This window comes from Corylus avellana, chromosome 2 (genome assembly GCF_965113065.1).
Source record: "Corylus avellana chromosome 2, dhCorAvel1.hap1.2, whole genome shotgun sequence".
Taxonomy (NCBI): domain Eukaryota; kingdom Viridiplantae; phylum Streptophyta; class Magnoliopsida; order Fagales; family Betulaceae; genus Corylus; species Corylus avellana.
The window spans coordinates 25,511,895-25,656,073 of NC_142491.1; the positions used below are offsets into that span (position 1 = coordinate 25,511,895).

Below are 144,179 nucleotides of genomic sequence, written 5' to 3' on the forward strand. Positions count from 1 at the left end.
AGAAGTCCTTGACACGCTAGTAAACCTAGAAAATTCGTAGGGTCTAGTCTTGTTACAAGTAGGACTTGGAAAACCCTAATATGGAAGGAAAAGGCATTCTGGCCACAGCTCATTGTTCTCCAGCGCACAATGCGCTCGATCGTAGCCCGTGTACACTCGATCGCAGACCGTATGAGCTCGATCGTAGGTCTCCTGCGATCGATCACACTACCAGAACCTTCAACTTTTCCCAAATTTGCTCTTTAAGCTCAATACTTCCAGGTTTTCTTCCTTTTCTTCCAAAGGCCTACAAAGACACAGAAAATACAAAAAAGGAATAAAATGGCATAAATTAACAATGCTAAGGAATTAACACATATAAGTTTAAGGGCTAAAATATGAATATTTTGGCACTTAACACATCCTTGTACTATTGAGTGTACGTCTGCATACTATTCACAGATTACGGCGTACTATTTGCTAGCGTATGTCTAGTGGTCCCCCGCGTACGTCCGCACCAAAAGACAAGAGCGTACATCCACCAACCCTAGCGTATGTCCAGTCTAGAAGTCCAATTTCCCCAAAATGCCCTTCTGGTTGATCCTAGTAATCCAAAGTCCAAATTAATCTTCTAACTGAGCTACCTAAGCTTAGTTAATTATTTGGGTCACTACAGTGGTTGACCATACACCTTTTTGTTCTAGCTTTTCACTTGATATGGTCATAGAAAATCAACTTTGTTAAGACAAATGTGTGTTTTGAGAATACGTTTCAAGCTAATTTAAGAGGGAAAAAAAAAATTCTTCTTGTGTTTATTTAAATTTGAGTGTACTTTTAACTGGCATTATTTCAAGTACTAAAAAGGTGAGATAGAGTTGGAATAGATTTTTGGTTTTAAGTCTTACAAAGAAAGAGAGAATTAAAAGAAAAGATATGGATGTGCAACAAATTGCTACCAAATTGGACCAAAATGGACCGTTAATGTGAGAGAGTCCATATGAGATTGACTTGTCCAACAACATTTTGGGCCTCAGTCACCTGCTCATGCAAGTGAGTTTTATTTGGGCTCTCTGAATTTAGCTGCTAAAATTGCAGCAATTCGAAAAGTTAATTATTGTGAAACCCAATTTAGAAAAAAATAAATAAATAATGTCATGACATTCGTAAATGAAAAATGCAATATTAAGGAAAAGATCTAATCATGCTCCTATTTAGATTTCTTAATGGCAGTTGTTTGACAAACTACTAAATAGCATTACTCTATGATCAACGTGTATGCTTTTGAATTTTTTCTTCTTCTTCTTGTTCCCTTTTTCTTAAATAAATGTCAATGCTTAGATAACTTTGTCTAGGCAAGATAGAAATTTATGATCAATTCTAGGGAATTGTATCGAAGCGTGATGTTTAAGGAAAGAATAATTTTAATCCTAGTTCTATACTGATGCTAATTTAATTTTTGTAGGTCACAAATTTCAATGACCTGAATTGGTTGGAAAGAATGACCAGCAAGCCAAGGCAGTGATATAAAAGGATAACCCTCTGGTAACAATAGTTGTCCTACCTCTAGACAGAGTAGGATTTGCAGATTTCTGTTGCAATCGTGTATACTTTGTCCTTGATCGCAATGACAATATCATTTTGGTACCTACAGTTGGCTGAGACTAAATTTTGTAATGAAGTTTGAAACAAATAAATACAACCTATTATTCTTTTGCTTGTTATCAGTAATTTGAAAGGAGAAGAAAAAAGGTATATGATTTTTCTAATCTTATTTGCCAATGTATATTTTATATGGATGTTGGATAAATTACATATATACATATATACATATGCACATACATGCAGAGCCACATGGAGGCAAGGAGGCCATGCCTTTCACCAAGCAGGGATGGAGCCAGAAAGTCTTATGGGTAGTGGCAAAGCATAAATAAAAAATATTTTAGGATATGAGGGCTAAAGTATGACTGAGAAATATTTTAAAATTGATGGTGAAATAAATACATAAAAAAATCAATTCAGTGTTAACAAAAAAAAGTAAACAAAGGAAAACATACAAATAATTACTTCATAATATATTTCAAAATTCACTTTAAATATCTATCAAAATAAGACCCATCGTTCTCTTAGATCCTAAAAATCATGTGGCTAAATTTATTCTAAATTTTAGTAATTTCTCTTTTGATGTACAACATCAAAAAATCAGACAAAAACTCATCTTCAATTTTATTGCGAAGCTTAGTTTTGACAATTATTATTCAAGGCCGAAAATATTTGTTCCATAGTTGTGGTAGAAACATGAAAAGTAATTACAAGTACAATAAATTAGAAACAAGTTCATATTCTCCACATATTATGGCAATATTTGCTATAATATTCATTATTGTAAGTACGCTGATTTTTGAAATTATTGTATTTCCTTTCTTTCATGGCCTTATTCAACTATAAAAAGATCATTCTATTGTACAATTGAACATACATCATAAATACAAATTTCTTCTCTACAATTATCTTTCTTTTGTCTTTTTCTACAACATAGAGAAATTTATCAGACATACTTTTTCTATTTCCCAAACAAAGAATAAGTATTGTTTCAGCATATCCACCTCTTTGTCGAAGTTTCACAACAACTCAAACCTTCTAGTTTTTTCTCTCAAAAATAGCTTTCAAAATATAGCAAAATTAATAAATGAATTGTCAAAATCCTCATATAAATATCGTTTACACAAGTCCCTTTCTTTCACATTAATTTCATTTCAAACACTCAAAAAGTACACTCAGTCATGAATAGCTTGTCCATTTTGGCCCTCTTTCTACTTGCTTTCTTCGTCACTTGTGGTAACTTCTTAAAGTCTACTTTACATATATTGAAACTTATAAATAACATTCATTGAAACTTATAAAATCTTATATTTGTGAGACATTTATGTTGTGCTCAAAGTACTCTCTCTCTCTCTCTGCACGTCTCCCTCGTATATTTTCCAGCTATATTTAACTTATAAACCCCATCTGTGATGACAAGGAACTTCAAAGAGTTATTTTTTTGGCCGGAGTTTAATGTTGTATCTAATGGTGTAAGTGATTTCACCTGATAAATATGTTAGCACGGTATTCAAAAAATTTAAATGAGATGATATCATCCATGTCGTTAGATGCAACAACATTAGATCATGACCTTATACTTAAAATTGGGAGATTCCTATTCTGATACGTGGATGACCATACACCCTTTTGTTCTAGCTTTTCACTTTCTATGGTCATTAAAATCAACTTTGTTAAGACAAATGAGTGTTTTAAGAATATGTTTCAAGCTAATTTAGGTGAGAAAAACATTTCTTCTTGTGTTTATTTAAATTTGAGTGTACTTTTTTTTTTTTTTTGAAGGGGAAATCATTTCAGTCTCATTAATTGATGAAGGATCATGAGCATAAAGCTTTTACATCACAGTGCAGTGTGATGGAGTTCTGTTCTATAGCGGTGCAATCGAACGCACTGCTGCAGGGCAATTGACCCCACCTTTGCCCTAGTGCCATCATGCACACTTAACAACGCAATCGAGTGCACTCATTCAGTAGACTTGGGCCAGCTATAAGTATTTATTTTTATTTTTATTTTTATTTTTATTTCTATTTCTATTTTTCTTTTATTTAATTTTCTTTTGTTTTACTCATGTGGGGAGACATTCAAACACCTTATATGAGCACACTGTTCTCTAGATCGGGGAATGACTTCTGCTCTGCATGGAACCACCAGTCTTATCTCTCATGGCAAGCTCAAGCTCCTGCAAATCATGCTCCACAATTTCCTGAACTACTCCATCAATCATATCTGCAGTTCCATGATCAATCTCAAGCTCCACAACAGCAGTATTAGGCCAAGCCACCTCTTCTGAAGAGCTCTGACTTTAAAGAAAATCTGTCAGCTATTTTCAACCAAATGGAAGCCAATAATCAAGTGCTGCAATCCATTGACGTCAAGATAGAAGAAGCTCAAGAAAAGGCATCTCCCATCTATTGGCCTCAACAATACAAAGAGGAGCCACCTCCTCTGAAGAGTTATGACTTTTCATCTCTTCTCAGCAAAGTTGAGACGAACAATCAACTGCTGCAATCTATTGTCAAGATAGAAGCTTATGAAATGGGACCACCTCCCATCTATTTGCCTCCACAACAAGAAGAGGATCCATCTCTTTTGACTGGTTCTGATTTTAAAGGTAAGATGTTAAATTTTTTAAGTGATTCTAATTAGATGGTAAACTCTCTATAGGAGACGGAGAATGTTCAATCTAAATCCATTGCAATGGTAGAGACTCAACTCAAGCAAGTCCCAGATATCCTCAAAGAAAAAGAACCGCAAAGTTAGTTTGTGATCAAATCCTAATGGACACTACATGGAAGATGAGAGTACTTGCTACCATGAGCAAGCTATCACATTTAGGAGTGAAGAAGTGGAAGAGAGGAAGGAGGAGAAAATTAATGTCCCACAAGATCTACAAGAAGTGAGCACTAAAGCATCTTCAACATCAACTCCTATTCCAGAATTACCAAGAGATGAGCAAAAAGAGACCATCGAGGTAGAAAAACCGCTTGAGTATTCTTCTCATATTATTCCAGTTCATGATTCCCTTCAAGATGAGAAACTATTTGAGAATACTTAGAGTGATATGCCCTGATCTGGAGACATTTGGAATCACCCTCTGGTAAGAAAAATTCATTCTCTTTGGTGCAAGAGAAGAAATGACTGGTGCTTCAAGTTTAAATTAAAGGGTCACAACAGTCTGGCTAAAGACGTTAAACTTAGCGCTCATGGGGAGGCAACCCCATATCACATCCTTTTATTTATTTTTTTGTTGTTTTTCATTTTTTTTTTTTTTTGTGTTGTTAAGTTTTAGTTTATTTTTGGTTTTCCTTTTTATTTTAGTAGTTTGTTTTCAAGGACAAGAGTGCTTGCGTTCAAGTTTGGGGGTATGCTATAAGCCATGCCTGTTCCAACCAATTTTCTTATCTCCCCAGTAAGATCTTTCCATATTATATACACATTGAGGGCAATGTGTAATTTAAGTTTGGGGGTATGGGAGACACTTTACACACACTTTGTCCCTAATTTTCGAAAAATGCATGTTCATGTTTGTCTTGAAATTTTTGTTGATTTGAAAAAAAAAATTGTGATTTGATTTTCATTGGTGAGCTTAAAATTTTGAATACATGATCTGACGATAGAATTTCTAAGTTTGGTCACTTACTTTTGGCAATTGAGAATTCACCTGTATGATTTGATTTGACACAAGCACACTAGCACATCAATTGTAAGGTATGACATGTGAGCTTGATGTGTATGTTTCTATGTCTTGGGTGAAGCTGGAAGAATTGTTGGATAGATACTTTGACATACATATCTTGATTATAAAAAAATAAAAAATAAAAAAAATTGATCATTTTTAAGCATTTCACTGAGTAACTGGAGTTCTTGCCTCATTAAGTAATGAGTGTTCACGTCAAAAGGTGAAAATTTTAATTTGGTTAATGTCACGGCTAATTTAGTTCCATAGCCTTTTTGACTTGAGTTAGTAAATCCTTAGGGTTGTTTCTACACCTAGTGCCCTAAAACCATTTGGTTTGGGATGCATTGGCCAAACACTCGTTACATGAGTCAATTAAAAAGCCTAAAGGAACCAAACATTGCACAGCCTGACCAAAAAGAAAATAATCTGACTTTATACCAAAGTTTTTCATTCTAATAGGGATCCCAATGAATTTGAGATACTGAGACATTGCACATTGGAAATAATTGGAAGCTTCATATTTATGTGCCAGTTCACTTTACACTATTTTGAGCTTGTGAAGCCAATGCCTACTTTTCGTAAGTGGTTAGGCTTTAAAATTCAAATTCATTGTGAAGATTGAGCTTATCTTTTTAAGATACTTGAGTCTTGGGAACAACATGAACTTTGCATAATGTTTGTGGCTAACATTTCTGTTAAACCCTCATGAGACTTCACTCATGCTACTAGGGATGCCTAAGGGTTTAAAAGGCTTGTTGCATATGCTAAATGCAATCGTGTTTTCTACGACAGTGGAGATAGAGTGCTTTTGTTTTAGTTTCTTTGTATTTTTAGTTTCGTATTGTTAATGGACAAGCAATACGTAAGTTTGGGGGTGTGATAAGTGCTAAAATATATATATTTTAGCCCCTTAATTTACGTATGGTAATCTCTTAGTCGTGTTATTTTGTGATGTTTTGTTTCCTTTTTCTGTTTTTGTTAGTTTTTAGATGTTTGAAGAAAAATGAAGTATTTCTGGAAAGTTTCGAGCATAAAAGACCAATTTTAGGAAAAGCTCGAGCTAAGGACTAGCAAATCTTTGTGAAATAATATTTTCACAATTTAGAAGTTAGCTATGCCAAAAACATCCCGCAAGATAAGAACAAAAATTTGGATGAATCCTATTCCAACTAGTACTAGGTTTTCTTCCTATTTCAACTAGTACTAAGCTTTCTTGTATTCTATATATAGAGAACTATTATGCACGAAATTGTAAGGAATTACACATAAGAATTCCATGTGCTCAGAGAGCATTTAAGATATTGAGCGTTAGGGTTAGTCTCTCTTAAAGTTAAAGGTTGTGCCTTCATCACAAATCATAAACAACTGAAGTCTACCGGAGTTCCAATAAATGAGATCAAGTAGAAAGATTGTGCGAGATGTTCTGGAAATGGCTATTGCAGTAGAACTTCTCGTAATCCTTATTCTTTTATAGTTGATTGATTTTCTAAGTTTGGCTGCCCCTAAGAGGTTTTACATTTTAGAGAGTTCTCTAAATGGTTTTTTCTTCGTAACCAAAATATGTGTCTCTATGATATATTGTTTTACATATTTTGGTTATATGATTGTTTAATTTTTAATTTCGCGTATTATTTGCATACACCTATTCAACCTGCTTATAGGTGTCATTTGGAGCAGTATATATTTTTCAATTGGTATCAGAGCGGGTTCACTCTGTTTGGATTAAATTTCTGAGTGAGATCCTTGACTCCTTTGCAATGAATACTCCTCATTCCCTTACCATGGATTTTGATGTGGATGACCTTCAGATGACCTATACCAAGCTCTTTATGAAATTTGTTAAATTGAAGAAAAACTATAAAATTTCCCTTAAAAAGCTTAATGATGTTGAGCATGAGAAAGAGACTATGGTTATTAAATTGTCTAAATCACATGCCTTAATTGACTCTTTGAAATCTGAAAATAACTTGGGTGCCTCTACTTCACATGCTTCTAATTCTAAAAAAGAAACTTTATTTGTTAAGCCTGTGAAAGTTGAAGAACTCAAAGCCAATATAGCTTGCTTGGATAAGGGCAAAACTTCTTGCATGAATAACATTGTGAAGCCCGAATTTAAGGCTCCTTCAAAGGAACAAACTCATGCCAAGTTTGTTCCTACATGCCACCATTGTGGGATTGCTGGTCACATTAGATCAAATTGTTCTCAGTTGAAACCCCAAAGACCTTGGAATAAGAAGGCTGCTCGTAAGAAAGAAAAAAGTGGTGTAGAGTCTTGTTTATCTAGATCTAAGTATAGGTATATTCCTCCTCATAAGAGACAAGCTTCTCCGAAATTTGTCCCTACATGCCATCATTGTGGTAAAGTTGGTCATATTAGCCCTAACTGTTTTAAGTTGAAACCCTGTGAGCATAAGAGTGAGAATTCCTATTCTAGGAAAGGTTTTGAGGGGCTATGCATAATGATGAGGGGAGTGTTATCTAGGTTAGATGAGTTTGACAAGAGTCACAAATCTGTACCTAAGGTTAAGAAGGTTTGGGTTAGGAAGGTTGATACTATTCACCCTTTGAGGGGGAGTAGTGGTGGACTCACCTAGAGTAAGGTGGTCCAGAACATGCCTAAGATTGATTGTCTTGCATATTTCTTCATATCCTAGAGCACGTATCATTCATTACATTGCATTGCATTTTTTCTCTAATTTCAGTTCTACATATGCATTGCATTAATTTTGTGCATTTTATTTGAAAAATTCAAAAAGAAAAAAAAAAAATTAGGGTTGTCTCCTTATTATTTTTGTCATATGCACCTTGATAGTTCATGTATACTTTATGGATCCAATTTCTTATATCTCAGAATGTGCTTACTATACAAGAGATGAATATGTATTAATGGACTGATTTTTGTTGTTGTACCTAAGCTTAAGCTTCTGTGGTACATTTTACCTATGATTGAACTCTTGTGCACATTTAAAGCTTATATTGAGTATGAATTTGACCTTAAGGGTGAGTTATGTTAGGCAAACATATGAGGAAGATTGACTAGTTGTGTCTATCAAATTGACCAAATGCTAGTTGAACCTAGGACCTAGAAATTCCAGCACTCCTCTAATTTGTTTTAAGCACTAAATGATTAAAGACACTTTCTCAAAGAGAAAAATAGTGAAACAAGAGGACAAAAGAACATATTCCAAATGGAATCTATTTCACTATGTATTATTTGTACTAAACTTGTCCCTATAGAAATAGTCATGACTATATTCATTGCGGAAGGAGACGGTCACTACCGGAAAATGTTTGAGTATGTGATATTACTACATGGGAAGTGTATTGGATGACGGTGACACGGCCCTAGCAAGGTTTGACTTTTGTTTAGATATACATGTCAATCTTCCCATGAGGTAATTTAAGGTTTTGCTTACTAGCCTATCCCCTCACCTTTTAAGTTCTTAAACTTACTAGATGGTTAGCTTTCACACACTTGACACAACACACAAGCATGGGTCGAGTGGAACATGTTGCTTTGCTTGTGTTGAAGAAACTTTTGTTTCATATTTTTTCATTCTCATGTATATTTTGGACATTTTGAGAAATTACTGGACAATCATTGCTTAATACATGAGTTTTTTATGTTTTATCATGTGTATGTATCTGACATAACGAGTCTTATATTGAGGGGGAGAAAAAAAATTTGCTGACATTTTTCTTTATTTTTATTATGTCATAAATTGAGGGATAGAATATTTTTTTTATCATAATCTTGCATTTAACTCATTATGCATTCATAGTTTTGATCATGTTTATGTTACTGACTTTCCTTGGGCTTACTGGTGTTTTATTAACCTATGTCAATTCATGACAAAAAGGGGGAGAGAAAGTTTTAGAGAGTGCAAACTGAAAATAGATAGAACACCATTGATGATTTTGGTTTTGATATACATTGGGTATTCCTATTCCACATACGTTTAATATGTTTTGTGAGTGTTTCAGGAAACATGAGTTATCTATTCCAGTATAACTTGTAAATTTTTTCACATAATTGCCGAAGGGGGAGTTTGTTGGGTTTTGAATTGCCAAATTCAATGACAAAATACATTTATCTGCAAACTCGTCTGCAATGCATACATACAAGGTGTTGTATCTAGAGAAGACGTAGAACTCAAATCATTCTTATTTTCTATGATTATGAGGATGATGATTATACAATAGTTTTAACTGACATATAATCAAAAGGGTTAGATAGCCTATACCTAGGGAAGACGGGTCATACCGCGTCTTAGTGGCTAGGTGGACGATCCGTCCCAACCGAAGATGGATTATACTTATTCTTTAATAAGGTATTTTCTTGTTTATTTATAACCTGCATAGAATGAATGTGTGTGATTAAATATGATAAACCATTGTTGTGCGGATAGAGGTGAAGTCAATACCCTGCACTCTCTCTTATATTTAAATTCTCTTTTATTTTCATGCAATTTAGTTGCAAACACAAATCCCAAATCTTTTCTTAAGTTACTTTTAATCTTCACAAACTTGATAACAACACCCCTATAGTCCTTGAAGTTCGACACCCTCTTTATAGCCTTATCCAACAAGGATTCGTCCTATTGCAGATGGTTTATTATTATTGATATTATTTTGGCTTTAAGAAGACCACATCAATTTTTGGCGCCATTGCCGGGGACTACTTAACGGTTGCGTTGTTTTATCCAATGGGGGCGAAATTTGAGTATTGAACCACGCATGATTTAGATTAGTTTTTGAAACCTCATGACTATGTGTTAAGTTCACTCTACACTAGTTGAATTTTGTGATATCTCATAATCCCATGTTTAGTAGCTTGATTCTTAATTTCCTGGAATTGTGAAGATGAAGTTTGTTTTGCTAAGCTTGCTAATGAATGAGAACCATGATTTTTATGGTGCTGCATTCTTAGGAATAACATGGTAGTAACAATGCTTGTGGGTATCATTCCTATTAAGCCCTCGTGAGACTTCACTCGTCCTGTAGGGATGCCTAAGGGTTTAAAAGGTTTGTTGCATACGCTAAATCCAATTGTACATCCCACGAAAGCAGGATTTATCCTGTTGTGTTTCAGTTTTATTTAATGTTTTGTATTGCTAAAGGACTAGCAATATATAAGTTTGGGGGTGTGATAAGCACTGAATGTTGTACATTCAAGCCACTTAACTCGCATATGAGAATTCCTTAGCATTGTTATTTGTTTGATTTTGTGTTGTTTTAGTGTTTTCTGGTTCTTAGGAAGAATACAAGAAAAATCATTGATTTTGGGCTTAAAACACACTTTGAGAAGACCTAGCACACGTCTCCGTATTTGACCATAAATTTTTATTTGAATATCAGATTAAGGTGAAACTAGTGGCATTGGAAATCCAACTCAAAATGCTACAAATCATTGTGAAATACAAATTTCTTAATTCGGATATTTTATATGCCGAAATTGACCTCCAAGATAAGAGCGTAAAACAGCCATGTGCGTAGAGCGCACCATAAGAGGGATCGAGCGCACCTCAGCCCATGTGCGTAGTTGGTATCAAGCGTACTCATGCTCAAAAGTCTGGAAAGAGCCCAAATCCACCCTTAAGAAGGGTTTCAGTTTCCCACTTGGACTAGGAGACTGACCTACGATCTTTCAGGGATTCCTTGGGCTTCTAGGACTTGTTTGCTCCCTATAAATTGACCTCAAACTTCAAGAGAAAGGTGTGCTTAGTTTTAGATACAAAAATCTTTTTGGAGGCTTGACAAATTGAAGAGGAGATAACCCATGACAGGAGGCCATCCCAGCACCAAGATGAGCAGCTAATTCTATAGTAAGGCATTGATGTTGCCATTTCCAAGTAACAATGGTTTAATTGTATTTTAGTTTGGGTTTTTCTATATGCATGATGGTTGTATAATTATGAAAATTGTTTTTAATGTTTATATTCAATCATTATGAAATTCTTCTCTTGTCTTAAAAAGTCTTTTATATTGATTGAACTCAATCCTTCATATTTTTTGTGATTATGTGAATGATTGTTGTACAATGGTTTTAACTAGCATATGATCAAGAGGGTTATATAGACTATGCCTAGGGAAGGCGGATTGTACTACACCCTAGTTTAATGTAATTTAGGTAGATAGTTCTTGCCTACCTAAGATGGGTTATACTATTCCCTTGAATATATGTAGCTTATTAAGGAATTAGATAATCCATACCTTCGGAAGACAGATCGTACCGCATCATAGTGGTTAGGTGGACGGTCCGTGCCAACCAAAGATGGGTTATATATATTTCTTAAATGACGATATTTTCTTAATTACTCGAGTGAGATGAGTTCTATATCATGCATAATAAGAATTTTCCTTATTAATTTGTGATTGACCATTGTTATGCGTTGAGTGGTGAAATCCCTATTCTTTCTCTCATCACTACTCTACCTTTACTTTTATGTCTTTACTTTTGTTCCTTTAATTTAGTAATAAACAAAATCAAATCAATCTCTTTTAAATTGAGTTATATTTCATCTTGAAAAGCTCGATAACAATACCCCGCAGTCCTTGAGGTTCGACACCCTCTATAGAGCCCTATCCGACAAGGATTCGTTCTATTGCAAGTGGTTCTTTTTATTATTGATTATTTTTTAACACAAAAATACCGCATCAGCGGGGTTATATCCAAGGCAGGCAACAATAATGGTGTGTTTCCTACTGATAAGCGCCGAATGTTGCACATTCAAGCCCCTCAATTTGCATATGTTAATTCCTTATCATTGTTATTTGTTTGATTTTGTTTTGTTTTTGTGTTTTCAAGTGTTTAATAAAGATACAAGAAAATCATTGATTTTGAGCTCAAAATGCATTTCAAGTACTGTAACGGCATTGTAGCAATTTACTGTAGCACGTTACTGTAACTACAGTGCGCTCGAGCGCACATGCGCGACAGAGACAAAAAAGAGTCTGAAATTGAAAAGGAAAGTTTTTTTAGGTCTCCCAATCCTACTGGGAGACTGAAATACGATTTTTCTGGGATTCCTAGGGCTTTTAGGGTTCTCCTAATCCCTATAAATAGGTCTCTACGCATTGAGAAAAAACACACCGCTTCCTAGAGCTAGAAATCAGAAAATTGTCTTTGAAGCCTAGAAGATCATGAGCGGTTAAACCCCTTCGTGGGGTGTTGATGTAACCCTATTCCAGCACAATAGTTTGATTGTATTTAATTTCTAGACTTTCAATTTATGCATGTTGATTGTATAACTATGAGGATTGCTACAATTGATTTCTGTTCTTCATATTAAATGCAATTGTTCTTAAATTCTAAAATCAATATTTGTGAAATTCTTCTCGTCTTAGAAAATATTTTACTTTTATTGATTTCAAATCATTCTTGTTTTCTGTGATTATGAGGATGATGGTTATACAATGGGTTTAATTGACATATGATCAATAGAATTTCATAGGTCATACCTAGGGAAGACGGATTGTACTATACCCTAGTTTAGTGTAATTTAGGTAGGCAGTCCGTGTCAACCGAAGATGGGTTATACTTACTCATTGCTTGCATGTATCCTGTTAAAGAATTTGATAATTTATTCTTAAGAAAGACGGGTCGTACCGCATCTGAGTGGTTAGGTGAACGATCCGTGCCAACCGAAGATAGATTATGCTTATTCTTTAATAAGGTAGTTTCTTGTTTATTTATAACATGCATAGAATGAATTTCTGGGAATAATTATGATTAAACATTGTTGTGCAGATAGAGGTAAAGTCAATACCCTACACTCTCTCTTATTTTAAATCTCTTTTATTTTCATGCACTTTAAGTTTTAAACAAATCAAATCAATTCTCTTCTTAATTAAGTTAATTTTAATCATTCGAATTTTGATAATAAAACCCCTGCAGTCCTTGAGGTTCAACATCCTCAATATAGCCCTATCCTACGGGATTCGTTCTATTGCGAATGGTAATTTTATAATTGATATTTTTGGTCACAAAAATACCACATCAATTTTAAGGATTAATTTTAGCTTAATAATCTAATTTCCTATTTTCCATTGCTAACTTTAATTCTGTTTTTGTGCTTTATTTTTATTTTTATTTTTTTTAGAATTCTCAAACAGGTCCGTAGCTGCCCATCTTTGTGACTGCGATCGAGCGCAGCCTGCGTGTGATCGAGCGCACGTACGCACTCCACCTTCTGCGCTCGATCCCTCCACGCCTACGCTCGCACCCATCTGCGGCAATACGCTCGAGAGTACCCTGCCGTACGATCGAGCGCACCAGCAGCAGCCTGCATCCAAAATCCCAGTGCATCTAAGGGCCGTTTGTGAGCTTTACTTTTCTATTTTAGCTTAGTTTTTCTTTTCTTCTTGTTTTGTTTATGCTCGGTCACCGTTCTTTGTCTTTTCTATTAATTTCTTGCGACCTTGAAATTGAACGCACTCTTAGACAAATTAGATCCCAAAGGACCCCTAATTTGCTAGAAGAGCGTTCCACTAAGACCATAGGAGACGGTAACCACGTAGCTTTGCAAGATCATTATCTTCCTACCACTTACACTACTCCCACATGTCTCCGACTGCCGGAAATTACGGCAACCCATTATGAAATTAAGCCCAGCACTATACGAAGTTTACCTTCTTTCCTAAGGCTTAGCACTGAAAATCCTTATGACTTCCTCAGTGATTTCGAAGCAATTTGTGATACCACTAAAACGATTGGATTCATTGAGGATGCCCTAAGGATTCTTCTTTTTCCTTTCGCCCTCAAGGAAAAAGCCAAACATTGGTTCCAGTCCTTAACACCCAACTCTATCACTTCTTGGGCTCAATTGCAGCAAGAATTTCTTAAGAAGTATTTTCCCATAGGAATGACCAATGACACTAGGAGAGCTATCACTACCTTCTCCCAATATGAGGGAGAAGATTTCCATGAGACTTGGGATAGGCTGCAGAGCTTGCTTAGATCATGTCCACACCATACTGTGCCAAAATGGCAGCTAGTGCAATGTTTCTATGATGGCCTGACTGAGTCCAATAGAAAAATGGTGGATGCATCATGTGGAGGAACATTCATGTTAAAAAGAGAAGATGAAGCACGGTCTATGTTTGAAAATTTGAGTAACAATTCTCTTCAGCAGGTTTCCACCAGACGAAGGGCACCAACACCTAAAGCACTCAAGACAGAAAGTTTGTATGAAGCAGGCCATTCCCCAAACATGGCCAACCAAGTAGTTGAGGCTATCACCAAGAAGCTAGACCAGTGGATGACTGCTAGTTTTGCTCCTAATGCTTCTCACACGCACACACTACCTGAATAATGCTCATTCTGTTCTAATCCTATGCATCATGTAAATAACTGCCTTGTTACTGGAAATTATACTGATATTGCTAATGAGCAGGTTAATGCAGCTTTCTCCAGACAGGGTAATGATCCGTACTCCAATTCCTACAACCCCAGGTGGAGAAATCATCCAAATTTCTCATGGAAGAATCCGAATTCGGGCAACTCAACCCCAGGGCCACACAATCAAGCTCAATCCAACAGGCAGCCCTACCAACTTCATTCCACTTACCAGCCTCCACAGCAGCAATACCAGGCCGCACCACCTCCCTCAGATTCTAATTTTGAGGATCGAATGCTAAAAATGATGAGTGAGCTGGCGGGCGAGATAAAGCAAACGGTCAAATCTCAAGCAGAAATAGTAAACTCACATTCCCAATCCATTGCCAAGCTAGAAGCTCAAGTAGGACAAGTTGCCAATGCCCTCAACAGGAGGGATGAAGGAAAGCTTCCAAGTCAGCCAGTGACCAACCCTAGGGGACTATACATGGTAGAAGAAAGCACGCCTCATCTGGAGCAAGTTCAAGCCGTCACCACATTGCGAAACGGCAGACTGGTTGACAATCATGTGGAAGAAAAGAAGGATGAGCAAATTGAGGCCCCATAGAATCTGCATCAGGACAAGGGTAAACAAGTAAGCATCGAGGCATCTTCATCATCTGCCCCCACTCCTGAGGTACCATATGAGCCTAAGGTCCCATTCCCAGAGCTGCTTAAGGCACCCTCCCTCTTCGGGAAACAAGGAGAGAAGATACAAGACATGATGGAAACCTTCAAGTAGGTTCAAATCAACATCCCACTCCTTGATGCCATCAAGCAAATTCTAGCCTATGCAAAATTTATGAAGGACTTGTGCACTCAAAAGAGGAAGAATCAGAAGCATATTCCTAAGAAGGTCATTCTCACCGAGCAAGTAAGCTCTCTGATTCAGCATAACAATCCTCCAAAGTTCAAAGACCCTAGAGCACCTACAATTTCGTGCGTCATCGAAAACACTAAGATTGAGAGAGCTCTCCTCGACTTAGGAGCTGGTGTTAATCTGCTTCCATACTAGGTATATCAGAAACTGGGCTTCGGGGAATTGAAACCAACAAGTACTGTCTTGCAATTGGCTGACTGCTCGATCAAGAAACCCCGTGGGATTGTGGAAGATGTCCTTATCAAGGTGGACAAGTTCTACTATCCAGTTGACTTTATAGTTCTGGACACAGAACCGGTCTTAAATCCAGAGACGCAGATTCCAGTCATCCTTAGGCGTCCTTTCCTCGCCACAGCCAATGCATGCATCAATTGCCGAACCGAAGTAATGAAGAACTCTTTTGGGAATATGAAGATCAAATTGAACATCTTCAATGCCTTCCAGAATGCGCCCGATCAGAATGTATGTTTCTTCTTGGATGACATTGGAGACACTGTTGAAGACCCACCTCCTGATCCTTTATCTGAAGTTCCATCATGGAGCAACCCACCGGAGCCTATGCCTCTCACTTCAAGTACTCCAACACCTGATGACAACCCCACAGAGGACATATTTCATTCGAAGGTTGCTGAAGTGGATTTCATTGGGGTGGAAATTTTTTTGGTAAATTCCCTGGCTACCCCAATTTTTAAGAACTCCCATAGAGACAAGAGGTTGATCATGAAACCAGTTCGAGACAAACACCCTGAACATCATCACGGGGAGTATCAAGACCTATTAGCTGGGAGAAGCAGTTTCGGGATGTAAGAGGAATCCTCTTCCTTGTGGAGTGCTAGATGATCATAAAGAAGAAGAGATGGAAGAGCTTGCTTGGACTTCTGAAGGATCGAGGTAAGATCCTTCGGGACTCAGACTTACATTGAGAAATACCTCATAGGATCAAGCGCAGCCCTGTGCGCTTGACTCCTCACTCCACCAGGGTACATGATCTCCATCCAGGTTTATTTTATCCATTGTTGCTTCATTATTTGATTATATTTTTACAACAATGTATGTACTTGATTGGTGTTTGGTTGAAGTATCACCTTTTTAGGACGTGTTTTTGCATTCAAGTTTGGGGGTATAATATGCCCCCATCTGCTCATTCAGGTATTCCTATACTCTTGATCTTATTCTTTAGTTCTATACATACATTGGGGATAATGTATCATTCAAGTTTGGGGGTATGGAAAAACAAAACACGGTCCATTTTTGTTGCTATGTCATTCTTAAGCATATGGTTGAGCATTGATTCTAGTTTAAATTTCATTGATAGGCTTAAAGTTATGAACAAATGATCATATGACTGAGGGATTTTAAGTCTTGTTACTTACTTTTAGCAACATGAGATGCTTCTTGTTTCAATTTAAATCTATCTTGAGCACACCAGCACATGTCTGTGAGGTATGAATTTTGAGACCAATTATGTTTGTTTTCAATATCTTGAATTATGTTGGGTGACATATTGGATTAATAACTTTGGCATGCTATATATGTATTAAAAAAATTAAAAAAATTAAAAAAAATAAAATATCAAGTTTGAAGTTTTCGCTGAGTAACCGGACATCTTGCATCTTTAAACAGTGAGTGTTCGTGTCAAAAAGTGAAATTTTTGGGTTGGTTAATAAAATTGCTAGCTTAGCTTCGCAACATTTTTGACTCAAGTTAGTAAATCCTTAGGGGTGACTTTACACCCAGTGCCCTAAAGCCATTTGGTTTGGGAGACATTGGCCTAACACTCGATACATGGGTCAACTAGAAAGCTTAAGGGAGTTAAGCATTGCAAAGCCTACAACAAAAAAAAATGTATGCCTTGGTTGTTTCATTTGATATGAAGTCCAATAAATTCTAAGAAGGTGATTCATTCATATTAGAATTATTTTGAAGCCTCATGACTACGTGTTAGTTCACGTTGCACTAATTGCAATTTGTGTATCTCAATTTGCCATTTGTAAGTGATTTGACTTGTAAATTCTTTGGAATTTTGAAGATGGAGTTTATAATTTTAAGCTTGCTAATGAATGAGAACCATTATTTTTGTGATGCTTTATCCTTTTGAATGATATAATGATGATAATATTTGTGGGTATCATTCCTAGAAAACCCTCACGAGACTTCACTTGTCCTCTAGGGAATGCCTAAGGGTTTAAAAGCCATGTTGCATACGCTAAATGCAATCGTACATCCCACGAAAGATGGATTTATCTTTTTACTTTTTCTGTTTATTTTCTGTTTTGTATTGCTAAGGGACTAGCAATATATAAGTTTGGGGGTGTGATAAGTGCCAAATGTTGCACATTCAAGCCCCTTAATTTGCATATGTTAATTCCTTAGCGTTGTTATTTGTTTGATTTTGTTTTGTTTTTGTGTTTTCGGGTGTTTAATAAAGATACAAGAAAATCATTGATTTTGAGCTCAAAATGCATTTCAAGTACTGTAGCGGCACTGTAGCAAAATACTGTAGCGGTATTGTAACAATTTACTGTAGAAAGTTACTGTAGCACGTTAATGTAGCTACAGTGCGCTCGAGCGACAGAGACAAAAAGGAGTTCGAAATTCAGAATGAAAGTTTTCTAGGTCTCCCAATCCGACTGAGAGACTAAAATACGATTTTTCTGGGATTCATAGGGCTTTTAGGGTTCTCCTAATCCTTATAAATAGTCTCTAAGCCTTGAGAAAAAACACACCGCTTCCTAGAGCTAGGAATCAGAAAATTGTCTTTGAAACTTAGAAGATCATGAGCGGCTAAACCCCTTCGTGGGGTGTTGATGTAACCCTATCCAAGCACAATGGTTTGATTGTATTTAATTTCTAGACTTTCAATTTATGCATGTTGATTGTATAACTATGAGGATTGCTACAATTGATTTCTGTTCTTCATATTAAATGCAATTGTTCTTAAATTTGAAAATCAATATTTGTGAAATTCTTCTCTTGTCTTAGAAAGTATTTTACTTTTATTGATCTCAAATCATTCTTGTTTTCTGTGACTATGAGGATGATGGTTATACAATGGGTTTAATTGACATATGATCAATAGAATTTGATAGGTCATGCCTAGGGAAGACGGATTGTACTACACCCTAGTTTAGTGTAATTTAGGTAGACAGTCCGTGCCAACCGAAGATGGGTTATACTTACTCATTGATTGTATGTATCCTGTTTAAGAATTTGATAATTTATACCTATGAAAGACAGGTCGTACCACATCTGAGTGGTTAGGTGGACGATCCGTGCCAACCGAAGATAGATTATGCTTATTCTTTAATAAGGTAGTTTTTTGTTTATTTATAACATGCATAAAATGAATTTCTTGGATTAATTATGATTAAACATTGTTGTGCAGATAGAGGTGAAGTCAATACCCTACACTCTCTCTTATTTTAAATCTCTTTTATTTTCATTCACTTTAAGTTTTAAACAAAATCAAATCAATTCTCTTTTTAATTAGGTTAAATTTAATCTTTCGAATTTTGATAATAAAACCCCTGTAGTCCTTGAGGTTCGACACCCTCAATATAGCCCTATCCTACGAGATTCGTTCTATTGCGAGTGGTAATTTTATAATTGATATTTTTTGTCACAAAAATACCACATCACCTACTGGTTGACCAACCATCAGCATACAGCATGATCATTGGGAGAACTGCACTGAACGAGCTTAAAGCCATAACCTCAACTCCACATCTCAAGATGAAATTCCCAATAGAAAATGGAGTTGGAGAAGTAAGAGGGGAACAAAAGGTTGCACGACATTGCTACATTGTATCCATGAAGGAATGCCCTGGAACGAGCCACGAAGGATGAAGATGGCAATTACAGGGCGGCAAAACGGTAAAGGATTTAGAAGAATTTTTGCTTGGTGAGTTTGACAGAAGCATCTGGGTCGGATCTCAATTAGATCCGATAGTAAAAGAAGATCTGGTATCCTTCCTCCAAAGGAACAATGATGTGTTCGCATGGAGCCATGAAGATATGCCAGGGATATTACCATCTGTAATGGTGCATAAGTTGAAAGCCGATCCAACTTACAAATCGGTACAACAGAAGTGAAGAGGGTATTCAGCTGAAAAGAGTAAAGCAGCAGCCGAGGAAGTGAAAAAGTTGTGTGAAGCAAGATTCATAAAAAAGGTTCAATACACCACTTGGTTGGCCAACGTGGTATTAGTGAAAAAGTCCAACGGCAAGTGGAGAATGTGTGTTGACTTCACTGACTTGAACAAGGCGTGCCCCAAGGATAGCTATCCACTACCACGGATAGATTTAATAGTGGACTCCACTTCTGGAGATAAGCTATTGAGCTTCATGGATGCATTCTCGGGATACAACCAAATATCAATGCACGAATTAGACTAGATAAAGATTTATAATATTATAAGGTAATGCCTTTTGGACTGAAGAACGCAAGGGCCACGTATCAGAGGTTGGTCAACAAAATATTTCGGGATTAGATCGGACGAAACATAGAAGTATATGTAGATGATATGTTGGTAAAGAGCGTGCAAGCAGCCAACCACATTGCTAACCTATCTGAGGCTTTTGACACACTTAGGCGCTAAAGTATGAAACTCAAACCCTCTAAATGCACATTTGGTGTATCATTAGGAAAGTTCTTGGGATTCATTGTCTCAAGAAGAGGAAGCAAGGCAAACTCGGAGAAGATGAAGGCAACGCTAGAGATGCAAGTACCTCAAAGCACAAAGCAGCTACAACAGTTAACAGGGAGAATAGCCGCATTAAACCGGTTTATTTCCAGGTCAACGGACATGTGTCTTCCGTTCTTCAAAATCTTGAAGAAAGCCTTTACCTGGGGCCAAATTGTGATGAGGCATACCAACAACTAAAGGAATATCTCGAAAATCCGCCTTTATTCAATCGACCAATAGAAGGCGAAGCATTATATTTATACCTGGCTGTCTCTCCTTCCTAGGTAAGCTCTGCGCTAATCCGAGAAGACCAGGGGGTGCAGAGACTGGTCTACTTCACCAGCAAAGCCTTACATGGAGCAGAGGAATGATATCCTCAGATTGAGAAGTTAGCCTTTGCGCTAAGAACTTTAGCTTGAAGGTTGAGGCCATACTTCCAAGCGCACACTATCAAAGTATTAACTGAACACCCTCTAAGGAAGATTTTGTAGAAACCTGACCTCTCAGGAAGGATGATCAATTAGGCTATCGAACTTGGGAAATTCGACATATAATTTCAACCGAGAACATCTCTGAAAGGACAAGTGATAGCTGACTTCTTAGCTGAGTTTTGCAATTTCCCAGAAGAAGAGGGGTTGCCTCAAGAAGAAACATGGGTAGCACGTGCAGACTGGTCTTCAACCTAAAAATACAGTGGAGTAGGTGTCATACTCATAGGGCCCGGCGGAGAAACATGTGAAGCAGCAATACGACTCAAATTCACCACCAAAAACAACGAAGCTGAGTACGAAGCCATCATCGCTGGAATAGATATGGCTTGAGAAATGGGACTGAAGAATTTAGAGGTGAGGAGCGATTCTCAAGTGGTGGTCAGACACATTAAAGGAGAATATGGAGCCCGAGGAGATAAAATGAAGCAATACCTAACAAAAGTGAAAGAGACTATGGAGTTCTTCGACAAAATAGTATTCACAAAGGTGCCTCGGGAAGAAAACACAAAGGCAAATGAGTTAGCTCGCATTGGTTCTTCCACCGACGAGGAAATTGCAGCAGCAGGATGCCCGGCCCAAGAGCTAGCCAAGTCTTCAATTACCCGGACAGTCTAGGTAGCAAATATCAAAGAAGACCTGGGAGACTCGAAATGGAGTAGTGACATAGTTCAATTCCTTAGAGAAGGAAAGTCACCCCCCCGATAACAAATTGGCTCAGAAGATACGTATCCAAGTAGCTCGATACACATTGGTTGGAGGTACTTTATATGGAAGGGGATACACTCGTCCTCTACTAAAATGTCTATCAAAAGCCGAAGCTTCTTACGTATTAAAGGAGATTCAAGAGGGGATTTGCGGTAGTCACTCGGGAGGAAGGATGTTAGCTCACAAGGCAGTCCGAGCAAAGTATTTTTGGCCCGTGATGAGCAAGGATTCAAGTGAAATGGCAAAGCATTGCAATAAGTGCCAACAGTTCGACAAAATAATGACCAGCCCTCCAGAGGAACTAAGCTCGATGTCGGCACCATGGCCTTTTGTGTAATGGGGTGTAGACATTGTAGGACCTCTTCCTGCAAGGAAAGGAGGTTACAAATTTGTGATAGTTACTGTCGATTACCTCACAAAGTGGGCAGAAGTTGAAGCTCTGGCAACCATAACTACTAAAAATATAAGGAATTTCCTTTGGAAGTCAGTGATGTGTAGATTCAGGATTCCTCACACGTTCGTAACTGATAATGGTAAACAGTTTGATTGTGAACCATTTCGGAGCTGGTGCACCAAGCTGCACATCAAAAACTATTTCTCATCCCCCGGGCACCCTCAAGAAAACGGTCAAGTGGAAGCTACAAACAAGACTTTGATGAAGATAATGAAAAAGAAGCTTGAGGACAAGAAAGGAGTTTAGGTGGACTTTCTCCTAGAAGTACTGTGGTCCTACCGAACAACCACTCGGACGCCAACAAGGGAGACCCCCTTTTCTCTAGCCTTCGGAACCGAGGCGGTCATTCCAGTTGAAATTAGAAATTCTCAAAACCCCAATGAAAGCCTCAAGCCCAGATCAAGTCCCGAAGCCAAGGAACAAAGGACAGCTCTTTGAAATAACGAACGGCCTTAGCCCTCCAATAATGGTACCCTCTTCGGAATAGATTGCATCTATCCCGGGAACCCTTCAAATCTGCCTTGACCTTTTCACGAGCATCCTTGGATTGAGACAATTGAGCCTCCAAAGTCTCAAAAAGCTTCCGATAACCTTCCTCGGAGGTCCGAGTCTAATGAAGCTCCTCCCACCACTTTGAAGTGTTCCGCGGTTGCTTGATGAACATTGGCATCCACCTCTTTGGCATCATCCACCTCTTTGGCATGCTCCTCAGGTTCTCGATTGTTGTACTAAATACTACCTAAATTAATAGATAATATTTAATACGTTTTACTCGCAAGTGCACAAGATTAAACGATAGTATAGTGCAACAAGTACAAGATCGATCCCACGAGGATTATTGATTTTATTTAGAATTAATTAAAAATATCAAGTTGTCACTAAATTGATATTATGAAAAAGAAATAAAAAGATATAAAGATAAAGTAAAGTTAGGGCTTTGATATCCACCACTAATCATACTTAGATAATATAACGATATGCCAATGATCCAATCATATTATGAATACTTAATGTTTGCCAACTTAAAGATATGGGTGTTTACTCCTTAAGCTATTGATTTCCCTAAGCAACGAATTAGGCATGGGTGTATACTCTTAACTCTTTTCTTTCTTAAAGTATTTAGTATGGGTGTATACTAAATTGTTCTTTAAGAAAGCATAAATCTATGGAAATCGACAAACACACGGAACCTAGGGCATGGGTGTATACTCCCAATTTTTCATGTTGATTAACCTAAGAACCCGGTGTGGAATTCTTTTGTTACTCTTATTAAACCCAGGACTCGGTCATCCAAATTGATTTAATTAACTAATCCATACCACATGCATATAATGGCCAATCACATACATATGAGGAATTCAAGAAAATAGGAATTAATCGAGTTAAGCAACACAATATGATTATCACGAAGGCGCCAATATTGAAATACTAAATAAACATAATTAGGGCTTCAATCTAGCCCTCCTTAATAGTTAGTTACGCATAATTAAAATAAAACTAAAAAGAAAAGGGAAAGAAAGAACCGAAAACTGCTCCTAAAAGTAGCCTCCAATTCCTCTCCCCAAAGTTGTCTCCTTGAAATTATGTATTGAATTGTGAGGCTTAGAGATCTATTTATAGGCTTTAGGAGATTCCTAGAAGCCCTAGTAATCCTAGGAAATTCGGAGATTTAAGTCCTAGTCCAATTAGGATAAAGAAAACCTAAGTCCAAATCGGAATAGGATTCATCCAGAATTACGTTCCTATCTTGCGGGGTGATTTTGGCATAGCGGCAATCCGAATTAGGAAAATGCTATTTCACAATGATTTGTAGCATTTTGGGTTAACTTTCCAATGCCGCTTGAATCACTCAATCGGATATTTAAGCTAAAAGTTATGGTCAAAATACTGAGACGTGTGTAGAATCCAAATTTGAATCTAATCCAATTTGACTCCAATTTGAGAAATTCTGATTTAATCATTTCCTTTATTTGATTAAACTTAACCACACCATATAGGTCCTCTATTATGATTAGTTAAGCTTAACCATATCTTCTAGGTCTTCCCAATTTGCCCTTTAAGCTTGAAACTTTTCCAGAAATGCTTTTCTTTTCTTCCATTACCTACTAAAACACAGAAAACACAAAAAGAAAATAAAATAGCACAAACTAACAAAACTAAGAAATTAACAAATATAAGTTAAGGGCTAAAATATGAATATTTTGGCACTTATCATCGATTCTTCTGATTTGTAGCTTCTAGGAGTTTTTGCAGTTGTGCGTTGGCAATTTCCAACTTCGAATGCTTCTATTTACTCTCAAGAAGCTCCTGATCTTTCGCCGCCAATAGAAGGCGTAGGTTCTCCACTTTGGAGTCAGAAATTGAACCTTCAACCCCCTGTGAACCCGAAGCTTCTTGCCGGTTGCTCAATTTCCGAACCAAACTTCGAAGCTCAACTCGTTCATCGGCATACTCCCGCATACCTTCTTGGAATTCATTGTACCAACTAGCAATTAGAACCGAGGACTGTACAAAAGAAATTATGTGAGAAATATAAAAAGATCCTAAAGTAGCAAACATACACGACATACTGAGTAATGGCAGTGGACAAGCTTGTCCGCAAACATTTCGGTAGTAAGCCTGCCCTCTCCTTGGGTATGGTCTACAGGCAGCATCTTGGTAACTGCGGTCAGAGGATGTCCTTCCAAACCTTTGGCTAATGATCTAATCAAAGGAAAGTTTCTCCCAGAATGACCCCTGAGCAGTTGCCCCCTATACACGGGCTCCTCGTTTGTGGGCTCAGTAGGAGGAGTTGAAGGATCTGTCTTAGAGGTAGGAAGATCATGAGGTAATTTGGAAGTCTCACTGCAAATGGCAATTGGTTCCCCTTGCCCCCGAGGCTTGATACATAGAGGAGTAACCTGCAAAGGGGTCTGCATCCCTTGAGGGAAATGGATCGGGAACAGTAGCCGAAATATGAGGCTCTTTGAAAGTCACAGTAGCAGAATTGGACTTGATGGACGACACCAAGCTCAAAAGTTCCAAGGATTTGTCAACTCACGCTTTCTTTAAAGGCTCCTCCAGCGGAACCTTACCCTTGTCCGCCTTCCTCTTTGAAGCAGGGGAGTTGGCCTCGGCAACCGAGGCAGGTGAAGCGGTGCCCGGGACTTGGGAACAAGTAGAGGATTTAGAAGCGGAACCAAAACCCCTCGGAACAGAAGCTTTATCTACAACCGATTTTTCCAAAGCGTTGACAGTTTTGTGCGCTCGGATTTTCTTGCTTTGAACCCGAGCAGGTGATTTTCGAACCACCTTGTCAAAAAAAGGAACCACCTTCTTAGGATTCCCCCGGCGATCCCAGAAAACCTTATCGACCGGGATTTGATAACCTAAATGTTCCCGAAGAGCAGAATCAGTAACAATGATGCTGAAAGTCATTTGAGCTTCATTCTCCAAAAGCTAAGAGAAAGCCATGATGTGATCAACAAGACTATGCTACTTCGGGCTCAACTTAGGACACTCTTCCTTACCAAAAGAAAGGGATTCAAAAAAAAAAAAAAAAAAAAAAAAAAAAAAAAAAAAAAAAAGAGATATATGAAACAAAAAGTTGAAGGGAGAGAAGAGTCGAAAACACTCACAATTCTTCTTAGAAGCCCCCATTCTCAGGGAACAGGGTGCTCCAATGGCAAAGCTTCTGACAGGGACGCTTCCCAGTCACCGAAAATGTAAAAGAATTGTTTTGACCAATGCTTATTATTAAAATAAGTACCTATTTCAATAAATCGGTTCTTCCCACAAACCATAAAAGTCATCTCTTTAGTGTTTGGGTATATATGAGGACCATTTATACCCAAACACTAAAGCAATGTTTGGGCAGTTACGCGCCAGACAAGGTATGCATATTAAAAAGATACAATTACGAATTACTTGTAAAAGCCAAGGGAGCAGAAATAATAACTCCTCCATCCGTTACGCTCAGATCCCCGATCCTTCGCCCAGTCATCATCACTACATCTACAATCCCATCTATAAAAGACACGAACATTAGAAGAGAGGTACATGATTCATTCTTACTATACATTGCACAGAACTCAGATAAAAGCTAACTTTAGCATCGGAGGAGGATTCACCAGAAACACCCCGGTGTATTCTCTTAACTCTGTTTTTGTCTCGCAGGTCCAAAGAGGAGCAACATCCAAGATTACAGTTCTACCCCTTGAGTTCACCAAACCGAAAACCATGTTAACAATGAGCTTTGATGCCAAAAATAAGAAAATGGGTAGAAAATTTCATAAAAGATTCCTAACACGACATTATTTGTCTTGACTTCGAGAAATTCAAAGGTCAAAAATGGATTCTAGTTGATGCCGCCCCTATCTCTGACACCTGAGGAGGAGGGCCAGGCCAATTCAACCTATCAAATTTATACCCCTTTATTTTAAGTTATCAATAAAGATGTAATAATTGTCCTTTGGGTGGGTGAGTGGATACACTTAATAAAATCAAGCGGAGTGGAATTAATACATTTAGCATCCCGATGCTAGAAAGTGGGAGAAAAGACTAGCAAACCTGATAATTATGCGGGCTGATATGCCTAATGAAATAAAGAAAGCGATAAGTGAACGATTGTGTTTTGGTATATGCATGAGTATTATGATATGAATTTGTTGTCATTTAAACTGATCTTTTACATTACTACCTGATATCAATGTTTTATTCACTTCATATTATGAGATACGAAGTTACATATATATGGAGAAAAGAAAATGCAAAGAAAAATAGTGTGATTTTACAAGGGAAAAATAAAAAATCAGTCCTTGGTTTTCTTAATTTACAATTAGCTCATCGTGGTATCAAAATGAACTCAGTGCTCTCTGAGGTATGCCAAAAAATTAATTTACTCCCTACAAGCATGATTCTATCTAAATTTTTTTTTTCTTCACTTTTTTATCTTTTTCTTAGTTCCAAAGCTAAGAAGAAATATCTCTGTAAACCCACAACTTGTCTTGTGGACTCGGTAATTCACCCACATAAATAGCCCAAACAGGGAAATCTGAGAAAAATAGAAAAATAAATATTAGCAAAATAATGGACTACGACCAACTTATATAGAGCAAAATCTAGGAGAAGTAGGACTCACTTGATTATGTTAACGGGGGCAACTCAGCTCCTCCTTGAGTTTCTTCACGGCCTCCAAGACTCCATTCTGAAAACAGAAGCAGAAGCCTTGCAAATGTAAGTTTAAATGGACTTAATTAATTTATGAAAAAAATTATTTATTAATTTTCAAATAATCTTATCCTCTCTCTCTCTCTTTTCTCTCCTACCACACATACTGACACATCACTTATTGAAATAATCATCTATTGACATTACTGATTAAGACAATAAATTCTAAGTGCATAAGATCAAAAATACTATTTCATTACAAGTCATATTACCAAATACATGTTATTCTCCAGGATAAAATTAATATTTTCTTTGCAGTTCTTTTATACCACTTGTGTAAGTTAAAGAGTCGACACAGTAGTAAAAGAATGTAGTATATTATAGGGAAAAATAATTTAGAACCTCCTCACAGTTTTTCTCAATTTTGTCTTTTAAACCCCTAGTTTTCAATTTGACAAATTTAAGACCAAAGTTTAAGATTTTAAGTCTAAAACTGTCTTCTTATTTTGTTCCTTAAATAAATAACAAATATGATATGAAAATATAACTATGTCATTCCTATTAAAAACTTAGAAATATCACCAACAAATAAACTCCCATAATCAAAGATTAGGCATTACCTCCAGAGACATTCTGTCGGCAATTTCTACCGCACATGTTTTGACTTTAGGAGATAACGCATTATTTATCGCCCTTGATAGCACGGTTGCAGCTTCATGGATGCTCACGTTATCGCTTGTATCAGGAAGCAAGTGAGTTCTTTTCAGTGGCTCTGGTGCAACTCCAAGCCAAAACATCCTCTCAGCCCAATAGAACTGATCAAGCATAAACGGACATATCACCTGTCATCCGACATTACATAAGAGAGATAAGACACAGAAAGAGAGAGCTCCAAGTACCAGAATAAATCACAATAAACTAATATTTTCATAAAGGACCTATCAAATAGCACTTTGCATAGTCCAGTTAAGCATAATAGGACATGAATCATCAAGAGCTTGAAGATATGTTCATTAGGTTAGCAGAGATTACTAATATAATATATAAGCTATGAAATACATCATACGTGTGAAATCCAGGCACATATGTGTCAATCAGATACGGTCCATATATATTTAGCCATAATTAGTCTTTCTAGTTATGGCAGGTTCTTGTATTATAGCTACAGTATATTGTAATTAATAGGTAGATTTTAGTTACCTTATTTGTTTCCCTAGATTGCTGTAATCACTGAGATACAGCCTGTAATTACCTAGATAATTTCTATATAATACTAGCAACCCTCACATTGAGAGGTATTCAGTACAATTGACATGGTATCAGAGCCAAAATCATCTAAATTAGGGTTCTAAATTGTTTTTCGGAAGTTTCTGTCGAGGGTAGCGGCAGTTTCTATTGAGGGTAGGGAATTTCTTACCGGAAACTACTCCTTTTGTGGTGATTAGGGGCTGTCGGCAGACTCTTTGGAGGTCTGTGAAGTCTGTGGTGTTTCCGGCGATTTCTGGAAGATCGCCGACAGCCTCAGAATCGTCAAGCTACTGCTTATCAGGCTACAATAAACACCTCTGCTGCTCCAGTGATGTCCTCAGCCTCTTCTTCTGCGGCCGGATCAGCTGTTCTTACTCCTGAAATGGTCCAGCAGATGATTATGTCAGCCTTTTCTGCCTTAGGGCTCCAAGGTAATGGTACTATTTTATCTAAGTCTTGGCTTATTGATATCTAAGTCTTGGCTTATTGATTCTGCAGCATCCAATCATATGACCAGATCGTCTGATACTCTTTGCAATGTTCGTCCATATCATGGTTCATCTCATATTCAAGTAGCTAATGGAAGTCATTTAGCTATTAATGAAGTAGGAGATATTAATCCTTCATTCAGAGATGTTTATGTCTCTCCTGGCCTTTCTAATAGTCTTATTTCAGTTGGCCAGTTAGTTGAAAAAAACTATGATGTCCATTTCTCTCGTGATGGTTGTCTTGTGCAGGATCAGGTGTCGGGGAAGATACTCGCGAAGGGGCCTAAAGTTGGCAGACTATTTCCACTGCACTTTTCAATTCCTAGTTGTTTATCTTTGGCTTGTAGGACAGTTAATACTCCGAACGAAGTATGGCACAAACGTTTGGGTCATCCAAATTCTGTTATTATGTCTCATATGTTAAATTCTGGTTTGTTAGGCAATAAAGAATGATTAGCAAATCTTGCATCACTATCCTTGGCCCATTATTAGCCAAGGATATCAATGAAGTACATAATGACAGGTTATATACCTTTTGAAGTAATAAATCTAGCATTTGTTCCTAAGAAAAGAAAAATAATTGTTTGTGTTACACGTGTAAACAATGTGGAGAATCCATTGACCATCTATTCCTGCATTGTGAGGTTGCAACTAAGATATAAAATGTGTTTCGTCAACTCTTTGGTGTTAGTTGGGTTATGCTGCAAAAGGTGAGTGATTGCTTGTGGAGTTGGAGGGGACAATTGGGTAATCGGCTTGCTTTGCACATATGGAGGCTGATTCCATTCTGTGCGATGTGGTGTCTATGGCAAAAACGGAATGCACGCAGCTTTGAGAATCATGAGAGCAGCATGATTGAGTTGAAGAAATTGGCATTAAATACTCTATTCTCTTGGAGAGTGACTTGGTCTCACTCGCATGTGTCTACATTTTTTTATTTCTTAGAGCTTTGTAATTCATTTTCTAGTCAGCAAGGGATACTTTGTATATATCCTGTGTACTTGGGTTGTGCCCCTCTACGCGTTTGATATTACTTATCCCAAAAAAAAAAAATTTGTCCATATTTAGGGTTCCAGAGGGCCATGGAAGCACAAAGCGTTTTCAAGTGGAAATGAAAAAGACATACACAACAGATACCCACACCCATACAACCAAATCTTAGGGATACAAGATCTTACTAAATCAGCAGCAAGAACATATGGATATAGCACTGGTTTAGTGATCAGGGTCAAGAAATTTGAAATATCATTAAATGGTTAGGTATTTTTTGCTGTATTTGGGACTGCAATACACTCATTTGAGGGCTGGAATACAACAAACAGCAGATAGGAAGAAAACAACGAAAGAAAGAAGATAGATGAACTTAGCATCACATAGGGTTCTTGCACATTACATCCAAGAGAAAGATGCATCAAATATAAAGCAATGCTGGCTTTTCACAAAATATCAACACTTAACTTTGCAAAGGACGCAACTCACCCAACCTTGTGAATCAAGACTACCAGAAAATGAAACCCACACGTCCAAGATGAACCAATGGCAGGGAAAGTGAAAAGGACCAAAATATGTCTGGCTTAAATACCAACTAAAATAAAATCTGCCAGACTACTATGTTTGGCTTTGAATCAGCCTTCCCTTCTCTTTTGTTGCATTTTCCCCACTATATAGCTTATTATTTGAGACCGTCAGCCTCACACCACAGGATACATTATGTCAGTGAATCTTCAATTTATATTGGGAAGTGCACTTCCGCTCACTAACATATTAGAGACAAATTGGCTAACAATTAATAAATTTATTGTATTCTATGGAACTGAAAGATATAAATTTCTACTCCCCGAGTATGTGCTTTCTCTGTGTGTGAGAGCTTACCCCCCCACCCCGACAGACTGCAGGTTCTCTTGGGTTTCACACCCAGTATTCTAAAATCCTACATTTCTACTACAATTGCCACTGGAGAACCCTGTACCCGGCGACCCCCTTTAAGAAACCTTCACTGTCCAACACCCACAATGGAGGCCGACAAAGCTAGCAGACCAAGGTTGGAGAACAAAAGCCTCTAAACCAAATGTTAGATTCCCTAGTTAGCACACCAAATGACCAGGAAATCAAGGGACTCCTGGAGAGGAGATAACCACCACAATGACCAGCGCAGCCGCCTAGACCAGCAGCTCAATAGGAAGAATCTTAGGGACTAGGATTCAAGCGCATTGGCCAGGATTACAGCCTCCCCCACGGGAGATAAAAGCCCCTGCCAGCTCATGTGACAATCGTGATACCCTATTGAGAACGGCTCCTGAGACCATGTCAACCAGCATACAACACACACACCTAACTCATGGTCCCACTCCAAGCCCGAAGACCCAAAAATTATCCATGTCAGACCCTGAAATCCAATAAGAAGTGGAAATTTAGGACCTATACAAGGAGACACGTGGGTTTCCTTTGAGGTACATAGAGAAGTCTATCTTAACTTTACCTGAATTCCATTCTGTCATCCTACTAACTTTTGCAGTGGGTTCCAACTGATCCTTTGTGTTCCAGTGAGATCCTACCAGCCTTGGTGTTTTCCGGCGAGATTTGACCACCCATTGCAGTTTCCGGTGAGTTTTCGACCAGTGTTGAAGCTTTTAGCGAATTTTATTGTTATTTTTACTTTTATAAATCTTTGTATTATGTGCTCCAAGCTATTCCAGCTTGAGGGGAGTTTTTCTAGGAGTTTTTTGTTTGCTTGTTTCTTCCAATCTGGATTTATATGAAATATACGCTCCAACTTCAGGGAGAGTGTTAGAAGAGTTATTAGGGTTTGCGAGAGTCATTAGGGTTTGAGGAATATTTTGATCATTGTGATATTTTCCTAAACCTATATAATAAGATGTGTGGTAGGCCACATAACAAGTTGAATAGCCTCCACCTTTTGTGTATAAACTGTTCATGCAAACTACAATCTCTTAGCATTGGAGACCTTGCCATCTCCTTAGCTTGTTCATGCTCACTTCTCAGAGTTAGATTCTCTACACGAGCGGCTTCCAATTGCCGCCGCACATCTGCTAGAACATCTTCCAACTCATGGAGAGATAGTTCACTTACGACAACGTTCAACACCCCAGTAGCAGCACCAGCGACCTTTAAGGAAGAACAAAAAGCATCCTGTCTCGATAGGGTCACAGAAAACGCTGTATCTTCACACCCCATGCCCCCACAAAATCCAATTCGAGGCACCTCTCTCTAAGCGGACACGCACCTTGAGGACGATGATTCATTGGAGCATCCCCCCGCCATATGAGATTGTAATCGAATTCAAAAACGAGAAGACCATAATGTCTTCTTTGAAACAGTGCTTGGACCATCCCTAGCCCTTAATCGGTTGCTCCGCCAAATGGCCAAGCCAAGTTCAATCCCTCTTGCATAAATCAAAGTGCACTGACTCCCCTTGACCTTACTGTTTGAAGAAACCTCGCGAACCCTTTTCGCCCCAATCTTCGGCGCTACAGTTTTCACAACTTCAAGTAAGGCACTCGCAAGCTCATGTATTTTCAGGCTGGCTCCACTTAACACCTTACGGCCAGGCATGAGCAAATCTACACCAGTACCTAGGAAAAGGACTTGTTAACAGACACTGAGGCATAATGCCTCCTCCTCGCCTTTTCCTCATCTGAAGACCTATCAAGTCCACGATACGACAGTGAACTCTCCAAGTGCCATGGCTGGAGAAGCCAGTCTAGATCAATCCAGCAATTCCTCCTGGCGGCTTCCCCTTTATTCCATCTTAAAGCATGCTCCACCCTATCCCGAGCAACAGCATCGAGTCGGGTATACTCCTTCGAATCTTTGGGTGGTTTTCCCCACAAACAACATATGGAGGATGGAGGCACTCCATCAACTTGCTCCCTATCAAAACATTTTCAATCCCAGCCAAACACAGAAAAATTTGGTCATCCAATCCTTCCAACTCATGTGATCCTTGGTTACCTCGAGAAGCCTCTATTCACTGTCATGAGAATGAAAGCTACAGACACCCCCCAAAAATTTGTGAGGATGGTAAATTGACAATATTCTTCCCTTGTTAGTTGCGGGCGAACATCGCCTTTAAAAAGCTCCGACTAGACCACAACAACAGAGTATAAGATCATATATCCAGTGGGAGCCAACTGGACCGGAGCAAGATTAAGCCTATATAGCACCTCCCACACGATTAGAGGAAAGAGGAGTAGGAGACCAGCTTTAAATTGGTCCTCAGTAAGCATAATCTCGTGTGAAGATGGCACTGTTGTAATCATCTCGCCTTTTACAGCAACCCTTAATACCACAACATTTGTAACTCCATATTCACGGTGGAGGGTGGCAAGTGTTCAGAAAGCACCCATGATCTTTCGATCACCCCCACCATTCGTACGTGGGCAAAATCCCCACCAAGCAATGCCGTGAGAAGCTGTATCAACAAAATACCCCAACACATGATGAGCAAACCAAGACACCAAAGAAAAAAAGCAAACAAGGAATTCAAACCCACACAGCAAAAGCAAAAAGACATGCATGGAATGCCCAGTAATTATGTGTGCTCGCGACAAAGATTGACAAGATGCATAATTAATGTGCGTAAGTGCACCACCAGAATCAGACCACAACCCCATGACAAATCAGTTCTCGAATTATGCGTGTTGTAGTTTTCATGAACAGTTTAGACAGAAAAGGTGGAGGTTATTGAACTTGTTCATAGCCTACAACCCATATCTTATTATATAGGTTTAGGGAAATATGACAATGACCAAAATATCCCCAAACCCTAATGACTCACAAACCCTAATAACTCTTCTAACACTCCTCCTCAAGCTGGAGCATATATGTCATATAAATCCAACTTGGAAGAAACAAGCAATCAAAAAACACCTAGAAAAACACTTTAACACTCCCACTCAAGTTGGAACTGCTTGGAGTAGATAATACAAAGACTAATAAAAATAAAAATAACAAGAAAATTCGCTAAAAGCTTCAACTCCGGTCAAAAACACACCGTAAACTGCAATGGGCGGTCAGATCTTTGCTGCAAAACACCAAGGCCAGTAGGATCTCTCATTGGAAAACACCAAGCACCAGTCGGAACTCACCGCAAAATAACCAAAAGTTGATCAGATCTCACCGCAAAACAACCAAGAGTTGATCGGATCTCACTGCACAACACCAAGGCCAGTCGAAGACCATCGTAAAACACCAAGGCAAGTCAGATCTCTCTGCAAAACTCCAAGGCTGTCAGATCTCGACAACCAGCAACAATCACGTGTACCGTAATCAACCAACAAGGACAATTTGAATGAGAACTACTCCCCCTAAGCAACAAGCCCGATGGTAGCTCCATGTAGCGCAAAACAAACACGAACCAGGCTACCATACCACAAACCAGCCTAGAAACAAAGTGAACCACAATGAACCTGACATGAAACTTGTTGAACCAGTATAGAAAGGCATTGAACCGGCTTTAAAAGAGGCTGAACGGGTCTGAATACCACTGAACCGGTCATAAATTACAATGAATCGGACCTCGAATCAATTGAACCGGATGAAAACTAACTAATCCGGATCTGGAAGATGAGGAACTGGACAGAACCGGTCTTAAAATGTCGAGAAACTGTCTGAACCGGTAAAAAAAGAACTGAACAGGCCGTGAACGAAATTGGATTAGAAGCAATGAACCAAGGCAATCCTCATCTTGAATAAGGTTATCCTTATCCCTGAGAAGAATAGTGAGCACCTGAAGGCTGAAACCAAACAGGGATCCTCTTCTCCAATAACGAAGACGACCAGACCTTGCCGAAAACAACCACAACTCACCGGAAACACCTTAGAACACCACAAAAGTTGCTGGAGAACTCAAAACCTGCCAGAAAAGACCACAACAGCCACTGACTAACACCACTGTTAAACACCACAAACCGCTGGAAACAGGTCGGAAAACACCACAACAGCCAATGAAAACCACAAAAAACCACCGTCAATGGCCAGACCTTGCGGGTAAACGCCACACAGAATGCCAGAGACCAAGAAAAGTACTAAAAAACACCACAAAAACCACCGAACAACTTTTTTTTTCTCGAAACCTTTTTTTACGGTCACCAAGGCACTGCCCGTATGGGCACTAAGCCCACACAGGCGGTGCTCCAAACAAAAAAAAACATTCACCAATACGTGAAGAGATAGAGAGAAAAACCAAAAACAAAGAAGAAAACTAGTATTACAAACAAATGGACCAAGGATTTACACCCTAAGACTCTAATACCATGTTGACGTTTGCATGGAAAATTATTGTGAATTGATAGCTTAGAGCTTTGTTTGATTATTTCCTTGTTATCAATCAATTATGTTTCTTTGTCCTTCATCTTCTAATCATCCTCTAATATATTCATTCCTCTCTTTACTTATATGTGATTGATCGAAAGATTATACCAAATCAGACATTCAAAACACCCCTATGAGACTATAATACCCTAGACTTCCCACTGTAAATCCTAAATGACCATACCATTGTCTACATCTTATTATACTACTACAGTGATGTGAGCGGTTAAACCCTAACCATAATTCCCAACGTTTAAGGAAGAAGTTGCAGGATTCAGCCACTGTACTGCACCAGGCTGCTTTCCTCCTTGCCAAAGGGCACACTTGCATCCGTTCATTCAACTGAAAGGCCTTGACTTCTTTTCTTAAAATTTCATCAGCAATTTCACATTTAAACATTATCATCTCCTTATAAAGTTAATAATCCTGTCCGCCCTCCTTTTGGCAATAATGCAGAAAAAAAAAATCATGTAATGATGTTTCAAGAGGGCCTATCAGTAGAAACTGTCATTTATCTCCAAACCCATTTTGATAGGTCTCAAGATGTGATTATCCTACAGAATTTGGAAAATGTTGAAAACTTTTTATTCTCAACTCCCACAACATACTTTCTACATTTTCATACCAATTATTTGAAGCAATGGAGCCATTTTATATAAGTTTTAAAAGCTAAACCACATGAACACTACTCAACATTAACAACAATGAAATAAAGCAGCGAAGTGTTTAGATTCACATCATACCTGTGGGATTCCTGCATGTAATGCAGCAGCAGTAATTCCACTAATCTTACACAATGACAGGCAACATAAAGCACATATTAGTACCTTGCTTATTGCATATTTCAAAAAGATGATCAACATCAACACAAATGAACATAGAATATTCCTACCTTCCCCCATGATGAATTGCAGCCGCACATTTTGGAAGCAGCCACTTGTATGGCATGGAACTATTTACATGATAAGACGATCAATTTCCAGAGAGGAAAACCATGATCAAAACCAACTCTATTAGAATGATATTGAGACTTTACAAAAGCTACCACACTGTATATTCATGTGTACTATCTATTGTATAATGCCAAAATTAATTATATAGAATAGAACAACATTTAAAAGCTACCTCCATAAATAATATTGGCATGAACTCATGCTCACAACATAGAGTAAATGGCTTTTTCAAGAAACTAGTGTTAGAGTACGTGCTTCACATGTGGAACTTTTCTGACTAATGATAAGATAATTAAAAATGTATTTAAATTTATTTACAGGGTTCTGAATTATTAACAGAGAATATTCCCTCAACATGTTTCTATTTAATTTAGTGTTTATTAGAGTAGAATTTATGTATTTACAAATTGCAAGTGTCATCTTTATGAAGTTCGTCACTAAGTATCACACAATCTGTAGAACAAATACATCATATAAAGCATATCCCTGGTGTTCATGATAAGAAACCAAGCTTAGGGATGTCCCAGCTCGGTTGTTTAAGCAATTGCACTTGAAACTTAACTTCCTGCATGGGTTGTTTAAAGCTAATGAGCCTGAGGAAGCTAAATGAATCAATCTCAAGTTGTTAATGAATAACTCAATTTGACTCGATGAATCTTGTAGATTTTATCTGCTTTTTACATTGTAGTCTTTAAGGTTTAAGTTCTCTTGTATATTCTTCGTGTACAAGGGCTTTGCCCTTTTTTTCAATAATATTATAATTCTTCATAAAAGAATTTAAAAAAAATATATAGTGAGAGCTCAAATGCATCAAGAGATTAAATTAGGTACGCAATGAATTAAGAGGTAAATGAAAGAAAGAAAGTGACAATAATTAAATTGACTTTATTTCTCTACGGGTATTTAATGGAGGGATCAAATACAATATTTAGAAGTGAAAGCTCCAGTATAATTAAATAAATCCAAGAGTGCAATTCTATTTTAGGTAAATATATTATAAATCCCTGAGTTAACGCGCCAAAACTGAAAACTCCCTAGGTTTTTTTTTTTCGAATTTTTACTCCCTGGGTCTATCAAAATGGCAAATAAATCCACACCGTTATATATTTCCCAATTTTTTAACGTCCGTCAATCCCAAACAAAACGCATCGTTTCACCTCACTTTAAAATATTAATTTAATTTTAAAATTTAAATCTAATAAAATAAAAAATAAAAAAATTGAAAGGATGGCTAGCGGTGGGGCTGCCACCCCTAGCCATCCCCAAACCCCTATGGGGTTGGCCGCAAGCCACCCTAAGGGTGGGCAAGGGGTGGTTTGCCCACCCCAGGAGGTTTAGGATAGTGGCCGCGCACCACCCGTAGGGGGTTAGGGGTGGCCTCCTAACCCTCTGGGGGTGGCCTCCTAACCCTCTGGGGGTGGCCACAAGCCACCTCATAGGGGTTTGGGGGTGACCAAGGGTGCCAGCTCCACTGCTGGCCACCCTTTCAATTTTTTTTTTTTTCTTAATTATTTTTTTTATTTTTAGATTTAAATTTTAAAATTAAATTAATAAAAAATTAATATTTTAAAGTGAGGTGAAACGGTGCGTTTTGTTTAGGATTGGCGGACGTTAAAAAATTGGAAAATATATAACGGTGTGGATTTATTTGCCTTTTCGATTAACTCAAGGAGTAAAAATTCGAAGAAAAAAAAAAACCTATGATGTTTTCAATTTTGACGCATTTACTCAGGGATTTCTAAGATATTTATCCTTATATTTTTATAATAGAAAAAAAAAATATATATATATATATATATATATATATATAATAATGACAACTTTGGGCTAGTTATAAGACAGCAGGCCCATTGGAGCTAGGTTTTATTTTTTCCCTCAGGTCCTTCCTTTCACTACATAAACTCCTTTTATGGGAAGGACAGCTAAACTCACTCTCTCTCTCACACACACAATGTGGGCAGCTAGGGCTTAGGGAGAAAAAGAAAATAGTTTTCTCACTCCCCCCAAGCCTTACACACATACTTGAGAGAACAAATTGAAGGAGCCCACCAAGACACAGGTGACAAAGAACCATCAACTATTCTAACTTTACTTTGCCTGACTAGAGGTTATAGGAAGAAAACAAGATAAGCAATCATATGACTGGAGGCCATTTAATCAATGATCCAAAGGATCATTAGATTCAGTGGAGGATGCATTTAGAGCAAAGACTAATGACCTGAATGCGAAAAGGGGATGCAATATCCTATAATGACTCCTATAATCCCCCTTTAGTTTTGGGTTGGAATGCCATAACCAGGGCAGAATGTAATATAGCATTGTGACGACTCTCCTCATTCTGAACATATGCAAACACCTCCTACAAGGAGGAAGAGACTCCTTTATCAAAATTTGAACACAAACCTGATCAAAGTCTGAATTTAGACCGGCAAGGAACTCAAAGATACACCCTTCTTCTATTATTCTCTGGACTTTTACTACATCTGCCACACATACCATCTAAAAGTTCTAATAATGAGCCAATTTTTGCCACAAACCATTAAGTCTATGAAAATAAGTTGCTAAGACCACTCACACTAGGTTGTCCCATGAATCAGACGTTTCAGCTCATACTGCATTCCCCATCTTTGAATAAGTCTGCGATGTTGCATCCCAAATTTCCTTTGCAGAGTGGAGAAAAGATAACTTAGAATAATCTCTGGTTGTATAGAATGTAGTGACCACGACATAATTGTCAAATTCTCTGCATCTCATTTATCATAAGTAGGATCATCTAATGAGGGTTTTGGAACTTCATCATTCAGATATCACATTTTTCCCTTACTCTTAATAAATAACATGGCAGACTAGGACCAAGCAAGATAATTAAGCCCATCAAATTTCATTGATGTGATTTGGAGAATTGGCTTTTCACGCTGAGAAGTCACCTGACTCTTTATCTCTTTTTTGTAATTGTGTAAGGTCTGGCTCACTTCAGACATTATGAAATCAGAAATCCAACCAAATAGCTCCAAAACACAGCCACGGGCTTAATGAAGTATTAAATACAAAATCAAAGATAATTTAGGCAACACACATCAACTGGATAATTCAGCCATACAACAACTTATTATGGAAATAGGATATATTGAAAATTACAACAATAATGAGCATAGAATCCGAGAATAAAATAAAATCAGGAAATTAATTAGATATCTTAATATAACATCAACAGTGCACAGAAGAGTGCCTACAGAATTACAAACAACATAATGAAAAGGTCAAAAGTCATTTACTTGATGAAAAACATCTTGATAATATCTCTCCCTTTCTTTGAGAGCCATAAATAGTTATTACCGGATATGTTAATCTGCATTGAAAACTAAAAGGCTAAAAGAAGATGAGAACTTCATGTGTTAAGCTATGCTTTGGATGCCATCCTTTTTTCCCCACTATTTTAGACTGAATTCATAAAACTACAAAAGCAGCCTTGAATTCCAGTAGCTCTCATCATAGGACAAGACTTGTGTCACCAGGCAGCCATAAGCCTCACATAGGTAATGGGTGCTCAATTATTGTTATAAAGCATAAGATTCACAAAATTAAGACGTTTCTTCAACAAAGGATTATGATTCCAGTGTTACCTTACTAAGCAGACACAAAGTGTCCATGGGTGTAGCATGCATAGATATCAAGAAATACCATACAAAATTCCTATAAAGCTACATTCTAAAATTTAGCATACAAATAATAAAATTATGAAGACAACAATGACGACCACAACAACAAACACCAAAAGTAGAAAATAAAAGTTTCTCAAATTAATGGTTCATCTAGTTCTATAGCCATTACAGAAAATTTTGCTTGAATTAGTTTGGAAAATTATTAGCAGAAGGAGCTTTGTGGCAAGTAATGGCATGTGCTAAAGTGAAAGAGCTGAATCCCCCAATTTCTAATCGTCTTTGCAACTCTAGAGTGTGCCAGTTAGTATAAGATCTATATAAGCTTGCATAAATTTGATAGATGTCACAATTATCTTTTGATAACTTTATATTAACAGCACGTCTTCTTTCAACCAGTTTCCTAGTATTCAAGAGACATACTCACCCAGTGAAGCAGAAAAGCTGACAGTTGAAGAGAGAGATGCAATCTTTATTGGGCTGTCTGTGACTTAAACATGATGATGCTTCTGCAGCAATCATATGAACAGCTGCATCTAAAGGTTCAAAGCCAGCTGTGAAGAGAATAAATCTGTAACTTGTGATCTCTATAACAGTTTGAAGAACACGAAGAAATGCTTGAGGATTTTTTAAAAACCCCATGCTGCAAACAAAAAGGGAAACTCAGTTTAAAAGCAAAAAATAAGGCCAATGGCAACATCGACAATAAAAATGGTGGCAGTCCAAGGCCTTCATGTATTAATATAAATTGAAGATGCCTATTCAAACAGGAGCAATGATAATCAATAGGGTAGACCTGCTATATTTACACAACAATCTATTTCAACCCAATGAACAATGCCAATTGGAATTAAGCAGGACTAATGGTAAATAAACTTTTCAAGGATATTTTTTTTTATATATATAAGTAATTTCATATCATTAATAAAGCGCAAAGAGGCATAACCCTAGTACATAAGGAGTATACATATATGACCCCTAATAGGAAGAAGAAGAAAAAAAATTCATGAAATCTACTAGTAGGAACATCCAATCGATGATGGGCCGCTACCCACATATGTAACTAGTTAATCATAGACTTTCACAGCTCTACCACCGAAATCTCAACATCCTCAAATATCCACACATTTCTCCCACGCCAAATGCACCACACATTACACACAACGGGGCCAGCCTCCAGATTTCCTTAACTAGACCACACCCAATCGAACCACCCCAACTTGTCAACAAATCCATTACCCGCCTCAACATAACCCACTCTATCCCAAATAATGTAAAAAAGTAATTCCACAGTTCGCCTACCACTTTGCGATGAAGCAAAAGGTGATCCAGGGATTCCCCATTCCTCTTGCACATACAAGACCACTCAACCACCACAATATTCCTCTTGCACAAATTATCATGCGTCAATATTTCCCTAAAGCTATTGTCCATCCCAAAAACGCCACCCTCGAAGGAGCCTTCACGCACCAAATGCTTTTCCATGGAAAAGCAGGGCGAGTCGAGCATGATAACACCTTACAGAACAATTTCACCTCGAACTTACCCCTCTTGGACAGGCTCCATCCTACCCAATCCTCCTCTCCATGACTAGCTTGAAAGAATACAACCCCATAAACTCTGTTATTTCAGGTGAGGTGGTGCAGAGTTCATAGGGATGCCAACATGTGGATTGGTGCTATATGGGTTCAAGTGGGGCCTTAGGTGGAGTGTTGAAAATGTGGGATAGGCAAGTGGTTGAGAAGATTGAGGAGTGTGTGGGGCGATATACAATTGCATGTTCTATGCAGAATGTCGATGATAATTTTCTTTGGGCATTCAAGGGGTGTATGGCCCAAATGATGATGCTAAAAGGAGGGGTCTATGGGATGACTTGGCCGGCTTGATGAGCTGCAGGAAGGTGCCTTGGTGTATTGGGGGAGATTTTAATGTGGTTTGGTTTCCAAGTGAGAGATCCGGTGACTCGAATTATTCTGTAGCAATGGTGGATTTTTCGGAGTTCATTTTTGTGCAGGGTTTGGTGGATATATCGCTTGTAGGGGGCAGTTTACGTGGTCCAATAATTAGGAAGATCAAATATGGTCTAAAATCGACAGATTTTTACTATCTTTGGAAGGGGAAGAACATTATCTGGATGTGACACAGAGGCGATTTACATGTTTGTTGTCCGATCACTTTCCTTTGATGTTGGATTGTGGGGCACCTAGAGGAGGGAGAAGGTATTTTAAATTTGAAAATATGTGGTTGAAATTTGAAGGTTTTGTTGATTAGGTTAAATCTTGGTGGATGTCATATGAATTTCATGGCTTGCCTAGCTTTGCTTTGGCTAATAAATTGAAAGCTTTAAAGACGAATCTGAAAAAATGGAAATGAGGAGGTGTATGGTGATGAAGGGAAGAAAAAGAAAGAATTAATTGCAGAGGATCATGGATTAGTGGTAGAGGAAAGGGTGAGGAAGTTTGATATGGCTAAGGAATCGGAGAAAACCCTTCTTTTTGAGGAAGTACACTCGTGAGCTTTGTGGTTGAAGGAGGGGGGACAAAAACACCAAATTCTTTCACAGGGTGGCAAACACCCACCGCATATATAATCATGTGGAGTCCTTGTGGATCAATGGCACTATGTCCAATAATCATGTGGAGGTAAAGGAGCATATTGTACAGTTTTATAGCAATTTATATTCTGAGCAGTGTTCTTGGAGGCCAAGGATGGATGGTCAATATTTTCTCTCCATTGATGCGGATGAGAGTACTTGGTTAGAAAGAGAGTTTGAGGAGCAGGAGGTGTGTGAGATGGTGAAGAGTTTGGAGGGTGATAAGGCGCCGGGGCCGGATTGTTTCACTATGGCCTTTTTTAAAAAATGTTGGGAAGTACTGAAACATGATATTATGGCTGTATTTTTGGAATTCCATAGTCGACGACAGTTTGAGAAGAGTTTTAATGCGATCTTTGTTTCTCTGACTGTAACATACCTGCTCTAAGTAGTATGATATTGTCCGCTTTTGGCCAAGCTCGCACAATTTTATTATTAGGTTTACCCCCAAAAGACCTCATACCATTTACAAAAAGCATATACCATATAAACACATCATCTTTTTCACACCCAAGCAATGTGGGACGTCACACTGATTCCTCAAAAGGAAGGTGCAATGGAGGTGAAGGATTTTCGGCCTATTAGCATGGTGGGTGGGGTGTATAAAATCATATCCAAGGTTCTTGCTACTAGGTTTAAGTCAGTATTGGGAAATATTATTTCCAATTCTCATAACGCACTCATTGGAGGTAGCCAAATTTTAGATTCAGTGCTTATTGCTAATGAGTGTTTGGATATTCGCATTTGATTGGAGAAAACTGGTGTACTATGCAGGTTAGATTTACAGAAGGTCTATGATCACTAGTTGGAACGTCTTGCTTTATCTACTTAAGGGATGTGGTTTTGGGGAGAAATGGCAGGCTTGGATAGAGTGTTGTATTTCTAGGTGAGAATTCCATTCTTGTGAATGGAACTCCTTCGCTTGTTTTTAATAGCTCACGTGGGATACAGCAGGGGGATCCAATTTCGCCGCTTTTGTTTGTGGTGGTTATGGAGACGTTGAGTAGGATGTTGACTACGATGATGGAGCAGGGCCTATTGACAGGGTTCAAGGGGCAATGAAGCGTCGGTAGTGTCTCATTTACTATTCGTTGATGACACACTGATTTTCTATGGTGCACAGTCTGAGCAAATTCAACATTTGCGGTTTATTTTCTTGTGTTTTGAAGCAATGTCGGGTTTGAGAATCAATTTGGGCAAATCCGAACTTGTTGCTATAGAAGCAATGGAAGATGTCGAAGAATTGGCTAATATTCTTGGATGTAAAGTTGCCTCTTTGCATATGAAGTATTTGGGTTTGCCGCTGAGTGTCTCATATAAGGCCACATCTATTTGGAATGGCGTTATTGAGCAAATGGAACGTCGGTTGGCTAGTTGAAAGATGTTAAATTACCAGTTATCCCAAAAGCCTAAGCTCATAGGAAGAGGTAAATTTAATCACTTAACCATTACTTTAGCACTCCCTCTCACGTCTGCACTCAAACTTCATTTTAATAGGTGAGGCCCAACACATGGAATATTTAATTGAAATGGGGTGAATTGACAGAGTCAAGATTCAATCTCAAGACCTTTAGCTTTTATACCATGTTAAATCACCATTTCTTTTTCTTTACTCTTTACTCTTTACTCTTTACTCTTGGACGGCCGCTTGGCTAGCTCCTTTAGTGATTAGTTTCTCTGATTTTCTTTTTCATTTCTCTCCCTCCTAGGCGCTCTCTGTTTTTACTTCCCGTGTATATGGGTTGCGCCCCTTTGCGCTCTTTTATATCATCATTACTTATCAAAAAAAAAAAAAAAAATACCATGTTAAATCACCAGTTATCCTAAAAGCTTAAGCTCATAGGAAGAGGTAAATTTAATCACTTAACCATTACTTTAACACTCCCTCTCACGTATGGGCTCAAACTTCCTTTTAATAGGTGAGGCGGATCTCAGGACCTTTGGCTCTGATATCACGTTAAATCACCAGTTATCCCAAAAGTTTAAGCTCATAGGAAGAGGTAAATTTAATCACTTAACCATTACTTTAACAAAAGACACTATATTTGTCTAGGGATGGTCATTTGACTTTGCTTAAAGGTACCCTTTCTAATCTTCCTACATATTACTTATCTTTATTTCCTATTCCAAAGGGAGTGGCTAATAGGCTCGAGAGACACCAAAGGGATTTCCTTTGGGGTGGCATAGGGGATGAGGTAAAATTCCACTTAGTAAATTGGAAGCGGATTTGCACGCCGATAAAAGAGAGAGGGCTAGGTGTTCGGAATCTGCTTCAATTTAATAGAGCCTTATTGAGGAAGTAGTTGTGGCAGTATGCTATGGAGAGCGAGGTCTTATGGAAAATGGTGATCAAAGCTAAATATGAGAATATGAAGGGTGGTTGGTGTTCGAAGGAGGTTATGGGGACATATTGAGTGGGTGTGTGGAAACATATTAGAAGGGGGTGGGACAGTTTTTCCAACTTTGTTCATTTTGGGGTGGGGGTTGGATCTAAAGTAAGCTTTTGGCATGATATTTGGTGTGATGATAGACCGTTGAAGCATGTTTTTCCGCCTTTGTTCACTATTACTAGACACAAAAATGCGTGGGTGGTGGATAACTTTCAATGGTATGATGGGGTTATTGAGTGGAATGTCCTTTTTATGCGACCAGCGCAGGATTGGGCGATGGAGTTGGTACTAGCATTTTTTGAGCGGTTGTATTCTTTCAAGCTATGTCATGGAGGGGGGTCGGTAGGATGGAGCCCGTCCAAGAGGGAAATGTTTGAGGTGAAGTTGTTCTATAAGGTGTTATCTAGCCAAGCTCATCATGTTTTTCCACGGAAGAGCATTTGGCAAGTAAAGGCACCTTTAAGGGTGGTGTTTTTTGGGTGGACAGCAGCCTTAAGGAAAATAGTGACGCATGATAATCTACTAAAGAGGAATATTGTGGAAGTTTAGTGGTGTTGTATGTATAAGAAGAGTGACGAGTCCATTGATCACATTTTGCGTCATTGCGAAGTGGCAAGCGAGCTATGGAATTACATTCTTACATTGTCCGGGGTAGAGTGGGTTATGCCGAAGTGGGTAATGGATTTGTTGACAAGCTGGGGTGGTTCGATTGGGTGCAGCCTAGTTAAGGAAATTATAAGGTTGGTCCCGTTGTGTGTAATGTGGTGTATTTGGAATGAGAAAAATGCACGGCTATTTGAGGATGTTGAGATTTCGACAGTAGAGTTGCAAAAGTCTATGCTTAACTTGTTACATATGTGGATGGCGGCTCATCATAGATGAGATGTTCCTACTTTAGCAGATTTCATGATTTTATTTTCTTCATCTTCCTATGAAGGGTTAATCTTTGTATACTCCATGTGTACTAAAATTACGCCCCTCTACGCTTTATTAATAATATGAAATTAATTATCAAAAAAAATTTGGTAAATAAACTTTTTGTTGGCAGTAACAAGAAGTCGAGAACAAAATTAAATAAGGAACTTGCCTTCCGACAGAACTCAACCCAACAAAAATAGGCGGCCTTGACACAGTCTTCAGAAAAGTTTGTAACTCCAGATGAGCCGAACATAGTTCTTTTCTAGGCAGATGTCCTGAAGAAACAAGTGCTGAAATTTCACCGCACTTCTTACATGAAAACTGCCATTCCAAAGGCAGAAACCAAAAGCCGCAAACACAGACACTCGATGGCCAATAATCTGTTAATGTAGTGAAGTAAAGATGGTGATGATATTGAAGGAACAAAAGTTGAAAATAATAGAATTTTTCAACATGGGGCACATAAACTTCTGCTTTAAAAAGAAAAGGGGCAATCTCATAGCCATAAAGCAAATAACTTCATCCAATTCGATTTTTGGTTGGGGGCCAAATTTATCCCCAGCCCAGACTCAGTTCAATAAATCATCTACCAACAAAAACTTCCCACAAATGACTATTCATGGAAGAGTTAATATCATTCAATGCTATGCATAAAATTCAACCAAGAACCATCTGATACCATTTGACTATGAAAATCTAGTATTATCTTTAGTCATAGGAAACCTCTTTGGTACCAAGGCAGCATTTGAGCTTGACAGGCTGGAAACCAGTATCCATTAGTAGTGGATAATGGATTATGATAGAACTGAAATGACTTTAGGAAGCAATAGTATAGGGGAACAGACAATAAACAATTGTATAATTTGACACCAGGTGTAGAATGTCCTTTCAGGCTATTCAACCTTCTGTTGGTGAATGCCGTCCCTGGCTCCCAGCAAGGTCAGTACAACTGTGAAATTCTTTCTTGTAACCATTGATTAAATCTTTCTATAAATGAGTATCACTGAATCAAAAAGTAGAAGTTTTCTTTGTTTAATATTAATGTGCACTCTACTTTCCTTGTATTGCTATTTTACCTATCAATCAGAGTACTTTTCTTCAAGATTTGTAATTAATAATTGAGCTTTTGCTTAACTCTAGGCCAAGCAAAAAGCAATTTCAGTCCATGGCATCCAACAACAACATATATGTTGTGGGAGGCTGTAAATTTCGGGGGAAAATATTTTAATAACCTTTTGTCTAAGGTTCAAGGATTTCCCTGTTTACAACATGATCCTTGGGGTTTATCTATTATCCATAAGTGCTTTCATATGATATAACGTGAATGGATTATATCGATTTTGCCAATATTTGAGACAAGTTTACCTATAGCTGGTAAGGAACAAAGAATGGGGTACCTGGGATTTTTCTATGTGGAAAAGAAGTCATTTGAGTTCAGGTTAGATGTTCACGGGGGTGTTCGATTGGTGGAAAGAAGAAAAGGTGTTTCTCAGTTAGTGATTATGGCATGGCCGACAGTGTTCTGGTTTTTATTATCATGGGATAACCTGACTCAAAGCGATAAGATATGTGAGAACTGGCAGACTTTCCGGTTCGGTAACACTGTTTACATGATACAGAGGAAAAGCAATAGCTATGAGAATTTCATGGAGTTCTCAGAACAACGAGAGGTGGAAGGAGAAGTTTTGTTATCATACCGTAGGGAGACGAAGGAAAGGGCTAGAAGGAGTGTCGCGTGCAAATACTGGGGCTGAAACAGTATTATGAAAAGCAATGATCAGGTGGGCCGTTAACGGGAACGCAACCGGGTAAGGTAACTGTAGAGTCACTTGCGGGGAAGGTACCAGAGGGGTTGAAGGGATTCCATGAGAAGGGGTCTTACGCGGAGGTGGCAGTGGGTAAGAGGCAGGAGAACGTGCGGAGGAATCCGGCACAAGCTATCAAGCAATCTCAAAATATCTTGGCCGGAGATCAAAGCGCGGGCGACCAGGGTGCAGGGAAGGAAGGAGTGGAAGGCACACTGCCAGGAACTGAACTCGTGGATCACGCTGGAAATAATGGGGAGTTATTCTCGCAGCTCCTTATGAAAGGTAACATTTTGGCAATTCGTAATATGCTGCGTGCGTTTAAGGAGACAAACAGTTGTTTGGAGAAGCTTGAAGTGGGTCAGATGTCTTCTAAGGCTGGCCAGAATATGGGACAAGAGAGTAATATTATGACAGACACTTGGGCAAAGTCATGGGCTCACGCTGGGCAGTCTTTTTGTAAGCAGCCCAAACCGCCTATTAAGCAGACTTACATTCGAAGGAGGCTACTCAAGATGCAGCCTCGTTGGTGTGTAAAAAACACGGGGCCGGATTCATCCCGACACAAGGTAGACGCGTCAACAACTGTTGCTCCAGCCAATGTGCAGGAGATATCGCCGATAAGCTGCCCAGTCAACCCAGAACATCCAGCTAAGGCCGATAATGCCAATGGGCAGCCTCGGATGCACAGCGAGGGGGAGCAGCTGCGGGCCGGAAGGTTGAAGACAATGCTGATAGGTTCCCCAGTCATCCTAGAGGGTACAGACAAAGCCAATCAGGCTATTGGGCAGGAGTGGGAGCCCAGTGAGGGAGATCTGTCGAGTGTTGAGGTAGTTGCTGGTAGCTCAGAGGTGGAGGAGACACCAGTTTTGGGCGGAACAGTACCAGCGTTAGCCGATGAGCAGGTTGAGAAATTTAACGTGAGGGTGGCTGCACAGGGGAGCAATGTCCTGAACAGGGCAGTAACAGCAGTTGGGGCGGAGGAGGGTGTTTCCGTGATGCAGACTGGGAGTGTGGGTAAAAAGGAGAAGCTTATAGGGGTAGCTCTGGACTATCCAAGGTGTTGGTGGACACCGATAGACAGCGAGCCGATTGTGTTATATCGGTTAGAGATTTTTGCCCAAGGGGAAAACGACAAACAAGTTGCAATGGATTCTAATAGGGGGAGTTTCTGTGTGGAAGGTCAGCAATTTGATGTGGTGAGTGACCCCAGTCCATCTTCAGTCACTGTAGACCAACAATTTAATGGCATGGAACTGACTTGAGCAAGGAAGAAGCGATGGAGGTTAAACCGCTGGAAGTGCAAATGGGGGACAGGTTGGAGGGTGAGGATTTGAATAAGACAGAGACATGCGAATGGGTTGGGCAGAGAATCAAAGGTTTTCGCCATGTAGTGGGTTTGTCACTTGACGGGCATGAGGAACAGATGATGGCTTTGTTTGCTCTCCCATGCAATTAGGTGGTTTGGGAATTTGGAAATTGCGTAGTTTTAATCAAACTTTATTGGGTAAATGGCTATGGCAATTTGCTGCAGAAAGCAAAGCGTATTGGAGGCTGGTTGTAGAAGTCAAGTATGGTGCATGAATGGCGGTTGGTGTACTAAGGTGGTGGAGGCCCTTTTGGAGTGGGTGTGTGGAAACATATTAGAAGAGGGTGGGAAGTTTTCTCGAGATTTATTAGGTTTGGAGTAAGGGATGATTCTCAAATTAGATTATGGCATGATATTTGGTGCAGGGATCTCTCTTTGAAGAAAGTATTATGTGAGTTATTTCGTATTGCAAGTAATAAGGAGGCATGGGTTAGAGATAATATGCAGTGGTCTAATGGTGCTATACAATGGAATGTTCCTTTCTTACTAGTGGTCCAGGATTGGGAGGTAGAGGAGGTGATAGCTTTTTTTGGGAAGCTATATGCTTTCCAAACGGGGGGCGGATTGTATGTGGTGGACTCCTTCAAAACAAAAGATTTTTGAGGAGACGTCTTTTTTTTGTGTGCTCTCCTATTCAGGGACGGATGTGGTGGAAGCTTCCTCTTTTTTGTGGAGGAGTATATGGAAAGTTAAAGTTCCAATGCGAGTAAGTTTCATTGTGTGGACAACAACTCACAGTAAGATTCTGACTTTGGATAACTTGCGTAAGAGATAACTCATTGTGATGGATTGGTGTTGTATGAGTAAGAGTGGCGAATCTGTCAATCATCTACTCCTTCATTGTGAAGTAGTACGAGCCTTATGGAGTGTGTTATTTACTCTTTCTTATGTCACATGGGTCATGCAAGGAAGGGTGGCAGATTTATTAGCCTGTTGGAAAGATCAGAGAGGTAACCGTTCAGTCAAGGAGGTATGGAGAATAGCCCCATTGTGTCTAATGAGGACTATTTGGAGAGAGCAGAAAGTAAGATGTTTTGAAGTTCAAGAAACGACACTGGATGAGCTCAAAAAGTTGTTTATAACAACTCTATTCCATTGGGCGGGAGCTTTTAATGTGCCTCAGTTTTCTCCTATGCCTCAATTTGTGGCTTTTTGTTATTCTTTTTGCCTTTAGTAGGGCCTTTCTTTGCATACATCCAATGTACTAGAGTTGCTCCCCTTTGCGCTTTTTAATGAATTACTTATTTATCAAAAAACAAATATATATATATATATATATATATATTCTAATTCTTGTAATTTTGGACGTGGGTGCAGTTGTGGGTCCTATGTCATATTTTTCTGAGGCCTTTAGCGTATTTAGTTTCTATTCATACCTAATTGATGTCCTCATCCTATTAGATGAGGAAAACTAAGTTCTGAACATACTGTAACAAGATGAAAGAAGAGCTGATTAATTAGAACTTTACATATCGTTTGTCAACACTATTCAAAAAATGGCTTTTTGTTCTTGAAAACAGAAAATACTTTCTAACAATCATTATACTTTCCAAAACCCTCAAGGAATACACGACATTACAGGACGTGAGCCTTGCCTTTCCCCGCAACGAGAGGAGGAGATAGCATTGCCATAGTTAATGGAACTCACATTATAGAAGGTTAAAAGAAGATATACTCAATAGTAAAAGAATCATGCTCTCTTCTCTCTCCTCCAACTTTGCCCGAGTACAGGCGCATGAGTGGCGCGTGTTTACTGTTTGGGTGTCTAGCTTGTTAGTTGTTTGGGTAGCATTATGGCTGCTTCGAGAAAGTGGATTGTGGAGTCCAAAACTTTTGAGTTACTGATTAAGAGTGGGGCTTCAAGGGTGAGAATTTTTTAAAGAGGTAATAGGAAACAAAAAACCATCTTCCTGCACAAGGATGAGTTGGTGTGGTTGGCACGCATTATAGAGGACCTGGTGCCAGTGGATTCTTCTGAAGTATTTTAGGACCAATCCAAAGCAAGGTATCCATGGATAATTGCACAAAAATGTGCTAACAGACATGGGCGATTCCTGACAATAGAAGAATATGATGGTAGGCATAGGAGTGGCTCGATCATTATACCAGAAGGACGTTATGGTCAAGGATGGACACGTCTCATATCAAAGGTGCGTCTGGCTAAGTCTTCACTGTGTGAGTCTAGGGAGGTCAGGGAAGTTAATAAGAATTATGACGTAGGGGGGAGAAGAAGCAGCTATGTGGAAGTTTTGGGGTCATCGCTGCAGTCGATAGAGGACTGTTTCAATGATTTCGCTGAGCCAATAGCCAAGGTGCCAAGGTGGTTGAAGGAGGCTTCTGCAGAGAAGGATAAGCAAGTTCAGCTTTCTACTATACAAGAGGAGGGTTTGCACGAGTCCTTAATCCCGGTGAGGTCAGACAGCGGCGGTATGGAGGGCCCGAAGAAGAACCAATCCTTTGGTGGGGAGGGAACGTGCAACCCAAAGGTAGGGGAGCCACTGGGTGTTCACTGCGAAGCTCCGGCGAGCAGGTTTCCGCCTCCGGCGAGCAGGTCAATCACCACGACGAGGCTGACAGCTTCGGAATGTGGTGCTGATCACGTGAAGGGATGGGAGGGGGTAGGTAGCCACGACGTGCAGTCCTGGTTTCGTGTAAAAGTGACGTGGGGCTTGACATAATTGAAAGTGCTATAAGATTTGTGGAGGGCCTGAGTGTTCTTCCTAGGTCTGGTGGGTCTTGCGATTATGGGCTAGCTGGAGGGGACAAACATAAGAAAGGAGCAGCCCAGCCCAGCCCAAGAAGGTTACTAGGGGAAGGCCCAAGCATGGTATGAGTCTTCAGCCGATGAAGATGCATTTTAGGAGGAAAGCTGCTCGGCCCGTGGAGAAAGGGGAGGGGGCATTGGACAGAGGACTGAAGCTGGTTGGTGTGCTGGACAGTTCGTCGGGAGGTCCAAACGCTCCGGTGAGCCTCGCCGGTAATGCAGTAAGTCCCGATGCTAGGTCGTTGTACTGCGACAGGGAGGCCCACGCCAGTTTTGTCCTATAGATTGCCTCTACGTCTCCGGCAAAGGTGCCGACAGAGGTAGTTTCGTCCAGTGAGGGGGCGGCGAGGAAGATTCCGGCAAGGGATGGTGTTCTGGGAGATGTTCCGATGGTGGGTTCCATGATCAAGGCTACGGCGACGTTGGAATTAAGCAATCAAGCATCGGGTTCTCCGGTTGGAGAGTCGGACTGCTCGACAAGAGGTCCAAAGACTCCGGTGGGCGTCACCTGTAACTCTGTTAGCCCCGATGTTAGGTTGTTGTTCTGCGACAGGGAGGCCCACGTCGGTGCGGCTTTGCAGATAGCCTCCACATCTCCGGCAGAGGTGCCGACAAAGGAAGTTTTGCCCAATAAGGGGGCGGCGAGGAAGATTCTGGCAAGGGATGGCGTTTTGGGAGATATCTTGACGGTGGGCTCCATGTTCAAGGATACGGTGACGATGGAGTTAAAAGATCAAGTATCGGGTTCTCCGATTAAGACGCAGGGGCTTCTACCCCAGTCTTGCCGACCAAGGTTCACTGAAGGGGGACTCGAGCGTCTCTGGTCCAGGGATTTTGGGTATGCAGCCTGGTAAGGGGGTGTCTCCGGAATTCTCTAGGTCTACTTCCGGTGACGGTGAGGAGGCCGGGAGGGGAGGTTCTCTGGGGAGCAACCCCGGTGAACAACCTCTAGGTGTTTCTGTGTTGGGTATTCTGGGTAAGGAGCCGGGGCGTTGCATATCACAACTTGATAACTTGGGTGGAGTTTCTATAGCAGTGGAGGGCTCTATTTCCCATGAATCTTTTGTCCCAGATTCTGTACAGGAGGTGCAGTTGGAGGTGCAGGAGAGGAATTTTATCATTAAGGCATGCAAGGAAGTTGGCCTATCTTGTGATGGAGAGGAAGGAAAGCTTGAAGAGACCATTGGGGTGCTTATGGCTGACAACGAAGGCAAAGAAGTGGAGAGGGAAGTGTGCACTCCTGCAGTCAAAAAAGGTAAGAGGGAGCTAATTAACTTGCAGTCCTCTGTCAATTTTTTGGAGCATTCGTCAAGGGACAAGAATAAGGGGAGGGCCAGTCAAGTTAAATCATGAAGCTTAAAATTTTGTCATGGAATGTGAGACGTTTGAACGAGAAGGATAAAAGGTTGAGGGTTAGGAATTTGCTTAGAAGTTGGAAGGCAGATGTTGTTTGTTTCCAAGAGACGAAGATGGACTTTATTTCGTATAACTTAGTGAGAAGCTTATGGGGTTGTCCGTACGTGGAGTGGTGCTTTGTTCCTTCTATTGGGGCTTCAAGGGGTATTTTGCTCATCTGGGACAAGAGGGCTATTGAGAAGGTAGATGTAGTGTTGGGATGTTATGTGGTGGCTTGCTCCTTTAAGAATGTTGAGGATGGCTTTGAGTGGGCGTTTGCGGGGGTGTATGGTCCTAACAGAGTAAATGCTAGGCATTTTCTTTGGGAGGAGCTGGCAGGGGTCATGAGCTGCTGAGACGTGCCATGGTGTATCGGTGGGGATTTCAATGTCACCCTTTATCCTAGTGAAAGGTCGAGGGGAGCTCATTCACGGTCGGCAATGAAGGATTTTGGTGAGTTCATATCGGAACAAGGCCTCATGGACCTTCCCTTAGTGGGGAGGATTTCTACTTGGTCAAATAACAATTCTTGGTCTAGGCTTGACCGTTTTCTTGTCTCCCCGTATTGGGAAGCCCGCCACCCGGACTTGCGTCAGAAGAGGATGCTTCGGGTATGCTCCGATCATGCCCTTATTATTTTGGATTGTAATTTTCATCGGGGAGGCAAAAGGCCTTTAAAATTTGAGAATTTGTGGCTCAAAGTGGAGGGTTTTGTGGACAAAGTGCGCAGCTGGTGGGACTAGTATTATTTTCAAGGCACTCTGAGTTTCATTCTTTCCAAAAAGATGCAAGCTCTAAAGTGGGATATTAGGAGATGGAATGCTCAAGATTTTGGCAACATGGGGGTTTGTATTAAGGCTCGTATGGAAGATCTTAAAGATCTGGATAGGGTGGAGGAAGAGAGAGGTTTATCCACGGAAGAGATTGAGAAGAAAAGGGTGCTCGCAAGGGAGTTAGAAATTTCCCTCCTTCAAGAAGAAATCAGTTGGAGGCAAAAATCTAGAATCCGTTGACTGAAAGAGGGCGACAAGTGTACTAAATTCTTCCATCGGATTGCTAACGCCAACCGAAGACAGAATTACATTGAATCTCTGAACATTCATGGCACTACTACCTCTGATCAAGAGGCGAGTAGTAATCATATTACTCGCTTTTATGAGATGCTCTTCACAGAGACTCTCAGTTTGAGACCGAGGTTGGATAATCTTCATTTCGATATGTTGGAGGAGGGAGAGTCTTCTAGTCTGGAAGTTCCTTTTGAGGAAAGGGAGGTGTGGGAGGTGGTCAAAAAAATTGATAGCGATAAAGCTCCAGGCCCGGATGGTTTTTCTATGGCTTTCTTTCAAGATTGCTGGGAGGTGATCAAAAAGGATGTCATGGCTGTTTTTGTGGAGTTCTATGATCGAGGTAAATTCAAAAAAAGTCTCAATGCTACGTTCATTGCTCTTTTTCCGAAGTCGCATGGGGCATCCGATCTGAAGGACTTCCGTCCTATTAGCCTTGTGGGGGGGATTTATAAGATTATTGCGAAGGTTTTAGCCAATAGAATGAGGGGAGTCATGAACCGGGTCATCTCCAACCCACAGAACACTTTCGTCAAAGGTAGACATATTTTGGATTCGGTGTTTATTGCCAATGAATGCCTGGACAGCCGTCTCAGATCTGGGGATCCCAGTCTCTTGTATAAGTCGGATATGGAGAAGGCTTATGACCACATGAACTGGAAGTTTTTACTCTATTTATTAAAAAGGTGCGGCTTCGGTGAGAAATGGTGCTCTTGGATTGAACATTGTATCTCGTCGATGCGGTTCTCAGTGTTGATCAATGGTTCGCCTTTCGGTTTCTTTGTGAGTTCGCGTGGAGTTAGACAAGGTGACCCTCTTTCGCCTTTTTTGTTTATTATGGTCATGGAGGCCTTCAGCAGGATGATTAATGCCTCTATTAGTAGGGGTTTCATCAACGGGTTCTATGTGGGTGCCAGGGAGCATGAGCGGGTTTCTGTTTCCCATCTTCTCTTTGCTGATGATACGCTGGTGTTTTGTGGGGCAGCTTCTGAACATGTTAGATTTATTAAAGCCCTCATTATTGGCTTCGAGGCAGTTTCAGGGTTAAAAGTTAATCGGGCCAAGTCTGTTTTGGTCCCAGTCGGAGATTCGGTAGAGACGGATGAGTTGGCTAGCGTTATGGGTTGTGGTACTAGTTCTTTACCCTTGAAGTACCTAGGTCTTCCGCTAGGGGCTTCCTTCAAGTAGTTGGCTATTTGGGATGACATGTTGGAGAAAATTGCTAGAAGGTTGGCCCCTTGGAAGTGTTCATATTAGTCCAAGGGGGCGAGGCTCACTCTCATCAAGAGCACCTTATCCAATCTCCCCACCTATCTTTTGTCTCTTTTCCCCATCCCTATTTCTGTGGCAAATCGCATTGAGAAGATTCAACGGGATTTTTTATGGGGAGGGTTCAAGGACGAGCCTAAGTTCCATTTGGTCAGTTGGCACGAGGTTTGTTCTCCGATTGCTGAGGGAGGTCTAGGGATTCAGAGCTTGCGTCTTTTTAATCAAGCTCTCTTGGGGAAATGGTTATGGAGATTTGCAAATGAGGAAGAAGCTTGGTAAAGAAGTATCTTGGTGGCAAAGTATGGGGTGGATTGGGGTGGTTGGCGTTCAAATGTTCCTCGTGGAACGCATGGGGTGGGGTTATGGAAACACATTTGTGGGGGTTGGAGGTCGTTTCGGTGCCACTTCAGATTAGTTCCTGGTTTGGGGGGAAAGGTCAAATTTTGGGAGAATTGTTGGTGTGGCGAGACGTCTCTCAAGGATGCCTTTCCGGGTCTTTTTAATATTGCTTGCAACAAGGATGCTTTCATTGCGGATATCCAGGAGTGTGTCAATGGGATGGTTCACTGGAATGTTACTTTTACTCGTAGTATTCATGATTGGGAGGAGATGGCCTTAGCCTCTTTCTTCTCGCTCTTGTATTCATCTTCGATTCGGGGGGAAGGGGAGGACTGGATGTGGTGGATCCCTTCAAGTAAAGGGAAGTTCGAGGTTCGTTCCTTCTATAGGATGCTTGCTTTTAAGGAGCCTAACCACTTCCCGTGGAGAAGCATTTGGCGCACTAAGGCTCCTTTGAGAGCGGCGTTTTTCGCATGGTCGGCCGCCCTTGGGAAATCTCTCACGTTGGATAATGTTCGGAAGAGAGGTATTGTTGTGATTAATCGATGTTGTATGTGTGAGGTAGATGGGGAGTCCGTGGATCATCTCTTTCTTCATTGTGAGGTCGTGCGCAAGTTGTGGAATGTTATCTTCTCTCGCTTTAACATGAGTTAGGTTATGCCTAGAAGCGTCAAGGAGATGTTTGCTAGTTGGTGGGCAGGCGGTAGAACTAGTAGTGTCGTGGTATGGAAGATGGCTCCCCTTTGTCTTCTATGGTGTCTTTGGAAGGAAAGGAATGCGAGATGCTTCGAGGATTTGTCGAGGAACCTTGAGGACCTTATTCACTTCTTTTTGTACACTTTATTCACATGGACTGCAAGCTGGCTTACTCCTTTAGTGATCAATTTTCCTAATTTTCTCTTTATGTTCTCTTCTTCTTTCTCCCCTACTTAGTCGCTCTATTGTATACTCCCTGTGTACTTGGGTTGCGCCCCTCTGCACTCTTTAATGCATTATTACTTATCAAAAAAAAAAAAATCATTATACAGACAAGTTTTCAAAAGCGGTCCCCACAAAAAAATAGTTTTCTTAAAGTGTTTTTCAAAAATAGTTTCAAAAGACAACAAAAAGATTTTGTTGATAATTTTCACGAAACCATATTTGGTAACTGGTCTAAAAACTAGTATAAAAATAGAAAAATAAGAACCAGTGTCACATATGTGACTAGCAGCACTTGCGTGGCCATTGGAACAGTCTGGCAATGCCCACAGCTTGTCACCAGTTGTGGCGGCACTGCGCGGCCACTAAATTGTCTGCCAACCACTACAATGTTGCTGGACCTGTCTAGTGGCCACCAAAGGACACCACCATGTGGTCGCTAGCTTCCAACAGGGCTAAATTTTTTTTCTTTTATTATTTGTTTATTTTTCAAAAACACTTTTCAAAATAGTTATTCAAACGAATTTTAGAAGTACCCCCTACATGCAACACTTTTTCATATGTGACCCCTGTATTTTAGAAAACAATTCTCAAAACATTTCAAAATAGAAAACACTTTTCAAAAACTTCCCTAAACAGGCTCTTAATAATTTGGTCATGATTCTCTCTGCCTCTCTCCCTTCCTGCTTCTTTTCTCTTTCTTTATTACTGTTCAGATCATACTTCGCCACCCCCTTGACAGCAATCAGATTTGAAACTTCCTTCCTAACCTTTCCCATACCTGTCAAAAGCCTAAACCCCCACAGAACAAGTATCGATAGAGTAGTCATTGAAATCACTCTTTAGAACCCCTGTTAAACCCTATTTTGTATGCTGCCCTGTAATTACAACAAACACAATTTCCAGATCCCATGACATGAGCAATTGTAACCAAGTTTCTAAATTTCTCCTATGTCAGCCAGTCAATAGACACCTAAATTATATTCTGTCAATAGAACTAAATCAAAAACGCCAAAATTCTCTCCTCACTTTTAACAATTTCCCATGATTTTAATTATTTAGTAAGAACACGGGACTCATACCTTAGACTTTCACCAGCCTTTCGCACGTTGCAAACAAGGAAAAAGAAGTGACTGTACAAAGTTCAAGAAAGAAAATTTTGAAAATATGTGAAGAAGGTAAGCATACCAGGGCATTCAACAACTTCTTTGCTAAATCCGTACCTGTTATACGAAATTAGTGAAAAAACAGAAATCAGTACTAGTATGTTTTTTTTTCTTTTTTGATAGGTGATCAGTACTAGTATGTTTTTTAGTCAAAGAAGCAAATTCACTTGATGATGACGAAAATTTGTAAACGACGTGCCATTCTAACCAACTCATCAAAAAAGAGTAAACTAAGCATCATCACAAGAATATTCTTACTTGTTTAATAGCACTTTCCATTGGCTTATGAAAAAAAACTAAAATTAGTCTCGTCTCTTGCAATGATGCACAATTTTTTTTTGACAAGTAATCCATGTCATTAAAAAGCGTAGAGGGCCAAACCCTACTACACAGGATGTATACAACAGATAACCCCTATTAATGGTTAAAAAAACACAAATCCACAAATTCAGAAAATGTAGAAAAAAACGAGATATTATATGCCCCTATCCATATATAAAGTGAATTGACCAAGATGTTCTCGAGCTCTTCCATCAACTTTTCACAACCTTCAAAACACCTTGCATTCCGCTCTCTTCATATAATCCACATTAAGCCCTGTTAAAGTTTGTATGAACGGTTTAGACACAAAAGGCCGAGGATATTATATTATTCAACTTATGTTAACCTAATACAAGCATCCTATTAAATAGGATTAGGAAAATATCATAAAGACTAAACTACCCCCAAAACCCTAATGACTCAAACCCTAACTCTTCTAACACTGCCCCTCAAGTTAGAGCATATACATCATATGAATCCAGCTTGAAAGATGCAAGCAAACGAAAAACAACTGAAAAACATACTCTAACACTCCCCCTCAAGCTGGAACAGCTTGGAGCACACAACACAAAGACTCATACAAATAACAAGATAATTTAATAAAACTTCAAGGCCAGTCGAAAACTCATCGGAAACTTGAACAACCAAGATTTGATCGGATCTCGCCACAAAACACCAAGGCCGGTCAAATACATCGATCACCAACAACCAAGATTTGATCGGATCTCGCCGCAAAACACCAAGGCCGGTCGAATACAACGATCACTAACAACATAAGTGATCGGGTCTCGCCGCAAAACACCAAGGCCGGTTGGATACATCGATCACTAACAACAACAATCACTTTTCACGTGATCAACCAACGAGTTTCGCCGCAAAACAACTACTAGAAAAAAAAAAAAAAAAAAAAAAAAAAAAAAAATCGCCGGATCTTCGCTGGAACTTAGCCGGAGCTTCAAAACTGGCAGGAGACAAGCAGAACATGCCGGCAGGACCTAAAACAGAACCAAAAAAAAAACACTGAAAACAAAACAGAAACAATCAATGGAGGCTCGCCGGACCTTCACTGAACCTTCGCCGAAACTTGCCGGAGAAGACAGATCACTCCGGCCACTTACAAAAACAGAAACTACAAAAGCAAACGGTGACCACAACTCAATGTTTTAACAACACAAACATCAAATGGCCGGATTTTTTTTTTTTCCCCGATGTCCGCTGTAACTTCGCCGGCCATCACAGAACACTCTAGCCACCACAAAACATGCCGGCCATCACACCCAGCAACAAGAACACGCACCCCAGCGGTAATGACAGTGCTGGTTTTTTTTTTTTTTTTGCTCTTCACCAGAGGAGTTCCTCCGGTCACTGTAAAACCAAAAAAAAAAAAAAAAAAAATGCTCTACCAAGGCACTGCCCGTGTGGGCATTATGCCCACATGGGCGGTGCTGGCACTAGAAAAACACTCAACAAAACAACACAAATATAGCGGAAAAACACTACTACAAACAACTAAGGCTCTGATACCATGTTATAATTTGTATGAACGGTTTAGACACAAAAGGCGGAGGATACTATATCATTCAAATTATGTTAACCTAATACAAGCATCAACTTATTGTCCCCAAGAAGTAGCTCAATCGGCTGAGACCACACCTAATGAAGCGAAGGTTACTAGTTCAAATCCCTCCCCCCTCTTGTGCGGACATGTCAAAAAAAAAAATACAAGCATCCTATTATATAGGATTAGGGAAATACTATAAAGATTAAACTACCCCCAAAACCCTAATGACTCAAACCCTAACTCTTCTAACAAGCACAGGGGGGGGCATCCTTCATGTGGCTAAAACTGAACGATTTCCCAACTAACCTCATCAACAATTTAACAGCTCTATCACCCATCTAAGCATGACCCATTCCACTCCAAAAAGGCTAAAAATCTCATTTTATAATTCTCTTGCCACTTCACAATGGAGAAGAAGATGATCTATGGATTCCCCGTTCCTTTTATACATGCAACACCAATCCACCACTATTACTTTTTTCTTGACGTAAATCAGGTCGATTCTTTTTTGAATCTATATGCACTCAGGTTATCCAAACTCAAAATCTTTCCAAGAGTCGACGTCCACACAAAGAAACTCACTCTCAATGGAATATTGACTCTCCAAATACTCTTCCAAGAGCCACCCCCCCAAACAAGATAACTCATGAAAAAACGACCTTACTCAAACTTCCTCCTCTTTAAAGGGATCTACCAAATACGATCCTCACCACCATGTCTCAATCTGAGGGAATACAGCAAATAAAAAAATGCAATCACCAAATCAACCTTCAAACCTTGTACAAGTCTTATAAAAGATAAATTCCACTGAATACTGCCATTAGAAAACTGCATATTATCTGCAACCCACGTCTCCTTACAACAAAAGATAATAAACAACTCCGGAAAAATTCCTTTAGTGGTTGATCCCCACACCATAAATCATGCCAGAACCTAATCTTAGTTCCATCTCCCATTTCATATCTGACAAATCTCAAAAAAAACTCACCACCCCCTCCTAATATGTTTCCACACTCCAACTACAAAGAGTCCCTCTACCTGCTTAGAACACCAACCTCCGCTCATACTATCATAGTTTACTTCCACCGCCAGCCTCCACAAAGCCTCCCTCTGTAGCGTAATGCCATAACCACTTACCTTGTAATGCTTGATTAAACTTAATCAAGTTTCTTACCCCAAATCCACCAGTTTGCTTCAGAGCACAAATTTTTGACCAATTAACTAAATGGTACTTAAACTCCTCATTAATACCTCCCCATAAGAAATCTCGTTGAAGTTTCTAAAGCCATCGTATCTATTGAGAGATGTGGCTTTGGGGAGAAATGGAGAGATTGGATAGCTCACTGTATATCTAGGATGCATTTCTCGGTGTTGGTTAATAATTCTCCTTCTGGGTTGCTTTAATAGCTCTCGTGGCCTAAGACAAGTAGACACTTTATCTCCTATGCTATTTGTGGTTGTCATGGAGGCTTCGAGTAAAATGTTATCCTCCTCAGTGGATAGGAGGCTTTTATGAGATTTTCGGTGGGGTCGAGGAATACGGGTGAGCTCCTAGTGTCCCATCTTTTGTTTGCAGACAATAATTTGATCTTTTATGAAGCAAAAATGGACCATTTTCGTCATCTAAGTTGTCTCTTCTTATGTTTTGAAGTTGTCTCAAGATTGAAGATTATCTAAATTAGAGTTAGCCCATGTTGGCATGGTGAATGATATTGGAGGTTTGGCTTGTATTCTTGGATGGTTGTAGGGTGTCATCTTTGCCTATGAAGTATTTGGCTCTTCCTTTGGGAGCTTCATGTAAGGCTAAATAAATACAGGATGGCATTCTTGAAAGATGGAAGGTCCTTCGGTTGGTTGGAAGAGGCTCAACTTATCGAAGGGTGGTGGCTCTAATTAAAATCACTCTCTCCTTTGCCCACTTATTATCTATCTCTTTTTCCCATCCCCATAGGAGTTGCCAAATGGATTGAGAAACTTCAAAAGGATTTTATGTGGGGTGGAGTTGGCAACGAGTTTAAATTCCATCTAGCCAATGTTCTCCAATTTACTATAGTGGATTGGGGTATAGAATTTTTCCATAGAAAGAGAAGCGTTGTAGATATCGGTGGTGGAAACCAAATATGATAGTATGCGGGGAGGATGGTGTTCCAAAGAGGTTGTTGGTCCTTTCAGGGTGGGGTTGTGGAAAAACATTAAGAGGGGTGGGGAGTGTTTTCTAGATTTGCCAGATATGAGAAGGAAGACGGGTCTAAGATAAAGTTTTGGCATGATTTGTGGTGCGGGAATCATCCCTTAAAGACTTCTCTTTGGAATTGTTTAGAATTACCAACTGTAAGGAGGCTCTGGTGGCGGATCATGTACAATTCCTTAACGGCAACCTTAAGTGGAATATTTCTTTTACCAATTCAATGCATGATTGGGAAGTGGACTTGGCCACTTCATTCTTTAATCATTTGTATTTTCTCAAATTGAGACGAGGTTGCAAAGATAAAATGTGTTGGATTCCTTTCAAAAGATGGAAGTTCGAGGTTAGATCTTTCTACCATGTGCTTTGCACTCTTGTTGGCTCCCCATTTCCTTGAAAGAGCATTTGGAGAACTAGGACTCCTTCAAGAGTCGTGTTCTTTGTGTGGACGGCACTAGGAAAAATCTTTAACTTTGAATAACTTGAGAGAGAGAAGCATCATAGTGGTAGACTAGTGATGTGTGTGCAAGAGAGGAGCTAGAAGACTATTGATCACCTTCTCCACTATGATGTGGCTAGAGAATTGAGAGTTTCAATTTTCCATATTTTTGGTGTAAAGTGGGTCATGCCTAAGAGGGTGATGGATTTATCAGTTAGTTGGAGAGGACAATGTGGAAATTGATGTATTTTAGAAGATTGGAAGTTGGCTCCTCTATGCTTAATGCATAACATTTGGAGAGAGCGAAATGCGAGAAGTTTCAAAGACTAAGAGATCAGTGATAGACTTAAAAGCTGTCATCTTAAACTCTCTTTATACTTGAATGGCGATGTACACTAGTCCTCGCTTTTCTAGAATTTCAGAATTCTCTTTTATTCCCTAAATAGGGTTCTCTCAGTTATGCTTCTTGTATACTTAGGTTGCACCCCTCTATGCTTTTAATGAGATTGAATTACTTAGCCACAAAAAAAAAAAAAAAAAAAAAAAAAGTTAAGGGAAAAATATAAAAAAGCCCTCCAAACTACCAACCGTTTGCAATATAGCCCCCCAATGTTCAAAAAGTACTAAGTAGCCCCCAAACTACCAAAATGTATCAAAAATGCCACTTTTTTTTTTATATTCCAATAATACCCCTATTCTTTTTACAAATAAAATAATAAAATAATTGTAAAAAAAAAAAACCAAACAATTTTTTAAAAATAGAAAAAAACCAATGGGCGAATAAATACAAAAAAAAATGTTTTTTGGAATAAATAAATTATTTAGGCCAACTACAGTGACTATTCATGTCATATTAAAGTAAAATCAAAGGTACGATTCTTGAGATATTCCAAAAAAAACAATTTAGTCCCTGGAGTCAAATTCTGTTAAAAATTTGTTTTTATTCGCGCATTGATTTTACTATACGACATGAAGCAATTTGTAATTTAGGCCAATTACAGTAACTAATTATTTATTTATTCCAAAAAACTCTTCTTCTTTTTTTTTTGTATTTATTCACCCATTGGTTTTTTTGTATTTTTCACTAATTTTTTGGTTTTTTTTTACAATTATTTTATTATTTTATTTGTTAAAAGAATAGGGGTATTATAGGAATATAAAAAAATAAGAGCCTTTTTGATACATTTTGGTAGTTTGGAGGGTTACTTTAGTACTTTTTGAACATTAGGGAGCTATATTACAAACAGCTAGTAGTTTAGGGGGCTTTTTTATATTTTTCCCAAAAAGTAATAATCAAAGTCGCTACTCACAATCTCTTAAGATGTATTTATAGCTAGAACATAACACTAGCATTGCCCTAAACATTAAGAAGACTTTGGTGTTTTGTATGTACAAGAGTGGGTAGTCTATCGATCACCTTCTTCTTCATTGTGAAGAAGCAAGAACTTTACAAAGCACGTTATATAATTTGTTTGGTGTTAAATGGATTGTGCCTAGAAGCATGAGAGAGTTGTTGATGAGTTGGGGAGATCAAGTGGGGCGTCGTGATATTTTGGAAGTTTGGAGGTTGGCTCCTGTATGTTTAATGTGGTGTATTTGGATAGAGTAAAATGTACGAAGCTCTGAAGATAGAGAGACTTTGGGGGTGGAGCTAAAAAAGACTATATTCAACTCCCTTTACACATGGATAACAGCTCATAAAAGTTTTCTTTTTTCCAGTTTTTCTAACTTTTTGAACCTTTGTTCTTATTTTACTACTGAATACGGGATTTTCTTGTATACTTCCTATGAACTAGGGTTTCAACCCTCTGAGTTTTACAATGAGATTAAATACTTATCAAAAAAAATTGCCCTACTCAAGTGACTCGCATGACAATCACATGGCCCCTTTAAAAGACTTAAAGTAAATCAAACAAATGGTACATGACTGAAAATAAGAATTAAAACAAGATCAGCCCAATATATATCTTTCATTAATTCACAGACATTGAACTTCCACATTTCAGACTTCCATATGTTATTTCAAACCTACTGGATAGACCAGATGGAATGCACAAGTATCAGGGCTTGAAAAGTTCAAATAATGCTCAAGAAGAAGAAAGCTACAGACACATTTATGTCCCATGGTACATCATAGGATAACCTATAAATATGGCCTTTTTTATCTCAAATATATATGTGTATGTGTGTGTGTGTGAAACTAATTACTCACAATAACAGGGGCGATGGAGGCCTATCATGCCATGTGGGGAGACCTGTTACTGGATCCTGAGTCAAGAAAGGAGCACTGCGATGAGTTTAAGAAAGACAGAAGCCATGTAGCTCTGGACAGTACAATAAGCACACAGCAAGGCACTTCGATTTTATTCTTTTCTTTCCTTTCTCTCTTTTCTCTTTTCTTTTTCTTTTTTTTTTTTTAAATTCACTGCTATATGTTGTTTCATTAATAAACTATCAAGTCGAGGTTTTGTCTTTTGAATAACTGAGTTGCGGCTACATAATGAATCAAAAGCATCAACAAATCTGGTGTAGAAAACACCAACCGTAAAAGGGAAAGTACTCAGATTCATTTCATCACATCTCCATGATCCCCAACTTTCAGTGAAAAGAGGCCACATCCAATGAATCACGTCCTTCCAACAAACCTATGTGCATGGAGGTAGATCAAAATCGATAAAGCTATGGATGAAAAACCTACTTCAATAAAAGGGGAACAGAATCTATTTATTTTTTAATGATGTTTTTCTATCAGCAAAATTGCACTTCACATGACTAGGCAAAAAACCAGTTACAGTGGCATCATTCATGCTTTTCTACTGAGAAGCATGAGTACCTTATCAATGGGAGCTTCCTGGAGATATCTATACAAAAGTGGAAATTCTTTTCTGAACTGGCGCTCAAATGATGAAGGTGCACTACATGGTAAATCAAGAAAAGAACTAATGTAATCATACAGAAAAAGATTTCGCTCCACAATCCTTATTGCTGATTACTGGACAGGTAACACAAAGTTGCGAGAAATGTCTTAGGAAAATTGACTGAAAAAAATACATGGTCTTTCAAGAAGAATGGAAACTATAAAGTCTCAATTGAATATCTAAAAGTTGATAAAGGTGGTTCATATGCATGAAAAAATACATATGAAAGGTCAAAAGGGACATTGAAACCTGTCAGCCAGAGAGAGAGAGTAGCAGACCATTGTAATTGCAATAACATGAGAACATAAGTAAAATTTTTTTTTTACTTATCAAAAAAAATATTTTCTCAAATTTTCACCAAGTTATTTCACTCATCATGGATCCCCAACATGATACCAAAGTATCTAAAAAGTCTTTGTTTTGAGTCTAGGTGATGCTGGCAACGAGAAATCAATTCATTTTTATTTTATTCTATTTTAAGAGTCAAGGGAATTTCTAGAATTTTATATTTATGGGCATGAGCTGTACTTTTGATCCATTAGGTCTTATTTTGGGTTTATTACATTATTAGGTTTTATTTATGGGTTTCGCATATTTGGTTTGGGCTTTAACTAGTATAAGTACATTAGGGTTAGGCATTATATGCCAATATACATAGATGTAGGGTTTTTCTAATAATAGTTGAATAAAGAAGCAACTATGCAATTTCCAATTGACACAACCCTTCTCTGAGGTGTGATGCCAAGGAAACCCAAAGATACTTAAGATAACTAGGAGTGATGCCTATGTTTTTCTTTTTTCTTTTTCTTCTTTCTATTTTCTTTTCAGTTTTTAGCAATTTTATTTTAAATTCCAACCAACATTAATCTGATTTTCTTATATCATTTTCCTAGAATCCAATTCTAAAGAACCCAAACCACCCATACTATCCACAGCCCAGGAACAGCCATCTAAACCCTAACAACGTGTTTGATTGGCTACTTAAACAGCAAAAATGTTGTTTAAACACAAAAGACAATTTTAAGATGTTAGTTATCTAAACAAGTTTTTAGATGTGATCCCCACAGAAAACACTTTTTCAGTGTTTAATTACAAAATACTTTTCGATAAGTAACTAAAAAAAAAAACTTTTTGGAGGGTAAAAAGTTAATGTAAGAAGGATTTGTATAGATTTAAAAAATAATAATAAAATAAAATAAAACAATCACTATAGGGGATATAAACTTTTTCCTAGAATCCAATTCTAAAAACCCAAACCACCCATACTATCCACAACTATCATTAACCTGTCAGCCATTAAATTACAATATCCTACAATCAATAATAAGTAGCTGGAGCCCTTGGGGTTGGCTCAAGTGATGAAGGCCTTGAATTTTGGTGGTATAACCATCAGGTCTAAGGTTTGAATCTCCTTGGGTGCAAACAATCCTTGGGGCCACACCCCTAACAAAAGCTAAATTTAACCGAATCATGCGGTAGGAGTGCATTACACAGGTTTGGGGTTAATCCTTTAGGGGTGTATACACGAAGTGACCCTACCTAGGGGGGTTTCCCCATCATCAAAAAACAATTAGTAGATGACTTATATTTCCATATTGCTAACAACGGTTCCATCAAAATGTCAACACTAGAGGGGATATAAACAATAGGCTGATATCTAAACATATCTATGGACCATTTTCATTATTAAAACAGTTAATTGTTTTTTTTTTATTTAGCACTGGGTATCCAGAGCTTCGCTCCGACTAACCCCGAGGGTGCACAGGCCCTCGGCAAGGAGTTTCCCGCAAGTGCAGCTCAGTTAATTCAAGAGGCGAACCCCCAATCCGATGGCCCCAAGAAGCAGTTTGCACTCAGTGGGTTTTGAACCTAAGACCTTGAAGAGCATACTCAAAGTCCCAGGTTGTCCAACCACTGAGCCAACCCCTTGGGGTTTAAAATATTTAATATTTAAAATGCCAATTTATGCATTTGAAATCAACCATTCCAGAGAAAAAGAAAAATATTGATAAGTCCAGTGCAATGGTAAAATTTTAAGTTGTCAAGCACAAGTATGTCGATTTTTCAAGTCTTGAAGGTCAAAGTCGTATACAAGGGATCCCTCCCGACTCCCAGAACACCCCCACCCCCCCCCCCCCCCCCTTTTTTTTATAAGTAACATTAAGATAACTTTGTTATCTATAGCAGTAGAACTTCTACTCTTCCTATATGACCAAAATGGAGTAACATCTAAGTTTTCCCTCATAGAGGAGACTCCTACTGTATTAACTATTCATGAGGCAAATTTGAGGCTAGACAGTCACAACAAAAGATAGATAATTACATTCAATGTTCAATTGTGTAAAAAGAAAATGAAATTCTTCACCTATATGGGACAACATATGGGGCAGCAACTACGCAACGGACACAAAACATTTCCGCAAGGCTCCACCCTTCCTGCATCATCAAGGAAAGGAGATCTTCCTGGTATCAATCACTTAATTGCACCTACTGCCTGAATTCAGTTTTCAAATCAACAAATCTAATACGTATATGTATGTATGTATAGTATTCCAAACCATTTGTTATCTTATGGAAGGTCACTTTCCATTAATATCTTTCCTTTAGAGAAAAGAAAAGAAAAGAAAAGAGAAAGTAAATATACAGTACGGCATTTTCTTTTATCTTTTTTTTTTTATGAATAAAAAGTTTCCTTATGTCTTCCATGGCATACCACGCCCAACCCACTCTTTCCCACCATCACCATCATTGATGACATGATGGCTGAATATATTGGATGTACACATAATTATCAGTCGTTGATAACAGAGAAATTAAATGTCAAACTTAAAAGGGCAGATAATTCAATTTCTTTTATTTTTTATAAATAACTACGTTAAATCTCAAAAATAAAGGTGAGAGTATCTTTATAAACCATTTCTGAAACTTTTTGTAAGATTTTTTTTTACTAAACTTTTTCAACGATAAAAAAGTACCAATGCAAAGAAATTTATCAGAATAAAATCACCCTCCAAGCTTGGGCCACATCCAAATATCCTTTGAACTAGAGAATAGCACTCTTGTCTATGTTCTCTTTGAAGCTTTTCTTTGTGCAGCAAAAATGACAACTCCATTGAGGTTGATCCTAATAAGACAAAAGGATCCATTAAAGATGTAAGCTTGTTCATTACTGTAGACAACCAATTTCATCCATTATAATTTAGCTTTGTTTATAAAATAACAAGGAGAAGGAGACCAAAGTCAGCAATCCAAACCTGTAGCAGTCTCATGATTTTGATCAGTAGAAAGAACAGGCGGTGATGAAATTGGATAATAAGCAACATGCTTTTCTGCCAAGTGAAGACCTAAGTTCTGCAACCAAGGAATCATGACATGAACAGGCTTTGCTTAAAATTGTATTCAGTAACTTTTAGAAAAGTCGTGACTCAATTTTAAGGTATGAAAACATTTTGTGAATAGTTTTTATATCAATTTGTTCAAGTTTTATGCCATGAGAAAGCTTTTAAAAACTGACCACTCTAGTTTTGTGAATCCAAAGGGCAGGCTAGAGTCCATCAAAGAAATGGTGGAACAGCATATTCATGTATAGAGCAACCAGGTAAGTGAAGCCTGAGTAAAGACTCTTGATCTTCTCGGCTCAATTTTTGGGTTAAAGTTGGCATGTTAATTTCCTTTGTTTGTTGTTTGTTTGTTAGTAATGCAGCCTGTGATTGCTTTTGTTTGAATTTACTACCACATATCAGCCTTAGCTCAAGGGGCTGGTTTCGAGATGCAGCCTTTTGACTTGTATTCTTGTTTTTAATTATTGATGGAATTAAGTCCAATGAAAACAATCAGCAATTCTGTTACCAGGACCACAGTCCAATGAAAATAATCAGCAATTCCTAAAGATGAAAATAATTAGGAATTTCAAACCTCATGTGCTGAATGAGTTATCAGGACCACATTGTATTGCTTCTGGTCACAAGCAAAAGCTGCAGCAATGGCCTGGAAAAGGTAAGGGAGGAGGATGGGGAGGTAGGAAACATTGCAACTGTTACGAATGGCACTGTCATTGCAATATCAATATGCATTACAAAGAGAAACCCATCAATATACATTGCCATATAAAACATTCTCTCAGTTGAAGACAGAATTTTTGTTTAATTACAGAAATTTCTTGAGCAATAGTAAAGTAAAATTTGGTGGGCTGACATTAAGAATACAAAAATCTGCACATATAAATCCAAGAAGACATAACCAGTGTCAATGTTTTGCCACATTTCATTTGAATTGTTATATTTCCTCTTTTAGAGTCCGTTTGGCCCTACAATTTCGCAAGCCAAATTGGCATATTTGTACAAATTGCAAAAATTATCCCGTTTGGAGGTTTGTTCTAAAAATTTGTGGTTAAAGCGGAATTACGATTTTATTGGCCAAACTGAAATTTTATCAAAGTTTTTTTTTTTTTTTTTAATTGTGTTGTTACCATCTACATTTTGAAATAACAATTTTTAAAATTGCATGTTTTGAAACTGCTAATCCAAACCCACAGTATAGCAGAAAATTAAAATAAATAATCAATCAATCAATAGCTGAGAGGTATTTCTCTACTTTTGTCTATTTTCTCTAAATCTAGATATTTATAAACTTGGACTAGATTAACTCTCCGTTTGGTTGCGGAGAAAAGTAAAGAAAAAATTAAAATTCTAGGACTCAGAAAACTTAGAAATGCTCTATTTCGATTTTCCTCTAAAATGTTACAGAGCAACCAAACGGAAAAAGGAACGGAGGGACAGTCTTACAGCGATGGGATAGACGTCGCCTCTAGTACCGAAGGCAATGAAGATGGCAATGGGTTTGGTTCTTTCCTCCGTCTCAGCCTCCATCACTATTTCAGAACATGCTCCAAACAAAGCTCTTTTCTTGGCCACCCTCTAAATATATGTTTTTTTTTTTTTTTTTTTTGTAATCAATGATATTTTTTTAGTTGAGTTGAAAATTTTTTAATTAAGTTGAAAAAAGTTGAGTTGAGTTGAGAAATACACCGTTTGATTTGAAAAAAGAGTTGAGTTAAGTTGGGAAAAATATCTATTTTAAGGCTCGTTTCCCTGTGCGATTTTTTTTATTGTTTTTTATTATTCTTTTACCGGATAAAAATTAGCTATAAACTAATTTGTATTTAATTTATATAGATCAATCTAATAAAGTAGTATATGTCCATAGGCATATGAGAATTACATGTTATTAAAAAAATATGTGATTAAAAAAATATATGATTTTCACATGCTAATGAACACATGTCACTTTATTAGATTAATTTGAATGAATTAGCTACAAACCATATTGCATATACCAAGATTTTTAAAAAAAAAAATTATTTTTGAATAGTTTAAGGAATATGAAACGAAAATTTGGGAACCTAAATTAAATTGAATATATATATGAATTTTAAAAAGAAAAAACCAAAAAAACAAAAAATAGATGGTTCGAAAACCATCCCTAGGGGGTGGCAACGGGTGGCTATGCCAACTCTAAGTGCCTAGGGTGCCCCCAAAACTAATATGGGTGGCCAAGACATCCACAACTGAAAACAGCTTGGGGGTAGGCCCTCTCTAGGCACTGTTAGGGGGTGGCTCAGCCACCACTATTAATGAGACGGGGGTGGCTGGGTGGTGCCCATGGTGCCCCCGAAACTAATTTGGGTGGCCAAGACACCCACAAACGAAAACAACTTGGGGGTGGGCCCCCTCTAGGCACTGTTAGGGGGTGGCTCGGCCACCACTATTAATGAGATGGGGGTGGCCAGCCACCCCTGAAAAGCGCTTAGGGGTGGTCCGACACCCTCAAGTTTTTGTTTTTTTTTTTAAAAATATATTTTTTTGTTGCTTTTCTTTCTTTTTTTGTATTTTATTTTTGAGTTGGGTTGAAAATATTTGAATTGGGTTGAACAAATTTGAGTTGGGTTAAAAAAATTAGAGTTGGTGTAAAAAACACCCGAACATATACTCAAAAAATAGTGAAAAAAATAATGAAAAATAAAACATCAGCAAACAAGCCCTAACTTCTTGACTTAAATTTGGTATGATTTCAATGTTCATATGTAGTTTTTTCTTCCCACATAGCAAATACCGACACTTGATACGCATTCATTCGCTCATTTTTTTTTAAAAAAATAAGGTTATTATTAAAAGTGTAAAGCATTATGTACACAAAAAGTATACAAGAGAAGCCACTTAATTAGTTTAAGCAAATAGAATAGGAAAATTATGGTAACTAATCACCATAAGAGAAACATAAGTAGCTGTCTAGAGATGCAAATTGTTGAAAAATGAAGACTTAACCTTCTCCAAAGTCATCTTGCGATTCTCAAAACTCATGTCATTCATTTCTTTCTATAGACACTACAAAAGGTACGAAGACACAATCATCCACACCGTAGCACTTGGAATGCCGCCAGTAGTCCACCAACAAGCATTCCAAATGACGTGCCCAAAAGAACCCAAATTGTAATGTCCCATGGAAATCAATTAACTGGTCATTGACTCTATGGTTCGCCTCCCAGCCTTATTCCTCTTAGAACAAGATTCAAGCATCTCCTCCTTTTCGAAGAAAGACTACAGGGGAAGACTTTTAATTAAGGGACAGATATAACTATAAATTAAAACTACAATCATAATAACTAGAGTAAACTCAATACATCATAACATCACTAGATCTCCAAATGTATCGATCAGAGACCGGTCACCAAAATAATAATACATATCATGAAAAGCTATTATGAAAATACTAAGGCATACATTTAACTAAATAAAGCATAAAGATGGTTTCAAGCAACTCCAAACGAACAAACTCATCGGCATTCCACATTGACTTGAGCCAAACAATGTCCAAGTCCTCAAAAACGATCATGAGCAAATTCGTCATAACAACTAGGTGCCTCCCCGAATCCATCTTCAGCTACGCTAGCTAAACAACATAATTATACATAATGGAGGGGAAAAAATACAAGGGTAAGTCCAACGACTTAGTGAATAAAAATGCACATGATATATATGTCATTTGAATGATGAACTTAGTTGTTGATAAATATATGCAACATTGTGACTGAACAGTTATTCATAGATGCAATATAGATGTAATATATGTTTTAACTATAAGAATCAAATGATAGTTCAAAGTGTATGGTCTACTCGAGATATTACCCCTTCTCAGCAAGGTTGGTGCTGTCATAAGGGACCTGTAATACAATGCAATGTCCCAACCATTGCACGATACCGCTCATAACACTAACAACCCAACTGAGTCTGGCCTCGGGTGGCCTACGCTATTAATGATATACGTCCTGTAGTAACCCGCCAATCAAACATCGTTGTGACGGTCACGAAACAATCATTGGATCCAATGCTCGCACTCACACTTTTACTCATAAAGTTAACTTGTATAGTAAGCCTATAGCTGTTATACTGCACGTTCTGATGTACTATGTCATATTATAGCGACCCCCTTAATATATATATAAGGACCAAGTCGCCACAATAACCTCCACATACCTATAGCGTCTTATAATATGAGCACATCACATCAGAGATTATAATAATGCAACAAAAATAACTAAACATCAACATTACAAAACACATAGAGCTAACATAAACATCTAAGTATTTTCAAACTTTACATTGTATTTGGGGTGTCAACCTAGGTACAATTACCGGTTATTGGCTAAAACCGGTAACCGTAACCGGGGTACCCAGTTATTACCAGTTGGTGCCTAGTTATCCCAACTGGTAACTGGGTTTTCAAAAAAATATACATTTTGGGCCTATTTTTTTGGGCTTAATTTAGACATTTTTTGCCCTTTAAAAAAATAATTATAGTTTTTTTAGCCCAATAAGCTAGGCTTAGTTATGGTTGTTCTTTGCTTTCATAATACATTTGAAAAGTGTCCTAAAAACCCAAAGAAAAAAATAAAAACAAGTATGCATACAAACCAACAACCAATCCAAAAGAAATAACCCCTTATAATAAAAATAGTCATAAACATATTAAAAACATAATATATTGTCTATTGATATAATCTAGCATGTCACACAAGCTTTAGAAATCTAACACCACTCCCATTTGATCATTTAGCTAAATCTTATGGATATAACAACAAATTACAAATAAAGTTAAGAATGATCATTTTGAAAATCATGACATTTTAATATCATAGTACATAATGTCAAACTATAAAAACATAGTAAATAGCAAAAAGTAAAAGGAATTTATAAATAAGTAATTTACCATGCTCATCATAGCTTTCCCATTTCATAAGCTTCTCAAACACCTCATTGTTAATTGGACACTTCTTTAACCAGTCTTGTGTGCAAATAAGTAATATACGTCCTCTGTTGCTGAAGGCAGACTCAGATGCAACAAGGGAAATAGGAATGGCCAATACATCACGGGCTATCTCTGCGAGAAGAGGATTTTTAAGTGCATTAATCTTCCACCAAAGTAAGATATTAAAATCTTGGGTTGTTGCTTTACACCCATCCAACAAATATCGATTCGCCTCCAACCTACACTCCAAGTTGTTCTCCTCCACAAGGTGTTGGGAGAACACCCTTATATATTGTGACTCTTGATCCTTTAAATCTTCACCAACAACATTTAAAGAAGTAACAGTTAAACTTCCTATACTTGCATCAAAGTTAGACAACCCACCTCCATGAAACTCATTGTATTGTTCACACAAACGGTTCAAAAGGTTTTTCACAATTTTCTCAATTTTGGTTGCCTAATTAGATGACTTAGACCCATTGTATCTTCTCAACCAAAATATCAACGCCTTCATCTTGGAACACGGGTAAAGAACAAAAGCCACATAGAACATTAAGTTAATCTTATCATTAATCTTATTCGTACTCTCCCAATACTTTTCATACTTATTTTTCATATTATAGCTCATTGAACTAAGGATAAGATTAGAACTAAGACACTCATCATCTAAGGTATTTTGAATAATACAAAGTTGAATGAAATATGAGTTGGAGGTGACATGAGTTGAACTAGAGAACTTCAATGTGGCATTATAAAACGATTTCAAAAACTTCACAAATTGCCTAGCATTTTCCCACTTAATAGAGGTAGGAACAACAAAATGACTACTTCATCCTCCCCAAATAGGTCAAAAGTTTTTTGGTACTTCTCAGCGAAGCTTAACATTAAGTACATAGAATTTCATCTTGTTTGAACATCTAGACACACCATCTTTGTACATTTAATATTTTCCCGTTCTATACATTATTTAAACTTTGTCATTATCGCCAGTGAAGACCTCACATATTTTACTACGTTCCTTATATTAGAAAAATGGTCACCCAATCCTTTAAAGCCTTCATTTACAACAAAATTTAATATATGAGCGGCATACCGCATGTGAAGAAATTCATGTTCCAAAACAGTAGAAAGCTTGTCCTTCATCCTCATTTTCACACATTCAATTGCCACATTATTGACTGTAGCATTATCAACTACTAGCTTAGAGCCCGTGCTACGCGCCGGGTTTTTTTTTTATTTTGTAATTTACTCAAAAATTCTTTAAAAGATTATCAACAACAATTTTTATTTTCTTCTCTTAATTAACTAATTAGCTACTAAAAATGACAAATGTTCATAAGATCCTTTTAAACCATAGTTTTACTCAATACATATCTAATAAATTTAAAAATTCATAAATTTTAGTTCTTATAAACTGAAACATATTAAATATTTGTTCCCATATATGTAGTTTAAAATGAAATATAAAGGAAAAAAAATTCAAAATAAAAACATAGATTAATCAATTATACAAAATGATTGATTAATCATTATATTCCAACAATGAAACCACTTCTCCTCCACTACACAATCCATTATGGTAAACTTTTGTCTTTCAGGAGTTGAACTTTCTCCTCATAAACAATTTTTTTGAGAAACTTTTCTATTACACTAACAAAAATAAAGAAGTGTTCTAAAATATATGAGCATATTGATATTTGATTACAGTTATGTTTACTAATTTTGTAAACAAAGGAATGTTGGTAGTTTAATTTTTTTTTTTAAAAATGAAAGAGATAAAAAACATTGGCAGGAATATTGACATAATCTAATTATACATCGTACCAAAAATAATGATAGGAAATTTTTTCACTATCATTTCCCTTAATTCAACGTGAAATTTACAAAAGAAAACTAATCAATTTGAAAAAATAATATATCAATTAGTATAAAATTTAAGGGAAAAAAATGGAAGAACATAACCAATTTTTTTTTTCTTAACAGCCATCCTTCACATATATAAAGTAAATGAAGCTAATTTTAAGCCATACAGGAAAACAAAGACGAAAAAATCTACACAATGAACATTGACATAATCTAAAAAAGCATCCTACACCGTACCAAAAATAATGATAGGAAACTCTTTCACTATCATTTCCTAATTCAATGTGAAATTTACAAAAGAAAAATATTCAATTTGAATAAATAATATATAAATTAGTAGAAAATTTAAGGGATAACAATGGAAGAACATAAATACATTAAATAAAGATAAAATAAAAAACTAAAAAAAAAATTTTAATATAATTGAAAGAATTGTCTTTTTCTACTGTATACGTTTCTCGATTCCAATGAAACCTTAAAAACCAATGTCATCCATTAATTAAGCATGTAAACAGATAAAAAAAATTAAATCACTCAATGAACAACAACATGTACAAACTAAAAAATTATCAACCAAAAATAACGATAAGAAACTCTCTCTCATTATTATTTCTTGAGTTCAATGTAAAATTTACCAAAGAAAAGTAATCATTTGAATCAAAAATAATATATAAATTAGAAGAAAAAAATAAGGGACAAAAAAAAAAAGGAAGAACATAAGCACCGGAAATAAAGATAAAAAAAAAATAAAAAAAATGAAAAAAAAATACTAATTGAAAATAACTATTCTAGATTAAAAAAAAAAAAAAAACTGTAGTATAATTTTTCATTAAGAAACAACGATTGAAAAATTGAAAAGAACTGTTCTAGAAAAAAAAAATATATATATATATAAAATAACTATAGTATAATTTTTCATTGAGAAGCAGCAATGCAAATCTCTTTCTCTCTCTCTCTCTCTCTCTTGTCTTTTTCTAAATTGATTGTAAAATTTACAAAGGAACATTGAGATATAAATAGAAAGTAAGAGAAGAAAAAAAAATTAGAAAAAAATATAAGGGACAAAAACAAAAATGGAAGAACATAAGCACCGAAAATAAAGATAAAAAAAACAAATAAAATGAAAATACTAATATAATTGAAAATAACTATTCTACTCTTCATTGAGAATAGTATAATTTTTCATTGAGAAACAACGATTGGAAAATTTAAAAGAACTATTCTTGCAAAAAAATAAAATAAAGAAAAGAAATCATTGAGAAACAACGATTAGAAACTCTCTTTACCTCTCTCTTGTAGTCTTGTCTTTTTCCTGATTTGAGTGTGAAATTGACAGAGGAACATTGAGATATAAATAGAAAGCAAGAGAAGAGAAAAAGAAAAATAAACAGAGAGAGAAAGAAAGAATTTGGGAACCTTTTGTTTTCTTCATTAAGACAATTAAATATATTACAAATAAAACTCATATATTTTAATTGTCTCATATTGAGATATAAACATAAAGGAAGAGAAGATAAAAAGAAAATTAAATAAAGAGAGAGAAATAGAGAATTTGAAAACCTTTTGCTTTCTTCATTAAGACAATTCAATGCATTATGATGATGATGAATATATATATATATATAATAATATATCTCACATTAAAATATAAACATAAAGCAAGAGAAGATAAAAAGAAAATTAAATAAAGAGAGAGAAATAGAGAATTTGAAAAGCTTTTGTATTCTTCATTAAGACAACTCAATGCATTATAAATAAAAAAATCAAAAAATTGGTTCAAACATAAATTATGGGAGAGAGAGAGAGAGAGAGAGAGAGAGATTTAAGACATTTAAGTGGAGAAAATTATGGGAGAGAGAGAGAGACAAAATTATGGGAGAGAGAAATAGTTAAGACACTTAAACCATATAATTAGTTTAGAGAGAGAAGAGAAGGTTCAAATATAAAATTATATTAAAAAAAAATGGTTGAAACATAAATTATGAGAGAGAGAGAGATTATGGGAGAGTGAGAATTATCACAATTAATTAAAAAAAAAAAAAAAAGGAATTCAGATATAAAATTATGGGAGAGAGATTTAAGACAATTAAGTGGGGGATAGAGAGAGAGAGAGAGAGAGAGAGAGACAAAAAAACGATTGAAACACAAATTATGGGAGAGAGTTAGCACAATTAATTAAAAAAAAAAAAACTATTGAAACACAAATTATGGGAGAGAGATTTAAGACAATTAAGTGGAGATAGAGGGAGAGAGAGAGAGAGAGAGAGAGAGAGAGAGAGACAAAAAACAGTTGAAACACAAATTATGGGAGAAAGTTAGCACAATTAATTTTTTTTTTAAAAAAAAAACGATTGAAACACAAATTATGGGAGAGTGAAAGTTAGCACAATTAATTGTCTTAAACCATAGAATTAGTTTAAGACATTTAAATTGAGATAGAGGGAGAAAGAGAGAGATTTAAGACAATTAAGTGGAGATAGAGGGAGAGAGAGAGAGAGAGAGAGAGAAAGAGAGAGAGACAAAAAACGGTTGAAACACAAATTATGGGAGAGAGTTAGCACAATTAATTTTAAAAAAAAAAACGATTGAAACACAAATTATGGGAAAGAGATTTAAGACAATTAAATGGAGATAGAGGGAGAGAGAGAGAGAGAGACAAAAAAAAAACGGTTGAAACACAAATTATGGGAGAGAGTTAGCACAATTAATTTAAAAATAAAAATAAAAAACGATTGAAACACAAATTATGGGAGAGTGAAAGTTAGCACAATTAATTGTCTTAAACCATAGAATTAGTTTAAGACATTTAAATTGAGATAGAGGGAGAAAGAGAGAGATTTAAGACAATTAAGTGGAGATAGAGGGAGAGAGAGAGAGAGAGAGAGAGAAAGAGAGAGAGACAAAAAACGGTTGAAACACAAATTATGGGAGAGAGTTAGCACAATTAATTTTTTTAAAAAAAACTATTGAAATACAAATTATGGGAAAGAGATTTAAGACAATTAAATGGAGAGAGAGAGAGAGAGAGAGAGAGAGAGAAACGGTTGAAATACAAATTATGGGAGAGAGTTAGCACAATTAATTTAAAAATAAAAATAAAAAACGATTGAAACACAAATTATGGGAGAGTGAGAGTTAGCACAATTAATTATCTTAAACCATAGAATGAGTTTAAGACATTTAAGAGGAGATAGAGGGAGAGGGAGAGGGAGAGAGAGAGAGAGAGAGAGAGAGAGAGACAAAAACGGCTGAAACACAAATTATGGGAGAGTGAGAGTTAGCACAATTAATTAAATGTCTTAAACCATTGAATTAGTTGAAGACATTTTTCTCAAAAAAGTTTAAGACATTTAAGTTGAGATAGAGGGAGAGAGAGAGAGAGAGAGACGTGGGAAATAGAGTTAGGAGGACACGTGTCGCAATTCTAAGCATTCCCTACGTCAAAACTCTGCTGTAATTAAAGCCCGCGCTACGCGACGGGTTTTTTTTTTTTTTTTTGTAATTTACTCAAAAAGTCTTTAAAAGATTATCAACAACAATTTTTATTTTTTTCTCTTAATTAACTAATTAGCTACCAAAAATGACAAATGTTCATAAGATCCTTTTAAACCATAGTTTTACTCAATACATATCTAATCAATTTAAAAATTCATAAATTTTAGTTCTTATAAACTGAAACATATTAAATATTTGTTCCCACATATGTAGTTTAAAATGAAATATAAAGGAAAAAAATTCAAAATAAAAACATAGATTAATCAATTATACAAAATGATTGATTAATCATTATATTCCAACAATGACACCACTTCTCCTCCACTACACAATCGATTCGGGTAAACTTTTGTCTTTCAGGAGTTGAACTTTCTCCTCATAAACAATTTTTTTGAGAAATTTTTCTATTACACTGATAAAAATAAAGAAGTGTTCTAAAATATATGAGCATATTGATATTTGATTACAGTTATGTTTACTAATTTTGTAAACAAAAGAATGTTAGTAGTTTAATTTTTCTTTTTAAAAATGAAAGAGATAAAAAACACTGGCAGGAATATTGACATAATCTAATTATACAATTATACATCGTACCAAAAATAATGATAGGAAACTTTTTCACTATCATTTCCCTTAATTCAACGTGAAATTTACAAAAGAAAACTAATCAATTTGAATAAATTAGCATAAAATTTAAGGGAAAAAAAATGGAAGAACATAACCACTTTTTTTTTTTTTTTTTACAACCATCCTTCATATATATAAAGTGAATGAAACTAATTTTAAGACATACAGGAAAACAAAGATGAAAAAATCTACACAATGAACATTGACATCATCTAAAAAAGCATCATACACCAAAAATAATGATAGGAAACTCTTTCACTATCATTTCCTAATTCAATGTGAAATTTACAAAAGAAAAATATTCAATTTGAATAAATAATATATAAATTAGTAGAAAATTTAAGGGATAACAATGGAAGAACATAAATACATTAAATAAAGATAAAATAAAAAACTAAAAATAAAATTTTAATATAATTGAAAGAATTGTCTTTTTCTACTGTATACGTTTCTCGATTCCAATGAAACCTTAAAAACCAATGTCATCCATTAATTAAGCATGTAAACAGATAAAAAAAATTAAATCACTCAATGAACGACAACATATACAAACTAAAAAATTATCAACCAAAAATAACAATAAGAAACTCTCTCTCATTATTGTTTCTTGAGTTCAATGTAAAATTTACCAAAGAAAAGTAATCATTTGAATAAAAAATAATATATAAATTAGGAAAAAAAAAATAAGGGACAAAGAAAAATGGAAGAACATAAACACCATAAATAAAGATTAAAAAAAAAATGAAAATACTAATTGAAAATAACTATTCTAGATAAAAAATTAAAAAATAAAATAAAAATAAAAACTGTTTTATAATTTTTCATTAAGAAACAACGATTGAAAAATTGAAAAGAACTGTTCTAGAAATATATATATATATATATATATATATATATATATATATATATATAAAAGAACTGTAGTATCATTTTTCATTGAGAAACAACAATGCAAATCTCTCTCTCTCTCTCTTGTCTTTTTCTGAATTGATTGTGAAATTTACAAAGGAACATTGAGATATAAATAGAAAGTAAGAGAAGAAAAAAAAAATAGAAAAAAATATAAGGGACAAAAACAAAACTGGAAGAACATAAGCACCGAAAATAAAGATAAAAAAAAAAATGAATAAAATGAAAATACTAATATAATTGAAAATAACTATTCTACTATTCATTGAGAATAGTATAATTTTTCATTGAGAAACAACGATTGAAAAATTGAAAAGAACTGTTCTTGCAATAAAATAAAATAAAGAAAAGAAATCAATGAGAAACAACGATTAGAAACTCTCTCTACCTCTCTCTTGTAGTCTTGTCTTTTTCCTGATTTGAGTGTGAAATTGACTGAGGAATATTGAAATATAAATAGAAAGCAAGAGAAGAGAAAAAGAAAAATAAACAGAGAGAGAAAGAGAGAATTTGGAAACCTTTTGTTTTCTTCATTAAGACAATTAAATATATTACAAATAAAACTCATACATTTTAATTGTCTCATATTGAGATATAAACATAAAGCAAGAGAAGATAAAAAGAAAATTAAATAAAGAGAGAAAAATAGAGAATTTGAAAACATTTTGTTTTCTTCATTAAGACAATTCAATGCATTACAAATAAAAAATCAAAAAATCGGTTCAAACATAAATTATGGGAGAGAAAAAGATTTAAGACATTTAAGTGGAGATAGAGGGAGAGAGAGAGACCTACAAATTTATGGGGGAGAGAGTTAAGAGAAAAAAATTAAAAAAAAAAAGTTCAGGACACGTGTCGCAATTCTACGCTCTCTTTGAGCCAAAACTCGGCTTTTATATATGATGATGATGAATATATATAATAATATATCTTACATTGAGATATAAACATAAAGCAAGAGAAGATAAAAAGAAAATTAAATAAAGAAAGAGAAATAGAGAATTTGAAAACCTTTTGTTTTCTTCATTATGACAATTCAATGCATTACAAATAAAAAATTAAAAAATCGGTTCAAACATAAATTATGGGAGAGGAGAGAGAGAGAGATTTAAGACATTTAAATTGAGACAGAGGGAGAGAGAGAGAGAGAGACCTACGGATTTATGGGAGAGAGAGTTAGAACAAAAAAAAAAATGAAGTTAGGAGGACACATGTTGCAATTCTAAGCACTCCCTACGTCAAAACTCGGCTTTTATGGGAGAGTGAGAGTTAACACAATTAATTAAAAATAAATGAATTTAGATATAAAATTATGGGAGAAAGATTTAAGACATTTAAGTGGAAATAGAGGAAGAGAGAGAGAGACAAAATTATGGGAGAGAGAAATAGTTAAGACACTTAAACCATATAATTAGTTTAGAGAGAGAAAAGAAAAGGTTCAAACATAAAATTATATTTAAAAAAAAAACGGCTGAAACATAAATTATGGGAGAGTGAGAGTTAGCACAATTAATTAAAAAAAAAAGGAATTCAAATATAAAATTATGGGAGAGAGATTTAAGACAATTAAGTGGAGATAGAGGGAGAGAGAGAGAGAGAGAGAGAGAGAGAAAAAAAAAACGGTTAAAACACAAATTATGGGAGAGAGTTAGCACAATTAATTAAAAAAACGATTAAAACACAAATTATGAGAGAGTGAGAGTTGGCACAATTAATTGTCTTAAACCATAGAATTAGTTTAAGACATTTAAGTGGAGATAAAGGGAGAGAGAAAGAGACAAAAAACCGTTGAAACACAAATTATGGGAGAGTGAGAGTTAGCACAATTAATTAAATGTCTTAAACCATAGAATTAGTTTAAGACATTTAAGTTGAGATAGAGGGAGAGAGAGACGTGAGAGATGGAGTTAGGAGGACATGTGTCGCAATTCTAAGCATTCCCTACGTTAAAACTCGGCTTTTATATATATATATGATAATAGTGAACAAACTCTCAATCCCCCACTCCATCAATGTACTCTCCAACATTTTCACCCTTATGGTTTGAGATTATGCCAAACTTGATTATTTTCTTATGCATTATCCAATCAACATCTATGAAGCTAGCAGTGACAACCATGTAGTTCAAATTTTGAAGAGATGTCTATGTATCAGTAGTGACGCAAACCCTTTTACATCTCAAAAAAGCCTTCAACCTAAGCTTTTCTTCCACATATAGTTTCAGGCAATTAGGACTGAAATTTAAAACCGCCTAACCGCTTAACCACTTTCAAAGCGGTTAGTAAAAACCGCTATCCGACTAGGCGGTTGCGGTTAGCGGTTAGTGGGTTTTGGAAAACCGCTAACCGCTAACCGTTAACCGCTTTTTTTTAAATATAATATATATATGTTGTTGTAGCATAGTGGTACATGTGCCAGTTTTTCAACAAAGCTTTCGGGGTTCGATTCCCCCTAACCTCATTTTATTATTTTTATTTTTTTTATTATATAGAAGTGCAAAACAACGTCGTTTTGCACTTCTATATATTCCTTTCTTTTCTAACCCTAAACCTAAATCCGAAGCTCCTCAGCCTCCATGCATCAAGCCTTTACCTCTCAACTCTCAAGCCTGCCTCACTCTTACACACTACGCGGCATCACTGCATCAAAAAAATCCAGATTTCTCTCTCTCTTCCTCCAACTCGTCACTCCCTCTCTCAACTCGCTGCCTACGTCACTCCCTCTCTCAACTCGCCGTCTCTCGTCGCCAAGCAAGGTAAATTTAGTAACTTGATTTTGATTTTTACACCATTTACACAAGAAAATGTTTATTGTTTGCAACAACTTAGAAATCAAACAATAAAAATTTGTCAATAATAATATGATGTCCTCTATTTTATTTCTTGCTAAATAATAATATGATGTCCATTCATTTTATTTTATTTTCGTAGTTCACTTGGTTTACAATTCCTTCAAAATTTGTAAGTCCAAATATTTATTTCTTGCTAAATAATAATATGATGTCCTGTAACGCCCTAGATAATTATTAAGTTTATTATTAATATGATAAAATTGCACATGAGATGATTTAGAATAATAGATATAATAATAATAATATTTGTGAGATAATAATATAATAGCAATATTATTTAACGATGATATATTTATGTAATACAAGTTTAAAATGATAAAGACATTAACTAATAATAATGTTAGTCTGATAATAAGTCCTAGTGTGGTAAATAATTATATGTATGGGTAAATTGTAGTTGAAATAAATGGTAGGGGTAAATCTTGCAATTCTAAATAGTTGAGGCATTAAAATAGAAATAGAATCTTATCATATGCCACATGTCAAATTTTCATTGGCCATTGGAGATACCTTATCACCTTAGTTTTAAAAGAAAAATGCAAAAAAATAATAATAATATAAGTCTTTTGGTGGGCCCCCTGCAGCAGCCCACTTTTCCCCCCATCCTTTCTTTCTTTCTCCCTCACCCCCCATTCACGCACACACACAGCAGCCCCCCTTTTTCCCATTTTCCCTCACTCTTTCTCCTTACACAAACCCACACACACGGCCTAGATTGGGAGAGAAAGAGCTGCAGATTGAGAGAGAGAGAGAGAGAGAGGGGTACTGCTGGTTGGGAGAAAGAAAGAGAAAGAAGAAGGAGAAGAAGAAAGAAGAAAAAGAAAAGAAAAGGGAAGTGACGAATTTGAAGGGGGATTTTGGCCATGGAAGCTTGAATGGTAAATGCTAAAGCTTTTCTTGGTGATTTCATCTTACCCATTGATTATAGGAAATGAAAATGACATGAATTATTAGGGATTTCTTTAGGTCCAAAAACTAGGGTTCTTGAAAGGAATTTTGGGGATTTTGTTATATGGTTGAATCTCTAGTTTCTCTTTTAAGGTTTTGTTCTACCCATTGAATATCAAGCTTGAAAGCATGTTTATTTGGGAAATTTCTAATTAGGTCCAAAAATTGGAGAATTTTAATTAGAAGCCTAATTCCTAAAATTAGCTTGGGGTTTTTGTGTGTAGTGGATTGCTATGCATTATTCTAGTTTTGTGTTATTTTATTAATGGGTTGAAACTCCAATTTTACTTATTGGTAAAATATGGACATAAACCCTAATTTTATATGGTTTGAATTAATTTGGGGCTTTAGGTATATGAACAATAGCAATGTTATTTCAATGGGTTAATTACATTTCAAGTGTTAATTAATCCTAGGTTTTCAGGGGATTCCATGGAAATTGATGAATATGGGTTTAGGTTCTAATGTCATATTAGAATCATGATTATAGTAAGTGTTATGAGAATTATAAAGTTTGGGGTAAATTGCTAGATTAAACGGCTTAGAAGAGAATAACAATTATGAGTTAAGTGTAATGCTTAACCTAGAGTCTATGTATATGCCTCAAGATTTAGTGATTTAATATATAATGATGTAGAATCATAGTTCAATGTAACTAAGTTATTAGATAATTAATCCATTAGCTAATGGAACGTGATACTTGTAGTGCTCAAGTATCTTTATAGAGTGTGAATTGTTAGTTAAGAATAGAGCTTAATTATGTGTTTATTATGTAAATGCTTAGGTGCATTGCGGTTGAGAAAAGAATCCACCGAAGGGTACTCAAGCGAAAAAGGTAAGTATTTTACTTACTGGGCAAAAAGGGTTCTATTTTTAAAGTATAAAAGATGTTTTTGTTGAACGATTGATGTATGATGTTTGAGATACTATGATTATTGGTGATGTTTTATGACATGTGTTGGATGAATGTTTGATGTAATGTTTCTATGAGCTTTTATGGGTTTGCAAGATAATGTGATGATTATGTTGTCATGAGTATTTCGATGATTCGTATGGTTTATGACATGATTCTATGATTTTATGACATGAGTTATGATAGCATATGAGTTCAAGGATTTATTGACATAAGCATGCATAGCATATGATTGAATGAAAATGATGTTAAAAGAAAGGTAACTAGTCTTACTTTGTAGATGGCCCAAGTAGCGGCAAGCAAAGTAAGGTTAGAGACAAATGATGTTAAAGAAAAGGTAACCGGCCTTACTTTGTAAATGACCCAAGTAGTGGCAAGCAAAGTAAGGTTAGGGACCAATGATGTTAAAGGAGAGGTAACTGGTCTTACTGTAGCGCCCCAGATCTTAAAAGTCTTATTTTAGATATTTATTTTTTTGATAATAATTAAGTAATGATATTTAATCTTGAGAAATTTATTAGATCATATGATATTGATTTATATCTGATTATTTTATTGGGTGATTGAAGAGATATAATAATTGAAGATTGATTAATATATTTTGGAGTATGATTATAATATTTGGTGACTGATTAAATAAGGGCATTAGACAGATTATGATGGGTCAGATTTCGGAAAATCTGTACCCAAATTAGTCCACTTTTCTTCTTTGTCCATTTTTGACTTTACCAACACTATTTTTCCTTTACTTTTCTCTCTCCTCCCTTCAATCACGCATATTCTTTCTTCTTTACCATTTAAGTTATATTATATTTCTTTTCTTTATTTCCACCAACCCACTCTTGCCAACAACACACCTACCTTTCCTTTATTTAATTTTTCCTTTCTTCTTTCTTCATTCCATCTTACTTTATTTTGCATATTTAATTCCTCTCCCCTGCTTAACATATTGCATAATCATAGAATATACGTGAGAAAGAGAGAGAGAGCTAGATAGAGAGAGGGAGCTTTACGAATGTAAGAAAGAGAAGACAGGGGAGAAAGAAAGAATGTTGCGATAGAGTGAGAGATGGACAGAGAAGCATGAGAAAGAGAAAGCGGGTGAGATGCTGAGGGGGGAAAAACAGAGATTTAGAGGATGGTCAAAAGAGAAATTTGCAGAATAATAAAATGGGTTCTTCAAAGGTAAAATTCTTCTTCCTCTAGCTTTGGGTATTTGATTTTAAGTTGAGTAATGGGTCTTAGATGAGAACCTTTTTGATTTAATCAGGGTGATATTGGTTAGTTTCACTCTTGAGAATTTTGAATTAGTGTTGGGAATTGATTCTCTATTTTTGGGTTAAATTATAAGATGTTTTGAATTGGATTTTAATGGGTTAACTTCCCTAAAGGAGTAGACTGGAGTTAATTGATTTTCGTGAATTGTTATTAATTTAGTTGTGAATAAACAAAGTAGAACAACAAGATATTTTTTCAAGATGATTAAATAGCAGTTTAAAGGCTGCTCATAGCTTCAGTCTAGAGGTAAGCAAATTCACTAACCTTCTAAAAGTACTTCATGTCATGCTATTTATTCATTCTTGTATCAAACTGTAAATGATTATTTTATTTACCTGTCATGGAGATATGTTGCATGCATGAAGGGTTTCTAAAAGAATTATTAAGAAAGTTTCTATTTATTTAAATGCTTTCTAAGCACAACAAGTTTATATTTGGAAAAGTTTCCATTTTAAGAAAAGAAAGTTGAGAAATGATGATGATTATAAGAAAGAAGAATGATGACAAACCCTCCTACATGTTGCCCTAAGATGTATCAAAATAAGTACAAAGAGAAGTACAAGAAATGAGTTAATGTTTATGAAATGAGGGCACATGTATGGAGGAGAGTATTTTGGCCCCAAGATAAGTAAGGATGAGAGGAGTTCGGTACCGATACTCGAATGGAGGCGAAACCACTGAAGGAAGCTATGCCAGAAGGTGGTATTCCATCAACATGATCGTTGAGTGCACCAAGAAAAGAGTTAATTGACGGTCGGGCATGGCTGAGGCCACAGTTCAGTGCCATGGTCACAAGGACCCACAACCCTCATACACAGGGGTAACAGTGTACATGGGCCCTAATATGAGAAAATGATAATATGATTTACAATGATGATTTACAATGATGATTTATAATGATGCATTATGATGATGATTTATAACGATAATTTATGACGATGATCTATTACTAGATGTAATAGTACGTATATGCTACGGGAGATGCAACCGTACATACAAGTATTATTATGGCTGGATGTATATTTATTTGTGAAAACGATTTTCAAAACTGAGAATGAGGAGTGAAACTATTTATGGTTGTGGATTTTACTTGCTGGGCCCCTTTTGGGCTCATTCAGTTTTATTTCTTGTTTTCAGGTAAAAAGGACGCTGGAATAGGAGGCCGGAATAGGGGCGGGAATAATTATTAATTTTCAAAGTCTTTTCATATTAGTTGTTGTAATAATATGATGTTCCGCACTAAAGTTTAATGTTTCCTAATTTCGCTTGTAATAAAATCTCTTGAAGAATGTTTTATACATTGATCGTATCCTTTAAAATCAAGTACTCTGATAGACCTTATAGATCTTTGCAAAAGTTTTTGTTGTAAAAGAAGGAAAGTGGCAAACTCAACCTTAACGGGCTGGGGATGTTACACTTACTTTGTAGATGGCCCAAGTAGCGGCAAACAAAGTAAGAACGGTCATTGTTTTGTAGATGGCACAAGTAGGGGCAAGCAAAACAAGGATTGGCCTTACTCTATAGATGGCACAAGTAGGGGCAAGCAGAGTAAGGACAGAGACAAATGATGTTAAAGGAAAGGTAATTGGCCTTACTCTATAGATGGCACAAGTAGGGGCAAGCAGAGTAAGGACAAAGACAAATGATGTTAAAGGAAAGGTAACTGGTCTTACTTTGTAGATGACACACGTAGCGGCAAGCAAAGTAAGAACAGTCCTTGTTTTGTAGATGGCACAAGTAGGGGCAAGCAAAACAATGATTGACCTTACTCTGTAGATGACACAAGTAGAGGCAAACAGAGTAAGGACATGGACTAATGGTACACAGTAAAACAAGAAACAAGAATGACAATGATGAGCATGAGTTTGCATGGCATATGAATGTTATGATGATGATGATATATGATGCTTGCATTGTTGCATATGATGATTTTTATGCTAGACGTATCGGTATGCATATGAAACGGGAGATGAAACTGTGCGTATGTATATCGTTATGGATAGAAGATACATGGTGACTTTCCATATGTTTTATTGTTAAGGTATATAACATGTAAGTATGTATAAAGTTAGATGAATTAGTATGCACATGTTCCGAGAGCGGAAGATCGGGCTTACGTATACTTTCACAATTGATCTAGTATGTTTTTAAATGATGATTCTTTTTGAAAGCCTAGTGAGTTCTATACTGCTGAGCGTCTCTATTTTATGGAGACGGCGGGCTGATGAAATCCGCCTGCATCATGGGTGGTGGTGATTCCCATGGTGCAGACGATGTTGTTGATGCAGGTACAGGGACCCTAAATGATGATCAGTGGCTATGTATCTGGGTTACCACGGTGCCTGAGGCCTAGACACATTGGGTGTTTATTTTGTAGGACTAGTTGATAGCCCTCTTTTGTAGAGCATTCATGTATATGCTTAAGCATTGTTATTTTGTATATGACTCGTGTCGTATGTGACACTTCTATATAGTCATTCTTTTGTATGTAAGCTTTACTCACTTAGATGTATTTGTCAGTTCTAATGTGTTATATTATGTCTTATGATATTTATATTCCGCTGCAAGGATATGAACTCTGATGAATCATGAACGATGCATATAGCTCTGTGAGACTTATGATATTGTCAATCAGGTTAATGCATGGGTTCGTGGCATACTGCGGTATCGCCATGCCACTATGACAATCCGCTTTATTGTGGGTTATTGGTTTTTAAAAGAAAAAAAAAAAAATTAAATCATGCTTTTATCAAGCGGGTCATCACATGCCCTCTATTTTATTTTCGTAGTTCACTTGGTTTGGCTTATTTTTTGACTGGGACTTTGTTATGCAAACGAAATCAGAAGAAAATCAAAAGGAAATAGAAAGAATGAGAGATTTGAACACTTCTATGTGTACGTAAGTAAAATAATATTGTCAAATTACAAATTACGTCTCCATACAAATTACATCTTGCATCCGTCCAACCAAAAAAAAAATTTATTCCAACATATGCATCTCTAAAAACGACATGAAAAGATGTCAGAAAAGAGGGGCGGGGGTATGCGTAATTTTAAACCATGAAATTAGGTGTTAAATTTTTTGTTAAAATAATAGTTATATAATTAGATTTATCAATTTTTAGTTTTTATTTATTTATTTTAAAGATAAATATTAATTTGACATAACATTAATTAGAACAACCGATATTTTCTAATTTTACTCTATCTCTTATTTAAAACAAAAATTTAACATCCTATTTGTTGAGGTGTGGATCAATATTAGAACAATAGTTACCTAATATAATATTTTCCATCATTTTGAAATAAATAACTAATTTAACGTCTGTCAAATGCAAGGTCAAATAAAAATTATAATACTCTTGGTTTACAATTCCTTCAAAATTTGTAAGTCCAAATATTTAATTCTTGCTAAATAATAATTTGATGTCCTCTATTTTATTTTCGTAGTTCACTTGGTTTGGCTTATTTTTTGACTGGGACTTTGTTATGCAAACGAAATCAGAAGAAAATCAAAAGGAGATAGAAAGAGGGAGAACTAATATGCCTTTATTTGTGATGCTTAGATTGAAATTTTTGCCTTTTTTTTAGGGGGCGGGGGGCAAATATTTATTAGCAAGAACGAGTTTTTGATTCCATATAGTGTACGTTGTAAAGTGTGGTTTATTCCCTACATTTTTTTACTTGAAGCTACTATGCTGTGTCAAGTGTGATTTTGATTTTGGTATACATACACCATTTACACAATTACCATGTATTAAGCAAATGTTATTGTTGCTCATTATTATCTATATAATAACAGATGAATGATACTTTGAGTGATGGAAGTAAGGCCACGGACACAAGTATCCCTCATCTTCAGATAGATTCTACTGAAAATGTTGAAACCCAATCATCTTTTTCCCTCAACCCTGAACAACAACAAACCAAAAGACCACCTATAAATCAGTCTATTGTGTGGGAACATTTTAAGAAAGTGGAACCTATTGACAACGAGAACCCTAAAGCTAGTTGCAATTACTGCCAAAGGTTAATAGGGTGTCACTATAGGAGAAATGGAATGTCATCCATGATGACCCATCTTACCTCCGGTTGTCAAAACTCTCCACTTAAAAAATCTAAAGTACCAAAGGCCAAACTCTATTGCAAATGTCACTTATGAAATCAACAGAATGCACTATTAGCAACCAAGTTGGATTCATGAAGTTTGATCAAGAAAGATGTAGTACTTTGTTGACTGAGTATTTCATTGAAAGTGAGAGGCCTTTTAGGCACGTTGAAAGTCCTTCATTTAGAAAGTTGATGAATGGAATTGAACCTAAGTTCAAATTATTATTCTACAAAAAGATTGCTTGAAAATGTATGAAAAAGAAAAGCTTGTGTTGAAGGGTTTTTCGAGTGGTAAAAGGGTTAACTACCGACACATAGACATCTATTCAAAATTTGAGCTATATGTGTGTTACTGCTCACTTGATAGATAGTGATTGGAAAATGCAAAAAAAAATAATCAAGTTTTGCCAAATTTATGATCATAAGGGTGAATCTATTGGAAGAAAGTTGGAGGCTGCATTATTAGAATGGCGGATTGAGAGTGTTTTTACTATTACAGTTGATAATGCATCGGCCAATAAGTAGGGGATTGATCATATAAAGGGTAGGATGCCAAAAAAGCCTAAAGCTATTTTAGGAGGCGAATTCATTCACATGTGATGTGTTGCCCATATTTTAAATATTGTTGTAAGGGAAGGCATAGATGACTTGAAAGATTGTGTTGGTATTATAAGGAATGCGGTGAAATATGTGAAGTCTTCACCGTCAAGGTTCGCCAAGTTTAAAAGTTGTATAGTGCGGGAAAATATTAAATGTGGGAAGATGGTGTGCCTTGATGTTGCAACTAGATGGAATTCTACATATTTAATGTTGAGCACCGCTGAGAAGTACTAAAAAACTTTTGACTTACTAGGTGAAGATGATGGCCTTCTGTTTATTGTTCCTTCAATTACTGATTGGGAAAATGCTAGGGCACTTGTGAAATTTTTGAAGGTTTTTTATGATGCCACGTTGAAGTTTTCAGGTAAATGTTGATAAATTAGTTATTTGCAAATTCAAATTACTTTATATTATTTATTAATTCATTTCAATTATTTATTACTTTTAGGTTCAACTCATGTCACCTCCAACTCATATTTCATGCAACTTTGTATCATTCAGCATACATTGAATGTTGGATGTATTAGTCTTGATCCTATCTTGAGTGCTGCAAGTATGAATATGAAACTTAAGTACGAAAAGTATTGGGAGAATATGAATAACATCAACTTCATAATCTATGTTGCTTTTATTCTTGACCCCCGTTCTAAGATGATGGCATTAGAATTTTGGTTGGAAAGATGCAATGGGTCTGAGTGGGCAGATAAGATAAAGGGAATTGTGAAAGATCTTCTAAAACATTTGATGGACCAATACAATAAATTTCAGATGGGGTCGTCGTTTGTTGATGTGAATATCACAAGTTCAAATGATGTTTATGTTAATGTTGCTTGTGATAACTTGGAAGATAACGCGACGCAATTTAAAAAGATATTCTCCCAACATGTTGAGAAAGTGAATGATTTGCAGTGTAGGTCCAAGTTGGATCGGTATTTACATGATGGGCATGTAGTAGAAACAAAAGAGTTTGATATTTTGGTCTGGTGGAAGATTCATGCATCCAACTACCCTATCCTTGCAAAGATAGCTCGTGATGTATTGGTCATTCCTATTTCCTCTGTTGCATCTGAGTTCGCTTTTAACACCAGTGAACGTGTATTGGATTCCTTTAGAAGTTCATTGTCTTCAATTACTGTTGAGGCCTTAATTTGTACACAGAACTGGTTATTGGACCGCATAAGCCATGATGAGTTTGAGGATTTTTTGAAAAGTTGTGATGATATAGGTAAATGTTTTTAAATTAGTGATTTGCAAATTTATTTACTTTTCATTACTTATTAATTCATTAACTTATTCTATTGTAGATGGGCCTCAAGCTTCAAGTTCAACAACCGAATCATCTTTTGACTGAATAAATATTTAATTTAATTGTCATGGTAATTAAGATTATTATTTCATTAAATATTAATTTATTTATGCTAGATGCTACTTGCTAATGTTTTCCAATTTCTGCACAGGTAGGGATTGGCATGAATTTCTTTGAAAATGTTGGTTGAAATGGGTTGTTTTGGTTGATTGAAATGAGCCTCAAGCTTAAGTTCAACCATGTTGGTTTTTTTGGTTGCTTGTGAGTTTATGAACTTGTTTGTGTTTTATTTTATTTCTATGTTATGCATAAGATTACAAGTGAAGTAATGATTTTGTTGTAATTTTATCATTATATTGTATGATGTGTAGATTTGTAGAAGGTGGCCAACAAGATTTTGGTATATAGCAATTTTTAATGCTAAAATGGCCATTAAAAGGGCAAAAAAAACAAAAACAAAAACAAAAAGGTTCAAAATGAGGAAAAAAAATGATTAAAGTGAGCCCAAAATCAGGCCAAAGTTGGCCCAAAACTGGCCCAAAACCGGTCCAAAATTGGCCCAAAACTGGTCCAAAATTAGCCCACAATCGGTCCAAAAAAAAGCTCAAAAAAGGCCCAAAAAAGCGGTTATCTCAAACCGGTTAACCGCTATCCGGATAGCGGAGGCGGTTAGTAATTTTACTAACCGCCTAGGCGGTTAGCGATTAACGGTTTTAGCCACTAACCGCTAACCGCAACCGCTATTTCAGCCCTACATGCAATCTTTTTGTAGAGTATTGCGACTTGGTATGTTGAACCTTGGTTCAATTCCATTCATCAATTCTCTAAACCCATCACTTACCACATGCCTAAATGGCAAGTCCTCTTTGATGAAATACCGAACTACCAAATTCCTTACATTACCCGGATCATATTTAGTGAATTCCAATTAGTTGGTGCCTTCTGCCGTAGTCTTAAGTGGCATTTGCAAAAGAGTTTGACCTTTGGGTAATGGTTTATTCAGTTTGTAGAGTGGACAGGTCAGGCAACTAGAGGTAAGGTGAGTCGTCATTCTTGAAGTGTCATTTTTTTCAGTGACACCTTATCAACCTATTGCAATAATTGCAAATTGCCTTAAGGTTCTCTTGTCAATTGGTTCTACTTTTTGAAGTGCGTCCATGCAACAGATTGATTCACACGTGGTTTTTTGGATAAGTTTGTTTGTTATTGGAAGAAAGGCATGGGGATTTCAACAATTGTAGAGGAAGGTCTTTCAGGAGTCCAAACTACAACCAAGCTATGGAAAAATATTTAGGCAGAGTAACAACTAAGTAAAATACGAGCTAAACAAGAGGGTTACCGCTTTTAAGCAAGAACCTAAAAAAAAAAGCTCTCATTCTTCTCTCAAAACTCACCAAACACTCAAGTAGAATTTCTCTAGGGCTTAGAAGGCAGAATTGAGCTTAGAAGGGCGTGGGAAGGCATATTTATAGGTTTAGAAAAGTTGAAGGCATTACTATGACAGTCCTGCAGTGCAGCGAACGTTCGGTGGTTTGTGGCCGAACATTTAGTATAGTGTGTGCACAACGTTTTAGAGTTGCAGGCGTTCAGTCATTACCGAGTGGGTCAAAACTTGGTCAATGAATATTCGATGTGGTTCCTGTTGAATGTTTAGTGTACTATTTTACCCAACGGTTTCTTAGTTTAGGTCCAAATGTTCAGTGGTCTTTCTGCCAAACATTTGGTCAAAATAAAATAAAATAAAAAAATAAAAACCTCCAAAACTCCTCCCAATGGCTTCTAATGAACCGAAAAACCTTATTAATCCTCCGACTAAGCTAACCACAGCCTAGTAATTACCCATGGCACTACACAAATCAACTAATTAGTAAAGCATTCCAAATGACATAAGCAACCTTAAAATGAAGAAGAAGATGATTTACACATCCCCGATCCCTTTTGTATATATAGTATCTATTATACCACCCCAACTTTATAAGCAAGCCGAAAGTGGAATTATTTAAATTCTCACGAGATACTACTGCATGTAGGTAGTTTCTTCTTCTTCTTCTTCTTCTTCTTTTTTTTTTTTTTTTCATCAGAGTTTTCTAGAAGCATAAATGTAACAGAGCATCTAATTTAAACTTCACATTATATATATATATATATATATATATATATATATATATATATCTTAGTCTCCCCAAAAATTGCCACAAATGATATGTTACATAACTTACAAGGTCATTAACAACACATCGTATATCACAAGATGCCATATGTGGCATACTAAAATACAAACATCAAACACTACTAGTATTTCTACAACTGACTTAAAGTAAGTCAGTGTTTCCAAAAAATTTGGGGCGTCCTATCAATCCTATGCTCAATAGTGTGGACTCTTGTACGGAACCACATCCCCTTCTTCCTCAACCGCATCTAGAAAATTATCACAATTTTAAAGGTGAAATGGTGAGTCCACTACTCAGCAAGTTCAAGCAAATTGACTATTTATAATCAGAACCATCTTTTGTTTGAAAAATCTATCTCCTCACCAGTGTTTACTAGACAACCATGTATGCAAGGTTTTCACAAATGAGTTTTAATAAATATATGTCTAAATGGTAAAATAGGTGATAGACATTTTAATACATAGTAAATAAACATAATAATATTTCTTTGCATTTTCTTACTACATAATTAACTTCACATTTCTTAATATGAAGTTGTAAAGCAGTTCATAACATAATAAATAAAACATCAGTTAAAATTAACATAATTTGAGCGTATATCATTACATAGTATAACATAACTTCAACAATGCAAGCATCATATATCATCATCATCATCATCATAACATTCATATGCCATGCAAGCTCATGCTCATCATTGTTATTCTTGTTTCTCTATGTACCAATTGTTCCTATCCTTACTCTACTTGCCTCTACTTGTGCCATCTACAGAGTAAGGCCAATCCTTGTTTTACTTGCCCCTACTTGTGCCATCTACAAAACAAGGATCATTCTTACTTTGCTTGCCGCTACTTGGGTCATCTACAAAGTAAGACCAGCTACATTTCCTTTAACATCATTTGTCCTTCACCTTATTTTGTTTGCCGCTACTTGTGCCATCTACAAAGTAAGGCTAGTTACCGTGCCTTTATCATCATTTTCATGCAATCATATGCTATGCATGCTTATGCTTATGCTCATCATCTTGTGCCATTTCCATTATGAGGCCAACCCTGCGGTAGGAAACTTGTCATCGCTACCGAGGGCCATCATGTTATTTTTCGTTATACATGAGGCCAGCTCTACGGTAGTGAGACAATACTCAATCACCACCGGAGTTGAACCCCATTTTCGTTATGCATGGGCCAGCTCTACGGTAGTGAGACTATACTCAATCACTACTAGAGTTGAACCTCGTTTCCGTTTCATTGCTTATGCCATGTTCATGCTTATGTCAATAAATCCTTGAGCTCATATGCTATCATAACTCATATCATAAAATCCTATAATCATGTCATAAACTATGCGAATCATCAAAATGTTCATAACATAATCATTACATTATCTTGTAAACTCATAAAAGTTCATAGAAACATTATATCAAACATTCATCCAACATATATCATAGAACATCATTAAATAGTCATATAATCACAAAACACCTTGCATCAATCATTCATCGAAAACATCTTTTATACTTTAAAACATACTTTTATACTTTAAAACATACTATCTTTTTGCCCAGTAAGTAAAATAATTATTTTGTTCGCTTGAGTACCCTTCGGTGAACTCTTGACTCAACCGCAATGCACCTAAGTATTTACAATATAAACACATAATTAAGCTATATTCTTAGCTTAACAACTCATACTCTATAAACATACTTGAGCACTACAAGTATCACACTCCATTAGTTAACCCAATAATTATTATTCTACGACCCTATCTTGCTTTATGTTTATCCACATGTTTACTATTAAAACTCATTATACCCATCTACTTATCTAGTTATTACTTATCACATTAAATACTTATTTACTCCCTTATCTATGTAACATATATATATCAATTCCCATTGTCGTTTACCCTAATTTATAATACTCATAAACACTTACAATGTCATATTAGAACTTAAACCCTATAGGTATCAATTTCCATGGAATCCCATGAAAACCTAGGATTAATTAACACTTTATATATAATTAATCCATTCAAACAACATTCTTAGTGTTCACATACCTAAAGCCCCAAATTAATTCAAACCTTATAAAATTAGGGTTTATGTCCATATTTTACCAATAAGTAAAATTGGAGTTTCAACCCATTAATTCCATAACCCGGAACTTGTATAATGCACAGCAATCTATAACACATAAAAGCCCGAAGCTAATTTTAGGAATTAGGCTTCTAATTAAAATTCCCCAATTTTTGGACCTAATTAGAAATTCCCCAAATAAACATGCTTTCAAGCTTCTAATCTAATGGATTGAACAGAAAATCATAAGAGAAAGCTTGAATGTTTACCTCACTAACCCCATGGCCGGAATACCCTTATGATTCATCACCTTCTTCTTCTTCTTCTTCTTTCTCTTTCTTCCTCTTTCTTCTTCTTCGAACTGCAGTAGCTCTCTCTCTCTCTTCCTCGTTCTCTCTCATCACGGTCTGCATCTCTTCCTCTTTCAATCTCATAATCTCACCCTCTCGGCCATGTGTGTGTGCGTGAAGAGAAAGGAGAGAAGAAAGGGAAGGGGAAGTGAGACGAAGGGAGAAGTGAGGGGGGAGAAGAGCACGCGAGTTTTGGGAGAAGGGAGAAGATAATGTTATCTTCTTCCATCCAACCACAGCCCGACACGTGGCACTAGTTAGATCTCCTTTTTATTTTAATTCCTCATCTTTCATAATTTGCTATATTACTCCACCTCATATTAATTCTATCATTTTGTTCTCTTTAATTCCCCACACTACATTTATTTATTAATCGATTATCACACTAACATTATTATTAGTTAAACTCTTTATCACTAAAACTTATATTACATAAGTATATCATCATTAAATAATATTGTTATTATATTATTATCACACAAATATTATTATTATTAATCAATCTCATATATATCTCAATTATGATAAAGTCATTATTATTATTATATTTATTATTCTAAATTATCCATGTGCAATTTATCTCATTAATTAATTCAAATTACTATGAGGTTACTAGTATTAAGCTTAATTATTTTCTTGGGTCTTATAATAATGATCCCTAATCGGTTGGCTCCGCTCGATTAGGGCTCGTTTAGTAGTTTTTGGACTCAAATATTTAAACATTATTAAAAATATTGACAAACTGTAAAACGCACAAAATTTGATTAAAAACATATGAAATCTGAAACTGAGAAATTTCTGAATTCTACCAATTGCAGCTTACAAGCAAATTTGAAAGAGAAAAGATAGTTAACCAGTACAAATGAAACAAATCAAATGAATCATAAATGAATCAATTACAACTCAAAGAAATACAAATTGAAACAAATGCAAATCATAGAAAATAGAAATACAAATCAAAGAGCTGCCATGCCACCCCATTGCCACTTTGGGAAATGGTAAAGATCCTAATCAAATCCGGACCAGGCTGACAAGTGACAACAGAAATACAGAATTAAATGTCTGTCTAGACTGTCTTAGTTAGTAATTCAGCTTCAGGATGTGAAAAGATGAAGTTTCATTTTTTGCACACTAGGCATTGCACACACAAAGCTAAAATATATAAAGATATATCCAATATTTACTACATAAAAGAATGATCATATTTCATTTAAGAAAATAAAAACCTCCATCACAGCCTCCCAGGCATAAAGACCCAATCAACAACAATTTTTTTTTAGAGGAACTCTGCCAAGGTCTCCACTGCAAAGGAAAAGAGTCTGCCAACAATAAAAAAAAAAATGAATCATTAATAGCACACAAAAATAAAGACTTATATTAGTTATATACTTATATACTTATATTGTTTGAAAACATGAAGAAAAGAAAAATAAAGACTTATTGTAGTATTTCTCAGAGAATGCTGAGGAGTGAGGACAGTGAGGACTGAGGAGTGGTAGCCACAGAATCACAACTTCAGCTTGCATCAATAGTTGCCAGTTGCCACTGCCGCCTGCAGAAGAATCAACTAAATATTAAGAAATCGCCTGCAGAAGAATCAACTAAATGTTAATAAATGTTACACTGCACAAGCTATTATGCCAATTTGCCAAAGGAATTGGCACAAAGGGGAAAGAGCTATTCAGTCAAGACTAAAAAAGCATTACCTTTAGGCTTTATGGATTATTCCAAAATCAGATCAGTAAACTTGAGCCAAATCAGAAAATATTAAATCTGGGCAGACTAAAACAGGGTTACAGAAATAACAAATCTGTGTATGATGAATATAACTTGAGCCAAATCAGAATTATTATATATGGGCAACATGACAAACAAAAACAGATTCAATACAAAAAATATCCTATAATGAATATAAGTTGAACAAAATCAGATAGCTAAATAATCTAGTAGCAGCCACCAGTAGCCAATTGATTATAATTTATAGCAGAATTACAACATATTTGAAATGAAATGTTATTAGCTAGATACTAAGACAAATAGACAATAATCATAACATAATCATAGCATAATAACTAGAAATAGGATTCATAGCATAATCAATAGATTCAATACAGAAAATCAGCCTATAATGAATATAACTTGAACCAAATCAGCTAGCTAAATAATCTGGTAGCAGCTGCCAACAGCCAAATGATTATAATTTATAGCAGAATTACAACATACTTGAAATGAAATGTTAGTAGCTAGATACTAAGACAAATAGACAATGATCATAACATAATCATAGCATAATAATCAGAAATAGGATTCATAGCATAATCAATAGATTCAATACAGTATGTGCAAAACTACCATACGGTCCATACTAAATTTCCAAGGTTCTCTCTGCTTCAAGGGCTATGCCATGCAGGCCTGCATACTCAATTACAAAAAAAAAAAACAAAATTTGATGTTAGTTAGATAGTTTACTCCCTTGCATTTATGTTGTCAACGTTAATTGACCTTAATAAACATGTCACGGGAACTTAAAGAAAAAAAGTATGAAAGGAATAAACAATAAGTTAAAGTAGGGAACAAAGCAAATTACATATTACATGAATTCCATCTCCATGCGTTAATTACTAGCTTAAACATATAACATATTGTCTTCGGCTGTTTAAGTACATACATGTAATATGTATGTACTTAAACAGCATATTACATAAACTATGGTACTATGGTACTTTCTAAAAAAAATAAGTACATAAACTTATAAACATAAGTACATAACAGATTGTCTTAGATGTTCAAAATACATTACCACATAATCAAAAGCAAAATACTTACGTCCCTACTTCATTTAGCTTGGAAGTACTTGAATCATGATATTGTTGGCAAGTCAATTTCCACCAATTTCTACAAAAAAAAAAAAAAAAATTAAACAAACACAAGCAAAGTTAATAAATTGAGTTTATACCTCAAAAAAAGTAAATGCAAATAATAAAGTGTCACTTACAACAGTAGGAGATTTTTTCTTCACTCCATGAAGTGATTTCACCCAATTCGACCCACATAAGAGCATTTGAACTGTTTCGGGTGACAGTGAGGCTCTATGTGGTTCAATCACCCTACCACCAGCACTAAAGGCAGATTATGAAGCAACACTTGACATAAAAACAGCTAGAATATCCCACACCATCTTGGACAAGATACGGTACTTCAAATTATTAGCTTTCCAACATGTCAAAGCCTCAAACTTTGTGTCAATATCCTTTCCATTACCATCCTTCTCCAATATGAAGACATCATTTTCAAGATAAATGTCCAAATCAGTTTTCAGAGGCCTAATTATTTCAATACTTCTAATATGCTCCAAAAACCTTGATGTACTGGTTGCTGCTTTGGGACCAACATTCCTACTAGAAACATTTGAGGAAGCAACAGCAAAAGCATCTTCATTAGCTTGCTGCATAATAGTCATATTATGAGCAGCCAAATAAAATTCAAAATATTCACCCAAAGCAGCCAGCACACTATCGATGTGCTTTTTAACTTCATCCCCTTGATAAATCAAAGGAAAATAGAAATTAATGAACTTCATTTTGAATCTTGGGCCCAAGACAGCATCCAAAAACATTAAAAGATTGCAATCCCCCCAATACTTGTCAAATTTGTCCTCCATTCTACTTGTCATTTCTCTAATGTAGCCATTCTGATCCATAGACTTTATGGTTAGAATTTCTTTAATTCTCCATACCTCTGGTAAAAACAAATTTGAAGTTGGGTAATTAGACCCAGATACAATGTTGGTCACCTTATTGAAGATTGCCAAAAGTTGATTAACATTCTCAACCTTCTCTCACTTTTCTGCACTTATAACCCACTGAAATGCTTCATCAATATTAGAGTACCTAGGGAACACTTCTTTGAACCCTATGACAGTAGTTAACATCATGTAGGTGCTGTTCCATCTAGTAGGGACATCTAAAATCAGTTTTTTTGAAGGCAATTGCAATCTTTTAGCTATTTCACTAAACTGTTTAAACTGAATCTCAGAAGCCACAATGTACTTGACACCTTGACGCACAAAATCAACTATATCTCTAATTTCAGCAAGCCTTGCTTGCACCAGCAAGTTAGTAATATGTGCACAGCATCGCACATGAAATAAACGTCCCCCATAACCACTAGGAAAGCTACCTCTCAATTCAAATTCATATCTCAAAATCCTGATGGCAGCAGTATTTGCCGAAGCATTATCAAGTGTGATTGAAAGCACATTATCCACAATACCCCAATCTTCAAAATAACTCCTTAAAGCACCAACAATTACAACACCACTATGTGGAGGAGGAATATTGCAGAAACTTAGAACTCTCTTTTGAAGGACCCAATCAAAGTCAATAAAGTGGCAAGTGACCACCATATATGACACCCTCTGCGCAGAGGTCTGCATATCTGTAGTTATGTTCACCTTATCAAGCCCACAAAACAATGCTTTCAACTTCCTCTTCTCAATTTTGTATGTGCTAATACAATCATTCTTAATAGTTGTACGACTAATCTTTTTCCAATGGGGAGTGCATGCCTTCATGAACTTGTTAAAAAGATCATGCTCCATGAAATTAAATGGATACTGATGGAAGAGAACCATGTGGGAAGCAAGCTCTCAGACCTTCTTTTCACTAAAAGAAAAATTAGACAAGGTTCCTAAAGCCTCGGTCTCACTTGGATCTAATGACAAAGTTTGCTGCTTCTTGTTAGTGAACTCCACATATTTCACACATCTACTCAAATGCCTACCATTAGTTGATGTGGAACTTGATTTCGTAATTGAAAACAGCCTTTTACACCAATTACATTGAGATTTTTTGATACCCTCAACTACAACAGATTCAAAATCATTTCAAACTTTGGAAGAGGAACCGTATGTAAGGGAGTACTCCCCCTGCAGTTTCATTGCCACCAATTCTAGGGGCAGGGGATGCACGACTTATATCATTACCCAAGCCAACTACATTGACATCCATCGGTTGACTAGTACTCTCCATAAACTGTTATGACTTCTAAAATATTAATAAAACATTCAAACAGATTCTATCATTCTAGGGCTGCTAATTATCATGACATAATAAAGAGATTGACATATTGTATTCTATTTTTGTGGGAAGCAACAAAGAGTATGGGCCATGGCATGACATATTGTATTTAGAAAATTAACAAAGAGCATGGCAGTTGGCAAACAACAAACAGAGCAACATAAACTTGATATAAATCATATAATCATATCATAAAAATAGAGCATGGCATTACATTAAATATTTTATTTCATATTTTCTAATCATATCATTAAAAAATATATATATCTAAACTTACACATGGCAGTTGGCAGACAACAAATAAAGTTACAGAGCAACATAAACAATTAAACATGATATAAATCATATAATCATATCATTAAAAAAAAAAAAAATCTAAATACATATTTCATCTGAAGCATCTAGCCTAGGGTTTCATATTTTCTAATCATATTGCATTCATAAGTTAGTTATAAATACATCTAAAATTAAAAAAATTAAAAAAATAAATAAACCTCAGTCAGTGATGTATATCATTAAAAAAAACATCTAAATACATATTGCATCTAAAACATCTAGCCTAGGGTTTCATATTTTCTAATCATATTGCGTTCATAAGTTAGTTATAAATACATCTAAAATTAAAAAAAAGAATTAAAAATATAAATAAACCTCAGTTAGTGATGTTGTAAATAGGGTTTGCACTTTGCAGGTTGCAAAAAACCAGAAAACCAAGTAGAAACAAAGATTGTAGTCACTGATCAACCGTTTGTCCCCTAAAATAGGAAAACGAAAATCAACATTAGAATTAGAAGTTACTAATTGGTACTAAATTTCTAATTAAAACTGAAAAAAAAAAAAAAAATACTACTAAGATCTAAATTAAGTGAATAAGAACATTAAAGCATCATGAAAGGATTAAATGAAACTTTCTCTTGAAACTGGAGTTACATACCTAACGAGTAAGGTCTAAAGATGAAGCATTCTCTCTTCACTCTTCAGGATATTTTCGCTCTTTAATCCTCGATGAAGCTAGGGTGAAAGAGCATGTATGATTCGTATGGGAGGATTCGAGAAAGAAGAAACCACCAAATCAAATCACTCAAAGCCCAGTACTCGAGTAGCAAATCCGTCAGATCAAGAGTCGTGTAAGCCTCTGTCATGGGTATGCTTTAGCCTCTAAGTGTAGGAATTAGGGATCTGGCTGCGGGTAGGGAAGGGTTCGATGGGATGGCTAAGTTCCTCTTATCTTCGCTAGTTTGAAATAGACGAAATCTAGTTTGATGCATTGAAATTGAAACTCTAAAAGGTTTGTTCCTCAAATCGCCTAGAACTAGATGGCCAAAACACCATTGGATTTGATTCTTTGTTGAGAATCAACGGCTGATGAAAACAAGAGAGAAATGGTAGTTGAGAGGTAGTTCAATGCATTGAACGAGACTTCAAGTCACATAAAATCAGCAATTAATTCTTTCACCCTCCACTTTCAATTCTCGCCTCTTCAGCTATACATCATTACCTTATTTAATAATAATTCTAATATGTAAATAATTATAATATATATTCACAGGGTTGTGGACCCGTAACACTCATTTCCCCTTAAAATGACCTTGTCCTCAAGGTCCTAGAATTTCTCTCTTTGATAACTGCTGACGTGGAGTGTGGTGCCAAATACCATTAACTTAAGTCCTCACGTGGCCATTCTTTTTCCATTCTCATTGTCCTTTCTTGCACCAAGCCAGAGATTCAGAGAAGCCAACTAGCATGAGAAGACATATAGCAAATGGTTTGAAAAAATCAACCATCCTGTGGAGCAAGTGGAATGTCAATCAAACTTTGAAAGGTGACCTTCTCAGTTCTCACGTGAAGCACTCACAGAGGTAAGAAGGGCTCCGTTCCTTCTCCTGGTCTGCACGCGAAACATTTTGGGACTTTGGACACCCATTTGAGAGATTGGCTTCTCTGTTGGGGCTTCGAGTGGATGTGCGCAGTGAAGTAAGTGTTTGCAATGCTTCCATGGTGGCCTTTTCGGAGGTGGCTTCTCTTCCTTCTCTGCAAGCTGCCGTTGTTGCATCTGACTACTAGGCCTTTGCTTGCTCATTGGCACATGGTGGGGGCTAGGGGAGTGAATCAGATTTTGGGTTGCCAAGGGTGTAAAAATGGGATTTGAATCCTATTATGGACTGAAGGGTATCCAGTTCATGATTAAGATTTCTTTAGCGCTACAAATATGCTATGTTGCATCTCAATAAAAAAAATATTAAAATATTAATTAAAACTTAAAAAATAAATAAAAACTAAAATAATTAAAAAAAAAAAGGGTAGCCAACCACCACGGTTGGATCTGGGATGGCTTCGGCCGACCACCCCCAAGGATATATATATATATATGGTCGAGATATAGGGGAAAAAGATGTGTGGCCAGCCACCCCACCACAGTTGGACTTGGGGTGGCCGAAGCCACCCTATGGCCCTTGGGGGTAGCCCGATCACCCCAGACTAGCCCTTGGGGTGGTTCAACCACCCCATAACCCTTGCAGGTGGCCAGACCACCCCCAAATCTAGGGCTGGCAATTTTGACACGACCCGCAAACTCGACACGAACACGACACGAAGTTAACAGGTATTGGGTTTGGGCTTATCGGGTTCGGGTCTTAATCGGGTCTACCCGATTAAGACACGATTAAATTCGTGTCTGGCGGGTCGACCCGTCGGGTTCACGGGTCGACCCGCCAGGCACGTTTAATAAATGAGTCGGCGGGTCAGTCGGGTCTGGCGGGTCAATCGGATATGGCGGGTCAATCGGGTCTGGCAGGTCAATCGGGTCTGGCGGGTCTTGGGTGACCCGCCAGACCCATTTAATTTTTTTTTTTTTGTTTTTTGTTTTTAAAACCTATGTCTAAGTTCTAACTAAGTTAACCCTAATACTTACCGACTCACTCACGGCTTCATTTCAATCTTCACTTCACGACTTCACAGTCTTCACTTCACTGGCCTATTCCTTGTTTTTCCATTACTTTTTCTATGTGGGTCTATATATTAAAACATTATCTTTTAAATCATTATTTATATATTAAAACATTCTCTTTTAAAATGTTTTATTCTTCTTGGATGGTTAAGATAAATTTGACTAGTCCTCTGGCCTAAGAGATCCCTTTATTAAATTATTTTTTCCAATTTTGATTAAGGGCCTTTTTTTTTAAAAAAAAAAAAAAAAAAAAAGGGGTCGGGTCGGGTCGTGTTATCTGTTTAGCGCACAGGTTGTGTCGGGTCGTGTCTACCCGATATGACCCGGTTATGCTAAACGGGTTAAGCGGGTCGTGTCGGGTTACCCGGATATTTTCCGTGTTATAATCGTGTCAAACCCGCTAACCCGTTTAGCTAAACGGGTCGTGTTCGTGTTTCAGGTAATCGGGTCGCGGGTCTTAACGGGTCTTAACGGGTCCTAATCGGGTCTAGCCGATTACCCGTTTTGCCAGCCCTACCCAAATCTCAACCCTATATATATATATATATATATATATATTCATTTTAGCCCTTGAGGGTGGTCGGGCCACCCCCAAGGACCATAAGGTGGCCGAAGCCACCCCAGGTACAACCGTAGTGGCCAGGGGTGGCTGGCCACCATCTTTTTTTATTTTATTTTATTTTAGTTTTTAAGTTATAATTAATATTTTATTATTTTTTATTAAAAGGACACGTGACATGTTTATGATGTTAGGATTTTTTTAAAGAAATCTTAACAATAAATTGAATACCCTCTAGTCCATAATGGACCGAAAAATATCTTATTCTCTAAAAATGTTACTTCATTGTTTCCAATAATGATGTGTGAGGCTCATTAAGAGGGAGCAAATATGGCAACACACATACTACCAAAGAGGCAATTCGAAAATCTTTGTAGCAAATTTAGACGTAAGAATATCAAGCTTTTATTCATTATATTATACATGCGGAGAAAAATTATTTTATTACGATGTTAATGAAAGCCTAAAATTTTTATTAAAAAAAATAAATAAAAAGAAAATAGAATGAGGGTGAGATGCTCATAGATAAAGAGTATTTATCATTTATTGCTTAGGAAAAGAAAAGGACAAATATACAGTATTTTTTTTTTTTTTTGTCGTTTGGTGTGCGTAAAATACTAAAAAGTCTAAAACCCTCTCAGAAGAAAGTCTTCTTCTCCGACTTCGCGTGCTAGCTACGCGCGTATTGTGATACAGTACATACACTGACAGTGACCTCCAACTCACCGACAACGATATTGCTTCTCGCTCAGTTTCTCCCTCCACACCCGCTGATCCATTCTCTCTCTCGCGGGCATGGATTTCGCAGGAGCAATTCAAAGAAGTGGCTTTCCGGAGCTCTTGGTGATCGTTTCTCTCCTATTCTCAGCCATTGTAATCAGCACCACCAATGCCTCAATCCATGGCTACGACAACGAACTCTTCAGGGAAGTCGGCAATGCTTACCTTCTCTCCGGTGGCAGCGAAGGCATCGTTGCTTCTCTCACCTTAGACAAATCCGTCGCTTCTTCGATCCACGATGGCCGTTCTTATATCCGGTACTCTTTTCTCTCTTTCTCTCTCATACATGCTTAATATCTGTAGTATTTTTGTTTTCTTTGTTTATGCACGGTGTGGTGGTGACTTGGCTTGAAGTGAGTGATGCGGCATTTCTGAATATGTGGGTTGAAGTTGACATATCTTGGGGAAACTGGGTAGATCTGAGGTTACAGCGTGTGCATTTCTTGGTTTTATTTTTTGTTTGGTTGCTGAGAAACTTGAGGGACGTAGAATATGAAGTGTTTGGGGCCTTTGGGCCTAAAAGCCCGTCTTTCTTACGATAGTCTCATTCTTATCTCATTCTATAGATTTAACAACAGACAGAAGGGACTAGTGAACAATAAGACATCTACGGCTCTTTTGATATCAATCTGAGTTACATTGATAGAATGATGAAGCCAGTTGGGTAGATGTGGTTTTGTGCGTGGCTTTTATTGACCCAAAATATGAAATTTCTAATTTTCAATTTTTTTTTAAAAAATAATAATAATTCCGTTAGTTTTTCCACATTAATTTATTTTTTCTCCTAATTGCAGAAATGGAAAATAAGATTCAGAATCTTAATATTGCTGATAAGTAAACAGAAACGGACTTGGTCTTTTGCCGCAGCTGACAGTCATAATTGCAGTGCTACCAAATAAATTCTTGGAAAAAAAGAAAGAAAAGAGAGAAAAAAGAGGACTATCCTACATAATCAGCGGCTTAACAAACAAACAAACAAGCAAGAAAACATCATACCATTAAACTGGACTGAGCAAAGTGGTTAATATAAGTAACAACATGGAGAAAAAAAGCTTCCAAATCTCTAGTTAAAAGGAAAAGAACCAAATGAAAGTCACTTGAATTATTTGTTCTGTTTCTGTCTTTGTTCTTTTAATGAATGAGAGAGAGAGAGAGAGAGAGAGAGAGAGAGAGACTGCCTTGCTCTTCTTTCTACCCCTCCTACTCATATTGTTTTTTATTCTTTTCCATCTCTTGTTTGGGGATTCTACCACTCCCTTTCATTTGATTCATCATGTGTAAGAGGTTACACAAATGTAGAAGTTGGGTTCTCGAGTTTGAGGAACAAGTGAAGAGGAGATTGGCACGCTAGTTGAAACGGATAGAGAGGAGTTCCTTTAAGGATAAAGACTCTTATCCTTTAGGAACTAGAATTTCTTTTTTCGACCTTGGTTTTTTGTTATCCAATTTCAGGCTATGTTTGTGAATCTTTAAATTTGCCATGAAAATGACTAGCAAGACACCTGAAGAACTTTTTCTTTTCCATGATCTTAAGAATTCTTTTCAGCAATTGAATGGATTCTTAAAAATTCCAGAGCGAAAAACTAAAAGATAACTGGTTGCGACGATCCAAATTGATAACGAGATGCAGAATGTTGTTTAAATTTTTAATTCCCTTTCTACATTCATGCATGTGAACATTATTAAGATTTGGTGTCTATGAATGGAAGCAATTAGACAGTGGCATATGTGTCTCCTCTTCCAGTGTACTCGGGGGTGTCTTATGCTTTTAATGAGATTGATTTAATGCTTATAAAAAAATAAAAATAAAATAAAAATAAAAAAAAGAATGTAAGGAATTAGAGAATGTTTGATGGGTTTGATTCTATGCAATGATATGACCAAGAACTGGGTGTAAATATAAGCTCTTGTAGTAGGCCATGTGTTTAAAACGTTTTTGCATAAATGTGATTGCTTTCTTTTTCCTCATTAAGCTATTTGTTATTGCTGCAAGTGCAAATCTCTGAATTTTTCAATTGGGATAGATTTGATAATATAACCTTCTGGAGGAGCAAGGCTGCTGCTGACCAGCATTCAGACATGGAGCATAGTACCGGTTTAATACAAGTAATAATTTTTGAGGCTGCTGATCGTAATAATATAGGTGGTTCTGCATATGGTGGCCAAAGAGCTATATGCTGCACTCCTGATCTTGCTAAATTGGAAGGTTGTAAACAAGGTGAAGTCATTAGGAGACCTTCTGCAACAAATATTAACTGGCCCGTTGTTTTAAATGTACAGTTCGGTGGGAACTATTTACATACAAAAATGGCTTACGAGGAAGTTCCTATCACAAAGACTGGAATGTATAACTTGTTTTTTGTAGCATGTGATCCAAAACTCAAGGGGCTAACAATGAGTGGTAAAACAACATGGAAAAATCCTGATGGTTATTTACCTGGTAGGATGGCCCCATTGATGAAGTTTTATGTGTTTATGTCACTTGCCTATCTGTTTCTTAGTGTCATATGGTTCTCTCAGTATGTGAGATTTTGGAAGGATATACTGCAACTTCAGCATTGCATCACAACTGTCATTGGTCTCGGATTGTTTGAGATGATTCTTTGGTATCTTGAGTATGTAAATTTTGACAGTACTGGAATGAGGCCAGTTGTAGTTACAACTTGGGTTGTAACAGTTGGAGCGGTTAGGAAAACACTTACGCGCCTTCTTATTCTCTCTGTTTCAATGGGTTATGGTGTTGTGCGGCCCACTCTTGGTGGTCTTACCTCAAAGGTGCTGCTTCTTGGAATAACTTACTTTTTGGCATCGGAGTTGCTGGATATTACCGAGTATGTGGGGACCATCAATGACATATCGGGAAGAGCAAGGCTCCTTTTAGTTCTTCCTGATGCTTTCCTGGATGCATTTTTGATACTATGGATTTTTACATCTCTTTCAAGAACACTAGAGCAGTTACAGGTATCACATTTTTACTAGTGATTTGTTTCTATTCCGTTGTGTAATTTTTCTAGAGTAATACTAGAGACCACATTTTTTATCCCACAACTATCCCATAATGTTGACGTGTCAATCTCAGCTAATTCTTGGATTTTTTTTTTTTTTTTTTTTTTTAACAATGGTTGGTCCAAAGGTTAGTTGGGGTTACCACATTAGCATTGTGGGATAAAAATATAGTTTCTAGCATTATCTTCTGACTTGATCACAATAACACTACTTCTTTTGTATATTCCTATATCACTTACATTATTTTGCTTTGATACTTTCAGAAACTAATATAATTTCTGTCCAGGTAAAAAGGAGTTCTGTAAAGTTGGATATATATAGGAAGTTCTCAAATGCATTAGCAGTGACAGTAGTTGCCTCAGTCGCTTGGATAGGATATGAGGTATGGTTTTTAATTGAGTGTAATGGTTTTTAATCAAGTTGACATTGATTTAATATACTTGGTCAATTCAAGTGCTTGTTTACTGCATGTGGAATTGTTATGATTGTGTTTTCTTTTTATCTAAATGAATACAATTTTATTAGAAATCACATTTTGCTACACTGTTATCATGGAACAACTTTGCTTCACTAGGACTACTTGATTACTGGAAAGTCAGTTTTGGATCTGATGACTACTTGAGGTTGGTTTGAGATTCCATATTCTCATTACTTTTCTTCAGCCTTTTGAGTGGACCATTATGGTGGTTAACTCAGATAAGAAATTTACAGCCCTGCAAAAAGCAAAAGATCTGTTTCTGCATGGTTTAACAAGTTGACATCTTTCACCTAAGAGAAGTCCTTTGATAACTGTTCTCAAAAGTAATTTACATCATCTTTGGTCATCTTTGGCCATTTATTAACTTTGTTCTTATACTTCTTTTCCGTTGTTTTGAGATGTCATGGAATTTAGTACAAAGCTGTCTAATAGTTCAGTGATTTTGAAAATTGGGATTAGAGGAGCAGAAAAGCCTTCCACATCACATGCTACTCCTTCCAGCAAGTCATTGATAGATGGAACACCACCTTTATATGGGATCTGTTGCTTATGTACCCAAGTTTTCTTGAAGGATCTTAATAACACACCAGATTATGAAGTATGCCCAACATACCTGAGCCTAGTCAGCAAGCTTGCCATATAGACCTATTATTCTCTGGACCCCCTGTCATCTATTGCCGCATGCTTCTAGGTAAGGGTGAAGGCATTCTTGATAGGAGAATGACTACTGCAATGTAGCACATTGGGTGATTACAATCTCTCAAGTCCTTTGGCAAGCTTTTTGTCCTTGCTACAAATTGAAAAATCATCATCTCCTAGACTATGCTTCACCTTCAGAGACAAGGAAAAGAAGGGAAATAAACTGAATTTTATTTTCTCAATGTTCACTTTGTCATGAGGAGAGAAAAAAACACGAAGAAGCAGTGGAAAGTAATATCTTCTGCTCCTTTCTTTTCTTTTCTCCTGTTTATATTTACTTGAGAATTACAAACAAATGGAGTGCTAGATTTCTTGTTCTGCAAACCAAAAGCTGGGTTTATTGGCTTAAAAGGGGCATTACTCAAGGAATGTTATAAGAGTCTCTTTACTTTCTTTTTTTTTTGGGGCGTCTGCTGTCTCTGTGTTTTTGAATCCTTTTTATCTGTATCTCTTTTCCATTTATGTTAGATTCTTTTTTCTATCTTTTGCAAGAACTTCTGCTTCTTCTAAGGGTTATTTTCTTATGAATTAATTGCTTTTATTACCCTTCAACATGTGATCGGGCAAGTACATTTTGAACAAGTTTTATAGACTGATAAGCTGGCTCCCACAGGTTTACTTCAAAGCAACAGATCCATTCAATGAGCGATGGCGGAGTGCTTGGGTCATCACTGCTTTTTGGGACATTCTCGCATTTGCATTGCTTTCTGTGATCTGCTATCTCTGGGCCCCATCTCAGAGCTCTCAACGGTGCGTTATAACCTGCAAAAACCTATATATTCAACAGGATGGTCCTCTTTTAAATTGGAATTTCTGATGCAGAAATGTTGTTTGAGACAGTGTTCTGCTGAAGAAAGCTTAGAAAACACTTTCAAAATTTCTTCTTGTCTCTAAGTTTTGAATTGCCTTTCTCAAGAAGGTCATTTGAGAAAATTTTTACCTCCATATTTAATACCAAATCTAAACACACTGAAAACTCAGAAATCTTCCCCTTCTGTGTTGAGGAAGGAAACTTCTGATGATTTTATTCTCCATGATTTAATTTTATTGCCTATTTTATTCCCATTATTTCTGATTGTAATGTGCAATATTATTCTTCTGTTTAAACCTATGTAACTGTATGGTAGTGTCATTAAGGAATAAAAGATTGTTTCTTTTCTTCTTCTTCGTCCAATTTTTCTTCTTCTATCAACTTGGTATCAGAGCACAATCAAGAAGAAATCAAAAGATTTGTTTCTTTTTGTTTTGAGATGGCTGCTCAGATTGGCGCTAACAGATCAACGTTTGGTCTATGCTTGTTGCCATAGCAGACTCACATTTGAGATCTTTTGAGAAAGTTTAAAGCTTTTCGGGTGAGCCGCTAGTCGCTAGCGCACCTGTGCCAACCAAAACTCTTCATTCTCGATCAGTGTGGTTGCGTGAAGCAAGATAGGTGGCCTGATCTGAGTTGATTTCTGAAGAAATTGTGGTGTTTTGATGCGATAGTGAGTATTCTAGGGGCTTTGTGCGAGGGTGATGGAGGAGAGACCTAAACGACATGTCGTTTTCTATGAAGGTGAGAATGACAAGTTGTTTAGGCATGGAGCAAACGATACGTTGTATAGTCCTGACCCAAAAGGGTCGTTCATCTGGAGGCAAACGGCAGATAAGTCTCCCTAAACGATAGGTTGTTTAGAGCAGGGAAAAAACCAAAAACAATGTTGCTCTATATTTGCTGCTTACATACTATATGATGTGCATTGCCTAGTTTGTTTTATTTATTCTATTGTTGAGCCCAATTGTTGTGTATGGAGCAATTTTGGTTGGATGTCTAATTTAAAAATGTCAAAGATAAATTAGACATCAGAAATTCACCAAAAAAAAAGGGGGTAGAGAGTTAGGTGCTCAACTCTCCAAATTGCAATCATGAAATTGGACAAGCTTAATTATCTTGCTTGGTCATAGTTAGGGAAATGTCTATGGTGTTGTGCATGAGAGAAAAGCTTGGTGGAGAGTTGTGGTGGACTTTAAGTTTGGTAGTTCGTGGAGTGGGTGGTGTTCTAATGAGCCTCTTGGGATGCATGGGGTGGGGTTATGGAAGAATATTAGGAGGGGTTGGAAGAGTTCTCTAGCCATATTGGATTTGAGGTGGGAGATGGCTCTAAGGCTAGTTTTTGGCATGATCTGTGGTTTGGAGATATGGCTCTTAAAGATGCCTTTCCATATTCATATGGCATTGCTTGTGCAAATGATGCTTCTATTGCGGCTCACTTGGAGATTTCGAGTGCTCAATCAATGGTCTATAAGTTTTGCTAGAGTGGCTTATGACTAGGAGGTGGATATCTGTCTCATTCTTCAAGGTATTGTATTTAGGTAGATTGAGATGGAAAAGTGAAGATAAGTTTTGGTGGGTTCCCTCCAAAAGAGGTTTGTTCGATGTTAGATCCTTTTGCAATGTCTTGGTTCTCGCACCAATGGCTCTCATTTTCCGTGGTCGCCGTTCTAGGTAAGATTCTTACCATGGATAATTTGAGGAAGCAACATGCCATTGCGGTTGATAGGTGTTGTATGTGTAAAAGAAATGGAGTTCTTGGACCATCTTCTTTTCCATTGAGGTTTTTGGGGCTTTATGGGATGTTTTCTTTAGTTGATTTGAGCTGTCTTGGGTTATGTCTAGACGAGTTGTTGACTTATATACGTGTTGGTGGATTGTTGGTAGTGCTCGGAGTGTTGCTGTGTGAAAGATTATGCCTTTATGTCTATTGTGGTGTCTATGGAGAGAAATAAATAACAGAAGGTTTCAAGACCGTAAGAGGTCTTTGGAGGAGAGTAAGACTATTTTTTTTATTTTCTGTATTTTTGGGCAGCTGCATTTGTTTATCTTGTGGTGATTAGTCATCATAATTTTCTAGTTCTTTTTTCTTCTTCTAGTTAGGGGTTTTTTCATGTATACTTATTGTGTACTTGGGGGGCCTTATGCTTTTAATGATATTTTGATTACTTATTTAAAAAAAAAAAAAGAGGGAAAATGGGATAATTGAATGGTAGAATTCAGGAACCAAAATTAGATGACCCTGCTTGTGACAAATGGGAAGCAAGAAATTATACCATTATATTATGGTTGTTACATTCAATGCAACCAAAGATTAGCCAAGGATATTTGTTTCTTAGTACGGCCAAAGAAATTTACGATGCAGCGGTTCAAACCTAATCCAAAATGGGGAATGTGGCACAGATCTATGAACTGAAACGTCAGATTCATGGAACAACTGAAGAAGAGTGATATGTTGCAGCCTATTTTCATTGGCTTAGTGCATTGTGGTAGGAGTTGGATCACTACCAAAACTTTTACACTGCATGTGCTGCCAATGCTATTCAAATTCAGAAAATGGTTGAAAATATCATATCTATGAATTTCTAGTAGGATTGAATTCTGAATATGATCAGATTAGAGTTCAGATCTTGGGAGAGGAGTCTCTTCCATATCTTCGAGAGGCATTTGCCTATGTTCAGAATGAGGAGAGTAGCAGAGGTGCCATACTCCACTCTTCTTCCCGGGAACGATCACCCTTGGTTACTGCATCTCACCACACTAGAAAAGGGGATTCTAAGAGTCATGATAGCAAAAAAGCAATGGATGGTACTCAGGATGAAATGATAGGCTGCTTTGTGATCACTTTCATAAATCACAACGTACTCGAGATACTTGTTGGTGACTTCAACGCCGCCCTACTTGAGGTAGAGGAGGTCATTCTGGTGGTGTTACCCGCTCTCGAGCTAATCACCCTTTAACCATTGATCAAACTTCTGCTCCAAGCTTTTCTACTCTTGCAGCGGGACTCTTAGCAAGGAAGAATTAGGAACCCTCTGTCGGCTGATGTCACAGCTAGAACCACCTACAACTACATTCTCCTTCTTCGCACATTCAGATAATTTAGTTTCATCTCTGATTGCAACGTCCACTGTGTATGTAGCCAAATCTGATGATCCCTAGATAATTGGTTCCAGGACTTCCAATCTTATGAATAGTTTATCATCTCTTTTCATACCATCTATGTTCAGGCAGGGAAAAAGCTAAAATAGCTGATGGTTCCCTGTCAACTATGTCTGGCAAAGGTTCCTTGTAACTCCATCCATGTCGCTTTCTTTGTTTTACATGTACCTAATCTCTTCCTCCATTCTTAAAACAGGTATGTGGTTGGGTTTTCTTATTTCTTGCTTTTCTTTTTGATGAAAAAAAAGAAGCTACCTAATCTCTGAGTGGTTTGTGGCTTGATTACATAGGGAAAACTAGTCCCACAATTTTTCGTTTTCTAAAGGTCCCCTCACACTTGTTTTGTTTTGACTTTTACTTTCAACCATACACAGGTATGCTTACTCTGAGGAAGTGGGAGAAGAATCTGATGATGAAGAAGCTCAATCTCTAACCAGGGGGAAGGATGAGGGTGATCTCAGTTTAGTCAAGCTAGAGAAGAATGTTGAAACAAATACCATTTTGGAACAAGAAGATGATGGGGAAGAGGATAAGAGGCAATGATCACTGAAGAAAACTTTTGTTGGTAAGTTGTGCCCAAAGGTCTTGTTAATATGAGCTCTGGGGTTGAGATCAGCATATTCTCCATGGAGTAACTTTTATTGGTGAGTGACAACACTTGGCATGCCAGGAGGTGGTCTAAAATTTGGCTAAAAATATTCTAGGATTAAAAGGCTTCATATTTTTCATATTATTATTATTATTTTTTTTTTACAATTTAATCTTTGTTTCTTTGTGTATGTAACATATGTTGCAAATGGTGCCATCAAAAGAGTAAATCAAAACAGGGTTGAAATATTGGATGTGGATGCCCTAGATAAGCTGTGTCATTTTGATTCCGATGTTGGAATGTAAGTCAAATGTGTTAATATATTGTGAGATGCATCCGAACATTGAACGAAAGGAAAAATTCTGTTGTATTTAGCAGAGATTCATGTATCTTGACATTGTAGCAGATGTTGTGGAGTCATTTGATTAATGACTTTTTGAAATGTAATCGTTGGTAATGTGATTAACGACTTTTTTAAATTTTCATTTGATGTTGTGGAGGCGATTTTTGCATTTTCTTTTTTGGTACTTGAGAATTTTCAAACAAGGTTTCTTGATTAGTTCAATTAAAAATAAATAAATCAAGTGATTGATCGTTGAGTGACATTTCAGTCAAATGTATCCAAGGTAGTTTACCGACGGAGGAGTTAACATGTGTAACGAGTAAAAGAAAAACTTTGGAGAAACTACAGGCATATTGCAATGTCTCCTTTCTGCGCCCAAAATGATAAAAATATAATTTTTTTTACTTTTTTTTTTTTTTTCAAAAAATTTTCAATGATATGTAAAACCATATCAAATGAAGATTCTGCTTTTCAAGAATGACAATAGCATGGCTAATAAGAGCTCATAGTTTGAATGCACTATATTGGTCAATAAAATAAAAGTTCAATATTTAAATAGTCAACAAAACGTGCAAAAAAAAGAAAAAATTAATAGCATTTTTTTGGTGGCTGTTGATGCAGAAAATCAATTAGTGACTATATATGCCTAATCCTTAATCTAGGATTCCTACAAGACAACCAAACGTTAGAATGGTAAGCCGCGAAAAGAGAGGGGACGGCGGTGCCACCTTCGATGCTTAAGTCAGTAAAAGTATGAGGTATAAGATAAAAGATAAATAATATTGAGGGATGATAGTATACTTGGTCTAGCCTCCTACTGGCCTTATATAAACTAGATATCATTTATGTTGTGTGCCTTCATAAGGCAATTGTCGTCAGACGAGCCATTAATTTGACCTCCGTTTGTGTAGGTGATTTTGATCCGCCTTCTTTTAATGAATGGTCTTTCCTAAGTGGGTGCATATATTGCTTTTCATAGAGGTTGGTTTGCCTAATATGGAATTTCCCTCTTGGATGTGTGCTTCATGTAAGGTTGGGTTTTGGTGAGTTCGCTAGTCCGATTGGGGTCGCGTTTGGGTTGGTTGTCTTGTGGGCTTGGTAGGCTGAACCCTCACTTCCATTTTAGTAGTATCCAATTTCCTTGGATTACTCATGTATGCCAACAAAAATTACGTGTTAGATGGACCTGTGGTCTTGACGGGCTGAGCCCCATACTTCTATTCCAATGGTAAAGAATATCACATGCCGTGATTAAGTAAAAATATCTAGACTGAACCATAAAATATAGAGGAAACTACACTCACAAGAAAAATATATTATACCCTTAATGTGATGTGTAAAAATACCAAAATACCCAGGGCGAGGTCTCCGATTTACAGCCGTGGGTCTAAGTGAAAGGGGCTCGCACTACAAAACGTAAAGATTTTGCCGCCATCTGTGAAGCAAGGACGACAGCACCTTTTCTTTTTCGTTCAAGGTAAGTAAACACAGCATACAACACCAACATGGAAAAAGGAAAAAAGACATGACAAGGGGCAAGTTTCTTCTCCCCTTCATAAATCAACACAAATTACAAGAGTTTGCTGCCCCCAACGACTGAAACCAAGAAGAAGCAGTAACAGAATGAACCCAATTTTTCAAGCAAAGGATCAAAGAAGTTTCTTTTCTTTATCCATCAAAATGGTGTGTTTCAACAACATCCATTGCTTTGCATTAGAGTAAAAAGCAAGAAACATGAACTGTGAGAAGCAAAGAAGCATAATCACAGCCTCAAAAAGGAAAGGATATCTACTTGGAGGATCCATGGTTAAGTAAACGCCATGAAGAACAACAGAGCAGAATACAAGAAAGGTTGTCATAAATGAATTGAAGGAACGTGTCTCCTTTCTATCTTGTCTTCTGTCTGGCACATGATAACAAATAAGGATGAAGAGTGCAGATAGTGCAATGTATGGCAGAACCAGTTTGTCACGACATAGAAGAGGGAACATAGAGAACAAGGCATTAAGTGTAATCCATTTAAGTAGAAAAGGCTCTTCAAGTGCCAAAAGGGTTGCAGGCAGGAGAGGCAGCAAAATTGACTTCTCATGCACTGCAGATTAAAACATCAGCCACCAATGCAAATAACTGTTACATACTCACTATGGAAAAATATAAATTAGAAACAGAATGTTAAACAATATATTTTGACCTACCTTGGAATGAGAACATATAGAATGAGAATGCACTATTCAGTAGTCCATAAAGGAAACCTTGGCTGCTTGGCGCCCATATCTGCTGAACCATTGAAGGCAGACAACTCAAAATAGTCGCACCCAGGCTAAAAAGCTTCAGCGATTCTGTTGTGAACATTTTCTTCCATTTTATAAGAACTGAAGTGGTGCACCAAAAGTTAGCCACATAATCCTCGAATATCCCTCTCTCAAAAGGAGCAAGGCGAGCGAGAACCTGGACATTCACCAAGCTCAGGTAAAATATTTGGTGTCCAAAATTAACTCGAAGAGAAGAATTTCTGTTGAACACTTCATGTATTCTATAGCCTCTATTTCATGTTCTCAGCACATAAATATCTATATATAAAAAAATTACTTGGAACGTACTTTTGCCAATGGCCTTTGGACCAAATGACATCTCCTCCGACGTTAACCAAGGGATGCAGGTTAAGGTCAAGAGTTGAGACCAATATTGGGAGGGCGTAATATTTTGTTTACCTAAAAAAACCTCAAATCGTACTTTCCAATTTAAATGTCTAATCCTAGTGTTGGTCCTACCTAAGTAGTGTTGGGAGGGATGGTTTGCGTACATTTCTACTGCTTAGATATTCTTTGCATGAAATGGTCACTCTCAAGACTTGAATCGATGCACAAAGCTTGATAGTGCAAGTGTTTACTATTGCACTAGAAAATAACCCCTAAAATTTTTCCACTGCAGAAGATGGACATATGAATTCAAAACACTTCAACCTCTTAAAACAACTTTTATAATATCCCTTTAGACCTGTACTTGTTCTGCTTTCCACATAAATTGACCAACATGATGACGACATATACATGAAAATTGTTGTCTTGACATAGAGATCTAAACATATTCTTTGCATGCATTAGTGATAGAGATGTGTAGTACACCTGTCTGTTTGTCCAATATGTAAAGTCTTGTTGCATATTATCTGAAATACTTGAGTACAGATTGCTCCTTTTTTTTTTTTTTTTTCTACTCGGTCATAATTGCTCAAACTTGTTAAACAGGATGAATGGGATATATATAAAAACAATGTCTGGAATGTTGACAAATTCAGTTCTCCTTTTGTGGTATAAATATAGCAGGACATAAAGGGCAAGCCAAAGATTCATAGCATAAACAGAAGGATGGATAGCCATTTAATCTATGTACTGGACCACGATCCTTGTAAAGAAGTACCGCAAAGAACTAAGGAGTTAAGTTATTGCAAAATAAAAAGCAAATTGGCCACAGCTGTTTACCCTTAAAAAGGCTTCCATGGAGTGGAGATATGGCCACCAAACAAGTGCAAATGTTCCCAAGACCACAAGGCCCAGTTTCGATACTTCAAGAAGAGGATTTTGGCGCCTAACACATTTACCCAAGAGATGGCTAAAAAATGCAGGTGCAAAATATGCTGTCATCTGCAGCAAACCACAATAAAACATTCCCCAAAAACAAATCAGCTGGCAGGAGTGAAGTACAACAACCTTTCACATATACACTTGCAACCCTTCCTACCTACAAATGGAGAATAGTGAGATCCCCACTTTTATTGGACCAAATATACCCAAACTTAATCCATTTAGTGTTTTCATATCAAACAAAATGAATACTAGGAAAGTACAGATCATTGAGCAACATTTACCAGATCAAGAATTGATTATTCGTTGTGCTTCCTTCTTTGCATTTTAGTATTTCTTAGAACATCAAGGCATACTCCATAACAAGATTGACATGGTCTCTTTCACAAACAATATAGAAAATAAAGCCCCTTTGCTCAACCCAACACTCAAGGCATTTCCTGGGGATCGCCAAAACACATAAACAGAGAACAAACAACAATAAGGGCACATGTGGACATCCAACAAAAATTGATTTCTTTGTCAGCGTTCCATTTTCAAAATTGTGTGCATCAGAAGCCACAGAAAACAGAAGGAGCCCTTCCCCTTTACTTTTTATGTGAAGCTTAGACGTATAAATTAGACAAAATAGGCAACTTTTAGTCATTATAAGTAATTGATCATGATGCAAGCTAATTTGAATAAGAAGCACCTGTTTGTGGTTGAGACCAAGACAGAACAAGAAACAAGCTAATAGCTCTTTTTCAGAGAGAACAGCAGCAACAGCTGCAACAGTAAGGCCCAAGCTGATACAATTGTACTGACAGAATAAATACGGATGAGAAATCAAACATTAGCGACTCATACTAAGTGCCTTAAAATTTCTACATTGCTGGAAAAAAACAATTTCGAACCTGAAAATGACCATGATCTATTAGCACCAGACATGGATTTAGTAACATAATTGCAATGTGCCATGCTATGTCAGTTTTACGGCCATTTGAGTGACCCGCATAGTACACAGCAATGAAATATAAAACTGCAGGAAAGAACACCAGTGCATCAGACGATAGAACTGTCCACCTCATGAGAAGTTTTCTGCAGGAAAAAAGCATAGACAGCATGGGGAAACTCAAATATATCATTACCCCACATCAAGAAAAATGTAAATTGAAGTCTATAAAAACGAAAATCAGTCAATGGAAAAGAATCCCGGATAATACAAACCCAAGATAAGACTCGTGGCCTCGAGAAGCGACAAGAGAAACTGCTTCAGGATGGAAGAATCTGAGAAGCAGGCCATGGACATAACTCTGGTAGGCAGTAAGGGGAGGATAGTCAAGTCCCCAGTAGCTGAGATCATTGCTTGTACTGTTAGAATACCATTCCTTGGGTGGCAAATTAAGGGTGATCTCCATCCAATGCCTCTGTGCCTCAAAATCCCCATACTTTGGAGGATTTCCTGCACCAGAATATGGATGGAGGGATACGGCCACTCGCACCAAAAATGCAAACACTGCAATGCACAGGAATGACGCCGCAATTCCCTTGTGAGCAACCTCCTCCTTGTCCTCCATCACCTTCCTCCCCCTCTTCTTCTCCATCTCTCTTACACCACGATTCTACTCTGTATAAAAAGAAGTCACCGGAAAAGTTCATCCAATAGTGAATGAAATCCAATAAACAGTTTTCGGCATAATTTCAAACCCTAGTAAAATCCAGCAACCCCATGTCAAAATCGATTAATGGAAAATTTTCAGTCAAAAATCAAGAAATCAAGGCATAAGTAAAAATGAAATCGGAAATAGCACAATTACGTGATTTATAGAAATGGCGAGTAACAACCAAGCTAGAACTGGAAAATTATATGTTACCCCCTAAAGACAGCGATTTTTAATTCGATCCCCAAATTTTTATTTTTGCAATTCATTCCCAAAGTTTTAAATTTTTTCAATTTAGCCATTCAGTTGATCAAACCAATCACGTGACATGTACGTCATCACTTATGTAGCTTTCTTCCCCAAAATGCCCCTTCTTACTTATCCGGCGATTCCTCCCTTCTTGCTTCTTCTCCGCCACACCCATGAACGCCGCCGCCACCATCACCAAGAGACGCCTTTAGCACCTCCCTCAAGGACGACAATGACCCAAAAACCAAGAGCCAAGACCAAGACTCCTCCACCTCCAATGACACCGTTTCTGCCCGCACCACCACCACAACAAGTGCTCGGAGTTCTTACCCAAAGAGCCCTCACACTCTGGGTTGTTGGAAGAGATTATTCATGGGCTTTTTCCAAAACCCTCGTCCAAGAGATTTGACCCTCCAAAAACCGAGACCAATCTTCCACAGATTTCTGATGTGGATGGGTTGAAGAAAGGAATAGCAAAAGTAATTTATCTTTTTTATTTTTTCGATTTTCTGGATTCTTGGCCATTCAGGATGAGTTGGAACTTACTTTCAATTGACACTATTTGGGATTGATTTCGTTTCTCATTCACAAGAAATAAGATTTGTTTGCTGAAATGCAATGCTCTGGTTGCTTCTCGAGAAAATGTAGGAAGGAAAAGCAAAAGGAATTCATCTTTTTATTTTTTTCAATTTGTTCTTTCTTTCGGTGATTGGTGGTTGTTCTGGTGTTTCAGACATGGGGTTCGGCTGGTTCGTCACAGATTCAATCCAATATTCGATTCGAAATCAAAACTCAGTTATTAATAGATCCCGCTAAATTTTTTTTTTTTTATAAAAAAAGGGAAAAACTTCCTCTAAATTCCACCGATTTAATAAACTCCTAAATTTCAAAATCTTTTAATTTAGTTTTTTAAACTTTCAATTGCTCTCAATTTAAATTCTTTCATCAGATTTTAAACGTTATATGATATTTATACTTCTGACTTTTACATAAAATTTTAACTTTCAAAACGTTTTTTTATTTTTTTTAAAAAAAACAAAAATCAGGAATATTTTTGTCTTTTTTTATATTTTTAACGGTTAAAATTGACTGAGGGGTCTAAATTGAGAGTAATTAAAAGTTTAAAGAACTAAATTAAGAGATTTTGAAGTTTACGAGGTATTTCAAAACAGGTGGAAGTTCGGATTCTCATTTAAGTTTCCTCAAAAATAAACCCAAAAAGAAATTGACAAATCTCAAAAAGAAAAACCCAGTTGCAAATTCAATCCAAAGAGCGAAAAGATAGAAATCTGTCAGAGCAATCCCTCAAAGGAGAAAGAACAAAGGTGTTGGATATCAACTGAGGTCAGATAATCAGCGAAAAAAAAAGGGGCAAAATCAGAACAACCAACCGAGGTCAGATATCCACTCAGGTCAGATAATCAGCCAAAAAAAATCAGAACAACCACCGATCAGCGAAAGAAAGCAGCTTCAACTGACTTCGTTGCCGGCCGATATGCACAGAAAACGGCCGCTTGAATCCAACAGAGAGAATACTCACTGTTAAGCTTTTTTTTTTTTTTTTTTTTTTTTTGAAAATTGTTCGTTTCAGCATTTTGGGGATGAGGACATTTTAGGGAACAAAAAAAAAAAAAAAACCAACAGTGATCACGTGTGTCTTACATGATCAAATTGCAAAAAATTAAAACTTTGGGAGGTGAATTATAAAAATTAAAACTTTAAAGATTGGATTGAAAATCGTTGCCAACTTTAAAAGGGTAAAGTATAATTTTTTCAAGAATTAACGAGTGAATAAAATGAAGAGCAGAGCGCATAGCAAAACCCCAACTCCCTTAAGAATTTTGTTAAGAACTCTCTAAATAAATTTTGAGAAATGATAAAAATTATTTTGATAAAATTTATTTTTTTACCATTGAATTTGTGGGATTCACCTCATTACGTGAGTCTGTAAATCAAATTATTGATTTATTAAATTTGCAAAAGATAGTTGTACAATATGCCTCATAATTTTTTTTTGAAAAAGACTTCTCACAAAAGGAAAGGACACATATTTCCGACAAACCAATTTGTAAGAAACTTCTACAAACCAGCTTTTAAAAGCGACGAGGTCCTTTAAACTATTAAAAAGCATATGAAAAGCACATGTTATTAAAAAAATATAGAATTCTCACGTGTTAAGAAATATAGTCAATTTTAGAAGCCAAGTTCTACCACAAGAGAAAGTTTGAAATTTTTTTCTTACAAACCAGATTCTGATTTCTTGCTGACATTCACTACTCCAATTGCACTGGCTTAACTTTGAGTCCATATATCTCCAGCTTGTTTGGATGTTGAAATTTTTTCCAATTCCTTTCATTTTAATTAGTTGGGAGGGCACGTTTAAGGCACATGCTTGGTTTCCTATATTTGATAATAATGAATGTAGTGTATGTGATATTTAATACTAAAATGTCAATAGCATATGCAAAAAGTATTTACAACATAAAATTAATGCACGAATCCTTATACAAATACATTCAAATTCTTAATAATTCAATAGCATAACATTACAAAAATGAATGGATATGATATACATAAAAAAAAAAAAAAAAAAAAAAAAAATCTATGCTATGGAATGATATTTTTGTGAATCAATGTCATTTCATATGAATAATATGAAGAGAAAAAAAACTATGCATTAATATGAATCTCAGTGTTGTATCCAAGTATAGCTTCTAATAAGTTCTCAGTTGTTCTAGTTAAGATGATTTTATATTAATTATTTAAATTAATAAATAACATATAACTAATGCCTAAGAAGGTGACGATGGAGGACCAATATTACATACAACATGGGATTCTTGTTATTATTTCTGCTCCCTCCTTTTCGAATAGAGAGTATGAGAAGGACTTTCTGTCCAATCAAGCGATCTTGCTCGTATAGGGGCTACTTGAATAAAGGCCCACTTGAACAAAAAGCCCTCTCTCAAAGCCCGTACAATTTCTTCTTCAACAGGAATGGTAGGATCCAAATCGGGTCATGGATAATGTACCAGTAAATAAAGAGAAAAATGAGTTAGGTCGGGTCGGTTTCATGCGAAGAAGTCGGGTTTGGGCTAGATTACAGAAGCCCAGAAAAAAGAAAGAAGAAAGAGGAAGATGAAGATGAAGGGGAAAAAAAAAAAAAAAAAAACGAAAAAGAAAAGAAAATCCCTGTGTTTTTAGAAGCCATTGAACAGCATGTCAGCGTCAGTGCGAAAGTCCTAAAGGCTTGGCAAGATCATGGCGAGCAGCAATGGAGAAGGAGGAGGAGCAGGAGAAGAGGAGCTGAATCAATTGGCGGAGCTGAGCAAAAGCCTGAAAGAAGGGGAGAGACTTCTGGCGCCGACCAGGAGACCCGATGGGACCTTCCGTAAGCCCATCCGGATTAGGGCTGGCTATGTCCCTCAAGAGGAAGTCGCCATTTACCAATCCAAAGGCGCCTTGGTACGGACTCACTTTCTCCCCCTTGTTTTGTTGCTCGGAAAACTAACTTAGGCATCCCTATGAAAACTATGATATCAGATTTCTATGCATATATATCCGTACGCACACATTCATGGACAACACACGAACCTATCTACAAAATCGCTGCATTTTTATTTTATTTTTTTTAATTTTTAATTTTTTAATTTCTTAGGGACCTGGCACCAAGAAAGATGCAAGAACTTCTTTATTATTTATTTATTTATTTATTTTCTTAGTAATTACGTGTGGCATTCATGTTATTTGTAAATTGCCTTGTCACAAACAAAGATGAAAGTATATACGTAAATTGCTCTTCATTTCCCTCTTACTCTGTTCTTGGTTGCTAGGAAAGTCAGAAGAGGAGAAGATAATATGTCATAATTTTTATCATTTTCTGTTTAAGCTTGATAAAATGCGTTGGAATTATAGATTATATGATTAAAAGAGTTGCATTGTGCGTAGGTTAGAGCCAGAGTTTGAAAACAGAAGAGTGAAAAACGCTCTTTAATTCAGTTGTTAATAGTCTAAGCCAAGTGATATTGTTAATAGTCTCAATTGAGTGGAGGGGTTTTTCAAATGAAGAAAAACATAGGATTAATATATTATTTATTTATTTTTAACTTAGCACGCAGATTCTTGTAAGTGGCTTATTTCTCAAGATTTAATGGGGTTTCTGTTGTGCTTTTGTAATGCAGTGGAAAAAGGAGATGGCCTCGCAGGCGGGGCCTCCAGGTTATGATCCTGAATTGGATGCAAAACCCAAGACTAAGTCAGTAAAGAGAAATGAAAGAAAGAAGGAGAAGCGGCTACAGGTATGTTATTTCTTGTTATGCTGTAATTGCCTCAATTTTATGGTTCTTTTCCTGTTAAGTTTAATTTATTTGTCTTTTGTTTATCACTGTGGTCAAGTACTTTTGGGTTTGGGCATATAGGATTTTTGTCCCAGAGGTAGAATCAGCAATGAGTTTTGGTGGCTGGGGATGCGGGCCATCAATGAATCCAATGAGATCATGGCCTTCAAGAAAGGGAACTACAACAACCTTCCAAAGGGGGTAGTTATCCTGTGTGAGTTTGAGGGTAATATGATGAGTGACAATGTGCAACGGATTTTGGGGTGCAGCATACGTCATAGGTAGTGTGGTGGAAGAGGTGGTAGAGGAAGAAGGAGAAGTAGTCATGGAAAAAAAAAATCTATGTTAGTCGTGTTGAGGCTTTGATACCATATAGGATTTTTGTATAATGCTGCCTGCATCAACCATCGCAGCAATGTTTGTATATATAACCAAGAATGAATTACAAGTCATTACTAACTTAAACTCTACAATACAATACAAGTTTAAACACTACAGGAGACTACTAGAGTCCTATCATAAGTCTTATTCTTGATGCTTATCATCTACTAACTTAAACTCTACAGTACAATACAAGTTTAAACACTATAGGAGAATACTAGAGTCCTATCATAAGTCTTCTTCTTGATGCTTATCATCCTCTGCATTGTCTCTAGGAGTTTCAGTTTGATTTGGTCTAATAGGGCATGGTTTTAAAGAGAAGAATCGGCTTTTTTTTCCCTTCTCTTTTCTTTTCCAACTCTCCCTCTGATACCATGGTTTCCTTATTTCTCCTAAATCCAGGTTTCTTTTGCACATTAGGGATATAGCTGATAGCCTTCTATTACAGTTGTTAGCTGTATGCCCAACTTTATATCCATGTGTTATTTGAGTTTATCTATCAGTTTAATGAATTGTACTTGCTGAAGAAAATCCAGCTAGGATAGGGTAACCAACCAAATATTGGAGAAAACAAACTCTGTCTAGTGCTGGTCATAAGACTACAAGCCTTCAAACATATGACTATATATATATATATATATATATATATATTGTAAGTAAATCAATCTCATTAGGAAGTGTAGAGAGGTGCAACCCAAATACTCATGAAGTATATAAGAGAGACCTCCTATTAGGAAGAAAAAGAACACACAAGTCCAGAAATTCAGTAAAACTAGAAAAGTAAGGACTATTGTACGCCTCCATCCAAGTATAAAGAGATTTGAACATACCAGCGCCTAGCTCTAACATTGAACTCTTACAATCTTCAAAGTTCATCGCGTTCCATTCTCTCCAAATGTACCACGTTAGGCACAGAGGAGCCACCATCCGAGCATCTAAAATGCAAAGGCTTTCCAACTGACCTCTTCAGTTAACCAACAATTCCACCACTTTTCTAGGCATGACCCACTCTAGAGAAAAAGAACGGAAGATTGAAACCAACAATTTTCTTTGTTTTTGTTTAATTCAAAATTCTTTATCTTGTGCTGTGATTTGGTTCTACACCCTTGTATTGATAAAGTGAGTCAAATTTCTTACCAATTTTACAATTCTAGAGTTGACAATTGAACTCACCAAGATCTTACACCTAGCATATGCATTAGGAAAGGTTGACCTCATGCAGATAAGGTTGTCTATTGTTATTCGTTCAATTGGTTTCTGTTCTAGGTAAACATCTTCAAAGTAGAGAGCTAATTTTAGATTGAGAGTGAAATATTATATCCGCCTAAAAGAGGCACTCCCCTTTAATGTATCCCCGCATGCACCTCCTCTTAATCTTATCTGGGGACATTTATACCTCATATTATCCCTCTTGTTCTTACTTTGAACCCACTTGTTTTAGGACAAAACATTGTGCGCTTGCCCTGGGGAGATGACTATTAGGGCCGTTAGATTGCAACTTCTTTAGAAAAAAGAACTTGAATAACTTTGTTTTTTCTGAAGGAGCCATCTCTTTTCTAACAGGTGAGCTATGTCATTGACAATACTTGCATATTTCTGATTCAGCCTGAAAGGAGAAGGAAGGTTGGAATGTCAACAAGTGTCTATTACTATATTCACTTGATCTGATAGTACAGTACTATTTTGGGCACGTAACTTGAGCTTTTGATCGATGTCCCATAGTGTGCCAGCTTGTTTCAAGAATGACTTCAAGAAATCTAATAATGGTGTACTTAACATTATATGAGATAGCCAAATTATAGTTGAACATCCTTGACTTTGAAATTTTTGAAGTGCAATTTCTAAAGGCCATAGTTGTAGAGATGTACTTGATTGTTGGATCTCAAATCCAATTTAGAATTTGACTCTTTGTGCCGATCATCCTTCTCCAGAAGCATTAATGTTCCTGGTGGGAACCACCAACACTTGCAAAATTGTTGGCATGGAGCTCTTCTATAATTCAATTCCAAGCGATGAAATGATGATCAAATTATTTAGCAGTTTAGTAGTTCATTTATTGGAAGTCCTGTTGTAAAATTTTGAATGTTTTGTTCATCTAAGCCAAGACAAAAAGGAATTATTTTCTTTCTCATGAAACGATCGTTTGTCACCATTAGATAGGGTGATGTGATTGTTAGTCAACATCTTCCTAGGATAAAAAACCTGCAACTTCTATCTTATGTAGAAAAAAATAAAATTCACCCATAGTATGTAAAGGTCTCACAAGGCAGTGTTTTGCTTTGCCTTAGCACATGCTGCAGCCATCAAGCCCTGTTTCCTTCTTTGCCATATCACCTCATTACCTCTCACAAATGTATGATTGCTTGCTTTTGACCCTTAGTCTAATCTATCACCAACTAGAGTAGTAACATCTGAAAACCAATGATCTAAGTGATTTGAAAGTTAAGACATAGAAGCATTTCTTTGACCCTTAATTTTTGTCATGCTCTTGTTGTGAAATTTTGAAGACAATGGAGTAAGTGATCAGATTTTTAAAGAATGATGAATGGTGTGGTTGATTGCTTCTTATTGCAAAAAAATATGGTCAAATTGGAAAAATAATTTGGTACCACATGGAGGTGTTACATGATTAGCTGCAGATATTGGTGCCTTAATTCTCTTTTAGCACTGACCTGATGATAGAGATAATATTTGCTTAAAGTGGGGCACGCTTTAGAGATAGTTACTTTGAAGATAGAATTCATATTTATTTTGTTAAATTATGTCTGGTACGATCTTTGTGCTTTCACTCCTTGAAGGTTTGCTATTCTTGTATTTAGTGAAGTTTTTTCTTTAACACCACCCCTCCCCCCCCACCCCCCCCCCCCCCAAAAAAAAATAATAATAATAATAATAATAAAATAAAAAGAAAGAGTGAGGGGTACCATAGCTAACAAGCATAAGAATTCCATTAAATGGAAGCCTCACTTAGCCCTAGGAGCCAGCGTTATTTCAATGCACCTAGGCTTGGTTTGTGCCCAAAGCTCATCTAGGTCGCACATGGTCATTATGAGCATTTTGTTGAACACCTTTGATGAGCTAGTGCATAGGCAATAGGACTGAAAAAGTGCAGTTGTTTTGTATTGATCCGTGTTATTGTGAATTAAAAGTTCCTATGAATCTCATGCCAGTTGCTTGTTTTTGTTGATTTATTCCACAGGCTGCTCTTGAAAAGGGTAAGAACTCAGAGCCAGGGGAGATAATAAATGAAGAAGCACTAAGTGTGGAAGATTTAGATAATGGATCAGAATCTGTCAAGCAGTTGATGTCTCAGATGAATGAGCTAGCTGTTTCTGCAAATGCTACTGTAATCACCCCACCCTCAGACTCAACAGAGGGTTCAAATTCAGAAAATACAGTTCAAGATGTTGATAAAAGAATTCGAGCACTTAAAAAGAAGGTAGGATTCATGCATTTAGCTTTCCTGCAAATACAAATGACCATATTGTTCATGTTTCACATTTGATATTGTATTGACCCTGTTACTCATTACGAACTTTATGCGGTTGTCGTTTTTAGTTTGGTCAAGGGGTGGGTAGAAATCTTAATATTAAGTTTTGGTGTATGAGCTTTAGCTCAAATGGCACTTCCTCCCTTTGTAGCAAGGTGGAGGGTGAGGTCGTGGGTTCAAGTTCCACCGGGTTCGTGTGTAACTTGCCAATCAAAAATAAAATAAAATTTATTTTTATTACCAATGCTTAGGATGGTTATTATGGGAATTGTAATGAATAATTATCTCCTGTATGCAAGAGAAGAGTAGTAATATTTAGAAGTAAGAGATGAGTTGTAATCTAAGAACTTATAACTTTGAATTTTACTTGGGTCTCTCTCTCTCTCTCTCTCTCTAAGTTTGAATTTTACTTGGGATATTAGCAGTGTGTTTTGGAATGGAAAAAGCGGCTATATATCAACTGGACTAAATTGATAGAATTCCGTAGGAAAAGTTCTCCCCAAAATGGGTCAGATTTTTGAAAAGAAAAATTCATTTGCAGTGGGTCCTACCACTAGTCCTATAGATTTCTCAAAGTACCTGTGCTCTCTCTCTCTCTCTCTCTCTCTCTCTCTGTTTGTGTGTGTGTGTGTAAATCTACTGTGACTTAAACTTAACCTCATTGTCGGAGTTCTCATCAGATTTCATTGCTGCCAATAAAGGAAACTCGTAGATTAAGACTTGACAGATATTGTTTGTACTTTCCAATACTCTGCCTGAATTTTTCGCAGTTTATAGGTATTGTTTGTAGTTTGATGGATCCTAGGGAGATTTGGTGTGTTTTGGTGTGCTTTGTTTTGATGAAGAAAGGGGCTTTTGTTGGGGTTGGATTCTTTCTTCATTTTTTTTTTTTTTTTTTTTTCGATAAGAGGGTTGGATTCATGACTGGATCAGCTTGAGGAAATGCTTCAATCTCTAATTTTTGTTCATTTTCCCCTTTAATTTCCATCTTTTGATGTTTCTCCACCTCTAGGTTTAGACTAGGGGCTTCTGCTATGTGGTGTGATCTCTTTAGTCGTTTTGGGATGCCTAGACAGGTTATTGACTTGCTGGCTTGTTGGTAGTCCTCTGGAAGGCTGAGGAGTGCTGCAGTTTGAAGAATGTTGCCCACGTGCCTCTTTTGGTGTTTATGGAGGGAAAGAAACAATAGGTGCTTTGAGGACTTAGAGAGGTCCCTGGAGGATATTTTATCCATTTTCTTCCATTTGTTTTTTCTTTGGACTCTGGCTTTTTTGTCTCCTCTATCAGTTAGTTATGAGGATTTTTTTGTTTGTTTTTCTCTTTCTAGTTAGGTGATTCCTTTTGTATACTTCTGGTGTACTTAGAGACGCCTTACGCTTCTTATAAGATTGGTTTATTACTTATCAAAAAAAAAAAGGTTTAGACTAAGGGGCTTTGAGTTTCTGCCATGATTTTCAGTGATCAAATTTAGGGTCTGTTTGGTACAAATTTGAGAAGTATTTTGGGTTTTGAAAAAGGTAAAAGTTAAGAATTGATTTGGTGGGGGCCACATTTGAGAAAAGTTGAAAATTGGTTTGGTAAAATTTTGGAAGAGTGTTACTTATCAAAAAAAAAAAAAAAAAAAATGGAAGAGTGTTTTGTAAAATTTTAAATTTTAAAATATTTTTATAAAGTAAAAACAAAAAAAAAATGAAAAGAAAGAAAAAAATTAGAAACATCTGTTGCCATCACAGTGGCAATGCTGCCACTGTGGTGTGATCTGGCAGCCTAGGTGGTGGCTGCCAAACAAAGTGGCGGCAAAAGCACCACCAAATTTTTTTTTAAATAATAAGGTTTTTTTTTTTTTTTCTAAAAAAGAAACACTATTTTTTTAGAAGTGTTTTGTAGTTTGTTTTGAAAAATGTGTTAGTGATGGGGGCCATATCTGAAAATTTGTTTGGTTAACCTTGAGAAGAGTTTTCAGCATTTGAAACTGAAAAGACTTTTCCAGCAGTTTACCAAACTGACCCGTTTGTTGTTTTCTTTTTCATTTCTTGTCCACCAATTTTCTCTTTCGGTCAGGCCCCTCCATTTTTAAGAATGTCGCTTCCTTTTTCTTTTAGATGGTCTGCACATGCCAAAGGGTCCACAGTTGTCATCGTAAATTTCTAAGCATTATTGTCTAGGAGTTCACTATATAACTCACTACTGGATGTTTCTCTTTTTTAAGAAAATTATCACTTCTTTCCTATTTTGATGGTCCGCATACACCAAGGGGCCCGTAGTCATCACTTAAAATTTCTTAGCCTTAGCATCAAAGAATATAATATAAGTTCAAGGTTTACCTTAAGCACAAGTTACAATGGTCTAAAGCTTGAGTAAAATGAACCTAGAAGGATTGAGTGTAAAATCAGTTCATTACATAATAATGAACACCCACCGGTTACATTTTATATATAGCATGTGAAATAGAAATCAACCATTTTCTTGGTATCAGCAGTACTGCCTCAAATTGGTTAAACATGAGGGTATTATGGTCTTTTTATCTGAACACTATAGAATAGATTGATGGGCTGACTTGCATTTTGGGCATTTATGGTTGGAGCTTTTTGTTATCATCTTCTCTGTTCTGGTAGCATGACATGTATTTGTGTGTTCTAAGTCCCAATCCTGATCGTCAGTTGCCTTTTTAGTAAGTATGTTGTAACCCGGTTCAGCGAGACTATTTGTTGTGCGCTAAACTGGTTGCTCTTCTCTAGATTTAAATGCTAAGTTTGACAGCTCAGGAGAAAAAGTTAAAGTTTGAAAATGAGCGAGGTAAATATTTATTTGATGATCACAGGAGAATTTTTATGTTCCTTTCACTTGACGTGGCAATTAGGTTGTGTGTTTATGCATTGTGTGAAGTTGTTAATATACTGAGGTGCCTGCATGGTGCACTCTGAAAAGTTTTTGTGCCTAGCACAGCAGAGTTTAGCTTTCTCTCCTTCTCTCTTTCTTTTTTTCTATTGAGCTTGTAAGTAGTTAAGCCATTAGGTCTACCCGAGGTTTGCCTTGTGCTGATTGTAGTGTAATGGCTCTTACAATAATCTTCCTTGCAAGAGATGCAGTTTCCTGTTGATTTGGTTTAGAGTTGTTATGTTTGGGCTTTAGTCTGCATAAACCTTGTGTTTCATCAGAACAATAAAGGCAGATTGTTCAGCTCATCTGAGATATTCTACTAACAAAGAAAGTTGACACTTAATATAGGAAATTAAATGCAGAAATCAGGGAAAAGCTTTCAGCAGCAATCAGTTCAAAATTTTGCAATGGCTGCATATTATCAAACGTAGGGGGGGAGTCTTACCTCACCGATTTATGTTTGTGCGAAAATGAAGTTGTTTAGGGTGCTTTTGCCTTCTCATCATGTAATGTTTGTGTGTGTGTGTGTGTGTGTGGCACTGTGTGATTTGTGAGCTGACTGCTGTTCATCGCCTTTGTTTTATTATCCATCTGCTTCTTTTCTTTTGTACTTCTCCGTTTCCTTTTGTCCTTTTTTTCTTATTTTATTTCTTGTTTTTTTCTCTCTCATCTGATTTTGCTGAGCTGATCATCTATAAAGATATAGTTCAAAGGAAATGGAGTAGACAAAAAAGGCTACCTTGGATGAGGTCTAGACTTTTAAAATGATATTTTCTGGGCAAGATTAATAAATTTGCTAGTGTGATATTTTATGATAGTTTATCTGATTGTGGATGCATTTTACTTGCTGAAAAACATTGCTTATCCTGATTGTGCACTTAGGTCTCTACAGTTTGGGTGTTTTGTCTGTTAAAGGGTGGGAGGGAGGGGGGAGATGATGTGATGCCAAGGGTGTTTTTTATTGAGCCAATCTCAAGTTGAGCTTCAGAACCGACTGCTGCAGATTGGCTTGTTTGTCTACAACCCAAGAAGTAGGTCAATTGAGTAGCTCCTTAGCAGGCCAATCTCAAGCCAAGCTTGAATAACTCAGTTTGTCTTTTTGCCCCATTGTCTAGGAGAACTTTCGGTTAGAAGTAGATAATTATGCATGCTATGGGTTGTAGCATGGCCCTGCTATCTTGAAGGAAGCAATCAGGGTAAAGCCTCTAATTGTAGATCTTTTTCAAAGTAGTGAATAGGAAAAAAAAAAGGGTTGGAATTCAAATATGTTTCCTTGTCTAAGAGCAGTGGGAAGAAAGTGGCAAGATACAATAAAGAAGTTAAAAGAGGATATAAAAAGAGAGGGAAAACGCTCTAGTGGGCTATCCATCAGAGCTGGTGAGTTATGCTAAGACTAGTGATCCCAAAAGGGTGAGGAAGGGCTTTGGAGCATCTGAATGCTATGGAAGTGGTTTCTTGATCTTGAAGTTCGAGGCGTTCATTTTTAAGTGGAGTTTTGGAGGCATTTTCTAAAGCTCTAGCTTTGTTTTGAGTTTAAGTTATTAGTTATTTAAATATGTCGTTGTAATGCCCATATGAAGTATATGTGGCTTATCAACGTGGTTGTAATGCCCAAATTATAATATGAGCAACTGTTCGATTCAAGGAACCAAATGAGGGAATGGAAGAACAGAGCCAAGAAGATCCGTGGAGTAAAGATGACCAAGGCTACCGATGCTGCAAAAGGTGGGAAGGTGAATGTTCTCTGGGTTGTTGGGTTGTTCTGAGTGTTGATGATGGCTATTCAACCTGCATGGGTCACCAAGTTGATGGGTTCTTGTGATTTTGATTGACTGATTGCGGTTGAATTGTAAACTGGAAATTGGATTGAGATGATGGAATTGATTTGGTTGAAAATAGTACTCCACTTTGGGTAGGAGTTCGCCACGTACAACCCGTTTGATAAAATTACTCAATGACTCCTCCTAGCTCTACTCATTATCTTTATAGAAGCGGATCGTCTGATCTTTATTCGAGTAACACTCATCCAACCCAATCAAGTAACATACTCATCCAACCTGAATGATAATGACATTAACTAACACTCATCAAAACAAACTTAACAAAGGCAAGCAATACACAAAACCGCACCCCATATTCTTACCCTTAGCCAAGCACCAAAATTGACCCATACCCTATCCTTCGATTTCCTATCAATCACTTCCCTTAACTCCCGGTACTTGTCAAGTCTATGATTTGTTGGAAACATCAAAAACCGCAACCACCCAATATGGCTTGAAGGCTCATGCTTTATGTGTTAACGCCATTTTATATACTAGTTCACTTAATTGTTTGTTCAATTCTGTAGATTCGACTTTCTGAAGCTCAACAACAGAAAACTACACAAGAAGATATGAAGCCAGAACAGTTGGACAAATTGATGAAGCTTGAAGGCTGGCATAAGGAGCTAAAGCATTTGGAGGATAAAAAAGCTGAAATGGCAGCATCTTGAAGTAGGATTGGGGTTGGAGAAACTGTTTAGTTTCTTTCCTTGATGCTTTCTTGATAAAAGTTTAGAACCCTGTATGGTAGGAACAGAAGTTCATCTATCTAGATTTTGTTCGTTCAGCTGTATTACTACACATGATTGACCATATGAGTTAATTATCGCAATTGTTCCACCAGTCGGGTATTCCATACAAAAACTATTCATCTCTAATATTTTTGTCAGTTTTTTTCCTCTTCTCAGTTATCTTTCTTTGTTCCACCACTCAGGACTTGGCAATTTTAAATGCCAACAATTATTTCAACTGCATGAACCCTCTTTCCAGAAAAGAAAAAAAGCACCATGTTGATCCTGTTAATAGGATTTGAAATCTTTCTTTGGGAATTTGGATTCCAGGTACTTGGGGGCGAATTGCTAGCAATTTAGGGATCCCGATCCTTCGAAGGGGCCGTGGGACAGTAAAATCAATCCCACCGTCAGACTATGGTTTTTTTTTTTTTTTTTTTCTTTTTCGATGTAAGATAATCTTTACCTTTACATTAACATGGAAGAAAGCTACAATTGAAGAGGTTATGATTCTTTGACTCAATTCAGGATCGATATCATTCGGGAAGTTAAATATGTTTTCTTTGTGTGGCCATGGCAATTGGCAGCGAAGATCATGACCGCTTATTCTCTGCATAAAGCCCCACCTCCAGTATTATATCACTTCCGTGTAGTTTGGTACCAACATTGTGATCACTTTTAATATTTCTTTTCAATCTTTGTAATATAACATCTATATCAATATTGTAATCTTCATTGTTATATTCATTGTAAGAGAAGGCAATTGTTTTATTTATTTATTTTTTTAAATCTGGTATTTATTTCATTAGGAAAGAAGTGGCAAAAGCAAAGTCAAAGGAGAGCGAGAGGGGGCAAATGACTCTTCTAACCAACTAAAAGTTATAATTGGCATGTTGCCCTGTTACTCATCTTTGAGCACTAACGATTTTTCCTAAGTTTAAGGCATAAAACTACTTTTTGCTTCCCTATGAAAATATATTTCACATAGCTTTCCCTATACTATTAAAATATTATTTCTTTACAAAGTACAAGTTCCCTACCTACCCTCACTTATTTCACAAAATCTCAACACAATCTCCAATTAAAGACAAAAAATTAGGGGTGTCAAAAAATATTCTGGTTCTGGTTGGGAAAAACCAAAAACTGAATACCTCGGTTCCGGTACCCAGTTTTTGGAACCCGGTAATTACCGGGTTATCGGGAACCTGGGTACCTTTTATATATATTAATATTTTTTAGGTTTAGGTTTAGCACTTCATCTTCATTTCTCACGCCCATTCTGCCTCTTTCTCATTTTTTTCTTCATTTCACAACACCCGGCCTCTCTCTCCCTCTGATTCTCTCATTCTCGCTTCATCTCCCTCTCTCGTAGGGGTGTCAATGCGGGCGGTTTTAACCGCTAACCGCTATAACCGCTAACCGCTTAACCGTATTAACCGCTAACCGTCTAACCGCTATAACAGCCTAGCGGTTAGCGGTTATTGGGTTTACTAACCGTAACCGCTAACCGCTAATCGCTAACCACCTTTTTATATAATATATTTTTATAATTATAATTATAAAAATATTTATACATATAACATAATCACTTGATTATTAAATCACAATTTGGGTATTAATATATTATCACTATAATTTATATGATTATATCATGTAATCACTTCATCATTAAATCATAATTTTTTTTTTTAAATAATTAAATCACAAGTTGAGTATTAATATATTATCACTATAATTTATATGATTATATCACATGATCAATTGATCATTAAATCATTTGATTATATAATAACAAATTATACATATATAATATGACATAACTCATAAGTATACCAATTCATACTAATACAACAATTAAATATCTAGAAACTTATTTTCAATGTGTGTTATAAACTTATAAGTCTATATATGTTAAAAGTCTATATAAGTCTACATATGCATATGAATAATATAAATGTATAATATCAATACTTAATCATATGATTCAATGACAATCCAAATACTTTATTCAAGACTTCAAGTGAATCATATTATTAATGTACAATGATGATATGATTCATATAATATCAAATTAAGTAATTGATATTGGATTAAACAATGACCAATGTGTTACTTATAAACATAATTTAAGTATTAATGTATTATCATTATATGTTGTGTTGAATTTTTTTTTTTTATATGTTTTTTTTTTTTTTTTTTTTTAAAGTTAACCGGTTATGATTTAATATTTAATGAAATTTTTTTAAAGTACAAGTAAATGTAAATTTTGGGTCAAACATTTTTGATTTTTCAATATGGGCTCTTTTTATAGCAATTGGGCCCAAGAAGACACTAAAAAAAAAAAGGGGTAAAAAAAAAAGCCTAAAAAGCCCTAAAGAAAGCCCAAAAAGCAAAAAAAAAAGCCCAATTTTGAAAAAGCGGTTAGTGGGCGGTTATCTATTTCACTAACCACTAATCGTTAACCGGCGGTTAACCGCTAATTGTTAACCGCTAAGCGGTTAGTGAAATCTACTAACCGCCTTGACACCCCTACTTTCTCGGTTCGTGACCTCTGTCAAGTCGTCTCCCTCTCTCGCTCCGTGACCTCCGTCGGACAGTTTCTCTCTCGCTACAGTTGAGCAATGAGCACTAGCAGTCAGGTATGGACTCTCTTTTTCTGGGTTTCTTTGATATTTTCTATGTTGATCATTTAGGTTTCGTAGAATGGTTGAAACTTTCTTTGGGCTTTGGCTATGTTCTTTGGTGGCTCAATTTGGTGTTTATCTTAGTAAAATGCAACTCATTTCTTGAAGTTCATTGGCCTTTTGAAGTTGGGTTTGGCTTAGTTTCGGTTTCCAAAGGAACTAACGAATTATTTTGCTACCCGATTGTTGTTTATTTTGCTAAGTTAAGTTGGGGGTTTGGCCGATTGTTGTTTATTTTGCTAAGTTGAGTTGTGGCTTTGGCCGATTGTTAAAAAAGACAAAAAAATAATTTTCTTAAAAAACTGGTTACTCGGTCCAAATAATTGGGTACAAATCGGAACTGGCCATTAACTGAGACCCGATTCCTGGTTCCGGTTTCCCAAAACCAAGAACCGGGGTACCCTGGTTCCGGTCCTCAGTTTTGGCCAAAAATCGAAAACCGGGACCGGTTTGACACCCCTACAAAAAATGAAAAAGGAGAGATGAAAGAAAAATGTTTATATTAAAATAATGTATAGAAAATCACTTTTGGTTCCCTACATATTGGAAAACACTATAGCAACTCTTGAAGGTTGATTAAATATAGAGAATCTAACGTGAGTAAGTTTTTATGAATTTTTTAAAACTTTTTCGAAACATAAGAAAAATAATGACATATAACACATATGCGGCTATTGCTTTTATTGAGCTAAGTTTAGTAAAGAGTTGTGCATGTAGTCCGTCTTCGGTGCGTCCACCAATGAGGTGACCGCTTGTCAGTGGACAGTCTATTAGGCTTGTTAACTGCTAGTGAGGTGTTTGTCAATTGGGCCATCTTTGAGGCTGGGATGATTCACTGAGCTCAGAATTGACTAGCCGAATGCAACCCATCTCATGGGTGAATGAATCCTCCCATGTCCAAGGGGTAAAGGGCTATGTTGAGCTTGAGTGGGCCTAAGGAGGCTTGGTAAACGGTATCACCATTATGTAATGAATGAAAGGATTATTGTTGATTTTGATCTATGCCTGACATAAACCTTAGCTTGTGTTAGTTCAGTTGTAAAACTCATGGATAAAATTAGACCAACTCAAATCACTCTAAAATTTTGAATTATACAACTCTAATTACCTACTTCCAACTTTAGTAAACTTTATATGGATCATGATACCCTACAATTTCAAAGAAATTGTAAATTCTCAAATTATGAAATTTAAGCTTTTTTTTTTTTTTTTTTTTTTTTTTTAATTTTTTTTTTTTTTAATTTTTACTTCGAAATGCTTGGAAAATTTCACTTATTAAAAATGTGGCATGTTATATTTGAAAATTGAGTATATTTTTATTGGGTTCTTGTTCTCTATGTTGTAAAAAAGCTTTGAGTCAATAACTATCATTTGGTTTTCTGAAGAAGTGCTTCTGCCAAAGTGAATAGAAACCTTTTGGGACAAAATTCTTTTTGGTTGCCTCGATAACATACCACTTTTTTAATAGTTGGCATTTTCAAGCCATTCGATTCTTAGAAATGGCCTAATTTCCATAATTTGAGAATCTACAAGTTCTTTGAAATTAAAGGGAATTTTGATCCACGTTTAATATATATATGAAACTATTAACCAACTAATACAAGGATTTTTAATGGATTTAATCTAGTCTTTGAATATCTAGTTTGTGGATCTAAATGAATTTTTCATGCTCAAAATTATTATTTTTTTTTTAATTTTTAATTTTTAATTTTTTCCTGATCCAATAGGAGAAAGGTTACAAAGGGAGGTCTTTTCCCACTATTGATCCGAATGAAAGAGGCAATGAGAGATTAGTCGAGAATGCTTTCGAACACTAGGTTAGAAGCGACTCATCAAGTTAAACAATGTGCATAATAATTTGCACTCTTAGAGACTTTACAAGCCTTCCAGCTATACAAAGATAGCAAGTTAATAGTAATATCAGAAATAATAGAAGCAAAATTCTAGTCTTTGAAGAGGTCCAGGTGTTGAATGGCAAGAACAATGTTGTTAGCGTCACCTTCCAAAATTAAGGAATAAATCCCAAGAGAAGAGGCAATTTGAGATGCTAATAGTGCAGCTTGAGCTTCACTAATAGCGGCATCAGTAGTAGAGAGATGTTTGGTAGCAGCATGGATAATTTTACTATTAGAGTCACTAAGAACCATAGCTGCAACTAAGAATATTACCAATTCTGCAATAAGGATATTACTAAAAACTTCTGAATTGAAAGGCCAGGGGGGACTTCTCCATAAGATCCTTGCCAAAGAGCAATCAAGAAAGACGTGAGATATAGTTTCTGGGGCAGCTTTACAGAAAGGGCAAAGCCAATCAGCTTGGTCAATTGTATCTATGAAACTAGCAAAACAATGTCGAACAAGCAAGATGTTCCAAGCAGTTTTCCAAAGTAAATGCTTTAGTCTCTGCTGCATTTTTAGACTCCAAAGGCATTTCCAATTTTCAGGAGAAAGAGGAGAGGATCTACGTGAGGGAATGAAAGAACTAAGCTCATGAGCAGATCTTACCGAGAAAAGACCATTTTCAGCAGAAGACCAAGTCCATCGGTCAGCTTCTACTAGGAAAGGAATATGAATATTATTGATTTGCAAAACAGAAGGCAAGTCAACAAGATCCTCAAGCATAGATATGTTCTAGCTTCTGGAGGATTGAATAATCAAATCTACAACAGTAAAATTTGGCTGATCAGTAAGATTAGGATTGGGACTGGGCTTGAAGGTGGCTAATATGGGAATCCAGGGATCAGTCCACACATTGACATTGGAACCTTGAGAAATAGCCAAGCAAGCGCCCTTTTCCACTACTGATCAAGTTTTCAGCAAGCCTTTCCAAAGCAAAGAACCTTGGGGGCTTGGAGAAGTGTTGAGGAAATTTTCACATTCTTTAAGATATTTACCAGAAAGAGCTTTCACCCAAATCATAGGCTGCTTGGCTGTCAAAATCCAACCCAACTTCGCCAACAAGGATTGATTCATAGTATCCATAGATCTGATGCCTAATCCTCCCAAGGATTTACGATTACAGATATTATCCCAAGCCAATAAAGTAAGGTTTTGGTTCTTGTGTTGAGGAAAACCCCACCAAAACTTCCTTAAGATGGAATAAAGATCTTGACAAAATCCTTTAGGCAGCAAAAAAAATTGACATAATGTAAGAATGGATTGAGTTGGCCACTTGAGAAAGAAGCTTGGATCTCCACCTATTGGCTATAATATTTTGCTTGAGATCATCAAAAGTGAGCTTCTTACTTTTGTTGAAGAACAATGGAATGCCTAAGTATTTTGCCTTTGCCAGAATGATAGAAAGGCTGAGGATACTCTTCATGGCAACAATGGTAGAGGACCTGCAGTTCTTGCTAAGGAACAAAGAATACTTGGAGGCATTCAATTTCTGTCCTGACCAATCAGCGTATATGGAGAGACATTTGAGGATAGCATTGGCCTCCCTCAGTAGCTCTTGAAAAAATCGTAAGATCATATGCAAACAGAAGATGAGAGATGGGGGGACTTTTCCTATCAATTTTGATACCATGCAGGTTGTCTTGCTGTACTTCTTTAAGACAGAGCCTTGAAAGAACTTTTGAACCAAGGATAAAGAGAAAAGGAGAAAGAAGGTCTCCTTGTCTAAGGCCACGGGTTGGATGGATAAACCCGAAAGGTGAACCATCCAGTGTTGTGCCAAATACTATCTAAATTAATAGATAATATTTAGTACGTTTTACTCGTAAGTGTATAAGATCAAAAGATAGTATAGTGCATCAAGTACGAGATTGATCCTACGAGGATTGTTGATTTTATTTAGAATTGATTAAAAATATCAAGTTGTCACTAAATTGATATTATGAAAAAGAAATAAAAAGAATATAACATTATGCCAATGATCCAATCATGTTATGAATACCTAATGTTTGTCAACCTAAGGGCATGGGTGTATATTCCTTAAGCTATTGATTTTCCTAAGCATCGAGTTAGGCATGGGTCTATACTTTAACTCTTTTCTTTCTCAAAGGATTTAGCATGGGTGTATACCAAGTTGTTCTTTAAGAAAGCATAAATCTATGGAAATCGACAAACACACGGAACCTAGGGCATGTGTGTATACTCCCGGTTTTCCATGTTGATTAACCCAAGAACCCGGTGTGGATTTCTTTTGTTACTCTTATTAAACCTGGGACTTGGTCATCCAAATTGATTTAATTAACTAGTCTATACCACATGCATATAATGGTCAATCACACACATATGAGGAATTCAAGAAAACATGCATTAATCAAGTTAAGCATCACAATATGATTATCACAAAGGCACCAATATTGAAATATTAAATAAACATAATTAGGGCTTCAATCTAGCCCTCCTTAAGAGTTAGTTACACATAATTAAAATAAAACTAAAAAGAAAAGGGAAAGAAATAACCAAAAACCGCTCCTAGAAGTAGCCTCCAATTCCTCTCCCCAAAGTTTTCTCCTTTCAAGGATCCTTATTCTCAGGGTTTAGAGATCTATTTATAGGGCTTTAGAATTCCTTGTTACACTAGTAAACCTAGAAAATTCGTAGGGTTTAGTCCTATGACAAGTGGGACTTGGAATACCCTAATATGGAAGGAAAGGGCATTCTGGCCGTAGCTCATTGTTCTCCAGCACACGGGTGCGATCGATCGAAGCCTGTGTGTGCTCGATCGCACGTCTTTCGTGATCAATTGCACTACTAGAGTCTTCAGCTTTTCCCAAATTTGCTCTTTAAGCTCAATGCTTCCAAGTTTTCTTCCTTTTCTTCCAAAGACCTACAAAGACACAGAAAATACAGCAAATGAATAAAATGGCATAAACTAACAACGCTAAGAAATTAACACATATAAGTTTAAGGGCTAAAATATGAATATTTTGGCACTTAACACACCCCCAAACTTACATATTGCTAGTCCTTTAGCAATACAAAATTAAAAACAAAATGAAAAATAGAAAACAAAAAGATAAATCCATCTTTCGTGTGATGTACAATTGCATTTAGCATATGCAACAAGCCTTTTAAACCCCTAGGAATTCCTTAGAGAACGAGTGAAGTCTCGTGAGGGTTTTCCAGGAATGTCACCCAAAAACATCATGCAAGAATTCATGTTATCCAAAAATTAAGGTATCACTCAAAAACCATGATTTTTATTCATTAGCAAGCTTAAAAAGATAAACTCTATCTTCACAATGAATTGGAATTTTAAAATTTAATCACTTACAAAAGTCATGCTAAGGCATCACACGTTCGAATAGTGTAAAGTGAACTAGCACATAAATATGAAGCTTTCAATTATTTCCAATGTGCAATGTCTCAATATCTTAACGTTCATTGAAATCCCTATTAGAATGAACAACAATGGCATTTTCTTTTTCTTCTTCTTCTTCTTCGTCAGGTTGTGCAATGTTTGGTTCCCTTAAGCTTTCTAATTGACCTATGTAGCGAGTGTTAGGCCAATGACTCCCAAACCAAGTGGTTTTAGGGCATTAGGTGTAAAACACCCCTAAGGACTTACTAACTCGAGTCAAAAAGGCTACGGAACCAAACTAATCATGACTTTTAATCAAATCAAAATTCTTTGCATTTTGACATGAATACTCAATACTTTGAGATAAGAGGTCCAGTTACTTAGAGAAAAGCTTATCAATGATCATTTTTTTTTTTTTTTTTTATCACACACACACACACACATATATATGCCAAAGTATCCATCTAATAAATTATCCAGTTTCACCCAAGACATAGAAACACACACATCAGACTTCATGTCATACCCTACAAATTATGTGCTAATGTGCTTGTGTAAGATCAGATCAAACATGTGAATTCTCAACTGTCCTAAGCAAGTAATCAAACTGAAAAACTCAATTATCAGATCATGTGTTCAAAATTTTAAGCTCACCAATGAAATCAAATCACAATTCTTAAGATCAACTAAAATTTTAAGACAAACATGAACATGCATATATATATATATATATATTCTTATAAAATAAAACTGGGACAAAGTGTGTAAAGTGTCTCCCATACCCCCAAACTTAAATTACACATTGTCCCCAATGTGTCTATAATATGAAAAGAATTTACCTGGGATATGTACGAAATTGTCTGGAATAGCATGGCTCATAGCACACCCCCAAATTTGAACTGAAGCACACTTGTCCCTGCAAAATAAAACACTAAAATAAATAAAAAGGAACAAAAAAAAAAAAAAAAAAACTAAAGACAAACATAAAAATAGACAAATAGAAAGATAATAGGATAAACTATGGGGTGCCTCCCATGAGCGCTAAGTTTAATGTCTTCAGCCAGACTATGGCACTTTAAACTTGAAGCACCAGCCTTTTCTTCTCTTGCACCAAAGGGAATGAATTCTTCCTATTGCAAGATGCTTCCGAATGTCTATAGATTGGGGAGGACCACTTTGAGTTTTCTCAAACAGTTTCTCATCCTGTGGGGAATAATGAACTGGAATAAAGTAGGAAGAAAACTCAGGGAGCTTCTTTATCTTGATGTCCTCAATTTGCTCATGTGGTAGCTCTAACATACTTCTCTCCTAGCCTCTTCGTGTTTCAGGAATAAGAGCTAATGGTGAAAAAATCTTAGTTCTTTCTTCTCTTTCCTGATGTGGCTCCTGTGGAACTTTGGTTTGCTCCTCCTTCCCCTCTTCCACTTGATTTTCAATCACCGCTTCACTCCTCAATGTGACAGCTTGCTCATGATAGTAGGTGCACTCTTCCTCCATGTAGTGCTCATTAGGATTGGCCACCAACTGACCTTGACACTTGATAAGTGCCAAATATTGCATATTTAGACCCCTTTATTTACATTAGTTAATCCTTTAGTTGTGTCGTTATTTAATATTTTGTGTTAGTTTTGTGTTTTTAGTGTTTTGTAGGTCATTGAAGAAAAACTGCAGCTTTAAAGGGAAAAATGCGAAGTTTGGAAGAAAGCATACTTTGAGAAGACCTAGATTGTGTGGTTAAGTCTAACCAAATCTAAGGAAAGGTTAAATCAGATTAAAGTTTAGATTGGATAA

General features: G+C 36.6%; 5 protein-coding genes and 1 long non-coding RNA gene across 10 annotated transcripts; 3 read left to right on the top strand and 3 right to left on the bottom strand.

Annotated features, from left to right (window-relative positions):
* Positions 1–26,567: 26,567 nt before the first annotated feature.
* Positions 26,568–69,994, bottom strand: LOC132183199 (UDP-Glycosyltransferase superfamily protein). The gene is given in 17 exon segments (XM_088513388.1): positions 26,568–26,880; positions 26,968–27,033; positions 27,617–27,838; positions 35,809–35,848; positions 35,958–36,017; positions 40,105–40,320; positions 45,748–45,958; positions 57,690–57,724; positions 64,386–64,441; positions 64,717–64,818; positions 65,007–65,088; positions 67,457–67,527; positions 68,067–68,215; positions 68,346–68,442; positions 69,007–69,084; positions 69,086–69,124; positions 69,876–69,994. Coding segments are annotated over 16 exon segments (1,599 nt in total). The 5' UTR covers positions 69,960–69,994; the 3' UTR covers positions 26,568–26,880; positions 26,968–26,976.
* A 13,807-nt stretch (positions 69,995–83,801) lies between these two features.
* Positions 83,802–88,707, top strand: LOC132167158 (uncharacterized). The gene is made up of 3 exons (XR_009438658.2): positions 83,802–84,018; positions 84,873–84,923; positions 88,550–88,707. It is a non-coding gene; the product is annotated as an uncharacterized LOC132167158 (long non-coding RNA).
* Positions 88,708–100,020: 11,313 nt separating this feature from the next.
* Positions 100,021–100,590, bottom strand: LOC148587559 (zinc finger BED domain-containing protein RICESLEEPER 1-like). Its single transcript, XM_088512685.1, has one exon. The coding sequence runs from the start codon at positions 100,588–100,590 to the stop codon at positions 100,021–100,023; it is 570 nt and encodes a 189-aa protein (XP_088368811.1).
* Positions 100,591–106,135: 5,545 nt separating this feature from the next.
* LOC132184731 (Lung seven transmembrane receptor family protein) lies at positions 106,136–115,484 on the top strand. Its single transcript, XM_059598469.2, has 5 exons — positions 106,136–106,511; positions 108,279–109,215; positions 109,547–109,642; positions 111,051–111,187; positions 114,785–115,484. Exons 1-5 carry the CDS (start codon positions 106,270–106,272, stop codon positions 114,951–114,953), a joined length of 1,581 nt encoding a protein of 526 aa, XP_059454452.1. The 5' UTR covers positions 106,136–106,269; the 3' UTR covers positions 114,954–115,484.
* Positions 115,485–116,850: 1,366 nt separating this feature from the next.
* On the bottom strand, positions 116,851–121,513 carry LOC132167230 (ALG6, ALG8 glycosyltransferase family). 5 transcript variants are annotated; one of them, XM_088513957.1, is made up of 7 exons: positions 121,359–121,513; positions 120,130–120,529; positions 119,817–120,000; positions 119,615–119,722; positions 118,822–118,983; positions 117,538–117,790; positions 116,851–117,434 (listed from the first exon to the last, which is right to left on the bottom strand). In XM_088513957.1, exons 2-7 carry the CDS (start codon positions 120,504–120,506, stop codon positions 116,992–116,994), a joined length of 1,527 nt encoding a protein of 508 aa, XP_088370083.1. In that variant the 5' UTR covers positions 120,507–120,529; positions 121,359–121,513; the 3' UTR covers positions 116,851–116,991. The 5 variants fall into 5 exon arrangements, with proteins under 5 accessions (XP_088370083.1, XP_059434120.2, XP_059434119.2 ...); XM_059578137.2 differs by lacking the exon at positions 121,359–121,513 and adding an exon at positions 120,942–121,351; XM_059578136.2 differs by lacking the exon at positions 121,359–121,513 and adding an exon at positions 120,720–120,920.
* A 2,451-nt stretch (positions 121,514–123,964) lies between these two features.
* On the top strand, positions 123,965–134,615 carry PYM (partner of Y14-MAGO). The gene is made up of 4 exons (XM_059577783.2): positions 123,965–124,277; positions 124,994–125,110; positions 128,730–128,969; positions 134,248–134,615. The coding sequence occupies exons 1-4, from the start codon at positions 124,074–124,076 to the stop codon at positions 134,389–134,391; spliced, it is 705 nt and encodes a 234-aa protein (XP_059433766.1). The 5' UTR covers positions 123,965–124,073; the 3' UTR covers positions 134,392–134,615.
* Positions 134,616–144,179: the final 9,564 nt, after the last annotated feature.

Excerpts from the sequence above, each read along its gene's own strand:
- LOC132167230 (XM_088513957.1), bottom strand. The coding sequence starts at position 120,506 with ATGGAGAAGAAGAGGGGGAGGAAGGTGATGGAGGACAAGGAGGAGGTT. Across the intron at positions 120,001-120,129 it reads GGCCACGAGTCTTATCTTGG|AAAACTTCTCATGAGGTGGA; the intron begins GTTTGTATTATC and ends TTTTTCCTGCAG. Across the intron at positions 119,723-119,816 it reads TAGATCATGGTCATTTTCAG|TACAATTGTATCAGCTTGGG; the intron begins GTTCGAAATTGT and ends TTATTCTGTCAG.
- PYM (XM_059577783.2), top strand. The coding sequence starts at position 124,074 with ATGGCGAGCAGCAATGGAGAAGGAGGAGGAGCAGGAGAAGAGGAGCTG. Across the intron at positions 124,278-124,993 it reads ACCAATCCAAAGGCGCCTTG|TGGAAAAAGGAGATGGCCTC; the intron begins GTACGGACTCAC and ends TTTGTAATGCAG. Across the intron at positions 125,111-128,729 it reads AGAAGGAGAAGCGGCTACAG|GCTGCTCTTGAAAAGGGTAA; the intron begins GTATGTTATTTC and ends TTTATTCCACAG.
- LOC148587559 (XM_088512685.1), bottom strand. The coding sequence starts at position 100,590 with ATGGATCAGAATGGCTACATTAGAGAAATGACAAGTAGAATGGAGGAC.
- LOC132184731 (XM_059598469.2), top strand. The coding sequence starts at position 106,270 with ATGGATTTCGCAGGAGCAATTCAAAGAAGTGGCTTTCCGGAGCTCTTG. Across the intron at positions 109,643-111,050 it reads TCGCTTGGATAGGATATGAG|GTTTACTTCAAAGCAACAGA; the intron begins GTATGGTTTTTA and ends TGGCTCCCACAG. Across the intron at positions 111,188-114,784 it reads CCATCTCAGAGCTCTCAACG|GTATGCTTACTCTGAGGAAG; the intron begins GTGCGTTATAAC and ends AACCATACACAG.